The 144,179-nt window shown below is 40.1% G+C and overlaps 1 protein-coding gene across 7 annotated transcripts; it reads right to left on the reverse strand.

Moving 5' to 3' along the window:
* Window positions 1-19,830: 19,830 nt before the first annotated feature.
* On the reverse strand, window positions 19,831-101,127 carry gria1a (glutamate receptor, ionotropic, AMPA 1a). Of its 7 annotated transcripts, none has more exons than XM_080901742.1 (16): window positions 100,840-101,127; window positions 100,553-100,687; window positions 80,219-80,458; window positions 74,902-75,086; window positions 70,130-70,183; window positions 65,137-65,295; window positions 64,672-64,839; window positions 63,649-63,753; window positions 62,782-62,889; window positions 55,176-55,382; window positions 54,038-54,483; window positions 40,106-40,304; window positions 39,137-39,384; window positions 35,338-35,452; window positions 28,413-28,547; window positions 19,831-26,556 (listed from the first exon to the last, which is right to left on the reverse strand). In XM_080901742.1, the coding sequence occupies exons 1-16, from the start codon at window positions 100,925-100,927 to the stop codon at window positions 26,389-26,391; spliced, it is 2,760 nt and encodes a 919-aa protein (XP_080757868.1). In that variant the 5' UTR covers window positions 100,928-101,127; the 3' UTR covers window positions 19,831-26,388. The 7 variants fall into 7 exon arrangements, 4 of the variants coding, with proteins under 4 accessions (XP_080757868.1, XP_080757867.1, XP_080757869.1 ...); XM_080901741.1 differs by lacking the exon at window positions 35,338-35,452 and adding an exon at window positions 36,183-36,297; XR_013973958.1 differs by lacking the exon at window positions 35,338-35,452 and adding an exon at window positions 36,183-36,297 and having other exon boundaries at window positions 26,416-26,556; window positions 28,005-28,547.
* Between the last annotated feature and the right edge of the window lie 43,052 nt (window positions 101,128-144,179).

The raw sequence follows: 144,179 nt of genomic DNA on the forward strand, positions 1-144,179 counted from the left end.
AGCCAAGAGTCCTGAAATCATCCTTCTATCTGTTATGTCCCTGGATCAAATGGGGTTTATTCATAGCAGGCACTTTTTTTTTTTTTTTTAATCTCAGGCGAGTATTTAACATCATTTACAGCTCCCATCAACATTTCCTGAGGCTTTGATATCTTTAGACTCTGACGAAGCATTTGATAGAGTGGAAAATCTTTTCTTCACTCTAGAGAAATTTGGCTTTGGGGGAAAAATATTTCTTGGAATAAACGACTTTATTCCAAGAAATAATTAGCCTTTGTTAGGGCCAACAGCATACTTGTAGATCGTTTCCACTTTCATCATTCGGCTAGACAAGGATGTCCCGTGAGTCCAGGGTTATTTTATTCCGGCACAGTTGGTGTGGAGCACCTACATTTTCTTTGTATAACGACAATAACTATTCTATTTGCCACTCTGATGGAACACCCATCTTTTTCTTTTGACTTTTTTTTGCAGTCCTTTTGTATGTGACCCTTCTTATCTCCAGCTCATCTCTTTCACGGAGTCTGTTGAATATTTCTGCAAGATTTCTGGATATGACTTGAATCTTAATAAGAGTGAAATTATTGCTATCAGTAAGTCTGCCAAAGAATACCCACTGTATGATTTATCATCTTAAACTGCTGGTTCAGACTTTCTTCATCATATAGTAGTGTGTGTGAGAGTTTGTGTGTATAAGGTATGCTAGATAATTAAAAAAAGACTTCTCTCTCTATATAAAATTATATATATGTATGTATATATATATATATATATATATATATATATATATATATATAGGCCTCTGCTAGAGGACCCGAGCTTGAAGGATAGACCACCTGCAGGGGTGAGAGGGAAATTTTTATACACATATACAGAGCTATCTATCTGTATCTATTTTTTCTTTTTTTCCTGCTTCCTTAAATTGAGATTGCTGAAACTGTATCTAATGAATGCAGCAAGAATCTTACTGCGGACCCAAATCAACTATTTCCTTACTTAATGTTCCATGCTTTTTGATTAATCTGTCTTCCTCCACAAAAGATATAAAAACATTCACCACTTTGGTGGCTGCAGAAATTGTAATGATCAATCAATCAATTACTGGCACAGTCTTTGATTTTGAGACATTATCTCAGGTAGGCATGCAGATAATGGTCTTCTAAATCTGTGCAGTAGCTGAAACCGTTTAAATTTTGCAGCTTCTTCTGATGCAAGTGAAAAGTAAAGTGTACCTAACCACTGAAGGATTTAATCAGAAAAAGGATCCAAAATGGCTAAAATATTGCATGTGTGATTGCAACGATAAAAAGAAAGCATGCACGTTTTTATGCGTTATACGTTCGTGTTAATCAAGGGAGAACTAAGTCTGCCCGAGGGCTGTTTCTTTGTATTGTCAACTTGTTATTAGATGTTTTCTTCAGATTTCCTTCAGATTCCGTCATGGTGTAAGTGTCAGTCACTCAAATGAAAGAAAGGGCCGGAGGGCTAGATGGATGAAAGACGAGAGGTGCTACATGCTATAACAGGGCTTCAGTCTTGCAGCATCTTTGTGGGTGTAGCGTGTGTGCATGTGCGCTTGCTCGGGTTTATATGCACCCGTGTCCGTGTCTGTGTGTCTTTGCTCATGGATAAAAGCAGAGAGAGAGAACTCCCACACAGAAATGTGTGCAGTCACTGCCCGCAGCTGCTTGTGGGTGTAGAAACAGCACACACGAAGAAACAATGGACAGGTCCAAGAGAAACAGGTGAATTACAAGTGACATGAAAGGTAAAGATAATGTGGAAGAGGCAACAGGCGTGAAGCTGTGTGTGACGGTGCCCTTTTATTAGAGACAGAGTCAGTTTATTCAAGCTGCGCCAATGAGGAACAAGCGTTGCCTCCTCGATGGCTGCGAGACTTTACTCCGTCCCTCCAACATGGGCTGACAGCATCGTCTTCACCGCTATTGATTTCCTTTCTTTTTCTATTTGGAAAAACATGGCTCACACGGCAGGAGAAGACGCCCGAATAAAACCCGATTTAAACAAAACACACACAGTATCAACGTTACACACAAATGCAGCACATTCAACCAACATAAGTTATGATTGAATTAAAAATATTCTCATGAGCAGAAGAACAGGTAGCATCTACTAGGAGTATAGAGGGTGGTTATTGAAATGTTGATGCCTTTACGGTCATTGTAGCTGTACAGTCTATTATTTTTAGGCCATATACAAGACACAAGCCCACCTGTGTATTTTTAATCAAATCCCCCAAATGATTTTGACAAATAAAACAGAAAATATTTGATTGGCCCTTTGCTAAATCCATACCCCAAACAGTTATTATACAGCTATTTTGATGTGTCTATATCCTGGAAGAATGGAACGGCACAATTCCAAAAACCATAAATCTAAGAGCAAAAGTCAGTGGATTTGATATTTACTATCACAGGTATTGAACTCATGAACCCACCTATATTCCAATCTTCACTTTTAGTCTGAAGTCTGGATAATTAGCAAAAAAGTAAGGTCACAAATAGAAGCAGCTAAAAGGAGTTTTAGAGAGTTTTGGAGTTCTTAGACTAGACCTGCTGCTCTTTTATATCAAAAGGAGCCAATTGAGGTGTTTCAGGCATCTGGTTAGAATTCCTTCTGGGCACTTCTCTTTGGAGGTTTTCCAAGAACAAGTACTTGATAGTATTGATACCAACGCTGGTATTGGACTGATACTTTGCTTCTATCCTCCAAGTTTACTATGTAGACCATAGAACTGTGGTAAATACATTATTTATTTTAGAGATGAAAAAAGTATGTCATGATTACGAGTGCTGGACTCAAACGCAGGAATCACACTGAATGAAGAGTCAAAAGGTGGTTTATTTACACAAGTGTCACAAGGTGACAAAGGAAGGTCCAAACTCCTCTTCACACAGTTTGTGACTCACGACAATCCGCACACTAATCCAGTCCAAACTCGCTCTCACACATGCTCATGCACTCGGGATTCACGGGGAAGGGAAATAGGCCAGGGTCCAGGGAAATCTATACACAAGAAGAGAGGCTGACATTAGTGAGGAGCAATGTTCCCTCTAATTTTTCGTGTGTCTGAGCAAACGCACAAACTCCCTGAGCGGTCCCTTGGACCTCTGTGAGCAATATTAGACATGTGCACTGCGGTCACGCCAGCATCGAATCCATCCAAGTTACATGGTTTATTAAAATAATCAAATTACAGCATTTATGTTAGACTACTTTTAATTAAGTGCTTTAGCCCACTTACAAGGGAAATTTAAAAAAATCTTGTAAAAGTAAAAATAACTTGAACTCCAATTTTGAAAACACAACTTCTTTTCTTTTCTTTTTTTTTTTTTATAAAGCTCTGACTTGTATTATGAGTATGAGTCTTTGGTCTGGGGGAGAGTCCTGTAACTCTCTGTCTGCAAAATATAGTATGTAATGACCAGTGTTGGGCAATTAATTATATAGTTACTTCTTCAAAAAAGTAACTGAGTTTTGCAAACAAAGTTTTTTGCAGCTGTTTACCTAAAAATGCAGCTTAGGCGTTTTTTAAAATAAATATTTCAAACTATTAACAGAACAATCAGCTGTTCTGCATCAAATTTGATGCCACACAAATTATTTGTGCCACTCCAAAAAAATAATTTCTGTCCACTATGAGATAAAGGAGAACAACAGCCTGATACCTGCAGGCCCGACAGCAGAAGATGTATCACTCCTGTACAGAGATGAGCAGTAACGCGTTACTGTAATCTGATTACTTTTTTCAAGTAACAAGTAAAGTAAGTGATTACTGTTGCAAAACGGTAATTAGATTACCGTTACTTTCCCGTAGGAACGCTGCGTTACTGCGTTACTAAAACCGTGATTTTGTTTTGCAAGAATGTCTCATGACAGTGACGTAAGCAAGTGCGATGTTCGTGGCAACAGCTGTGTGCAGATCAACAATGGATCACATATCGATTGTGGGAGAGAGTATGAGCGTGCAGCGTTTAAAGCGTGGAAGTACTGACCTTACTTTGAGTTTGATTCCATAAAAAGTGACAAAAACATTAGTGTCCGTTGTACGTGGGAAGAAAACTTCTTTTTACAGCGAAAAAAACCCCCTAAACTTCCAAGCAAGTACCGAGAGCGCTACCACGTAATGGGAAATTCACAGAGAAACTCGCGGATTCTTCCACCAACACAACCACTGACCGCTGCGGTACACCTGCACCAGGGTAAACCTCCGCCTACCCCAGTCCTGCTTTGCAGGTGAAAACAGAGCAACAGGACCGCTGAGTCTTTGATTTTATTTATTTTCTGCTGTGTTTTACTTGCATCTATTTGAAAGACTGAGTGTAAACACACAAAAAAAATTATTTTATGTGCTGGAATGTGCAGAAAATAGGTTTAAATGTTAAACTAATTTATTCAAGTCAGAGAATGTTGCATATAATTACATTTTTGCTTGATGCATAAAGTTAAAAGATTAAAACTAACAAAACAAGTTTTAAAAAGGGACTTTTCCATTTGATTACATTTTTTATGATGGATTATGCAGAAAAAGTAGAATTGGGCTGAAAGATCTATCACTTTATCACCTATTCAGGTTGTAAATCGTGTTTTTAAAAAGTAACTAAGTAACTAAGTAATTAATTACTTTTGAAAATAAGTAATCAGTAAAGTAACGGGATTACTTTTTGGGGGAAGTAATCAGTAATTAGTTACTGATTACTTTTTTCAAGTAACTTGACCAACACTGCTCCTGTAACACCTGTAACATTCAGTATTCGCCTCACTGTTCTGACACACACAACAAAACTATTGACTACATTACACACTAACAACACAAGGCAACGCACTAACTTTAGACTCCAAACACGCTAAATGTTGCAAATCTCTCACATCTCAAAACACCACCGTCACTGCTAAAACTTCCCCCCTTCCTAAACAACTAAATGCCATGTTGCCATATCATTTTTTGATTGGTCGACATGGTAGATTTTTCCACCAATAGGAAACAGTAGGGTTTTTTGGTTTTGGTTTTGCTCACAGGCGGAGAGTGCTTTCGAGCCCTTTCCTTATAAAACACTGTTTTTTACCGTTTCTTTCAGCAGTAAATATAAACAACGATAATATTCAGAAAAAACAAACACTGCATATATTTTTTATCATACCTCTGGTTTTATGTGGCCGATCAACACAATTTAAAAACTGGTACAAAGTAGAGATGGCACGATACCACTTTTTTATGTCCGATACCGATACCGATATCATAAATTTGGATATCTGCCGATACCGATATGAATCCGATATAGTGTTTTTTAATCAACAAAACTGTTTTTTAAAATATCTTGCTGCATTTTGCAAGTCTGCAAGTTCATACTCAAGTTTAAAACAACAACTACACTAAAGCTATTCTGTTATACCTGTATACAAAAAAAATATTTCATAGTTCAGCAATACTGATCAATCTAATAAACTTAGACCTACACCATCCTCCCTATTCTGGTATTTTAAAGAGTACTTAGCGTAAATATTAAGCAACCTAACTAATAGGGTTCCAACTCCCAGCAACAACAAAAATAAATAAATAAAAAATAGGGAACCACCCCTCACGCGCCACCTCATGATGCTTAATCGACGTAATCAACCTTAATTTGATGCAGTGTGAAAAAAAATGCACAGAAATCAATTATTTTTCAAGAAATATTAAATAGATTCAACATCTTTCTTCAACAAAATTGCAGACTGCACAGATGGTACCTTCCCAAAGGAAAAAGTACTATAGCTTACTAGGGTATATATATTAGACTTAATAGTCACTATATACAGTAATTGACTTCTATTCATTTTACATCAAATTAAAACTTTGTGTGTCAGATAATTATTTATTAAAAGCGAGACATTTTAAATGAGAATAAGAAAGAAAAGTATGTCTTTGTGCCCCCTTTTCCCAGTTAATGCCCTATCGGCCCCCCTGGCTAAACTTTGCTAGATCCGCCCCTGCACAGTTACCAGCGTCAGCTACGTAGAAAAAGATCCTGGTGTAGAAAGTAATATTAAATAAATTCTAACAACAGCTTATCAAGCTTAAACGTGCTGCTGTTGTTCAGCCGCTGGTTTCCTCTTTCTGGTGCAAAGTGGGCCAAAAACAAACACGAGAGATGGACTCGCGACAGAAAAGCCGATCAGCTGATCGATAAGCAGTTTCATGATTGAAGTAGCAGCAAGAAGAGGCAGTCGCTTGTTAAGCTTAACGCAGGAATGCTTTACATTCAGAGATGGACTTACACACTTGCTTTACTTCTCTCGGGATAACTTTGTCAGAGATGAAATGCCGGGTTGCTAGCGAAGCTCCAAATGCTATCCAGACCACCGACAGGTCCCGCATGCCACAGCCGCTCTATCACGTGATGCATACTGCTCCGTCGTGCTAACGTTCTGAGGTGAGTCACGGCGTGTTGCAAGTTTTGTGAGGTGCTTTCGTGATATTTAATGGATCGGATTACACTTTTTATTTTTCTCCGATATCCGATCCAGTAATTTAGGTCAGTATCGGACCGATACCGATACGTAATATCGGATCGGTCCATCTCTAGTACAAAGTCCACACTTTTTCCGTCAATTGTTCCGTCTGTCCTCACATCTCCAGTGGTTGTACACGTTGTCATTAACGTGGCTTCACTCCACATCATAGCCTGTCAACGACGTTGATTAGCTGCGTATATACGAATGTGAATCGCATCATTGGCTGGAGCAGCCAGTCACTTACTGACTCACACTGCAAAACAGAATTGTTAACGTATTTATTTAAATTTCAATTCAGGTTAGATTTTTCTTTTTTGTGTGCAACACAGATTCTTTCTGCGCAGAGACCGTGCCAGCAGTGCGCGATTGCGCTCGCGCGCAGCTTAGAGGGAACATTGGTGAGGAGCACTAGGAGAACACAAGGAAATCGCTAGGTGATTTCCAGTGAGTAATCAGCCTCCACTGAGGTCTTAAGTAGCATGGGAGCAGTCACTGATGATGGATGGCGGGTAAGTAATAATTCGTGATAAGTGGCAGGTGAGTAGGGTGCACAGGTGAGGAGCGAAGGAGAAACAATGACAAACAATCCAGAGGAACCAGGAACCATGAGAATATACCTCAAACATGCACCATGTGTTGTGCTGACTATGAGGTCTATTTTATTTATAGCCAATAGCACAATTACACAACAGAAGCGCCTTAGACACACGTGCAATTACATTCCAGGTCTCCAAAAACCTGGTCTCAAAATACAGAAGCTGAAATGTGTGCTTTGTTGTGTTCACTAATTATTGTGGAAATTAAAACCCACAGTGATTTAGTTGGTCATTATAATGCATTTAGATTTTGCAAATTGATGATGATTCGTCTCATAAATCATGACACACTGAAGAAGAAAGAAAAACCTGCTGGAGAGATTACAGTATATATCTCATCTTGCCTGGCAGCATCTCAGGATTCCCCAAAAGGAACTAGAAAGTGTTGCTGGGAAGAAGGACATTTGGAGTACACTGCTTAGTCTGCTGCCACCAAGACTGGACTTCAGGGAAGTGTAAGGTAAAGGACTGAAGGATGCAGTCCTAAAGCAGGGATGTCAAACTCATTTTACAACATGGGCCACATACAGGTTACTTTTATAACTTAAGTTATAAAAAAATAAAATCCTTTTTCTGTAAACCCACAGTAAAAATCAAATGAATATAGTAGTGAAATTCTGACATTTAATTGTTTATTACTTCATTACTTTGATCTAGTCTGAACAGCTATTGAGGAGGGATTCTTTATCATCAGCTGTAAAACTAATGACTACACTGTTAAAAGTTCAAGACCTGGGCACTCTTTCACGTTTTCCAGAGCCATCCAGAGGGCTGGATTGGAGTCTTTTCTGGCTCGATCCTGGCCTCCCAGGCCTTATGTTTAACACACGTGCATTTAAAAAGCAGTAATGTGCAGGCTTACTACTCCCTTAACAAACCAGAACATCAGGCTGTTACTGGTACTTGAGGATCTTTGAAGCATCTGTTTCTCAAACTAGAGACTTTGTCCTCTGATCCCTTGTGAACTACTTCTTTGTGCTTTTCCAACCAGCTTGTGCCTTTTATTTGAGAGTTGTACACCCTGCTGTACTATATCCTCAGTTTTTTGGTCCTTTTTAACCTGGGACACTTCTTTAAAAAAGTAACCTCAGGCATTTGAGTGCTTCTGTAAATATTCTCTTACAAGGAAAAAAAAATACTTTGAGTGACGTGTCAGACACATTCATCTACAAAGCTGAACTATTTCGCGAGCCTGTGTTTGTGTGTCCACATCTGTGTTTGCCTTGGTCTCTTGGCAAATGGCCCCACTGCTAATCAACCATCCCTATTAGAAAATCTGTGAATATGCTTATTAGTGTGAGTATGCGTGCGTGTGTGTCCACTTGTGTATGTTTGATTCAGCTGCTGCTCATCAACAGTTCTCTAATGAGGGATAGAAAGTGTGGGGAATCTGCACCTGGACACAATTAGCTAGCATTCACTTTCAATGACTCTCCAGGCTGGAACAAGATATTCTCCCTGCCCCCTACGTTCGAATGCCTACTTCTTTCTTATCAAACTTTTTTCTTTACCCGTACATAATACGACTGCTTTCTTTTATCTGCAAGTTTTCTCTGAGAACTTCATTAATTTGATGTTGAAGGGCATTTTTTTTTATAGTGCACTCATGAAGAAAGTAAAGTGAAGCTTTACAGGACAGCCTAAATTATGTTATTTACCCGTCCTCCAATATCCAGGACAGGTGGCACCTCCAGATTTAATTTTAGATAAAGTCTGACTGTTTGGGCTCTTGAAACCTAGGGATATGATTTCATTCTCCTTAGATAAAGTTAATTTGAGCTGTCAGACTCTTTATGCCTATTAGACATTAACAGTCACATATCAGACCTAGTGAATACAGGTGGTTAGTTCAGGCCCGTGGCGCAGAAAATCATACTGAGATGTCAGACACGTTTCTTCAAACAGCCCTATTTCAAAGTCACAACAAGAATTTAGAAAGTTGCCAGGTCAGAGGAGGTAAACCCAACTGCAAAAATCCTGTGACTGCTGAAAACACCTCACTCAGAAAAAAAAAGGAGACAGTGGCAGAAAGAGAGACAAAAGAGATGTTAATTATACAGTAGGCTGCTGGCTGTCAGAGTGAAAAAGAGTGGGGCCTCTCCGACGGTTGATGCCACTAATCATGGGGTGTGACACAGCATGACACCCTGCTATCTCTAATGTAACACACAAGTGCACACACACACAAACTCAAACGCACACACACTCAAAGGCGCGTGTGCTCGGCGCAGCGCACGCTGGTACATTCTATATTTGTATCTTCATTATAATAATAATAATTTCTTCTTCCAGGCTGAACAGTGATATGAGAAGCGGGTGTTGCATGAAATGTTTATCCCAAGAAATGAAAACTATTTCTTCTTCTTTTTTTGTTTTCACCCCTTATGCATCAAAAGGATGATGCATCAAGTCTAAATATATGCAACATACCCGGGGAAATAGATTAATTAGTGCGCTAAAAAGAATTTGAATCGTCAAGGGGTAAGATTTGTACCAAACCATCAGCAGCTTCACTGACACAGCATGAGGTCTGGTGACTGTAGAGGCCATTGGGGTACGGAGGACTCTCTGTGATGTTCAAGAAGCCCGTTTGAGATGATGGGAGTTTCGTGTCAATAAAATATAGGCAACACAGGATGTATTAGGGCGTTTTTCCTTTCGCACATTCAAAACTTTGCTAAAGTGTAGAAGTATTTGTTGTCAAGAGTACATAAACTTTCAAAAATGACACTTCTCAGTAAGAATTACGTGTTCTAATTGAAAGATAGTTCTAGTTGAACGATGAAATCATGCATACTTGGTCACTTGCTGCTAATTATAAAAGCACATAAGCCTGACTTGGCAGTTATCTGTCAGTTATTGTCACGGTATGGCATGGCACACCGTGGAAGGAGTGGGGAAGGAGGACCCAGGCGCGGTGCTCTATGTATGGACAGTGTTTATTTACAAAGTGAAACAACGTAACAATAAATCCCCGTGTTCTCCCAGACTCCCGTGTCGTGTCTCCCCGTGAATAGTCCGTGTTTCTGTGCTCTCTCCGCTCCCGTGTCAGCACCCCCCGGTGCTCGCTGCTCTCGTGTCTTCCACGCTGCTCCTGCGGGAAACAAAAGACGCAGCCGTCAGGACACATACAACTGCGGGCATGCACACACACTAACTCAATAACAGGACGACTAACGTGGAGTCTCATGCAATGATCCCGCGTCGGTGGGAGCTCCAAGACTCTCCTAAGTAGCTCCCCGGACGAGCCCTGATCAGCGGCAGGTGTGTGGCTTCAGGTGTGGCCAGTCCTTCCACAGGACCACACCCCTCAGGCCTGCAGGTGGCTGAGCTCCATCCTCCAAGCATACCCGCAGACGTACACACACACACACACACACACACACACACACACACACACACACACACACACACACACACACACTCACATCTACAAGCATGGAGAAGAGCAGCAGCAACACCAAAATACATATAATAATAATAATAATAATAATAATAATAATAATAATACATAACTGCTCAGGGATCCTGGGTCGCCCAGTCCCAGGACCCTGACAGTTATTTTAGGTAATTAGGTAAAGTAGGTTCACCATGCTAGTCCCTCACATAAACGCTGTCCCATCCCTCTCCACCAGCCTGAACTGTTGATACAAGGCAGGATGGAACCATGCTTTTATCTGTTTTGGAATAAATTCTTGAGACTCTTAAGATCAAGCAACATTTTTCCAATCTTCTGTTGTCCAATTCCTTTTTTTTTTTTTTTTTTTTTTCTCGCCTGTCCCATTTGGTTCTTTAGCCATCAGAATTGTTGTCTGAAGACCAACAAGGATACCCAATGGATTTACTTTGCCAAATGGATCATCGTGGCATTGCCGTATTGGTCCATTTGGTCGATCTTTGTTTTTATTATTTATTATATTTTATTTTCAGATGTTACAGACGGGACAGACATGAGTGAGAGATAGGAAAGGGAGAAAGAAAGAGGAAGGAAAGGAAAAACAGAAGGGGAGAGGGACAGTGAGAAAGGGGGGGAGAAAAAAAATAAAAATCTCCTGGATCACCTGTTGAGAGAAGAATAGAAAACAAGCAAAAAAAGACAAAAAAACAAAACAAAGCAACATACTAAACACAACACCATCGCATTAATCTAGCTAAGTGTAAACAGCAGTAAATACTAAATATTCAATGTTGTTGTGCAGCACGCAGGACAGATGTGCTTCGAAGTAGCAGCCAAGAAAGGTGTAATTTGGGTCTATGAGCAGTGAACACCCGTGTGCATACCTGTGTGGATCAGCGCGCTTGTATTCCAAAGGTTTCTCCATGTAACGATCTGCTAGGGAGTGTGGGGGGGCCACAGCCCCGTCCTCCAGGGTGTGAAGCAGGTATGGAGGAGATCAAAACTCCAGACATCCAGAGGCCCCCAGAACACAAGAGACCAAGGAAGACCCACAGAGGGGCAGCCGCGCCACTGTTCCAGTAAGAGCTGAGGAGAGTCCCAGATGAGGGTTCACTCAGCAGCCGCGGAGCAGAAGCCAGGGGGAGTTGCAGTGACGCGCCCGTGAGCTCCGCCGGCCGCCAGCTGTGCCTGAGTGACCGAGCCCCCGGCCGAGAGGCCGGGGGCACCCCACCCCCGAAGGGGCCCGAGCGAGCCCCAGGCTCCAGGCCCCGATAAGCGGCCGCCAAGGAGTGAGCCGGTGTGTACCTGGACGCCCACCCCCAGACACAAAGAACCACCAACGCACCGACACCTGAGGGAGTCCGCCACCGGCAGGGGAAGTGGTGGTAGGTGGAGATAGGCCTCCAAACCTTGGAGGGCCTGAGGTGTCCCCAGAGAGGTGGCGTCTGATACCCAGCCTGACATATAGACACAGACATACAGGCACACACAGACACAAACATCCATTCCCCCCCTCATGCTCTCATATGCACTTACTCCACACTCAACCAACGTGGAGACAGACATAAAGAGACGCTGTACACACGATCACACTCCCCAAGCGTACTCTACAAACCGGGTCTAGGTACCCTTGCCCCTGGAGGGGAGAACTGCACCCAGACCCAGGTGGTGTTACCCTTTTCCCTGCAGTGGGGAGAGGCAGACCACCCCGACTCCGTAACAGCAGGGAGGCCCCACACTCCAGACCGCAGTCGGACGGCCAACTCCACCTAGCCCTCCCGCTCCAGCAGGCCGCAGAGAATGGGGGTGGGAGAAGACTCCAAACCTCCCTCCACCCGCTCATTGTAGTGTTGATGCATGTGTGTTCTAAGGTGCAATTAAAACCCAGGAGGGCATGGAGCTACCTGCCAAGGAGCAGCAGGTAAGCGCATAGTCCCTCCTGATAGCTCTCAATGTCTAAGTATATTTAAAATTGAGAGGTGGGCAACGACGCCAGGGGTGAGGTGTACACCCTGATGGTAATTTGGACTCCGTGATTGTGCCCACCCCCAAGATCCTATATGTATGTGTAATGAGAGTGTGAGTAATGTGAATGTCTAAGTTGTGGGATAAAATTGAGGCAGAGGCAGCCAGAAGGGGACAGAGGGGGGGGGGGGGGGGGGTAGCCTCCTCTGCACCCTGGTGACATACCCCTACTCCAAGGCCCTGCATGTGTGGGTGGTTGTGGTGGAGCGGGAAGAGGGAGGCAGCTGGAGATGGGGAGGGAAGGAAGGGAGGGGTAGGTAACCCCTCCCTGGGGCCAGCTCCCCCGCTGACCCCAGTAGGCACTCCCACACTCCGCGACCCGCCAGGGACAGGGGGCCCAGGCCCATCCAGACCGGGGCCCAGTGCAGCAGCGCCTCCCGGCCCCACAGAGCCCGGGACAGTCCACCCAACCCCACCACAGAGAAAACTGCACCCACCCCACCATCCACTCATCTTCCAGACTACATAAGACAATAAACACCCAGACTGAGATCTTCCTCCACCTCTCCTGTATCTCCCCCTCCTGCAGAGAGAGTTCCTGAAGAGAGGAAAGCTCCTGCAAGATGTGACCATCTCCCCCACCAGTTGAAGTGCCCCCCAGGCGGTTCGACACACCGGCGGCACCCTGCTCCAGGGCCGGGCCCCCATGCACCCACCCGCCCACAACCCCGGCAACACACCAACCAGGATCCAAGCCCCCGAGGCCTGGCCCGGGCCCCAGCCCAGAGACAGAGCGCCCCCAGAACCTAACGCCCATCCCGGACCCACCCAGGGCCAGCCAGGCTACCAGGTCAGTAACCCACGTCCGTCAGCACAGACCCTCCCCTAGCCCCGCTGCACGCAGCCGCGAGGAAACAGTCACCTGAGAGCCAACAGAGCCCCCAACCGGACATGACCGCTACCCCGGGTTGAGCCCCCCAAGGAAGATGCCTCCGGGGAACCCCCTGACGCCCTAAGCCTGTCCCTACCCCCACACCAATCACAACAGTGAAGGCGGGACCAAACTATGACCCCCCACCCCCACTAGGTGATGGAGCTGATAAAAGGAGTCCAGAGCAATTGATCTGATGTGGTGGCAGAGGCTGTATCAAGACTAATGTAATCTAATAGATAATTTCTATATTGGTTAGAATTAAGATTATTTTTATTTTTCCAGTTCATGAGGACTGTTTTCTTGGCTATGCATAGGGCAGTGAAAATCATATGGGCTATATTCTTTTCTGAAGTGACATTATCTAAGCTGCCCAGTAAACACACTAAGGGGGAGGTTGGAATGTTACATTTCAGACACTTTGATAAGTCTTCACATATCTCGCGCCAAAACTTCTAAACTCGTGGACAGAACCAAAGAGCGTGGATGTAATTGTCTGGTGTATTGCCTTGACAGTGTGAGCAGTTGTTGGAAGATGTAAAGCCCATCTTGAACATCCGATGACCTGTATAGTGCACTCTATGTAGTATTTTGTATTGTATTAATTGCAGACTGGGATTTTTAATTAATTTAAAGGTTTTTAAGCAAATCTGAGACCAGAAGTTTTGGTCTAAGCTGACTGATAAATCTGCTTCCCACTTTGCAATAGGAAGGGATATTGATTCATCTAATTTAGAAAGTGTTCTGTATATTTTAGATAATAATTTAAGATAAGAGATAAGATAAGATAAGATAGAACTTTATTAATCCCTCGGGTGGGTTCCTCTGGGAAATTCGACTTCCAAAAAGCACAGCAACGACCGAAGTTACAGTTACAGAATTGTTATATATATATATATATACACACACACACACACACACACACACACACACACACACACACACACACACACACACACACACACACACACACACACACACACACATATATAAATACAGAGACAAATATAAATAAAATATACAAAGGGGATAAATAGAATAAATAGGAATAAAAAATAAAAATACAAGTGAATTGCACATTTCAAGTATTGAGTCTATTGCACTGTTGACTATTTACAAAAAGTATTGCACAAGGTATTGTACAGTGAGGTGAAGAGGCACTACAGCTTAGTTGTTCCCCCCTCCTTTGTCCTCCTGTTTCCCCTCCCTCTCCCCTCCAGAGAGGAGGGATTTAAGAGTAAGAAAGAAGAAGAGTAAGAAAATGTGCCGCACTTAGTGGTGTTTGTAATTCAACTTGACTGAGGTTAAATTTCTTTTTTACTATGGATTTAATTTGTTGATATTCTAAAAATCTTGTCTTGTTGATCCCATATTGTGCAACTAGTCTGTCAAATGGAATAAATTCTGTTCCCTCTAATATATGTTCTAAGTATTTAATTCCTTTACAACTCCATTCTGGGAAATTAATCATATTATTGTTTTGTAATATGTCAGGGTTATTCCAGATAGGTGTACGTTTGCATGGGATTAATGAAGACTCCGTTATTTTTAGAAACTCCCACCATGCTGTCAGAGAAAAGCTGATGTTGATACTTTTAAAGCATTCATGTCTTTTGATGTTTGAGCTAATAAATGGTAGGTCTGAAATCTCTAGATCCTTGCATAGTGCCTGTTCAACATCTAGCCAGGGCTCAACTAAGAAGGTATGTTTTAACCATTCTGAGATGAACTGAAGCCTGTTGGCTAAGAAGTATTGGTGAAAATTAGGCAGATCTAATCCTCCTCTATCCTTGGTTCTTTGTAGCGTTTTTAAGCTGATACGCGGGGGTTTATCTTTCCAAAGGAATTTGGAAATATATGAATCCAGAGATCTGAACCAATCTTGTGATGGTTTGTTAGGGATCATCAAAAATAAGTAATTTATTTTTGGCAAGATCATCATTTTTATAGTGGCGACCCTTCCCATGAGTGATATGGGTAAAGATTTCCATCTAGTCAGATCGCCTTCTACTTTCTTTAGAAGTGGGATGTGGTTTAGTTTAGTTAAGTCTGAAAGCTTAGGAGAGACATTAATACCTAAATATTTAATATTTCCGGATTGCAGTGGGGCAGAGGAAGAATTATGGAAGGAGCAGTTAATGGGGAGAACTGTAGATTTTGGCCAGTTAATTGAATAATCTGAAACTCTTGAAAACCAGTTTATTAAAGTAATTACCTCAGAGAGGTTGGTTTGTGTGTTTTGCAGAAAAAGCAACACATCATCCGCATAGAGACTGATTTTATGTTCTATGTTCTTACATTTTATGCCCTTAATTGTTGTAGCCTGTCTAAATGCTGCTGCTAGAGGTTCGATAAAAATTGCAAAAAGTGAAGGGGAGAGTGGGCATCCCTGTCTGGTGCCCCTCAGGAGACAGAAGCTGGAGGATGTCTGGTCATTTGTTCTGATACGAGCTGTTGGGGAATTGTATAATATTCTTATCCAGTTTATGAAAGAGTTTCCAAAACCAAATTTGTGTAAAGTTGCGAATAAAAATTTCCAGTTAACTCTGTCAAATGCTTTTTCTGCATCTAGAGATAATATTATGGTTTCGATGTTTTTATCGTATGAGTAGTCTATTAAATTAAGTAATCTACGAGTGTTTGTTGAGGAGTGCCGACCTTTTATGAAACCAGTTTGGTCAGGATGAATTAAGAGGGGGGTCATTTTCTCTAATCTCTTTGAGAGAGCTTTGCAGATTATTTTAAGGTCTACATTTAAAAGAGAAATTGGACGATAGCTTGAGGGAAATAAAGGGTCTTTGCCTGGTTTTAGCAGGAGACTAATGTTGGCAGAATTCATATTTGGTGGTAGTCTGCCATTTTCCTCGATTTCCTGCAACATGCCGTGGAATACTGGTGCCAAAATTATCCAGAATTCTTTGTAGAATTCTGCAGGGAAGCCGTCTGGACCTGGAGCCTTATTATTGGGCATACTTATCAGGGCTTCCTGGAGTTCACCTGGTGTCAGTGGCGAATCCAGTTCCATTGCTTGACTGTCTAGTAATTTTGGAAGAGTTACGTTGTCAAGAAACAGATCAATTTCATTTTTAGATGGGTTTATTTGTGGTGAGTATAAAGTTTCATAGAAATCCCTAAAAATGTTGTTTATTCTTCCAGGATCATATATTGTGTTCCCCGATAAATCTTTAGCAGCACATATAGTTGTTTTTTCTTTATTTATTTTTAGCTGGTTAGCTAGAAATCGACCTGATTTGTTACTGTGTTCAAAATTCTGCAAGCGAAGTCTTTGTATAAGGAATTGTGTTTTTTTTATTAATAATTTCATTTAATTCTAGTTTTGTTTTGCATATTTTGTTCAATGTTTCCTGATCTTGGTCGCACGCGTAGGCTTCTTCTAGTGATTTGATGTTTTTTTCTAATTCCTGAATATTTTTGTTTTCTTCTTTCTTTTTGTGTGATGAGAAAGAAATTATTTTACCTCTCATCACAGCTTTCCCTGCTTCCTATAGAACAGAAGCAGATATTCCGGGAGTGTCATTAAAGTCTAAATATGAAGTCCATTCTTTTTTAAAATATTTAATAAAGTCTTCATCTTTAAGTAGTGATATATTAAATCTCCAGTTTTTTCTTGGCGTAGTGTTATTCTTGTGCATTAGTGTTAAAGATACAGGAGCATGATCGCTGACAGCTATAGGATGAATCTCAGTGTCTGAAATGTCACACAGCAGTGAGCTGCTGACCAAAAAATAATCCAGACGAGAGTAAGAGTGATGAACATGCGAGAAAAAAGTATATTCCTTACTGGTGGGGTGAAGAGAGCGCCATGCATCGCAAAGACCAAAGTCGCTCATATACTGTTTGATTATATTTGTGGACTGCCAATTGCGCTGAGTTCCTGTTGTGTTGAGCCTATCCATGTCTTCATTTAGTCCAAGGTTGAAGTCACCGCCAAGAATGAGTGTGCAATCAAGGTGTTCAGAGAGTGCACTAAAAAATCCGTGGAAGAATGAGGGTTCATCAACATTTGGACCGTATATACTTACAATACATAGTTTTTTGTTCAATATTGATAGTTTAATAATTAGAAATCTACCCTCTGGATCTATAACTGTATCGAGTACTGTAAAATGAACATTTTTATGTATTAAAATTGCTACTCCCCGTTGTCTAGAATTATAACAGGCTGCAAACACGTTAGGAAACTCAGGTGTTTTAAGTTCGTTTAAACCTGTGACAGGTTTGTGAGTTTCTTGTAATAAAACAACATCTGCCTGTAGTTTTTTAAGCTGGTTAAATATCTTTAACCTCTTTCCTCTGGAGCCAGCTCCATTTACATTCCATGTGACAAACCTCAGCATGCCCATAATTGTGTGTGTATGTCTAATGAGGTATGCTGGGTGTTTCGTTTAGACAGGTGGAGAGAATGTGGAAACATCCCTTGTTTGTAAATAGAAAGAGAAAAAGAAGTGTGGTGAGAGGCTCCATAAGTCTGACTATGTGTGTGAATATTCACTAATATGAATGTTGTCCAATTCCAGTGAGCCTGTGTGAACTGTAGCTTCAGTTTCCTGTTCTTAGCTGACAGGACTGGAGCCTGATGTGGTCTTCTGCTGCTGTGGCCCATCTGCTTCAAGGTTTGACGTGTTATGGATTCAGAGATGTACTTCTGCATACCGCAGCATGTGGTTATTGTTTCCTTCCTATCAGCTTGAAGCGGTTTGGCCATTGTCCTGTGACCTCTGACATAAACAAGGCATTTTCTTCTAGAGAACTGAATATTGAAAATAATGGATATTTTCTTTTTATTCAGACAGAAAAACCTGTTAGATCAACAACTCCTGAAATACTCTGACCAACAACCATGCTACGTTCTAAGTCACTTAAATGAACTTTCGCCTCTATTCTGGTTCAGTTTGAACTGAGTTGCTGCCATATGATTGGCTCATCAGATATTTGTATTAACAAGCAGAAGAACAGATGTACACGGTGAAGTGTCTGGTGAGTGTGATTTGTTTTTCATTTGTTTTAATCTTATTCTCTAAATGTGCACACAGGTACACAACACCCATGGAAGTCCTTGAAAAGCAGGTTTTTAGAAGATTTCTGGGCATTCAATAAAGTTGGCCACTGGTAAAAATGAACAGTTTCTGCTTTTTAGAACGACTACTGCTTTTTATTATAAGACAAGCTTAGTACCTAATTTAGCAGAAGTGAAGTAATAAAATCTCCCACAAGCTTGGTGACAGGGATCTATTGTATTCCAAAGCGTCCCTTGGGCATATCATTCCAAGGTTGTTCAAAGTTGTTGAGCTCTCATTGACAGATTTTGGGATGCATTTTGAAGAGAAAATTTCAGAAAATAGGTTAAGGCTTTAGGGGCTAATCACTGTGGAGTATTAAAGCTGTCAGTGCTGGATCTTTTACCGCAGTGCTGTCTCCTTCGAAAGCTATGGTAACACTTGTTATGACTGTTCATATAGAATTTCTCAAAAAGTGCTTCCAATCAGTATCCACCTGTACGCTCGGGTTTTCATTCACCATTGGGAAGGGGGAACGCTATTACCACGACTCCCCTGCTGTGCTGATCATGCTGTTTTTGTTGGGGAGTGATGAGGTGAGATGAGCCAAACATAGAACATAGACCGCTTTCACACAATAGCTTCGTTCTAAGCGAGCTTCCTGACTGAATCGAATTGATTCACATAACAACAGCTGAACAGGTTGGAGTACTACCGTGTGGGGCAGGAATGATAACAGCATAACGCAGGTACTTCATGTAAGAAAAATAACAAAGGTGCATGGAACAGAAAAAAAAAACACTATCTGACTGCTGGCCTAATAAAGTGTGTTAATAAAAAAAGAGCTGTTATAGATTAAATATCTAGAATGGGAAAAATGACTGCCATGTCAGTAGAATGAACAGCATGCCATCACCGTTTTACAATCCCCTTACTTCCCATTACATCCACTGATACACACACACACACACACACACACACACACACACACACACACACACACACACACACACACACTGTGCTGTTTGGTAATGCATATGCACTTGCCTGTTTTTGTACAGGAAATGATGCATATTACAAAATCCCAATTAATTCAAGTGAGTTGCACACTGAGTTGCTGCTTGATTAAGTGTCTGTACACACTAATCTCGATGACCCTGATTGTTTCTGTTCAGTTGTCTAGCAGCTTATGTAAAACAGTCTTCCTTCGTCTGCTTTCAAATAAAACAGACTACCTCAGATTATTATTATTATTTTGGATCAGCGCACTCCTTTCAGACCTGGGCAACGCTTTATCCTTCTCTGCTTGTAATATCTAACGTCATATACCATTTGCCTAAGGCACGGAGTGAGATTTATGACTCCAGTGGAAATAAAACTGAACAAATATCCATAGTTTATTCCTTTATTCAGTTACAAAAGCATGATGACTTCTTTCCAGGACACTTTGGTTAGAAAAAAAAGAAGATTTCTCAAAAGTCTGACTCCTAACAGTGTTCTGTATTCTTTTATATTTATTTATTTTAAAACTTTGAACCCATTTATTGAACTTTGAATTTTAAAACTCAATTTTAACATTTGTAGAGTTAAAAAAAAAACATGACAGTGTTTCTGGTGATTAGATTCCAGTAGTAAAAGTACCATGAAAAAAAAAGAAGAAATATTCACATGGTGATAGATTTTAAGCACTTCAAAAAAAAAAACAAAACAAAAAAAAAAAAAACCAACAGGAGATTAAATTAAAATCAACTCTAAACTGGCTTTGAACAACAAAAAGCGTCTGCAGATTAATTAACATCAGTGTGTTGTTTACTTTTTTCATAGCCTTCAAAGTGCCACCTAATTCTCCTTTACAATACAAACACTGAATGTCCCTTTTTTAAAAAAAACAAAAAAACAAAAACTTTTTCATTTTGTTTAATTTTTTTTTTTGTTTTTTTTTTTTACAAATCCTGTTATGCCATATAAAACATATTTCCCAAGATAAAGCCTCCACAGAAGAGTGCTGTGCTGTCGTAGTAATTAATACATCATCAGAAAAAAGAAGACGCATATGAAGGAGGAAAGAAAAAAGTATTCACACGGCAGGTAACTAATTCTGGTACACTGAGGCTTGATTTAAAGGAGAACAAACATTTTCACTGGGGAAGAGAAAAATCCTTTTATATACATAACAATGTGGAGATACATATGATTTTTGCTTGCCCACTTATGGCGGAATGGCGGAAAGAGAGGTTCCACATTAGATTTGGTACCCTCGAAAAAGGAAAAAAAAAGGATACAAACTCAGGAATAAAAATAAAAGCACATCCATTTGTGGAAGCAGAGGATGAGTGCTGCCTTTGTACAGGCGCTTGGCTGTAAAATAAGAGGTCAGCTAGATTCTGCAGTACATAATCCAAAGCTGACCTCTGGCATCCAACAGCAGTGAAAATCCCATTTCAAGCGCTTCGACCTTCCAGTCACCTTAGACTAAACTCACCCCCTTGGACACTGTTAAAGACACGCAGATATCAAGCCAGTGTTGATGCATTTTAGGACTTCTCTTTTCAAGGACTATAATTTTGAACCACTTTTTTAAAAAAGAACTTTAATTTTTACTCACATTTCCCTCAACTTGCTCCCTCTGCTTAATCTTCGGTTTTTCCTATATTTACTTGAAAGCCTTTTAACGATTTGGGTATGTGAAATTGCTGTACTCTGCAGTGGAATATTTGTGGAGGTGGACTGAGGTGGAGTGATAGCTATGTAAGAGGAAAAGATGTTCATGCTGGCTGAAGGCACATAATGCATCCTTTACATAGCTCCAGGCTCTGATGTGTTATGAAAAAAAAAACTGTTAGTGATTTCTCTCCTGGCACATTTTTCAGCTGTACGACTACTCCATTTAAACAATCAGTTTGGCAATAGTATATATATATGTATATGTATATATATATATATATATATATATATATATATATATATATATATTAGGGGTGCAACGATATTCGTATCGATATTGAACCGTTCGATACAGTGCTTTCGGTTCGGTACGCATATGTATCGAACAATACAACATTTGTAATTTATTTTATCAATTTTCCTTCTGACGATGCTGTCTGTGTTGAGCGCTCAGTGAATCTGCGTTCGACTACTCCGCCTAGGCTGCACTGTCCAGCGCAGATCCACTGAGCGCTCAACACAGACAGCATCGTCAGAAGGAAGAGGGCAGGGCACCTCCCCCACCCTCATTCAGATCTGGCGTTTGGAATTATTTTGGTTTTCATGTGACGTATGACCCTGAAGGTAAGCGAGTCATGGACTAAAGTAAAACAGTATGTTGGATGTGCCACGCAATGCTCAATTACATGGGTGGGAGCTAGTGTGTTAGCGCAGTTAGCTCGTTAACGTGTTGGCCGTCTAGCCCCATGCACGGAGCTATCGGCGGTAGCTCGTTAACGGAGATTTGCCGTGTTGTGGCGTTAAGGTCATTTCAACGAGATTAACCTGAAAGCACTAGTGGGAACACAACGAATATGACTGTTCAGTGACAGGTTGCTTCTCCCCAAGACAAGAACTAACAGACTTAAAAACTCCTTTGTCCCACACGCCATCAGACTGTTTAACTCCTCTCTGGAGGGGAGAGGGAGGGGAAACAGGAGGACAAAGGAGGGGGGAACAACTAAGCTGTAGTGCCTCTGCACCTCACTGTACAATACCTTGTGCAATACTTTTTGTAAATAGTCAACAGTGCAATAGACTCAATACTTGAAATGTGCAATTCACTTGTATTTTTATTTTTTATTCCTATTTATTCTATTTATCCCCTTTGTATATTTTATTTATATTTGTCTGTGTATTTATATATGTGTGTGTGTGTGTGTGTGTATATATATATATAACAGTTCTGTAACTGTAACTTTGGTCGTTGCTGTGCTTTTTTTGGAAGTCGAATTTCCCAGAGGAACCCACCCGAGGGATTAATAAAGTTCTATCTTATCTTATCTTATCTTATCTTATCTTATCTTATGACTGCACATTTATGCCGACATCATCCTAGTGCAAAGACAAGTGGAAGCAGACAAAAAAAAGCAAGCATGCTACTAACTTTAGCCGAGTCATTTAGACAGCTGTTAGCACATGATTCTCCTTATGCTGCTGAGAATATAGCCCAGAAGAAGCGGATAGTATAGCTTTTATTTTGGAAAGAGCCATTTCTCTGTAATAAACTCTCTTTTCCAAAGATGAGTGATTCCTCAATCAGATACAGGGCTTGCAATATTGCTAGCCCGACATCCCGGAGCTAGCGATTTTTTCAGTCGGGCTACCAAAATCTATCTCTTCCCTGCCCGTCGGGCTATTGTAGGAAAAATATATGTCAATGCTTTTGCATTCTTTCAGAAATGTAGCTGGGTAATTATGTCATTGGCATCGGTGAGCCACTGTCAATATGTGACATATTGAAGTCGCGTTTGAATTTGCGCTTGTTTTTTTGCTTTCACTTTGCAATCGTGCGAACTGTGTATAGAGAGCGACAGCACTGATCTGTGAGTGATGATAATTTGTGCACCAATTCCTCTGACATCGTCTTATTAATCGTTAGCTTACTATGCAAACATGACGCAGCAAGCTTAAACATGTGAGAGGTTGATCGCGCAGAGAATCGCTGAGCATTATGTGAGTGTGTGTGTAAAAGCATTTCAGTTCTGCTGAGCCAAATAAGACAGGTCAGGGTGAAGAAGTGACAGCCAAAGAAAAGCTTACCACAAAACGGAGAAGTTATGATAAATCAGACTATAAGGCAAAAAGAAAGTGCAGCTTTATGGTTTCATGGACAAAAGAATTTCTGTGGCTGCAATATGATGAGCTAAATAACCAGGGCTGCACATAAGTGGTCCGCAGGTGCGCATTCGCTGTCAAAATAAAAAAACACGCACAAGGGTTAGGGTTAAATTTAAAAACTGTACTTTTGAGTTAAAATATATATTTATAATTTTAATAAATGACAAATTAAAAATGCATGAACATTTTTTGTATCGAAAAAATATCGAACCGTGACACCAAAGTATCGAACCGAACCGTGAATTTTGTGTATCGTTGCACCCCTAATATATATATATATATATATATATATATATATATATATATATATATATATATATATTTTATTTTATTTTTTTAATTATTGTTGACAAATCCAATGAAAAGAACAAAACCAGCTATGATTATCAATCTTTCAAAACAAAAATGAACTAGTCAAAGTCTGATACTGCCTAAAAAAATCAGTGAGTCACCTGACCCTGCTGAAATTTCATTTCGATACAACAAACCAGAATACTGCATATTTCCTTCACTTTATCCTGCACCTTTTCTGCAATAATACCCAGAAACTGGGACTGAATGCTTCAGAGAGGCTGGCAAAACACAAAATTCCTAAGGATGATCAAGGCATGATGCATTTGTCGCAAAATGTGCAAGCCTGGGGAGGAAAAAAAGGAAAAAGCTAAAGCACTGGACCCTATCCACTTATATGCTTTTGTGCATTTATGATAAGAGCGCAACATCCAATACATTTCTTATCACCATGTGTATGTTCTCAGTTTTTCTAAAATAACAGGTCCTCCCGCTATTTGCAGTCAGCATAGTGCTACCAATTATTTCTATCTATTTCTATGTAAAGAAAATGCAGAGAGGGCTATCATAGAAAAAGTGTAGAAGTTGTTTAAAAAAATAAAATTGAAATATTACTGTCTGTGGTGAAAGCTTAAAAAAGGACACGTGATTCCCCGTAGTTACTGGATAAGTGGGAAAGCCACATTATTAATGAATGTACTGCTTTAAGGATTATTTCCTAATAAACCTTTAAAAAATACATATAAATTAGGTTTTAATATGTGATGCACTTTGTGGAAAAAAATTACAGCTGACTGTCATTTGTTGGTACATGGTTGGAGGCAATTCATTGGTTTGCATATATGAAAACTATTTTCATACATGAAAACAAATGTGCGCTGTTATTATAATTGCTACTGTCATGAGAATATTCATGAATATCTTACTTGTGTGTAAAATGTTGGTTTGAGGTCAGATGGGATTTAAGCAAAAGCTGTTTCGGCCCGTTGTGATTTATTGATGATCAGAGCCTTGTGAGAGCGACGGGGGTCAACACTGTCATCGCGTTTTGATTAAAACATCTTCATACTGAAATATGTGACAACACATTTCTCCTGGCTATAAAAAAACAAGTAAACTAGTGCAGACAGCAGCAAAACACTCAAATTGTTCTAATGAAAAAAAAAAACAAAAGTGAAAATTGTTGGTATCGTCGCATCTCTGGAATTATTGTCAATAAACGAAAAAAATAAAATTATAGAATCATGCCAGTGTTTCTCGTTTTCCCTCCTGTTACATCATCTTTCCGTTTTAAATCACAGAATTAGCTAAAGGTTTGTTTTCTGCCGTTGGCCACTTATGCATAAGAATATAAATTACCATGGTGTGTGACAAAATGGGCCCAAGAAATACAAAGTGCATCACCGACGGTCGTTTTATGTTAAATGTACTGAAATGCTCTGGTATGGAATCTTACTTTAGGGCCTAAATGCCAAACCTAGGATGTCTGCCCTTTGTCACATCTGCCCTCTAATGTCCCAGGCCTGTCACTCTGATTCCTTGATACTTGATGTGATCTGAAAGGGAGAACTCGGGAGAGCCAAGTAGCGCAGTGATCACCATAACCTTGACTTCCAATAGCAATACTAACTCCAAATCTGTCAGTCACATCGAGTGTATCAATCGCACCCCCTCCTTGCTGTGCTAGCTAGCAACAGCGAGGAAGCCGGCTTTCTGGCTTTTTCACTCAGTACTGAACAAAACATATCAATGCTGCAACAACTGTAGATAAACTCTAAATTTGTCTTCAAAAAGACTGTCCAGTGTATCAGTGATTATGCTATAAATGTCACAACAGCAGAATACAGTTTAAGGTCACTCAGTATTGTACATACAGGATAATGTGTCATTGTGTCATCTCCATTCTCTTTTTCACGTAGGTTGAGGTGAGCATTTATGAATGTGCCCAATGACTGCTTTGATGATCGATGTAAGTACTCAAACTCAATCTGTGTACAATGTTCCGCATTTGAATGGTCATGTGGCACTAAGACAAGGCATGATGTGCTCAATGACGTCTAGCAGCAATGCTTGTTTGTCGTAGCCTGGACAACTTCTGATTTGAACATCATTAACCGTCATCGAAACACAAGTCAAATCAAAAATACGTGAGACGAACTAATCTGCGCTATCAATCTAGCGTAAACCACTATCTCACAAAAATTGGCTATGCTACTCTGAGCACTTAGTCCTTCAAAAATGGAGTATAAATGTAAAAGTGAAGGAAGGTGGGGACATCCCGAAAACAACATCATATCATCGTAGCAGTCACAAGTGTTTGTCCTCCTCTGCCACATCTGTGCAAAGACATGATCCATCAGCCATCGGAAAGCATCTAGGTAGTACAAGGTCAGCAGTGGAGGTGAAGATATTGCACAAGCAGACTAACGTCAACAGCTCCATCGAAATGGCACAGCGCAGGCGTCACACTGAAGAATAAAACTCTTTTTTTTTTTCCACATAAATGAACACGGTAAAAAAAAAAAAAGTCCAAAAACACGCCCAGTTGACGACTTCTTTATTGCAGCACGTTTCCCTTCTTTTTTTCGATATCTATTTTTCAAACACCCACTTACTAAAAAAAAGAAAAAAAAGTTGCGATTCTCTGTTCATCATTTGCGAGGAGCGGTTTTTAAGAGTCCGTTTTGGCAGTAAGTTTTTGTTCAAGTTGGGAAAGCCGGGAGAATAGATGGGTCAAACCGGACAGCCATGGGTTTTGTTATGTTTTTTTTGAGGTTATTAGAGTCCTGTGCTCTTCTTCTTCTGCCCCACCCTGCCTATCCCCTCGCCGCCAGCACAGTAATATGATGATCACATGCTGGAGGCACCCAGTCCCATGCTGGCGGTGTGGCTCATGCAGGGCAGTGTCTGAACGGTCTTGGGGAAGTCGTGGGTGAGGATTCGTCCGTTCTCTCCGCCGCTCCCGTTGCCACTCATCCTGGTCAGGGTGGAGCAGTGCATGGCGTCGTTGATGGATTGCTGTTGGAAGCAAAAACATCGCAATTAGCCCACAGATCAGATTTTGGTGTATTTGTGCACACATGCGATATCTTGTAATCAAAACGGTGAATGCAACAGTTTGAGCTAGCAGCACACAGATAATGTCTGCAGAGAAGTCTTTTTTTTTTTACGTTAATACACGCACAAAAGAGTCTGCTGCATGTACCTATGTTCCTTTTTGAATGTTAGGCACACCCAAAAAATCTGGAGCAAGTAAACTGTTAAACATTCCTTATCAGTTATATTTGCCGGTGTTAAAATTGGGGTACCAGACATTGTGCATCAAATGTACCAATTTGTAGCAGGAGGAGCCGAGTGAAGGGAGGGCAGAGAGAAGGGAGCTGAGGCTTCACTCATTGGTTTACTAGCTTCATTCTCCAGTCTAGCGCAATAAAAGCCACTGGGCTCGAATGCTGACTTAATGATGTGTGATGCTTGTGTGTGTGCGTGCACGTGCCCATGCGTGCCACTTCGCTATCTGTCCGCATTCTATAGCTGATTAAATCGGGCAAAGCCAGTGCGATCTGGAGCAACCAGTAAGTGCTGCACGGGGATTGGAGAATTATACCGGCCTCTTATTGGAACGGTGTTGTTTCTTTCAAGTCAAACAGCATAAAGGCACCGCTGGACTAATAGGCTCCTCACCATTCTCTTCAGCATACTGATCAGGTGGCCCCTTTGTGGGCTGATTAAAACATAAGAGATTTCATGTAGACGATCACTCCTCGCATTCAGCCTGCCTTTTTTTTTGTTTACATGAAAACGATATCAGTGCGCCCCCCTGGGGGGGCTTTGAAGCTGGAAGAATAAATCAGAGGCTGTTTGTTGTAAATTGATCCACGAAGCTGATAACTAACAGCTGCTGAAGACCAAACCTCACATCTACCAGTAAAGTATAAAGCAACAAGTTCTACATTTTAGATCTGTGAACATAACAGCAGTTTGAGTTAAGACTTTTCGAGGTCAAAGCAGTGATGGAAGACATGCGAGCCGCACGACGTCTGCCTTATGGTATACATATAAACGATGTTCACCACAATGGGGCCTGCGTTAGCGAGACAGTCAGCAAAAAGAGAAGAAGGAGTAGGGCAGAGAATTGCTCAGAGGGACAGAAGTAGATAGATGTACCACTGTGATTCAAATTGCCTTTATACCTGTGCTGTGGTAGATTATTGTAATGGGTTAAGTAATGGGTTTTAACAAAAGGCCTGTGAGGAACATTGTGCAGTGTGACATCGAAAAGCAACATGTGTACTTAACCACACAGTCAAGAAGGAAATATTAGTTAGAGAACAACATATAGTGACAAATAATCCATCTACATGTAAATTCAAAGGCAAAAACTAACTACATTAAAAAAATGCTACATGCTAACAATCCTGCCACATTAACACATGAAACTCTAAGCAACTGCTCTGAAAACTTACTTCTCGAACGTGACGAAACAGGCATAAGGGCAATTTTGGAATCAAGTGATTGAACAACACTGCAGGAGATCAGTGACATAAAGACTGAGCGAGGGAGCGGCAGAGGTAGAGAGAAGTACAGGAGAGCGTTTGCACTGGAAGCCGTGGGAGGCCCTACTGTGATCACGGTTAGATGGGCGGGGAGGGGGTGTGGAGGCAGATGTCATCATCATCATCATCATCATCATCATGGCTTGATCACAGCGTTTCCTACCCCGTGGCTGTGCTCTGCCCTTATATCTTAACAGTGTTGTTGGCGTACAGGCCGTAGCTCTGCAGCTCTGTGTAGGGGGCGCTAGCACCACTGTCTAAGGCTGAGCAGTGAAAGGCCTGAGCGGCTGAGGCAGCAGCAGCTCGCGCGGTGGACACCTTCATTCGGCGCGACTCGGTCCTGGACTTGTAGCAGAACTCCACCAGTGCCACCAGCATGGCCAGGCCCAGGCCTCCAATCAGGATGTAGAAGACTCCCGCCACATTGCTGAGGCTCAGAGCGCTGGTCTTGTCCTGGGGGAAGGAGGGCGGAGAGAAGTCGTGAGGAGGCAATAGCGGCAGCAGTATATGACATATAATTGGACTCTTTCTCTCTCTCTCGCTCTCTCACACACACACAGACAAATTTAGCTATAAACTAGTTTCACAGACAGAAATCATAAGTGAAACGACTCAAATGGAGTACATGTACAGCAAAATGACAACTATAGACAAAAATATTGAGCCACCGCTGACTTCTTTACAATATTCTTAGTAAAACTGAACAAATTGTGCAATAATTTATTGAAACTTGTGGAACCACACGTTGAAATACTATATATATTACATTTGCAGTGTGTTTGGTATCATTATCATGCTAAAAGAAAAAAAAAGATGACATTGCACAGTGGAATATAATCTACTTTTCTTTTCTGCATGTCGAGATATTCCAAGGTTTTGAGAATCACTTTTAAAAAATTTTGCCTGTCAAACTGTGTTATATTTGACATTTTTTGTAGATTCAGGTAAAGAATTGGAAACAAATTATGTGTTTTGGCTAAAGTAGTTCTTTGATAAGCTGACCGTTATATGTAGACAAAACATTGGTTCATCCCTGGACTTTGGTGTCTTTTTATGCTTGAATCATTCATAGATCACTGTTCAGCAGCTTCAGGAACTAGGAATAGATTGAAAATGAGTGAAAGAAAGGAACAAAAAAGCCTGAAGAACCATTGGCCAGGAAGTCTGAACAATAATCTTGTTTCTTGGAAATAAAATGTTAAGAAATGAGGGTGGCTCGAGATTTTTTTGCACAGTACTGTTTAACCCACACTAATCCAAACCAGTAGAAACCCACATTGTAAAGAAAACGCCTCAACTATTAAGGCACATGAAGACAAGTTAACATAAAAGTCGACAAGCTAAGACACACATAACCACACAACAAGAAAATAGCAGGGATAACAATATATTTCAGAGGCCTGGCTCACAAAGCAGTTTTTAACTTTGGATCTAACTTTGGCTTTCTTATCTTGGTGAACTTGGGGAGGAGACCTAAGAGGGGAGGGGGGACCTTCTTATATGATACAAGCAGCAGCAGTAAATACTGCAAGTGTTAAAACGATAAGTGCAAAGGGCACAGAGTTATTCTGTGAAACTGGTTCAGTGACTTTGCTTTTCTGAGAAAGTTAACTCATAAATATTTGAAAGATCTTTGTGTGCGCGGTTACAAAACAGAAGCCCTTACAAACGGGAGGTACTACAAAAAAAAAATGTTCGGCATGCGAAGGTAGGACTCAAAAGGCAGTTTGAAGGTACGATGAGTCAAAGTTAGAGAATGGTGTTCCAGTCAAAAGGCCCGAGTGAATTTATGTTGGCACAGACTGATGCCCACTGCAGGCTCCAATGATTCATCAAAACATCCTTAAGCATGAATCGGGCTTAGGAACGCTCCCTCAACATTTGGCTCATTTTATCACCTGTCCCTATAAAAAGGATATCATGAATAATTTGTAGTGCAGCTAGTCTTCTCTCAAAGCCAGTACTTCCAAAAGCCACAAACAAAATCTGCCGTTGCAAGTTAACTACAATGATGAGCTTTTAGTGACTGCTTAGATTTACATAACTTACTTATTCTGTCGCTACAGGAACAGAACATTTGAGGCTAAACTGTAACATCTGATGACACTATCATATACAGCAGACAAACTGAAAAAAGCCTTAAGTTAAAAAAAAGAAATCAAACTTTACAGAGACATCATAATAAAACACTTTGAGATTATGCTCTGTCTTAGACTAAGTTGGGATTTATTGTTGTCTTCATGAGAGAGGAAGGCAAAATTATTATTTCCCAAAACAGACTTACATAGCACATTAAAATGTCAGCAATGATATTGAACCCTGTTTAATAACCCTACACAAGTGTATATTCTTTTTATAGTATTTCATACTCTACCTGCCTTCAAGTGCCGTGTATCTCTAATTCACTTCCTGCCACTTTGTGCGAACGTCAAGTCAAATTTCACACTTTTATTAAATTGTAAGTGGCTGTTTGCGTGAAATCCCACCTCTTGCATGTGCTCTGTAACAAAACTTTGCTGTTTATCCACTGTTTACTGGACCGAATTTAACTTTTAACTAATGTTAACCATATTAGAGGCTTTCTTTATATGGAGGCTAATATTCTGATTCTATTAAGGAAAAATCCGAATAAAGAAAAAGCTTAGAATAAGCAGGTGGAACTGATTACGCCTCTTCACAAACCACTCAGAAAGAAGAATTTCATCACGTAATGTTCACTTTCTCGTTTTCTTTTCCTGCACACGTTCTCTGTTATGACGTAAATGCACGAGAACCAAGAGTGGGGACGCAGCGGGTAGCTGATCAATCGTGTGCTACAATAAGATAGCCACTGAGGCATGTGTGACATTTTCATTTCTTCTGCATGTCACTCCGCTCTGATTAAGTGCACGTGCATCCTCGCGTAAACACCAGACCGTATTAAGTCATGTTCCAGCATCTGACCCCAAATTTTCAATCAGAATAAAGATAGTGCGTGCATGACTATGTGCGACTCGCTTTGTGTGGCAGGCCCCAGATAGCATTTAACACTGACTTACATTTTACACAATGTGAAGTCAAAAACATACAAATTACAGTTTTCTTTTTAAATGATAACTTTTTGTTGTGAGGAAATGGGTATAGATAAACACACAAACACGCCCCATAACACATGCATTCATGTGACAACAGCACAAACAAGTTTTTAGTTTGACATTATTTCATATTATGGTTTGTTTATCTCTGCTGCAAGTGCCCCTAACGTTACATCTGTGTCTGCTGATGATATACAGAGGACATTAATTATTAAGGCTTGAATTAGTGAACCTACCAAACTGATATTTTCTGTATATTAAATATTCTTTTTCATGAAATTATGTGGGGAATGTTTTTATATCACTCAAATAGACACATGGAAAGTTGAGTGGTTTTTAGCAACTAAATAAAACTGAGGCATCAATTTGTTTGCTCAGATAAACTGACTTTAAACCAAAGTGCAAAACTGAGTTTAAAGTCTGTCCAAATATGTAGATATACTCTATAACAGGTGACGTGTGCCAAACTATGTGCTACGGAGGACTGAATCTGCTGTTTTATTCCCCAAACACACTAGACTAAATCTTGAATTTGTGTTCAGTCAGCTGAATTTGAAAGTCTTCCAATTTATTAGTTTTGTTATATTAAAACTGGAAGAAAATTTTACCACTTACTCACTTACAGTAATACATACATACATACCCCCCCCCCCCCCCCCCAAAAAAAAACAAAAACAAAACAAACCCTAATGACTAGCTAAAGTGTTTTACCACTCTACAGTATAAATATGCTCGCAGAGGGTAGTTAAAGTCTGAGTTTTTCAAGAAGACGATTACAGTGTAGTGAAATAAAAAGCTGAATAAGTACTACAAGTATGCTGTATAGAGATAATGCTAAATAATTAACACTGGACCATTCCAGGTTATTTTGTGGCCACAGAAAACAAATAAAGTATGATGTGGTTAGTTTGAAATCCCTCTGGGTGCTACTAGGATTGTTAGCTTTGGAAAGAGAGTGCTAGCTTAACTGCTGTTAGCTCTTGCTACATTGTTAGCATACAGATCTGAGAGCAGCATCAAACTAATCACTGAATTCGATCAAGCAAAAAAACTTGATCACTTAATTTAAGTACATATGTGCATATATTACAATAAAGGCTTTTAATTAGTCTGTTATATGTATGGTGGCAAGGTGGTTCAGTGGCTGTCATCTCACATCTGGGTTTGATTGTGTGTGGGGGGGTTTCAGGGTGCCTTGTTGTTAGAGTAATTGCAGTCTCTGTCTGTGAGACACCAGCAACCTGATGAATCTTAACCCTGTCCCTGACCCAATGTCAAACTGGATATAAAAATTGTATGTCACTATGAATGCACCCAGTGCTTAGCAAAGTCCCACTGTGACTCTTTAAGTTTGCCACTTTTGCTATGTCTTTGAAACCAAATGTACAAGTGAGGTGGGGATTTGACAGAGGAACTGGATGAACATAGGCTTGCAACAAAAAGGTAGCATACCCTGATTGATCATTCACCTGGACGATGACTAGCATATAAGCATCTAAGAAAATGAATGGATCACAATGGTGTATTTAATATGACTTCAAACTATCGACTGAACCTATAATTCCATCAGAACAGTTTTTACTAAGGTCTGTTTTCAACCAGAGGAGACGTCTCCTGCTGGGGGGAATGCAGGTTTATGGCTTTTCTGCAATTACTTTACTTTTCTTGAACACACTATTGTTTATATACAGTTTATGGCTGGGATAGGCTTCAGCTCCACTCTGAACTCTACAGAAAGCCTAACCTCAAATGTAACTCCTTGCAACTACTGTGATTTTGTTTGTAACATGCTCCTTGTAGACTGAGCTCTTCATGGCACATAGTTTGACACTTCTGCATAAACTACCAATAGAACTGTCGGTACAAGCAATGGGAGAGTTCAGTGGGCCACATAGAGGTACATAAAGAGGTATCTGAAGTAATGCGCTAAAGCTTTTCTGTCGGGAGAAACTCCTTTTTTTTTTTACAGTAGATAACAAAATTCTAATGCATGCAAGAGCAGTGGGCAGACTTGATACAACTCCGGGTTAATATGAATTGACATGGCATCCATATATGCATACCTTAAATTAAAAGCGTTATGCCAGGATTATTATAAAGGCTAATATATAAAGGCAAGGGCCAATAGCTCATGTTTCATCTTTCTCACTTCATGCCCTTTTGTGTTTCTCATTCCTTTCGACAAAAAAGATTTATGTTCAAAAAGCCTGCTTGAGTAATTCATATTTGATCTACTGCACAAATATAATGTTATCCTAACACTTTGTGTGTGTACATTTGTTTGCAGGATTGGACAAACCGTTTTATAAGGATTCCTTCTACCCAGATCCAAATGTTTAACAATTAATTTTAACAGTCCTTGCTAATCCACCACACATTGTTTATTTACACACTGGGAACGAACAATAAATCTCTGACAACACAATCTCATCAGAAGGAAGAAATAAACAGCAGAGTACCACCAGAGTACTGGCCCAATTATAAGACAGTATTTCTGGTAAGTACATTTTTCAAAGTGGTGGCGGTGGGGGTGGGGGTGGGGGGGGGGGTCATTTCACATTTGAAGATTTACTTTTCGTAATCAAAACAGCAGATTTTTTTTTCTTTGAATAATGGAACTGTCGATGCACTTGCACAGTAAGCTGCATTGAGTTCATTTGCTTTGGTGTTGCTGATCAAGCGAGATTGAAATTATCCCTCGGCATATATCTACTAGTATTGATCAACACCCCAGCCGGCCTGTTTCAAAGTGAAAATATGTACATTTTGAAACAAACAAAAATAAGCTCATTTCTCCCTTGGTAATCAAATGTGTTTTATGCAATAAACAAAACTTTTGATCAATCCAGTAAACTTAGTAGCAAGACCACAAGGTGGTCTCTGATGGCAGTCTGGGGAGCTGTCAGTATAATTATCATAAATTGATGACTGTTGTAAAACTAGTCCAAACAGGAATTCATAAAATATTTGCAAAAGTATTGGGCCACACCTCTTAATCTTTGAAATCACCTGTTCTCAGTACCTTTGCAACAGGTGTATAAAATCAAGTACCTAGCCATGCAGTGTGGTACTGCATGGCTAAGTCCATTCATGAAATCTTATCCCTCCTAGATCCATAACTGTAATGTAACTGTAATGCTGCAGTTATTTAACTGCAGCATTAACATCAGCACAAACGCTGTGTGCCAGGAGCTTCATGGTATGGGTTTCCAGCTCATGGTGGCCCAGTACTTTTGTCTGTATGGTGTAGCTAATGAATTTTCATATGGTCTAAAAAAGATCTGATCAGTTAATGCACATAAAATGAAGTCATCTTGTTGTCCTGGATACACCTTTACATTAACATTTACGTCATGTTTTTGTGGAGCAAGTGGAGCAAAAGTCTAATAGATAATGCTGTGAACCGATGCTAATGACTCACACTGCAGACTTTATGACCCTTTTGTGACATTAAAATTACCATGCCATTTCCTTGCCATTCATATATGTGCACAGGCTTAGTTTAAATAGTACAATCTTTCTTTGCTGGCAAAGGTTAATGTTAATGTTACAGTAGAAGTGGATTGGACAGGCGGTCAAGTGGTGCCACTTTTGATCACGGACAGCCCATAAAGACATTGTTAGATATTATTAAACTACAAATGTAACAGTTTAGCTGGAAGAAAATGAATGGATGGACAGATGTAACAATCTCTTCGCTGTGTACTTACATAGTAGCAAAGTGTTTAGAATTCATTCTCCAGAGTGAAAGCTGAAGTAGATAAACTTTAGAAAAAGTGGCTTTCATTCACTTTGATTTGTGCATTTTTATTGGTTTCCTATTAATTCAAAATTAAGGTAATTAAATCCAAATATTTTGTTTCTGTAGAGAGATTGCAATAACAATTCTTTCAGGCTAAACTGACATTTATTATATTCTTCTTTAAAGGTAATGATACATGGAAAAACATTGATAAGAAAATTTTGTTTGTCTATTTTAATGCATTTTTCAACCATAAACAGGTGAGAGTTATCCTTAATCATCATCTTATATTTGGGCCAATACAGTAGAGCTGCCAGAGCCACATGGGGAGTGCTGCTAAGTGCAGCACACTTTGGGCTGGTCTAGTATTAAAGGAGGGTTGTGCTGCGAGGTGCTGTGAGGTGCCAGGTTCGGGTTGGAGACTAACCTTTCTTCCGGAGTCCTTGCTGCCACACTCCCCTTTATCGTACCACCATTTGTTTTTCAGTTTGTCTAAGACGGCTTGCTCATTGAGCTTCAACACCGCTAGGTTTACTGGGATTCTTCCAACCATAAGGGAATAACATAAATAACATATTATACCATGTTATTTTATGTTATTAATTCAGAGACATAAAGAGCAGCAAATAGATACACATGCCTGGATTTGCTTGTTGTCAAAAAAACAAAACAAAAGAAAAATGTCACACAAACCACACCCACGTGCACACAAATATATTGCAGAAACATCATTAGAAACATCAATCAAAGTGATATGAATTAATACTCCATCTAGCTTGGTTAGTTTGCTCCCTAAGGCAGTAGATGTGTATTACTATATCACTTGGGGTAACCGGCATACTGCTTGCACTCACTTATGCCACAAGGCTTTCTTAATTTGATCTTTTCCTATTCGAAATCAACCATGTTGTACAGCTAAACTTATAGTCCCAGAATGGATGCGTGGGAGCCACAACACAAAGAACTTTGCCGTTTTAATTAGCACTGATCAATTTTAAATCAGTGCTATTTTGTTTGAGCAGGGAGACATGATGCAAAAATTCCCCTCTCTATGGATTTCAAATTCATCCCCTGCCGGCCAAGCAATCACCCCCCTCAGTCCTTTCCCTTTGCTCTTCCCCACACCACACAGAGAGATTAAGTGTTGCTGGAGTGGTGGTGCAGCGCGGGCCTGCCGGTTACCCCTCTCTTCCCCTTCCCCCACTTCCCACCCCACCTCCCACTCTCAGTGGTGGTGGGTTTACCCGCAGGGTTTATCAAACTGGCTCTGACCTTGGAGTCCCCGCCCCCGCTGCCGCACTCTCCCTTGTCGTACCACCACTTGTTTTTCAATTTGTCCAAGAGGCCCTGCTCGTTCAGTTTTAACACTGCCAGGTTTACTGGGTTTCTTGAAAATAATATAAAACGATAACCATTAGGAGACACTCTATGGGACAGATATAAAGAGATTGGTCGTATGGTGGTGGTGGTGGTGATAATGAAATGCTGACTTAGAATTGGAAGCACTCCTGCGTTTGGCTACTGGTGTTAAGCAGGAGCGCTGGCTTTAGGATGCACGTGTTAGTCACATACCTGCAATGGGGCTTAAACACTGAGTGCCAATACAGTGGGTTTTACCAAGGAGGGGCTTGCCTCAGAGAGAGGCAGAGCAAACACTATAAATGGAGATGCTTTTGGATGCGGAAGTCTGACTACAGATGGTAATTTCCTTTCAGCTGCACTAGCATACAAATTGCTATGGCAACTAACCTATCAATATTCAAGCCATAACAGCATTCTTGTGAATAGAAGCTGATACTGATTAATTTATAAATAACAGCAGAAACAAATTCCAGCAGAAGCTTCGACGGTTTTAACTGCTACGATCACTTTCACGATAGCTTTATTTCTCTAACTGGCTGAAAAAGATGTTGCCTGACCAACTGCAGACACATCACCCAAAGCACCTCCCCATGGGTAGCTCTGTCTCTCTCTGGTCACTGTGTATTTCCTAAAGCTGCAAGGTTGAGGACAAAGACTATCCATCCACAAATCACAAGAATGCCAGAATCTGCAATCAGAATTTGCATATAAAAGTAAAGATTACAGCACCAATTCTTCTGCACAGGAACAATTTAGTTTGTCGGCATCCTGCCTTTCTCATCACTGAACACAGAAGAGTCTCTACCCCCAACCTGGAGGACATCACACAGCTGTAGGGAAGACAGTTTTTTTGGAGCTGGTAAAACCTCTAAATTCTTTCTTAGCCTGGCAGACTCAGAGAAAAAAGAAAGAAGTCACGAGAAGAATTAAAGTGGACATGGATGTTGTGGAGAGTCATGGTTTGGTTGGTTCAGCGTGAGCAGATGTCAGGGAGGTTACTGAATGTTAGCGGGATGGTGCAGACCCTGAAGATTGTATATGTCAGAAATGAAGATCAGAATTTACACAGAACATCAGAGCAATTGACAAGAAAGTGATCTCTGAAGACATTCCTGCAAAATGAAGAGTTATTTTAGGTTTTTTTTCCTCAAAAGTTCTGTTTTCAATCAGGCCTGCAATGCAATATTAGCGCTATCAGCGCTATTAGTCTCATTTACTGTGTAGAAAAGAAATCTCTACTTATGCAAAAATCTAAAAAGAATGACAGTATATAAATGTCTAATTAGGAACTTCTATTGGAACGGGTATCAGTTCTGTAGTTCTGCACAGATACTCTATGAAATTTAAACACGATGAGAAAAAAAGAGTCAGATTATTGCTTCTCTAATATCCAGTCGTCCGTGCAAACTGATTCATTATCAATGCATTGCAGGTGCGATTGGACTCAGCTCTTTAAATTCATGGGTAACTCATTCATGTCCCATTCCGGATGAGCTGAATACATTTCCTCCTTAAAACCAAAAAAATCCGTGAGTCATTCTACTTGCCATGCTTTAATACCACTCATGCAATCGCAAATGTTTGTTATCTGTTAATGGAACTCCATATCAGACATCTGTGACCACAATGACAACTTGGGAATAAGGTACATCGCTAAGTAAATAATTAACACAAAGAGAGCGAGATCAAACGGGGGCCACCCTTAGCTGTTCACCACTCTGTCCCACTGCTATGTTGTGGTCTGGGCCAATCCCGACTACATGACTCTGAAGCAGATTTATATCAACCTCTTGTCTTATCGTTCATGCAGCATTAAACTTCATTTGCGGAATCTAATTTGTATTAAATTTTAAAAAGGAGCTTCTGATCGAGGCTTTAGAAGCAGTTCTACTCAGCATTCTGACCTCTGGCTGTCAACCAAGGAGGAAACCCATATGAATCCGCAGCGAGTTTGAATAAAATCTTCCCATATGGCTCCTTTCATTAAAATGAATGAGGCCTATTAGAAATAGATTAAAAGCTTCAGATGCCACCAGCTTCTGCACTCTCTCTGTAGTTGCGGGAGAAATTTAAATGGGAAGTTGGTTAAGGTGTTAATGTAATGTGAAATGACAGCTGTTGCTCTTGGACATCGATGGCAGGAGTAAATCCGGGATGAATTATCCTTCATTATGTCAATTATCACATTAAATGTCGCAAAATACAAATTCCACTCTGCTGACTTCACATTCAAGGTGTGAGCTCTGGCTTAAGTGGTAAAGCAGCTATACGGGATTCTTTAAGTTGTAAAATTGCTTTAGGGGCTCGGATTTTTATGATTGGCACGTTTCTATTTTTTGCGTGTGTGTTTGTGTTTAAGGGGGATGATTTGAAGAATATAAAGAGAGTTTGAAATATAATTGGAAGGCATCAAGGAAGCAAAGTGCTACTTAAAGAGGATAAGAGATCTCATCGTCCTGCTTTATACTTCTGCTAGTGCTCACAAGTCAGCTGGGAATAATCTAGCTGCGTACGTAGATGTGCAGACACAAATAAAGATGATCAGAATTGAAAATGGGAGGGATCGAGCTATAAATGCCAGTGCAATATGTGCAAACAGTTGGAGGATGACCGTGACAATAATGAGATGCCTTCTATATCTGATCAGAGCATTTATACTTATAAATTAATCTGGTAGTGCGTGCACAAAGCATTCAGAATGCATGAAATGGCACCAAAAAAAAATCAACCTAAGCACATAAATATGTTCATAAATGAGCAAATGCAGACCTCCAAATAAACAGGTGAGGGGTAACGCTCATGCACAGGCACCAATAAAAGCACATGAAGGCTTTTATCCAACCACTGCAGTGGCAAAGGTTTACCTGAGATGGGAGCCCTTTGGTGTGGCAATTCCATAACCTTTGGAGTCCAGGTTGCCTCCCACCTTCATAGTGTCACAGGGTTTCCTCTGCTCTATGTACTCATTCATAGTGGACTCCAGCAGGTAGGCATATTTGCCCTTGGACTTCCTGACTCTCATGACACCCTCGTCTGTCGTTTTGACAAACACAGACGGGTCGGCTGCCTTCATGTAAGACCACATCTTCTCAAACACGGCGATCTTAGACCTCTGACAGCCAGAAATGTTAATAAGAAAAGGGATAGAAGTACAGGGAAAGGGACTGTCAGTATATAAATACTTTATTATCTATCTTTAGAGTGTTAAAGGTAAATGTTAAAATCCTTAAAAATGTCAGGACTTTACTCCCAATTTAAATATTTATGCTCTTTTCATCCAACCCAATATCACTGCAAAATGTGTAACAGACGCAGGTCCACCGTGTCCATTTCACATTTTGCCTCTCCAAAACATGAAATGGACACACACGCAGACGTTGCTGCACTACCAGCACAGGGAGTGAAAATAATTCACAGGAAAGCGTTTAAACAGACATTAGTAACACATTTACATGTATGTACACATTAGCTGCCTAGCTTAATGGTTTCTGGTGATTAAGGACCCTGGAATGTCCAGAAAGTGACTACCGACTTTGTGCCTTTAAATATATTATCCCCCCTGCTGGTAAGCGTGTACATTTCACGTTTTAGAGAGGCAAAGCGTGAAATGGACACAGTGGACCGGCGTGTCTGTTACACGTTTTGCCGTGATACTGTGTTGCTTCGTCAGTAGTTACTCACCGTTAGATTGCTGGCAGAGTCCACAGCTGTGTTTTTGTGATTCTACATTTACTGTCCTCTTATAACACTTTAAAATAACTTATACTTCCCAAATGCCGCTAGCTCACAATGAAAATGTTTAAACCCCGGGTGTGCCAGGTTTTGTTCCTCACCCTGAAGAATTCTTTGGTGGAGCCAGCATCCAGCGTTCCATATGCAATCTCTGTCTGCTTGGCCAGATCCTCGGCACTCTCTATAGGAGACACCATCCTCTCCACAGTCAGGAAAGCAGCCAGATTCGCAGTATAGGATGAGATGATGATGAGAGTGAAGAACCACCAGACGCCTCCAACAATGCGGCCTGACAGAGAGCTAAAAAGAGAAGGACAGAATGTTGTTAGTCTGTCAAAAATAGGTATGCAAAGATGCTGTTCACACATATCTTTCACAGACAGAGCCAATTCTGCATTAAGGTGGGGGAGAAATAAATAGGTGGCATCCATCTTTCTCTTTATGGAAAATTCTGCACGCAATCAAGAAGAGCTATCTAAAAGAACCCGGTGATGTTCGCACCATTCAAATGATCCACATTACATCACACTCACTGTATCATTCCTCTTTTCACTAGGCTTGGAGATCATACCCCGGTCTGCTAAGGAAAGATAACCAGCTCCACAAAGGCCCACTCAGCTTTCTCCCTGCCAAATTAATCTCACTTTAAGAAAGTCGCCAATATGGTTTATGCCATACACATTAATTGTTGGGGATTAAGAGGCAGACAAGAACACTTAGCCACTGCTCTAATTGCACTTCCAATAAAAAAAAAAGCCAAATTCAAATGCCTGCACTGTGCAGTTCGTTTCCTTGTATCTCTTCACCTCAAGAGAACCCAGTTTGAACAGCAGCAGCAAAAATCATGTTGCATTACATATCAGACCCCCTCCCAAAAAATCACTGAGGCACAGGGTGGCAGAGCTTCTGCAGTGAAAATGACACAAATCTGAAACAAAAAATAAAAGGCTTTCGTGATTCACCTTTGTACCCACGACTCAAATGGAGCATGAACATGAAGGCAAGATTAAGTATGGAGGGAAAAAAAAGAGACAGGGAGAGAAGCCGAAACGTAATCATTTAAGATGCTTTTCAGATGACGGGCAGATGATGAAAGAGCAGCCATGGAGCGAGCCGAGAGCAAACACAGAACGGTTGCAGAGCCTTTGAAAAATCAGTCGGGAGGCTGTCTGTGTGTGTGTGTGGTGTGTGTGTGTTTTGACTTGCTCACTGCTCAAAGATCATATGGGTGTAGGTGAGGTTAAACTTTGACTGCACAGTGAAATCTTGTGTGTGTTGTGTGATGCAGGGCAATATATGTGTATATATATATATATATATATATATATATATATATATATATATATATATATATATATACACACACACACTTGTACCTAGGTGAGTTGGGGACAAGAATAACCCCCTCTCAACCTGAGGCAATGGTTCTCAGACAGAAAAGGGCGGATTGCTCGCTCAGGGTTGCTGCCTTCAAGTGAAGAGGTTCAAGTATGTCAGGGTCTCATTCATGAGGTGAAGAGTGGCGTGGAAGACTGACAGATTGCTGCAGTGTCTGCAGCGATGCAGATGTGATGCTATCCCGGTCTGTCCTGATGGGGAGAAAGCTGAGCATGAAGGCAAAGCTGTCCATTTACCGGCTGATCTATTTTCCTACCCTCACTTGTGGCCACAGCGTGTGGGTAGTGACCCAAAGAATTATGGATACAAGAAAGCAATGAGCTTCCTCTGAAGGGTATCTGGGCTTATCCTTTGAGAAAAGGTGAGGAATGTGGTCATTCATGAGGGGCTCAAAATAGAGAGCTGCAGTTCCTCCACATTGAAAGCAGCTGGCTGATGTGCTTGCATGGAGCTGTTTTAGGCATGTCCGACTGTGAGGGAATTCTGGGATATATCTAGGTACAGCTTACGGATGCCTCAGTGTCACCCTAGAAGAGCTAATGGAGGTGGAAGAGGGAGGTCTGGGTATTTATGCTCAAACTGCTGCTACCAAATAAGCAGGAGAAAATGGAAGCGATGATGGATGCCTATTTTTATGATTTACAGATATGTCAACACACTCATATATTTAACATACACAATACACACAAATATTGAGATACAGTTATATAACTTTCTGCACATCTGCAAATAATCCTCCTACAATAATATGCTAAGGTTCTTCAGGTGATATTCATAGAAGTGAACAACCCTTTTGTCATTTATACATTAGTCAAGAAGCAAGCCAGCCAGCCAGCATCCATACATCACATTATGGTTACTGAAGTGTCTGTATGATTCCTATAAGATCTTTTTGAATTTTCACAAGAAATCTGGAATCTGGCAATGCCATGTATTGATTGTGTGACTAACTATGCTACCTCTGCGGGCTTCAGGTATCACCTCAGTAGTGACACTGACACTAGCTAAATGCAAAACTAGTGAAAAACAGTGAGAAAAGATGAGGAGGGGGGAAAAATGTCAGTGTCCTCCACCTGTAAATCATTCCTGTTTTGGGGGTTGTCTCATTGTTGCCCCTCTAGTGCACCTGTTGTTAATTTCATCAACGCCAAAGCAGCTTAAACTGATTAACAGCCCCCTCTGATACTTAACTGACCAGATCAATATCCCAGAAGTCTAACTAAATAGGTGTTATATCTCGAGCAATGTATTACTATTTCCTATTTGTATAGGTTAAAAAGGCAGATCAGTACGGTCTAAAAAATTAATTGATAAAACAAGAAAGTACAAATCTCAAATAAGCCCGCTAACAAATATATTCAAGATCTAATATTCCACCAATATGTTCCCAATCAGCTGTTTTCTTTAAAATAAATGAAAGCTCTAGATTATGCTTTGCAGGGATCCACTATAAAACTGGCCATCTCCTATTATTCGTGACAACATAGAGATAAAGAGCAGAAATGATGAAAATAATGTTCAAGAATTTCAGAGTCCTTGTAGAAATAAGTTATTTTCAATCCTTTATGTTAGCGTTCAAACTACACGGCACACATTTTATTGTGAAAAGAAGAAGTTAAGTCTGTTATTCTAGGCTGAAACAAGTGAAACGAAGGAGGAATGTGTGTGTGTGTGTGTGTGGGGGGGGGGCAAATGGCATAGAAGATGAAAAGTAAACTGGATAGTACCACCAGAGGCAGACAAACTCCTTAGCTTTGACTGCTGCTGGCCTCCAGAGATGGCAGTAAACAGCTGTCTAATCCTTCCCCCTCAGTTGCCCTTTTTTTTTCTCCTTTCGTTTTTCTTTCTCTCGCCTCCTCTCTTCCTCTCTTTTCCCTTTCCTCTCCGTTCACCCTCCATCTCCGCTGTGCACGCCTGCCTGTCTCTTCATGTGCTGAGAGGGATGCGATTGGGGGGTGGGGGGAGGGGTGGTGACAGGGGTTTGGCCCGAGACAACAATACCCTACACCTTGGCATTGATGCTGACAAATTCAAGTATGCACGAAAACACACAGAAGTGCGTGCACACACAACACACATATGACCCACATGTGCATTTGCTGCCTTCCCGGGGATGGTTTACTGGCATGAGTGTGTGTGTGTCTGAGCAAGGGAACAAAGGGGTCACCATTTGGACGAAGAGAAAAGGGCTGTGTGTGTGCATGCGTGGATGTGAGGGTCGTTTGTGCACCTCAGTGTGTGTGTGTGAGAGTGTGAGTGGGTGTGTGTTGGGCCTCCCCATTTGAGCAAAGTGACTGGCAAACACAGACCTGTTTGTCTCTGTTTGTTTCCTTTTGAACTGCTTTCCTTTGAGCCTCCTTTCCGCCCCTCATACATTATTGCACAGCAGCCAACCTTGGCGCCTCAGTAAAAGATTAACTAAGCTGTCCTATTACAGTAAAGGAAATCTTCCGAGCAGCACTGTAATTTCATAGTCATGTTAAGGCAACGATTAATCAATTATTCACTCCGCCTTTAATTTTTTTTATTGTATTGAGAAGAAAATGAATGTTAATGGAAGCAGCAGCAGAAGCACAGGCTCAACCGCAGCGGCACAGGCAGAAATACAATACTTGTGTGTATGCACATCGTTAGTGCTGAAATGATTAAACGATCAATCAAAGTGTCCAGCCACTGACATGTGATCGAGCAAATATAGCGCACACTTACCTACCAAACTCTCTTAACCTTAAAGATCTATTTACCTTCTTTGGCTTCTCTCACTATTACCTTAAATATTAAATTTAAATAAATAAAAAAATACAGTAACCAAATAATATAATAAGTATTTTAGGAGCAGAAAAAGGAAACAGGTCTCATTGGTGTTGTTAAATTCAGTATCAAATCCAAATGAGCCTTTCGTTCTGTTTGTGTATTTTTCTAAAGTCTTTCCTGGAGCGTTTTGCTTCAGCTTCATAGTGATGGAGAGAAAACATGTCATGCAATCAAGAACTGCACCAGGTCTGCGGGAACACTGATTACACAGCTTCTTAAAGCCCCCTCGGCCACCAGGACTCACCACCCGACACCTACCCAAGTTTAGCATTCCCTAAATCAGCTTCTTGCTTACAGTGATGGGGTCCCTCAGGTTTGGCTTGCAGTGGTTGGAAGAGGACTGGGCTGTGACCTCACGTACAGTATTTACCTTTGGAAAGCAGATGTTAAACTCTCTTGTCAGAAAAAAAATCATCTTAAAAAGCTACACACGGCAGACCGGATCTCTGGCTTTGACGTTTCCTACGCGATCTCCACCCACAGTTCCCCGGGAATCTGCTATAGCGCTAAACTCTCATTAGAATTCCCCTGGCTGGCCTCCTCTTTTCGATACGGTAATTAGCAATGACTAATGACTTTAGCAAGTGTAAAAAATGAGCCAGTAATGGCCACATTACAATGGATTAGGAATTACAGAGGTTTAAATGAGAAAGAAAATGGTCTCTAATTATGGTGTGATTCTAAGACAAATCAGGGATGGTACAGGAGTTTTCTGATATGCAGCTTTTTTTTTCTTGTTTCCTTCTTCTAAATTAGTAGCCGTATGTTCTCAATGACTGGGAACGGCCACTCCCAGTGTGTTTCCACAGGCGAGCCTTCTTACATGCAACGGCATGAAACAACAGAAACGGCAAAAAGGGAGTGAGAGAGTAGCAAAGTGGAACTGGTGAGGTTATTGTGCCACTAAGCAGAAATATATATATAGATATAATCCGAGATAGAGTGATTATATCTGAGCTAATCATCCCCTGCTCTGGTGAACTGCGAAAAACATCCTTAGCAAAAACAACTCATTAGACGTGGAAATGAAGAAAGCGGTATAAAGAAGAAAGGACCACTATTCAATCAACACAATGAGACTGCAGAAGATAAAGTGGCCGTGCGTGTGTGTGTGGTGCAACAACCAAGTCAAGGGTTACTCCATTAGTTATTCTAGCATAATATAGCACACAGGGCTCTACAGTCATAATTCCGAGTTGTGTGTAAACATTATTTGTATTCTGTTTTGAAGGAGCTGAAGGTTTGAACAGGCCGTGAGAACTGAGGTGAATCATTTTTAATACCTTACTTGATGCGTTTGTCACACAGTGCTGGCACAGGATGATGGCCTGCATTACATTTGAATGAAATTAGAGAAGAAGAAGAAAAATAATAACTCCATAATTTATTCTTTTATTTGGAGGATTAAATGATTCTACTTATATTTCCTTTAAGAGTCCTTCTACTCACTTACTGTATATCACAGGGCTTTTGTTAATGAGCCTTTTCCCCAACTATGCCTCCACTGCTTGTAAATGTTATGGGTTGATAAAATTTTATTTAAGCTTTCTCCACAGTCTCCTTAGCAAATTAAAAAAAACAAACAAAAAACAGGCGGCTCAAATCATGCCTAATTGCACAGGTATGCTGGGATAATGAACCAGAATAGTATATTTATGAGTGCTGAACTTTTTTATGTAAAGCTGCCTCAATATAGGTCGCTGCAGTTGCAGAAAGCACATGCACGACCCCGGTCACGGGTTCAGAGCTCAGCGCAGACGTGGCAGCTTTGGCTTGATGTGCCACACACGATGCTTTTAGTGCACAGAAAGACAACAGACGCACACTTGTCTGACGCTTTTAGTGTGTTCTTGATATTGCCAAAGGAGCCTCGGGGGAACAGTAACACACTACGGCCGATATTGTTGCAAAGCCGCAGGTTTTGCTTTTGTGTGCTTGCGCTTTTGTTGCAAAGACCTCCCAGTTGTTAGGTCTGTATTATTTGAGAGCACTTTCATCTCCAAGGCCAAACTACATGTGAGCTTTAAGCATGGAGCACAAAAAATAATGATTTATTAAAGCTTCTCTCTCCATCTAAAGGTCAGCATTACCATGCCATTGAGCTGAAAAGAGAATATTATGGTAATGTTACCAGCCTGAAGCAAACACACCACAAGCTTGTAATTATACTCATTCAAGTAGACTATGGGAAAAAAACAAAACAACACTGACAAAAGCATTATGATTTCAAACGCTTTGTAATTATTTAATGCATGTTTCTTTCAATAAGAAGCAGTAAAGTTAACAGGCTGCTTTGCAACATATGGCTCATTTTGGAGCGGTCATGCGTGAATGCAAAACAAAACAAAACTTCAGCTTGCAGCCACCGCACGCTGCCGGTGCAGGGGAATCGATATAATTGAGATGCAACTCTAATCGTTATATCTGTGTCCGCACACTTGTTTGCTGAATGATGCTGCGGATTGCTGTCTTAGCCTCAAGTAACCTGAGAAAAGACAGTTCTGGCAATCTGTGAGAGTGCTCAGCTCCGCGCCCACACACATACGCAAAGCCTCTTAGTCACTCCAGCTAGAAAAACAGGCAAATACATCACAACTGTTTCCCGCAAATCAATGCCATCAACACGCGTGTAAGCGGACTGACAGTGCGTTCAGGCTTTCTGAGCATTAATACAAAAAAGAAAAAAGAAAAGGAGATGCTGTATGTGTGCATTTGAGTGAAGTTCTGCACATCAGAGAGACTTGAAGGGAAACTGCTATGATTTAAAAAAAAAAAAAAATCTCTTTACGGTTGCTATGGTGACACACTCTGCACTTAAAACAGTACAGCTGAGCTGAGAGAGATTTTAGTCATCTCACTCCTCCTCCTCTCACTCTTTTTCCTCTCACTACATATATAAGGGCATCCACCCCTATAGTAGAGTGGGCCTGCCATCACAAAGAGAAAACTCTCATCAACTCGCAGGCCCTCTCATAAGCCTCACAGCATCGCATCTTTCCAGTCAAATAACTGGCAGTGTTTACACTGGCCCAGGTAGATTTCCCATGTGGCCTCGAGCTCGGTGTATTATTCATGGTTGCAAGAAATATATCCGTATACTGTCACAGCTTGATTACAGCAAAAAGAAAAAAAAAGCCCTCTCTGCATGTGGAAATGTATGTGTGACTGATGTGACAGAGTAAAACGCCTCAGAGGCGATGGTGCCTTTGTCTGTGGTACAAAGTGTGATACGCCAGTGGGGAGTGTATATGGGCTCGTGCGTGCGTGTGCCTCGGTGGTTTCTGTTGGCGAGTGTGCATGCATGTAAGATCAAAAAGTTGCCTTCATGCGATCTCCGAATAAATAAAACATAAGTTGTGCCGTGAACTAAACCGAGCCGTATCTTTATGAATAAATCATCCCTTCCTGAACCCCCACCCCCCCACTCTCTCCAAAAAACTGCTTTATAGCAGCTAACTTATTCCACAATTATGTAACTCGGTGGCATGTAACACAGTCTATTTTCTCAGTGCTCGCGACATTGATAACAACAATAAACACAGTGTGACATCCCGCTTGATCCCTGTGCAAGATCAATCCCTTGATCACAAGAGTTCACCTGGTTCGTCACTGAGGGTTTGGTTAGCAGCCGAACAATAGCTTTCATGTCAGAAATAATGGGTGTGCCTGCATTATGTGGGAAACCTTTAATTTCAAGTGCAGTGTGCTGCGGGTGAGTCTGTGTTTGGGTTGAAAGGAAGAGGAAAGGAACACGTACAATATTCAGTTTGAAGCGTGAGCCATTTTGAAAGCTCTTCTCAAAATGGAATGAAGACAAACCTATAGGGTATCTATATCTAAACAAATAAAGTGATCACATCCTAAATGTTCTGGAAAAAAGTGACCCAATGCAAAATAAATGTTGAGTCAATGTTACAACAATGTTAAAACCTGACGATGTAATAGTAATGACATTAAAAGAACACAATAATATAATTGATCGATGATGATCTTTCTATAGTTGATCAGGTGACAATGAGGTTGAAAAGTCATGGCTTTATAGCTGACCGGGAAATTATATTGAAATGTGGTGGATTTTATAGTTTAAATACCACAGAAGTTCAGTTGATTAGAAGTCATAAATTCAACAATGTGTCAGTATTAAACTGCAAAAATGATCAAGACTCAAAGGTAGAATTCAGGTTGACACTAAAACTTTGATTTAACATATTTTCAATTATTGTTTGCGATCTGGGTCGGGTTTCAATGAGACTCTGATAAAAGTTGTCTGTGCTTACATAAGTCAACAAATAAGTAATGGAGGCTTAAGTTGACACATTGACGGCAGAAAGTCAGCATCTCAACAGATGATCCAGATAATCCACGGAAAGCAGGGAAATAATGAACACTATGCTTGTGTTACACATAGTACTTGATCTGAAAATTTGACTGTTATGTTTTTGCTTCACGTAATGCTGGAGAAATGCAGAACAGAGAAATCAAAAATTCCCTGAGAAAACTGAGTGTTTAAACTCTCCTTTTTAGTGCAGTAGCAAAAAAAATAAATACTGACCCTGCTGGGGTTACATTATACGCCTCGTATACAATCCGTTATTGAATGATTCTGACCGCCAGCCTGAGACATTGCTGCTGGCAGGAAGGGTGTGAGTGACAGGGCTGATTTATTTCAGTCTACAGTCATATAACGGAGGGAACGCAGACACCTGAGGACCAGAGTGAACTCCACGGGGCCATGCATTTCAGACAAACGCGCACCTATGAGGAGACACGGACGACAGATGCCGACTTAAACATATCCAAACACATTCACCTGAAGAACACTACGCTCTTTTACTCAAATCCACTCAATATTTCCCTCATTGCATCTTCCCTGCTGCGCTTAAAATATAGTACAAGGAAAAAACTAGCTCTTCACTGTAACACAAGTATAGTGCTCATTATTTCCGTGCCTTCCATGGATTATTTGGATCATCTGTTGAGATTTTGACTTCGCCTGCGATGCGTTAACTTAAGCCTCCATTACTTTGGCAGGGTTCATATGAAGAGTGAGGGCCAAGCCTTGCAACAATACTACAGCTCAATGTTGATGCGATTAGCTAGTTTGAATCTGTTCGCAGAAGGCAGACAACTGCAGGGTTAACCAAAGCCCTGTGTTTTATTCACATTTTATGGATGTGCGACTGTTTAGGATGAGAGAGGTGAGGGTTTTTCACCTCTGAAGAACGGAGAACAGAGTTTATTAGCGAATGCTAGGACTGAGAAGAAGTAAAGAACGAGGAAGTTAACGGGTGCACAGATGAATGGAGAATTCTTTGGGTGTTTATGTTTGTGTGTGTGTTTGTGTGTGGTGAGGGTGAGGGTCAGTCTTGGAATCCACCTGTCTGCAGAGATAAACACAAGAAGGGCCCAACAGCACAGACTGGGGCTTATGGGAGGGCCTGACTGACAGTGCTGACATTTAGAAAGAGCACAGTAAACATGGCCTTGCACAGAATAAATAGCAGGGGGAGCAGTTTGGCCAATACACACACAATCACGTACTGTACGCATTAATGCATCGCATCAGTTTGAAGCATAAATTAATACAAGTGAGTCTATGCATGTGCACAGAGAAACAGAGCTGCATGTACACCTTGATGCACAGGTACACTGTAGACTGTTCCAATCTGATAGCCTACTATTAGAGCGCTGACAAAGAAAATGGCAATAAGTGTTTGCTTTTAATAGAACCAGGCTACACACACACACACAGATACAGGCTGACGAGAAACTTAAACACGCCTACTGATTAATCCAACAACAACAATCTTTATTTATAGAGCACATTTAAAAGCCTTGGGCATACCAAAGTGCTTTACATAAAACAATAAAAGGTTCAAACATTGATAACGGATAAAAAAAATAAAAAATAACGAGTTATGTTCATAGATAAAAGCTACCAATAAGAATGACTACAGCACATGGGTAATAGCAAGATAAAAGCTGTACCACCATAATAAAAGACACCAATAGAAAGATAGGAGGGAATTAATACAAGAGGTCAATAGGTCACAGCAACCAAACAAACAAACAAACAAACCAGCAATTAAAAGGTGGAGAAGGCAAGTTTAAAAAAAAAATCCAGGACAGAGTGGATCATCAGTGTTGTTCCTTGGCCTTTTGTCTCTGATTAAATGGAGAAGTATGAAGAGAGAAGTGCTTCAGGCTGCCTACCACAGAGCTGAATGCACCTCTAGAACAATCTGTTCTCACCTATTAGTAATAAAGGCACAGCGATGAGAGGTTTACAGGCACTGACTGGGAAATGTCAGCAAATTCAGAAACATAATGTCTTTTACGTAGTTTTATTCTGAAATGTATTAATTAACCATCTATCTATCTATCTATCTATCTATCTATATCTATCTATCTATCTATCTATCTATCTATCTATCTATCTATCTATCTATCTATCTATCTATCTATCTATCTATCTATCTATCTATCTATCTATCTATCTATCTATCTATCTATCTTCAACCCTACATTTAGGCATGTAGAAGTGGTCAAGACGACGGGCTCGTCTGAGTATTTCAAAAGCTACTGTAATTTTCTCATAACCACATCTAGGGTTTACAGAGCATGGTCTAAAAAAAGAGAAAATATCCATTGAGCGGCAGTTCTCTGGGTGAAAATACCTTGTTGATGTCAGAGGTTAGAAGAGAATATCCAGACTGCTTTGAGCTGATAGAACGGGAACAGCAACTCTGTTATTAAACTTGTTAAAACCAAGCCATGCAGGAGAGGATCTAGGTACCCCTCCTGTCAGCTACGAACCGGAAACTGAGGCTACAGCCAAACTGAGTATTGTTGGTGACGATGCCCATCACTTTATGACCACAGCCCATCTTCTGATGGCTGCTTGCAGCAGGATAACGCACCGTGTCGAAAAGCTCAAATCATTGCTAACATTACAATGTGTTTCTTGTGCTCACAAGGCCTCCATAGTCATACAAATCATATCCGTTCAACAGATCACCTTTGGAATGTGGTTAAACAGCACACTTATATCATGGATGTGTAACCAACACAGCTGCAGCAACTCTGTGATGTAATATGTCAATACGGACCCTAATCTGCTTTATGTCAAATATTATTTCATATAGTCATATATATCCACATAGTCACTTTGTATATCAGCTGCTACCAAATTAACAAGTTCTTAATTAACTAGTTAGAGCTACAACATCAGACAAATCAATATTGTTGATGCTTTAAAAAAAACTAACCTAAGATCAGCCAATCGGCAAGGATAATGCTGATTGGCTGTGCTGCTTACATATGTGCTTACATAATAACCAACAAGTGAGTATCTAGGATTTCATAAGCGGTATTTGCTAAGACATCAATAACATTGCTCCAAAAAATACACGCACAATTCTGAGTGAGAAGTGTTATTTTGTACTTTAGCAAAGTTTTGAATATACAAAATGTTAAAAAAGTGACTTGTGCCTGACAAGGTATCCTCGCTCTAAAGCACACTCTATTTTATTGTCTCTTTCTCTCTAAATGGGACCATAACATACAAAATGAACATAACGCCATATTGAAAAAGACCTGAAGGTAGTGCCTTAGAATATAAACTATTAAGAGAGTTTTTACTGAGGACGTCCCTGTAATACGCCTTCTTTTCGCAATCCGGAGAGAGAAGTATGGAGGTTTTAGGCACAGCCGCACTAGCTTCCTTTTTCACACTGACAGGACATATTCAGTCTATGAATAAAGTGGAAAAAGAAAGACAGGCTGCAGCTAGGCAAGAAAAAAAAAAGAAGATGGTCAAACCCCACCTTACATACAAGAACAAAACCTTCTCAAGAAAGAATTTTTTTGATAAAAGTAAAACTGCGTACGCTGTGTAATACTCTGTTCTTGTGAATTTGTGATGTTACAAGCACTGTTGCTTTCATCTGACAAACCGTACAGTATGTCCTTTAACTCTAGCAGAAGAACTCATAATGCTTTAGGAGACACATCAGCATGCACCAGTGTGTGTGAATATGCACTGTGCTAACTAGAGCAACTAGGTCACCCAAATTTTCAAGGGGAAGATGTTTCCTTCAGGCCAGTATTCAGCGGGGTGAAACATTCACTGTGTTGGTTTTTCAAGACACCAAGCAGGCCATGCTGATCGCTACAGCATGTCCTGCTGCACACGCTGTGACATGTGCAGTTTTTTCTTTTTAGAAAAAAAAAAGTCTGTGAATTCCCCTGACGCCCCCCCCAAAAAATCTTTTACCAAGAACCAAAAATGAACACTCAGACTCACCTTGAAAGGACACTCCAAGACAAAGAGAGGTATTTGACTGAAGTCCTTAGAGGACAAGCGCCCTTAAAGCCCAACCTCACTAATAACACTAATGAAATTCGGTTCCACCTCAAACCTATTTTACACAGAACATAAGAAAGTAGAGAGGAATGGCCTGTTTTGTCCTTTTAGCCGAAGTCAATGAAAGGTCTTGCATCCGCGGAGGTCGTCCCCCTCGCTCCTCGAGCAAAAGAAATGCAAATACTCTTAATTTTGTTTTTTTAAATTGCAAAGTACACACCATTCCACACACACAGCTCAAAGATGGCTGTGCATACAGAAGGAAGGGACAATTTTAAGGAAGCACCGTGACATTCCCTGGCCCTCTCTCTTTGTGTGGCATACAAGAAAATCAGTAGTTAATCCAAATGCATTTTCTGCCTGTAAGAGAAGAGCATTTGGACAATAGGCTTCATCTCACATGAAGCACAGCACAGTCTGCAGGCAGAAAACAGTAAATGTCAGATGAAGGCCTGTGGGAGGAGGAATTCACTACCTACATTATGTACTGCTGAGCACCTATGTGCCGCATGCAGGCTCGTGGGTTGCAAAGTTGTTTTGTTTTTTTCCGTTCTGTTATTTGTGCAGGGTGAGGCCAAAGTGAAGATACACCCTTTAATTTGCCACAAGAAGGAAGTCGAGATGGAACGCAACGATGCTTACGATTACACTTTCAAGACGGAGCGCTGGGATCTCCAACTTCACGGTAGCTGCTACATAATGTATATGCAGCTTAATGTTTAAAGAGACAAGAAGCTCTGTCTACGAGTGACCTAACCTGTCTCTGCTAGTTCAGAGCTTACAGTGATAACACTGACATTATCTTCTCATCTCCCCCTGTTAGCGCCTCTGGAGAGCTCAGAAAGTCGACCTCAGTGTCTCTAATTTCAGACACTTAATGAGATTTTTAATTGGTGACCTTTTGAGAACGGTTTCATACCACAGCTCATGAGAGCACTTGAGGGAAGCCAACATATAACACTCAATACTCACACCAGGATCCTTCATAGCAGCTTCTTAAGGCTCTAATATTTGCACAACCGACTGGCTAATCACTTGTGAGATGCAGAATGGCAGGAATTTTTAATTTTATAAAATACTAAAGCTTTCTACTGACTACCAGTTTTGACTGTCCTAGATTTGTGCCATGTTTTTAGCACTATGGGAATTATCTGGAAACTGAATGAGACCACAACAGTCTGCAACATGACCACATCATAAGCTGGCTCTTCTGCCCTTCATCAAAGTTTTATCACTTCTTTGTATGACAAACGGCTAAGAAAAACACAACAAAATCTCAATAAACAAAACTCAAGTGAGCTGAAAAAGAAAGCAAGTCAGCATGCTGAGGCGTTGGTGTGGCAGATAGATATGTACTACACGTAGGTGGTACTGAATGTCTCTTTGTGTACCAACAAATAAAAGCAGAGACTCAGAGGAGTATAAAGCTTCAAAATTTGTGGCCTCAGCTTCTTACCGTGGTGAAATATCACAGCCTTGCTGCATGAAGGCGCCAAGTGAAAACCAAAGGGAATTGAAGATGCCAAATTCATTGGTTTGCTCTGGACTCTGCTGGGTGGTGTTCTGCTGCGTCGGTGTCTGGCCCTGCTGCACCCCGTTGGAAGCCGCCGCTTGGGTGGGAGTCTGCGGCTCGGCTCCCTCCTCGTAGTCTTCGGCGTGCCACTCGTACGGGCTGAATCGACTGACCAGGAAGAGGACGACGCTGACGCCAATGTAGGCAAACACAATGCACATCCAGATCTCGTAAGCCAGCGGGTCCAGGAAGGAAAACACGCCAGGCTTGGATTTGGTTGGTTTCTTGATCATTATAGAGATACCCAGAGACATGAAGGGCTTGGAGAAGTCAATCACCTCTTCACGGACCAGGGTGATAGTGAGCGGAGCCACAGCCACGTCTGCTTTCTGAGGAAAGAGCACAAAGGCAGGTGTAAACAGTGCTGGATAAAGTAGCATTTCATTGAAATTCTGAGGTGGAATGATACTTGTGTTTCCTTGTTTGCAGCAAAGGTCTGAGAGGATCACCGCAACCACTCAACGTGCACTACACCGTGTCTAGATATAAATGTATTCTTGATCATTATCCAAGTGTATTGCACAACGAGAAAGCAAAAGAAAGACCAGTTCTTTCAGTTTTAAGATGGTGTCTTTATCTTCCTCCCCCTCATCACAGCACAGTTGGTACACACAGCAAAAGTTAGTCGGTAACGATCCAGGTCAAATTAAAAACACAGCACAATTTCAGACTTCTGAAGAACAAAGTGGTTAGACTGTCGAAATTGCAATTCAGAGGAACCTTTAGTAATCATATAATCACAAATTATTCTAGCAGCAAACTGTAAGGATTTGTTTCTTCCAAAGTGAACCTTGCCCAAAGTCTAACATATTAAAATTATATTTAAATAAGCAGCGCAGAATACTAATAAAAAGAAAGCAAAATAGGTAATCATCCTTAACAGGCTTGGGGCCAGTGCGGTTTTCAATGTGTTAAGACCTTCAATAATCAGTATTCACAAAAGACATTTAAAAGTTAATTTTCCAGCTTTGACTGTGGGGAAAACAAAAAGAAAATCTTAGAAGAAGCTCCACCGACTCACCCCATACACCAGCTCTCCGACCATGCCATTCCACATCTTGGTTTCGGGATCTCGGGCTCCGTACTTGCCATCTGAGACAATCTTCAGTTTGTACTGGTAGCCCACATGCTTTGCTATCTCTGCAGCCAGCTCCACGATGTAGCCCTCGTACTTATCATTCCCCACAAGTTGTTCGTGGTTCTTCTTCAGCATCACGTATGGAGACTCCTGTTGGATGTGGGGCAGCCATGAGTAAAAACGGATTTTTTATTTGTTTCTTTTTATTTTCCTAAAGTTTTAAAAATCATTTACAGGAACTCACTCAACAGCTTCTGAAATGATTTCCCTGAAATTAGTGTGTGTTTTGAAAATGAAGTGCTATCTCTTGTTCTAAACCGAGGCTTAGGGCAAAAAAAAGGAAAAAAAAGCACTGGCCCCCAGATATAATTGTAGGTTTAAAGGTTGAGAAGAAAATTAAATTAAATGGAACTACAAGGCATTATTTTAGCTTTGTTCCCTGAAGGTAGGTATGCAATTCATCCACAAAGACCCTCTAAGTAGGATGAGTGCGACTGAATCGTGCACTGAAAAGCACATAGCATGCAACAAGAAAACAGGAATTGGGCAGCATTGTTAGAGCCGAAGAGACATGAGGTATGATTCAAACGAGCACCTGTGTAAGTGCGTGCATGAAGACAATGAAGCTGACAGCTCTCTGAAACCAGGATAACCTCTGCTCCAGGGCCACATTGTTCTTCTTGTTACATCGACTACTGCACATCTCACACTGATTGACTTGCCTGAGAAACTGCAGCTGGCACTACACCTGGGGCTCCACTTTCAGAAATATGTATTTCATACAGAATTAAAGTCGCCTCAGTATAAATTGTCCAGCAGCACTAAGAAGGCCTCAATTCCCACAAGTTGTTATGTGTTCCTGTTTTAAGCGAGAGTTTTCTGCTGAGCTTAGAAAATCCTTCCATCGTGTTCACCAGTGTCTAGATAAGGAGGCGGGGTGTAGGGAGGAGAGGGTTTCCTATATGTGTTACAGCTATCTGTATTCTCCCGCTCTTTATGATCCAGGTGAAGGTAATCATTGTTGCACATAACTTGAGGCTGGTAGACAAATGGCACCCTGGGGAGGCAGTGAAGAGAAAGGACTGGCGTGCAGCGCTTTCACAGTGTACGCACTGGCGCACGCAGTCATAGACAAAGACAGGGCACACGCAACTGTGACCATGCCCACTACACACACACACACACACACACACACACACACACACACACACACACACACACACACACACACACACACATGTACAAATGTGCACATGGAGATGTGGCAAGGCATACAAAAGGTCCTCCAGGACTGAATCACATTGACCTCGAACAGCTCCACTGAGATCTGCTGTCACTCAACCACATTAAATACAATACTCAGACACATTCGCTGCACATTTATACACACAAGAGCACTTGTGCACCTGAACAAATGCAACTACACATGTAGAAGTTCATATTTTTAATACGTTTTAAAAATTCAATCATTTTCTCTTGTGTGCTGACATTACCCAATATATTTTAAGGGTTATACACACTAAAGGCGACAATAACACAAAAATCAGGCATGCTAAGATTAGACACATTTCACTCTTTGTCTGATTTCAGTGCAAAGCCGCAGTCATCAGCAAAGGAAGCTTTGATGCCCCATTAAACCAGTTGTGCCTCATTTCTCCACATCTCCAGGCCTAGTCTGTGGGCACAGGCTTGGACAGCAGGGACTACAGTGAAGAACTATGTGATATCAACACAGCAGCAAAACAACACCCACCCGTAGGCAACGAATCAGAGAGCACAGAAGTTAGAAGGTGTAAAAACTCCTGCGCCTGTGCTCCTCACACCTTATCTCTTCTCTTAGCTTCCAAGACAGAAAACTAATTTATCTTCCCGGAGAAAAGGACACTGACAGGAGATTATGTCAGAGAGAGTTATTTTGGGGGCTTACTCCGGAGACTCCAACTCTTGGGTTTAAATAAGGATTTTAGGCATACTTTCGAAAGTAGATGTCAATAGACTACATGTCAGGATTTTCCTTTGCAGCTACATTAGTGGCTACTTTCTTATATTTAACTCAGTAATCTTATTATAGTAATACTACAACAACCACTTGATTGGCTTTTCAGTGAAAATGATTCTAACAGGATCTCTGGTCTTCCAGTTGTACTGCAGACAGCTGAAGTGGCAGAAGCTACATGCATGCAGAATGTATTCCCGGCACTTCACATGTTCCACGTTGTGTTATGTTACAGCCTCATTCCACAAAGGATTCAATTCATTTTTACCTCAAATTATAAACATATTACCCCATAAAGACAAAGTTTTCTTGAAATTCTTGTAAATGTAGTAAAATTTGAAAACTAAAATATAACAACTACATAAGTATTGAAAGCCCTGGCTCAATATTTCAATCTTCTCTCAAGCTATGTCAGGTTGGATGGGGAGCGTCTGTGCACAGCCATTTTCAGATCTCAAGTCTGGGCTCTGGCTGTGACACTCTAGGACATTCACAGAGTGGTCCTGATGCCACTCCTTTGTTACTTTGGCTGTGTGCAAAGGGTCGTTGTCCTGTTGGAAAACTGGGGCTAAACCAGAACATTCTGGAGCTTGTTATAATCAAGGACACGTTGCTGCATTCATCTTTCCCTTGACCCTGAATAGACTCCCTATTCTTACTGCCAAAAAACATCTCCAGAGCATGATGTTGCCGATGACGCACTGCATTCAGGGCACAGAATTCAATCTTTATTTCATCAGAACAGAGAATTATTTCTCGATATTTGAGAGTCCTTTAGGTGCCTTTTGGCAAGCTCCAAGTGGCTGCCCTCTGGCCTCTCTCTCCTGGAGTGTTGGAGAGTTACTTTCAAACAAAGAATGTGTTTAGTTAACTATGTCTAATCTCTGAGATTATGCACTCTGTTTTTCTGAAAAATAGCCTAAAGGCTTGAAAACTGGGTACAAAAAAACCATGTAAGCTATCAATCTCCTTTTCTCGCAGCTGAATGGATTGCATTAGGGTTCACTTTGGGCTTCATTTAAGCTGAACTGACTACTGCAGCCATTTTGCACTAGTTTGTTTAACTATAATTATATCTGCTAAGTGGCAGAGATAGTTGGCTTCTGAAAATTTCTTTATCTTAATTACAACTTGGAGGCTGACTGGAAGAGTTTTTCTCCTCTCACTGGCAATGATGTCTATATATGCAGCCAATGGCTCTAAAAAGAGTGCACAAGTTGATGTGTACTGATGTCTTTTCTGTTATTCTACATTGTTTCTTGCCTTCATCAGCTCCACTAAGAATCTTTTATCTGGTGAGCACTGAAGTCATCTGAAGGAAGGCGTGTCCCACAAAAATCCCACAGTCATGCAGTCTTTCTATACCAGAACTCTGTAAAGGCAGCTAAAGCAGCTTTCCTATCAGATATTATTGAGACTAATAGCCACAACCCGCGAATGATATTCAAAATTTTTAATTCAGTGATAAATTCCTGTCCGGACTCTTCGAGCTCGGCCTCTCAGGCTCTCTGTGAGCAATTTCTTATTCATTTTAGTGGAAAAGTTTTATTACTGAAGGCTTCACACTCTCACTCTCTTGTGCTGAATCCTGTTCCGGTTTTACGATGCATGTCCACCTTTTCTCACTTTGAGCTGTTATCACTCCCCACTCTTAAGGGAATAATTGAACAATTGAGAAACTCAAATTCTGTGCATGATATCCTTCCATCCCGAATTATCAAGGAAAGTTTTGAGGAATTTGGGCCTTGCATCTTATTTTTAATGAATTTATCATTGTTAGTGGGCTGTGTCCCGACTGCTTTTAAACATGCGGTAGTGCACCCTGTTCTTAAAAAAAGTAATTGCGATCAGAAAGACCCTGCCAATTATAGGCCAATCTCAAAACTTCAGTTTTTATCAAAAGTTTTAGAGAAAGCCGTCTTTCTCCAAATACAGGCTTACTTAGTTGCAAATAATATCACTGACAAATACCAGTCTGGCTTTAAGCCACACCATAGCACTGAAACGGCCCTGCTAAGAGTCTATAATGATCCTCTTGTATTTGCTCACTCTGGTCGCCCTGCTGTTTTAGTTTTATTGGATCTCTCTTCAGCCTCTGACATGGTTGATCATAATATACTCTTGAGCAGGCTAGAGCATGTTGTAGGCATTAAGGGTTCTGCCCTTAACTAGTTTAATTCTTACCTCACAGATAGATCCTTCTCTGTTGTGATGGGAGGATACTCTTCCTCTGTTGCCCCTCTCTGCTGTGGTGTGCCCCAGGGGTCTGTATTGGCCCTTTATTATTCTCTTTGTATATGCTACCCTTGGGCTTCATATTTGAAAAATACAATATTTCTTATCACTTTTACGCTGATGACATTCAAATCTCTTGTCAACTGACTGATGATTTGTCAGCATCACTGAACTCCCTGTACGATTGCCTGAGAGAGGTTAAAGATTGGCTGTCAGATAATTCTCTCATTTTAAATGAGAAAAAAGCTGAAGTTATGGTGTTCGACAGCCATATTCCTCGAGACCAGCCTGTTGCCCTGCTGGGGCCCCTAGCTAACTCTCTCTGATTCTATGCGTAACCTGGGTGTCTATTTGGATAGCTCCTTTAAGCTTGATAAACAAGTATCATCAGTAGTTAAATCTGTTTTTTTTTTCAACTGCGCCAGATTTCTAAAGCTAAGCATTATATCACACAGGGACCTGGAAAAACGTATCCACGCTTTTGTGACCTCCAGGTTAGATTATTGTAATTCTCTCTACTGTAGTGTCCAAGCCTTCTCTCTTCGAAGGCTGCAACTCGTTCAGAATGCTGCGGCTCGCCTTCTTACTGGAACTAGAAAATTTGACCCTATTACTCCGGCTCTTGTTGATATACACTGGTTACCAATCAAATATCGCATTGAGTTTAAAATCTTGCTACTCACTTTTAAAATCCTGGATAACATTGCGCCCAGCTACCTCACTGACCTCCTCAATCTGTACATTAAGATCATCAGGTCAATTACTCCTGGCCCAACCTAAGTTTAGACTGAAGACCAGAGGCGATCGTGCCTTTGCTTCAGCTGCACCCAACCTTTGGAACAGCCTCCCTGCTTCTATTCGAGCCTTGGACTCAAGATTGAAAGAATATCTATTTGACTTGGCTTTCCTCACCAGTTAATACCCTTTTAAATCTTTTAAATTTTAAACTTTTAAATCTTTTATAAAATTTTATAAAATTTATTATTTTATTATTAATTTTACTGCTGTTTTTGTCTCAGCGGATTTTGTATTTATCTAACTCTTCTGGTCTGTTAGTGCCTCTATCCTGTCTATGCTAGTGCCCGATTTGTACCCTGTTATTAACTTATGTTGACTCTCCATATTACTGTGAAGCACTTTGGTGTGCCTTCGGGTTTTTAAATGTGCTATATAAATAAAACTGTAATGTATTGTATGCAAAAAAGAAAGCTTTCACAGGATTCTATACAGTCCTGTGAAAAATGAGGCTCATCTCATGATTCAGTAGCTGGTAGCGCCACCATAATTTTAAATTACTATTTTTCTCTATGACTTTATCAGTCTCTCACATCATTGTGAAGGAATCTTCACCCACTCTTATTTATGAATTTGCTTTAGTTCATAAAGACTTGTGAGCATTTGTTTAAGCACATCTCTCTTAGGTCTCCCCACAATATTTAAATCAGGTTGACGTGTGGACTTTGACTGGGTCATTGGAACTACTTGATTCTTCTTCTGTTGTACATTTGCTGCTGTGCATGGGAACAATGTCCTGCTGAATGACCCAATTTCGCCGAAGCTTTAACTGTCAGAGAGATGACCTCACATTTGACTCTAGAATGCTTTGCTATAAAGAGCATGCAAGACTTCTAGGTCCTGTCTCTGTGAAACAGGCACAAATCATCACTCCTTTCACCACACTGCTTGACTGTAGGTATGATGTGTTTGTGCCTATATGCTGTGTTCAGTTTGTAACAAACATAGTGCTGTGCATTATGGTCAAACATCTCCACTTTGGTCACATCTGTCCAGAGGAAATCATTGCAGAAACCTTGTGGTTTGTTCAAATGGATCTTTACCAATCTAAGACATGCTGCCATGTTCCTTTTAGAGAGAAGAGTCTCTCCTGTCAACTCTTCAAAACAAGCCATACTTGTTCAGCCTTCCTCTAGTTGTACTGTCACGAACTGCAACATTTAACATGCTAACTGAGGCCTGCAGAGTCTGAGATGTCGCTCTGGAAATTTTTGCAGTTTCTCAGTTTCGCGTCGCACTGTCTGATCTTGAGGTGAGTTTGTTGCGACTTCTACTCCTGGGAGGATTGGTAATCTGTCCTGAATGCCAACTTGTCAATATTTTTTTTCACTGTTGAATGATTGACTTCAAACTGTGTGCAAATGGTCTTATAAACCTCCACAGACTGATAGGCAGCAACAATTGTTTCTAGATATTGCTGGTGTCTTCCCTCCTCAGAATTGTGTTAACATACACCTGAAAGCTCCAGAGCAGCAAACTGCCAAAATGTCTTCCTTCATAGAGATGCTCATACTTGCTGATGTAGGTTGTATTTTTTCACAAGACTGCAGAAAGTCATGTGAAAACTTTTTTTTTTCACATGACATATAAGTTAAGCTGCTTAATTTCTAATTCTGGTGTGCATATACCTTTCACATATACATTAGAGCCATTAAAGCCACTTTTCACTGCAAAAAAAAACATTTTCACTTTAAAAATATACCACTAGTAAAAATTAGGGAACCAGTTCATAGACAAGCTACTGAGAACATCCTGTACCTCCAGGGATATATTGTACTAACTTTAATATCCTCTACTGTACTATAGTCAGATATTATCAGCTATGATTACAAAATATAATGATACGTGTCACAAGAATGGATTAGGTCGAATCTGACCTCACTTGCAGACCATTTGTGTTACTGCCAATAAATACAACCTGAGACATGTTGGATGACCTAATGATGACATTTATGGTAAAAAAAATAAAAAAATAAAAATTAAAAGGATGCACTGACATACCACAGCCTCATATATAACAGTTACTTTGTCTATTTCATGAGAAGTTCTAATGCTGCACAGACACTTCTGCTGGTTCTTTCTAGTCTGCCTGTTTTTTTTATGTGTGTTGACATTACCACAGAGATTATGTTGACCTTTTGTGAGCTTTTAAAAGTGCAATAAATGTGTACTATACCAACTCTAACAGTCATCAACACTGTATGTCAGGCATGAGATTCTGCACTTCAGATGTACACGGAGCAATAAAGTTATACTGATACTCATTGTTATTCTGAGCAGGCTTCAGTCAGAATGAGAGCAGTTAGAAAATGTAGCTGGGAAAAGAAACAAGAGAGCAAGATACAATTGCGGACGCCTGCTGAATTCTTTCAGGGTCGTGAAATTTAAGGAACTCTACCATGATAGAAAATATGTTACTATTACTTTATCTGTTTCAGTCTCTCAAATTAAACACCCTCGTCCCCTAAAAAAAGCCCTTAACCTCTGTTTGTTTGAGTTTTTTTGTTTTTAACTCATACTTACCAAGATAGTGGTGACTATGTAAGTTCTGTTCAGCAGTGGGTAAGTCTCGTTGCTCCCTCTCAGGCTGGCTGTGGTCACGTACTTCTCATCTTCATTCCAGTAGCCGACCTAAGGCAAGGAGAATGTGTCACAAAGTAGGGCCCGTGTTTAATTAACTGCCTAAAGTGAAACTGACTATATGAGAGAAAAATAACTTTTACTCCCACTCAAAGACTCGAGCTTAAAGGCAGTTTATCATATTTCAGCTTATATTTAAGTCCAGCTCAATGACCTATCAAGCTGATTTAGCAGCTCTTACTGTGAATGACTGAAATCCCAAAAGACACATGTATGTGGAGTGCACAAAATTTAATTGAAATGATGAGCTGTATTTAATAAAAATGTATAATTTATCAGGCATTTCAGATAAATTCAAGTACTTAAGTCTCCTCACTGGATAGCTTCTCCAGCGCAAGAGGAAAATATGAATTTCCTGCTATTTCAAATAAACATTCAGTTGCATTTGCAAGACTGAAAACATACCAAGAAGTAAGGTAAATCCATGTCTCTAATTTACCTTTCACCCTTAAGGTATTTGCAGCAGTAATGATGTACTCATTTGGGAGCTGCTCAGTGAGGTGTGAGAGTAAAAAGCTACTCATACACTTCACTGAAGGTAGTAGGAGATTTCTTGTTAAATGTGAATCTTAACTTTTTAAATTAGAAACTGGCTCTTTGGAGCATTCACTCGTTTGACTACAGTACAAGGTTTTAAAATAAGCTACAGGGTTAGTCAGACACATGTAATAAGACTGCATACATATTGTCTTTTTAGAAAGGGGGCCCTTGGGCAAGAATGAATATCTTAAATCGGACCCTCAGGCTCACCTTCTTGGGTCCAGAGGGGGCCAGTTCCATGACACTAACAGTGTAGTTGGTTCTGCGGCCTTTCTCATTAAACTGAATGTGACCAGTCAATCCATCTATACGGACCTGTAATGGAGTCAAAGATATCGAATAAGTAATTCAGATCCTCTCACTTCCTTGGCTGGTACGGCTGCCCCGTAACGTGATATTCAACCAGCGTTTCAGTGCTAGGAGCAAGCACTCGCACATCATGCTAACATGACATGCATTCTAAGCGCAACTCGCATGTTTTGTGTCGTTTTCATTTGTGAGTGTCCGCGCGTCACTGTGGACATAAATGACAGACGGTGTGCACGTATGTGTGCAGAGTGCACCGTGTTTGTCTTGGCTGTGTGATGGAATTAATTGAGCGAACACGAACGGCTTCAATCTCCAGTCTATCTGCAGGCAGATGGCGAGACTGATTCGGAACAGGCCTCTGCGCAGCCACTCTGCAGACAGCGCCTTGGGCAGCACACTCACACAAGCACTTGTACTGTACGTAAATCCTCATGAACACAAAAGCAGTTTTTATATTTCCATATTTTGCGTGAATGGTGTTGAATGGCTTGAACTTAAATTTTCTTTTTTTTTATTAGCGTTCTAAATTTAATCCAAATAACTGTCCGTGTTCCTCAATGCACATGCGGGTCGGCGTTCGTGTGTCTCTGTGACATTAAGGAGTCTCACAGCCAGTCCAGCATTTTCATCGCCAAATATTACATTTCTAAACTCAATTGCTGATGTCATATTTCATGATAATCACAGTCGAGTGTTATTGCCTGCAGGTTGTGTTTACTAGCTATGATGTCACATTTGATACTGGAGAGCTCTCCAACGACTTAATGTGAACTTTACACGACAGAATGAGACCTAATTTGTTCAGCCAGCCCAAACTCAGGAGCTGTTAGCCAATGTGCCACTCAAGAAATTGTGTGAGTGTGCACGAGGATCTATGTATTTATGCGTGTGTGCATTAGTGTGTTCCTCTCCACGTGTGCAGACCTGCTGCAGGGCTCTCTGGATGTCTATGCCCTGTCCCCAGGGAGCTGGTGGGTTGGCTAGGCATTCTCCAGCGTTGCCCCTGCGAGATATGTCTATCCTCTGTCTCCTTAAATTCTGAAAGGCTGTGGACATGACTTTCACCCCGTCATATGTTAGAGCACCTGTGTACTGCAGAGAGCAAGTTTAATTCAATTACATTTCATGTCACAAACACTAGAAGCGCTTTGCTTAAACATCAGAGACTTCATTTCTATAACTTAAACTTTAGGTTACTTTCTTATGCCTGTAAATACACAAATACCTTGATATGGTATCACTCTCAGCTTGGTATAGATAAATAATTGCTATAGCAGAAATCCAAAATCCAAAAAGCATATTCAGGTAAGAGTTACCTATTATATAGACACTAGGCTTAGAGACTTATGGAAGAAGAAGAAAGTAACTCAGAAATTTAAGGGGTAGTACTTTGAGTCCAGGCTTGGGCACTTTGGAGTCCTTATTATCAAACTCCATCCACTGCTGGACGATGCGGCTCACACTCGGCTCTGAGTTGTTGACGAGCTGAAAGCCGGTTATGTTTGCCCCGCCTTTCCTCAGATCTGTCAGATCGATGTCCAGAAAACCCTGAGAGGAAACCAGACAGAAACAGATTACACACACATACTCACACAGGTACAGAGGATATGTTAACTCCCTGTGAAATCCAGCTGATATGTTCTTCTACAGCAGTGGATTGCAAACAGGGGTTCTGGTTATCCAGGCGTCACAAGAAAAAAACCCACATGTAAAATGGATCTCGCCTCTACTTTTGAGCTTCATAAGCAGTTTAGCTTATAAGCAGATGGATGAATGGATCAATTATCATAACTTGTTAAAAACTGCATCAAAGGGTTTCAAGCAGGTGAGCATTTTGTAAGAACACTGTCCAAAAAGGTTTTGGAACCAGCAGCAGGGCACCTAACATTTGGTGCCGCTGGTTGGGTAATTTAGCTAACTTTATTACATTTTAAGTACTGCTTTAACTGTGCCATCACAAGTTCAGGTTTTAATTTCTTAATAAAGAAAAAAAATCTTTCATTTTTACATAGGGAGATCATCCCATTGAGCAGACTTCATTTAGGTCTTTCCTGAGGGACAGAAGTAGTGAGAAAGAAAATAGAAAACCTCATTACATGGAAGGAGCAGTCCGGCACTAATCTGTGATAGACGGAGTCCTCATATGCTACTGTTAACAACAGCAGGATCAAAACCTTATAGGCTACTGTGAACAATGCAAGGCGAGCCTCAGGCAAAGAAGAATGGAGGAAGAAGCGATTTACTGTAATGGTATTTCCTTCTTGTATTCCCCCCCAAAAAAAAACTATTATGTGGAGAGGGCTGTTTTTCAGAGGTAGAAAGTAGGAAAGACAGTTTCAGTCTCTCAGCAGGCTTCCTGTCAGCGTGGGGAGAGGAGGAGGTAGACAAGAGGGACCGGGTGGGAGTGGAGACAGAGGAGGAAAAAAGATTTGTCTGTGATTTGTCTGAGGTTTAAAAGCAAAGTTTTGATTGATGAGGAGAAAAGGTGCCTCTCTCTGGATTGTCTCCAGCGTACCATCCGTTTTCTTTCTTCTCTGCTCTGATGTTGTTGTTGTTTTTTATCGTGCCATTTGAAGCCTTGGCTCTTTTTATCACATCCGTTCCGAATTCGCGCTTGTTTACTGTGTTTTGATTTTCATACAGTCAAAAGAACTGAAGAAAAACAAAGAGGACTTGCTGTTCCCTAGCCTAAAGTTATCTAGAATTGTTTTTTTTGGTTTTTTTTGCCCTTTTTCATTTAAGAGAAGAAGAAAAATACCCCAAACATATGCGGGCAACCAAGAGGGGCAGCATTCAGTCTGCTTTAACAGCCGCATTTCCCTTAATGTACAGTGGGGCAAAAAAGTATTTAGTCAGCCACCGATTGTGCAAGTTCCCCCACCTAAAATGATGACAGAGGTCAGTAATTTGCACCAGAGGTACACTTCAACTGTGAGAGACAGAATGTGAAAAAAAAATCCATGAATCCACATCGTAGGATTTGTAAAGAATTTATTCGTAAATCAGGGTGGAAAATAAGTATTTGGTCAATAACAAAAATACAACTCAATACTTTGTAACATAACCTTTGTTGGCAATAACAGGGGTCAAACGTTTACTATAGGTCTTTACCAGGTTTGCACACACAGTAGCTGGTATTTTGGCCCATTCCTCCATGCAGATCTTCTCGAGAGCAGTGATGTTTTGGGACTGTCGCCGAGCAACACGGACTTTCAACTCCCGCCACAGATTTTCTATGGGGTTGAGGTCTGGAGACTGGCTAGGCCACTCCAGGACTTTCAAATGCTTCTTACGGAGCCACTCCTTTGTTGCCCGGGCGGTGTGTTTTGGATCATTGTCATGTTGGAAGACCCAGCCTCGTTTCATCTTCAAAGTTCTCACTGATGGAAGGAGGTTTTGTCTCAAAATCTCACGATACATGGCCCCATTCATTCTGTCCTTAACACGGATCAGTCGTCCTGTCCCCTTGGCAGAAAAACAGCCCCATAGCATGATGTTTCCACCCCCATGCTTCACAGTAGGTATGGTGTTCTTGGGATGCAACTCAGTATTCTTCTTCCTCCAAACACGACGAGTTGAGTTTATACCAAAAAGTTCTACTTTGGTTTCATCTGACCACATGACATTCTCCCAATCCTCTGCTGTATCATCCATGTGCTCTCTGGCAAACTTCAGACGGGCCTGGACATGCACTGGCTTCAGCAGCGGAACACGTCTGGCACTGCGGGATTTGATTCCCTGCCGTTGTAGTGTGTTACTGATGGTGACCTTTGTTACTTTGGTCCCAGCTCTCTGCAGGTCATTCACCAGGTCCCCCCGTGTGGTTCTGGGATCTTTGCTCACCGTTCTCATGATCATTTTGACCCCACGGGATGAGATCTTGTGTGGAGCCCCAGATCGAGGGAGATTATCAGTGGTCTTGTATGTCTTCCATTTTCTGATGATTGCTCCCACAGTTGATTTTTTCACACCAAGCTGCTTGCCTATTGTAGATTCACTCTTCCCAGTCTGATGCAGGTCTACAATACTTTTCCTGGTGTCCTTCGAAAGCTCTTTGGTCTTGGCCATGGCGGAGTTTGGAGTCTGACTGTTTGAGGCTGTGGACAGGTGTCTTTTATACAGATGATGAGTTCAAACAGGTGCCATTCATACAGGTAACGAGTGGGGGACAGAAAAGCTTCTTACAGAAGACGTTACAGGTCTGTGAGAGCCAGAGATTTTCCTTGTTTGAGGTGACCAAATACTTATTTTCCACCCTAATTTACGAATAAATTCTTTACAAATCCTACCATGTGGATTCATGGATTTTTTTTTCACATTCTGTCTCTCACAGTTGAAGTGTACCTCTGGTGCAAATTACTGACCTCTGTCATCATTTTAAGTGGGGGAACTTGCACAATCGGTGGCTGACTAAATACTTTTTTGCCCCACTGTACCTGTATGTGTTGCCAGGTGTCCATATTTCTCAGCTCAACAGACAGACTTATGTCTTTTTTCTGCTCCATGAATGAGCTAATGCTGTGCAGTCAGCTGAGGAGGTTACTATAGAAACTAGCCTTTGCTAACACAGGACGTAGATGGGGGATGTTCCCGACAGAATTGTAACCACAATTTAAGTACTTACTGAAATTCAGTCTGTGCTCAGAATCAACGCACACAAGCACACATGTGCACTGAGGTAAGTAAATTAACTAAAAGGTCCAAGGACGTATAAAGTCATTTTCTTTCTTTTTTTCCCCGTTTTTTTGGTCCAACATTTTAACAGGCCCATTATAAATGACTGTGGCCACTTTGTATATCATCTGTTATTACCGTCTAAGCTTTATCGTTTAAATTTAAATCTGGCAAACCGGTTGGACAAGGGAGATTGAGTCAATCTAAAACGCCAGCAGTGAGAAACTGTTCAAGCCAGCATCTGCATATTAATGTTGTTATTACCACAGCTTCTGTTGATGCCAGTTTTCTTTTCATTTAGCCACATTTATCGAGTGTTGTCAGGGTCTAATAGATGTATGCTTTCATACACTGGCTGCCTGACCTTTTTCTGTTGCTGTGAGTCTGCACAGCTTTCTGTCACTGTCGCAAGTCTCCCACTTGTGTTGCTGTGATTTCTATAGCTGTGGCAGTGAAAGGATATTTGACTTAGCTGAGCTGCAGATGGAATGAGGGTAAAACCAGACAATTCTATTGGGTAAACACAACTATTGAATTGGCAATAAACTACTGAAAGTTTGGAATCCAGTTATGAAATGAAATATAAGACAAAAGATACAATTTACATACATTTATATAAATTCAAATAAAGTGTGAATGCAGAGAAGAATAGTGCCGTGCAAAAAGTCCTGAGCCACCCCTGATTTCTCTCTTTCTCTTAGAAAATGAGAAATAGGCACAGTGAGTTACTGAAATCTGCCAACATATATGAACATTTATTCTTCAACAGAACCTGAACTCTTTAACACAAGCTTTCTTTTAACTTTATTTTAAGTGGTCTTCATGCCTGATTGTATTCCATTCTGTATTTTTATATCCAAGTATGATTTACTGCATTGGCAGTGTGTTTGGGATCATTGTTGTGCTGAAATGTTACGTTGTTTCCAGTCATATGCTTTCCAAATAATATTACATCAAAATCTGACGGTACTTTTCTGCATTTATAATGGAGCCCCAAATCATGATAGAGCTTCCACTGTGTTTTACGGATGGTTGTTAACCCGTCTACTTAAATAATTTCCAATCAATCTCCATTGAACAGTAAATGGACCAACTAAGGCATCTCTCAGGTCTTGTGTCAGGTCTTTGTTGGTTTTGTTCCCCTGTTTTTTAAGGAAATGGATACCGCTCATTTGCTATAGTTAGTATTTTTTAAGACCCGCCACTTCTTCTGTTGTCCTCAACTTTTTAAAGTAAACAGTGTCCAGATAGTTTTCAGTTAGTAAGTCTTTAAGAATCAACATGTTGGAGGAAAAATACTATTTTATGCTTGTCAAAGTGTTTTATCTTTGGCATTTTTTGTAGATTCAACTAAAGAAATGGAAACAAATGACATGTTTTTGTGACAGACTGCTAGTAATAAACTGTTGAAAGACTTGATTTAAAATAGATTCTTTGCTAAAGTGTCTGTTATGTGTCAGCACATATGATTAGATGATTCATAGGTAAGCGCTAACTGTGGCTTAAAAAAAATATTTGGAAATGGTCAGGTACAGGAAGTGGACTGAAAATGGGTGAAAAAGCAACCAAAGAACTTCGGAAATGCTAGAGAACTATTGCTCAAGACGTCTTAAAAAATTACAAGAACATCTGGCTTCTTGGAAGCAAAATATAATTGGTTATTGGTGGTTATTAAGAAATTTAAAAAAATGAAAATAGTCTTTCTTACCAGATTAGCCAGAATATAGTGGTAGCTCTTTGCATTCTTTCCTTGATCTACAATCTGAAAGATAAGAACAAAAGAGACATAAAATAAAATGCGTGCCACACACACGAGCACACAAGGTTGTTTCGAATATATTCATGTGTGAGAAAGTGCGAGGAAGGATATGACACTCTCTCGGCATCACACCACAGACAGGACAGTGTAAAGCATTTGATCTTGTGCAGGACAGGCAGAAAGTAGGTTAACAGGAAATCAGAGCAAAGGGACTGGCCTTTGAACATGTTGGCTTTGAGAAAATGACAGTTCTGGAGTCAAAGAATGTCCTTTCCTCCCTTTCCTGCCAGTGATGAATGGTTCTGCTATGGAAGAAGTGTTCTTACAGCACTGCTGTCTTTATGCAGATATTTGTTCCAAAGAAAATGGCACAATATCTACCAAGCAAAATGTATCAACAGAAAATTTTGATACATAACCCGAAGAGGGAACAACTTAAAAATTAAATATTAAAAAAAAGAAGCAAAGACGGAGAAATATACACAGTTTAAGACATGAGGCAGACTCTTCCTAATCCTACTAGTCTTCTCTCTGCTCTCAGTATTGTTCCCTTGTGAGCTCTGGTTTGATCTTTGATCTGATATTTAAATATTTTACAGAGTTCTACTTCCCTGGAGCTCCATCAAGGTCTAACAATACCATGAAATAATGCAGGCTGTTAGTGATGAACTGTGCCAGCCCTTCTCCCACGCTTACACTCTGCATCTCTGTCCTGCCTGCGCTGTCATAATTCTTTCACTGCAGGCGTCGCAGGTCGGCCAATCACAAAGGGCCAGGACACTTTAAGAGATGGTTTATTTATATTATGAGTGGAGCAGGTAAACCGAGCGTCACTTTTACTTAAATCTAAATGTAGATTAAGTATATGATTAAAAAGAAAAAAATGTCATGCTTAGCTGGTGGCTAAATTTTTTTTTTTTCTTGGCTAAATAACGAGTCTGCTGTTGTGTATAGCTACAGCAAATTTGGTTGTGTGTGTGTGTGTGTCCTGACAACAGTCGCATAAAATAAGGTCAAGTGAGCAGCATTAATTTAAAGCTTAATAACAGCCTTAACCCGGTGGATATGAAGTTTGCTTCATGCTCTCCATGCAGGCAGTGTGGTAAACATGGTTTTTCCTTTCTCTTTCTCTTTGCAAGCATTTTGCTTTGTGTATACAGTGCAAAGTGCACTCATTTGTTTGTGTGGTGTTCGCGTGTGCGTCTAATGATGCCGTAGGTCATGACAGAAGGTGGCATTTGTTATTAATGATGACCTCAACACGAGGGGAGCCCTGCGGCCAAGCCTCAGGCTAGGAAAAACAAGGAGGAGGGAGGAGAGACACGAACCAGTACTGACACCAATACACCGTACAACAGGGGGAAACACACAGCCACACTGGACTGTCAAATGGAAAAGTTTTGGCTTTGAGTAGCTTTTTTAAAATTATGCATGCAGATTTTAAGAGTCATTCAGAGTTCAGCCCAAAAAGAGCAGGTCACCCTTTTTGTCTCTCAGTTGGCAAACCCACTGAAACATCTCTGCGGTGGCTTTTCTATGAAACTGCCTCTACACTCGGTTTGTGTGATATACTGTCAGTGGCTGTATTGTAAGACAATATCTGTACGGTATGAGATGAATTAGATGCGATCAGTTGTGAGTTTAAAGGGCAAACCAAGCAGAGGTGTTGTGTATATATGTGTTTCTCGCTGGATGGGTGCACAGGCAGGGCAGCGTGGAGGCAGGGAGCAGATGTCGGTGATTGATGGTGGCTGTCTGAATGGAGAACTTCTCGGGCTCAGCTTCTGTAAACTGGTGAGAACTGATGCAATAACCTTAACTGTAGACACCAGGCCATCAATAACATTCACACAGAGCAGTGATAGCCTACAAATACAGATGGGGATGTGTGTGCACTTTTTTTTCTTCTCTGGAACAAACATAAAGAACTATGACAGTCAGACTGATAACATGCGTGGAATCAGCAAGCAAAACAAATTACACCTTGGTGCCTTCATATTATGCCAGAATGCCTGCTTGTAAAAGGCAGTAAACCCCCCCCAAAAAACAACAAAGTGAACAAAAGTTTTTGAAATAACGGGTTCTTGGTTTCAGACAGCGGTTGAATAAAAGCAGCTCATTTTGAGTCAGCAACCACTGATTTTGCTGATTGAAAGACAGCTTTTCTTAGCAGCCTGGTAATTAAACTCGGGAACTGTACATGAGTTAGATGAAAAATATATTTTAATGTTTCCAGTTTGCTCATTTTAAACTGAGAACCCTGTGAAAAGGGTCTCTTGAACCTAAGTACTTCATTCATGATAATGTGCATGATAAAAGACTGTCCGTGGTAGGGCATCCACAGAGGTGACGTTTAATGTGGAAGACTAATAAATAGTAGAAATGTAACAGTTTAGTAATAAAGTGTAGATGTTGTATCCTAAATTATTGGTTTAATGTATCTACTGCTTCTTATTAACAACACTTAATAATCTGCCCTTAAAATCTCAAGAGCTAAACTGTCACCTGAGGCTGTCTCCAAAAGCAACTAATCCCCTTCAGTATTAAAATTTGAAACTATACAGCATAAAAATGTTCTGTTCTGGTCTTTTTAGCAGATTTTAACAATGCTGAATGTAAAACACTGTACACCATAACAGCACCTTCACAGCACCACTGACTTGGCGTTATAAAGCTAAAACTACATTGAGTTGAATTAACATTGTTATGGAAGCCTGTTCACAGTCTGCTAGGCTGCATTTGAGCTAATTCCAATAACCAAATGAGGGATGAGCCTGACTAGTCAGCTAGATCAGGGGTGTCAAACTCAAATACACAGTGGGCCAAAATTCAAAACTGGAACAAAGTTGCGGGCTAACGTTAATAGTTATTGAAATATATTTATTCCTCCAGATATAAGAATGAATCTTTTCTTATGGACTCAAACACATTTTGCTGAAAAACTGAATATGGAACAAGCAAAGCTTAATACTAAACAATATATATATTAGCTGTATAATACCAGTAGGCCAGCTCTAATAGTAATTTGGTATGGCTTCGCGGGCCAAATGTAATCAGGCTGCGGGCCAAATGTAATCAGGCTGCGGGCCAAAAGTGGCCCGCGGGCCAGAGTTTGACACCTATGAGCTAGATGTTTGAATGTTTGCCAAATTTGCTAGTCTGTGTCAGAAATAATAGTCTGTTTAATGGATTATTTTTCTTTAATTAATGCAGAAAGGCAGTTACTCGCTCAAAGATGGTTCAAAGATGACACCACTGGCGACTACCTGGGGCTACAGCCCTGACACACAGCCAGCACCCTACTCACGTTCTTTCTACCAGTGGAAACAAGCTGGGGAAAAATAAACTGACGACAGCTGTCCTAACTAGCACTGATGTATAAAACCTGGAGAATAACAGGAACATAACCAAGCATCCATAGCCAGGTGTAATCATGTTCTGGATGTGAATGCTAGCAAGCGTAAACCAACGCGGCTGCTGTTAGTATCACAAAGGTTAGACATACTCTGCCATCTAATCTGATGCTGTGTGTTTGTAACTTTATAAAGGACAAAAAATGGCCCACATTTCAGCGGCTTCCAAATAATATTGAACAAGGAACACGATTGACAATTTCATATTGCTCCTGTAACACACATAACATATTTGCTGTAATGTGGACTCAGTTTAAATGTTTTCTTAGGATCTTTTACACTAGTCTAACTTTTTTCTCTTGGTTACACGACTAACAAATTAGTGATTTAAACAAGAGAAAAACAAACTGTAGCTACTGTCGGTGAAATGCACCCATACAGCTGTCTGTGGACTTTGCTAATAAAGCTAGCTAGCATTAGCCCATAATGTAGCGCTGTTCCCTCTCATCCAGCTATATTCATTTATGGCTCCAAACAACCTAATTGCAAAAAACGCCATTTCAAAAACCAGTGGGTGATGACACAGTGTGTGTGTCCATCACAATATTCTTACAAGCGTATAAACATTCACTTTTCATATTTTTAAACACTATTTTTAGCAGTTGCTAAGGAAACTGCCAACATAACATCCTAGTACTGGATCATGTGTAAACTGCGGTGGTTACTGTGATATCTTCCTTTAGCCAAACTACTGTTTTTGTGAATAATTAGTCAGAACCATTTTCTTCATATTATCTCCCTGTTGTGTTTTTAATAACCCTTTATAAAGGTAACAACAAAGAGACACCGCCTTCGTGATATAATCTGGAGTTCAAGGGACCTGCTCTGCCTAGTTACAGTTGCTAAGCTATGGTTGGACAGTCTGTGTTTGATGGAAGGGGCTGTGAACAGTCAATTGCGATGATAGGATCCTTTTCCTTTTAACAATGCGGAGGTGAGAAAGTGATGATCCTATCATGGGAGAACTGCTGGCTTCAAATGCCAAAGCTGCGTTATTTATCTTTTACTGTCCTTGATGCTCCAGCAGACGAGACATCACAATAGACCAACAGCCAACCACCACATTAAATTTATATCCCCTCCTTTCTTTATCTGATAAAAATGTGTATAAATTTGTCCTGAAATGTTTGTGCCTTTTTTGTATGTCCGACGAATTCTTTTAAACTTAAGCCACATACATAACTAATACTTAGCTTGACATCTGTCTAAAAGAACAGCTGTATGCTTTTGTTGTGCTATGAGGCCACGTTTTTATGCTAAAATTTGATTATACATTGTGAAAACATAAAAAAGAGTGAATGTTTTTACCATTTGCAGTATGTTGTTGAGTCTCTCAGTCTCACAGTCAATGATAATCTGGCCCTCCTTTCGCTTGTCCAAATCCTGGAACACCTTCGCAAAGGCATTACTCGATATGGTCTCCACATTGACTGAGGTCACCAGCCAATTCCTCTCTGCTGCCGTGTCAAGAACCTTCTGCAGCACAGACAGACCTGGAAGACAAGCAAATGAGAACATGTGTTTTTGCCAAGTGTACGGAATAACTGAAATGCGCAAAGAAAGCTCTGGAGGTAACTGTGTGGGCACCTGTAACAGAACTTCTGCAAAGATGATGAATGACTAGTTGGTATTCATCTACTGGGAGCAATCCAACAGTGTCTACATCTTATTAGACAGCATGCGAAATAAATTACATGCGGGGTAACCTCATGCTTTGTGTAGTTATATTATGAACTGCAAGATAAATTAAGACAACTTGTGAGCCAAACAGAAGCTGCACAGAAACCCAAACTGCCCCTGATAAGCTTATCCATCAGAATCTCCCTTGTAGCTCTGGTGATAAAGTGTAACGAATGCGATAGTCCATTAAGCACACTGACATATACAGGTGCACATTTCCAACTCGCACACCGCCGGGCTAAATAATCACCATTTTCATGGTAACAAACAATCAGCTAGACGACACACTCACAGTAAGCTTTAAGTCCTCCAAGCCCCAATTACAGGTGGCTCTACTCAATTACACTGTCACCAATACCCTGCTGACTCATTCAAGCATCACAGAGAAGCAGGTAGAGCAGCCAAAAAGCTAAAGGCTCATGCTAAGACAGGATTTAAAAGGTGATTATGGAACACATTGATCTTGAGCTCTGATTTACAACCTGAGTCACTGTTGTACTTCTTTGCTGCTGGCAGCAGACCAATCAGATTCCTCTCAAGCTGGCAGCCGCAGTTGTTCCACAGAGTAAATAAAGTAATTTCACCCACGGCAGACTGGCAGCCATTACCCAAATGAATTATAGCAATCACAAAATTTAGAATTGCAAACTGATACACGACGTAGTTGTGTTTGCTTCTATGTTACTTAGCTGGCAAGCGCTGTTAAAGACTCCTTCGTTCCGCACATCACGCGGTTCACATATATTCTACGATAAATGCACGCAAATACTGGCTTTCCCACAACAACAGCAACAGCAGCAACAACACAGACCCTGTCAAAAGAAGAATGAGAAATGAAGTCACAGCCTCTGAAAGATGATTGCTTGGTCTTATTAGAATGCGCACCAGCTGCTCTCCAGGCAATTCACGCTGCTTTTTTTGACAACAGGTCATTAAGAAATAAAAAGATGGATGGTGTTTCACCTCTATATATGACCACAATATAGCACATGTAAATAAATTAGGGAACCAGACGAATGTGAGAATGCTGAATGGAACTGATACAGAGGGGTTGGTACATGGCTATTCCTTTTTACCTCATGGTGCCGACGCATTTAACAGAAAGATGAACGATAGAGTGATGAGCACGGGGAGACAGGAGATAGTGAGCTGTGAATAAAGTCACAAGGCCGGCTGTACTTTAATGGAGTCGAGCTGTAGTAAGTGTTTCAGCACCATGGACAGCACCACTCATTGTAACCAGGACCCGTGTTCCCAAATATGATAATCCTCCCAGAGAGCTCATCAAAAACTATAAAGAAAACTGTAAATAAAACTATAAGCAAAGAGTTCCAGCTTAAGACTGAGTCAGCTCAAAAGACAGAAAGGTGGTGACCCTGTCGCCAGGTATAACTCATTCTCTCAAAGGTTGTGCTTGGTTCAGTGAAAATGATGGGCAAAATCGGCAGACCTAATCATATAATTTACTCTGGAAATGGTTTAAACATGAATATAAAATTGTAATAAATAAGTTAGTTGCATAAATCTGAAGCCATACTTTAGTCTATGAAATATTTGAAAACACGGACCTACCAGTTTATTATGTTGGCATACTTTGCGCTTAATTATTAACAGTGAAAATTATTCAGCTTTTACAAATTACACCTACAACGCCGGGAAGTTCGCCATGTCTGTGAATGCTTTTGCAAGTCTGAGATGTGAAAAATAAAATGAACTGAATCATAATACGAGACCGTGGAAGAGCTGTAATTGTTTGTGTGATCACTCAGCTGATGAAAGCTGGACCGACCAAACTCATCACTGCTGCACTGCTGCACTGCTGTGCTCTTTTTCTTTTTTTTCAGTTCAGTGTTATTGCGTTGGCTGGAAGATGTGAGTGAATTTTAAATGAGATCGACCACAAACATTATCTTAGCTCAGCATTTGGAGATGACACACATGCAAATGCACAATTTATTATTATTATTATTATGCAGTCACTGTTATTATGGTGGGAAATTTAAATACTTAGTTACACTAGCTCCAAAAGTCACACCATTTCTAGCTTTACCTATTTCCATACAGCCACTGTGTAAAATCTTTGTATAATCCTGACTTTAAGAGAAACTCTGTGAATTTACTCATTATTTTCATTAGCAGCTACTTTTAGTACTGGGACACATTGAACCCAGAAGTTAATTGATTTTCATCTTTTCATTCTTTTGCTATTTATTTTAAATTCTTCTATTTCTTTTAAAAACCTAATATACTTATTTAGTTCTTAATCTGATTTTACCTTGGAATACAGCTGGTTAGCAGTTAAGGTGTGCTAAAATTAGTATTTGAATCTCATTAATGGATTCTAATGTTTTCTTTATTTTTCATTTGTTTTGTTACAGATGTATTGATTGCTTGCCTCACTGACCGACTGATTTACCTCAAATATCCTCTCGCATTTTTAAATGTGCTTGATGCACTCCTCTAAATCAAAGTCAGTCTGACAGGAGAACTCACAAAAATGTTCCCTCAAAGGCATACTGAGAGAGAATGATATCATAATGGAATCTGGCTGTCGTAAGCACCCTTTTGGCCAGAGGCAGTACATGGGCGACCAGGGCAACAGACAATCAAGAACAGAGAAAATAACACTTTAGCAAACTATTTCCTGAATATTGTTTATGATAGGTTTAATGGGCTATCAAATTTGTTTTCCCATTCTTGGCTTCTGAAAATAAAAATGATAGGCACATTTATTAGGGGATGCTGTAAGAGAGCAAGACAAATGGTAATAGAAAAGGGGGGAAATACTAAAGCCTCTCAGGTGGCAGGAGAGTGATAATGCATGTGATATATTTGTATGTCCTTGACTGCTTTGGATAATGGATTAAACACTGGAAAAATGCTAACATAGGTAGACATTGAATATGAATGTATTAGACTAGAAATTAGAGAGCTTTTGGTCTTTTAAATCAGAAAAATGCAGGTTTACACAGTAACAGTCTGGTCTGAAAGTACATCTACTAAGTGAGCAACACACCAATTTTACAGTAAAATACTGTATTTTTTTAAATTCTCAATTTAATAGTGTTAAAATGTTAATGTTTAGCTATGCTGTGTTTAAACTTTGATTCCTTGCCAATAACTGGACTTTTTTAAACCAGGAAGTGAAACTTCACAAAATTTGTTTTTGTGTCCTGGGTCATTGTAGGCAACAATAATCTAGCATTTTTGTTTGTTTGTTTGTTTGTTTGTTTGTTGTCATAAGAGAAAATCACAGAAATAAATGCACTGTGGCTCCTCCTCACAGAAAGTTCACACACAGTGCTCACCGCTACAGCCTATGCTATGATGGCTAGCCCTGTTAAGCTATGTTAATCTTTAGCTAGAAGTGGCCAAAGCTCCTGAAACAAAGTAAAGGTTCTGGCCAGTGTTCATACTCAGTGTTGTTTCATGTAGAGGACATTCCTACAAAAGCTGAGATCTTGTTATAGTTCCAAAAAAAAAGGACACGGAGTTTAGGGTCCATAGACTATCGACATATGGTTGCACTTTGTTCCTCATAATGAATTTTAAGACAGAGTACAGACAAATGATGACAAATAGTTTTGTATGGTTATGGTAAACCTTATACTTTAAATTGTACTGTACCATAATATGTTGTTGTAACTTACAAGAGATACACTGTAGAGTGTACGAGAGTTTCATGCTAGAAAATTCAATTCAGTTCAATTCAATATAGTTTTATTTATATAGTGCCAATTCACAACATCTCCTGAAGGCACTGTCAACTTAACTGATGCAGTGTACCTAATAAAACATAGTTTGATGAAACATTTAGAAGAGGCAAACACAGCTGCTCTATACCATACTACACAAACTGATCAAACTAAATACGATTTCTTTTAAAGGCTTTAAATAACCATGTAGGAAGAGTGACTGCAGTATAGTATCCAAGCAACAGAGACGACTGATATGGATTCTGCTGGCTCCATCCCACTACTCACAGGGGTGACCCTCTCAGACACAAATATACACACACACACACAGGCATACGCAGAATTCGTGAGTAGTTAATAAATGGATCACAGAAGATAAAAAATAATAATAATCTGAGGGGCATGTGTGGCCGCTACGGTCATCATGCATTGACAGGCCAAAGACTGCTGTGAAATCTCTACTGTCACTGCTTGATTGTGTGCTGTGTGGAATGACATAATGGCATCTGTCTTTTAAAGCTGACTTAAATCTGCTATTTGTCACACACAAGTCAAACACATAAGCAGATACAAGCTGCAATAAGCTGTCATACAGCCTAAATGTATTGAAGTGCGCCTGCTTTTGGGCATACACAAAAAATACACAAATCATGGTCATGCTCCAAAACCCACAACACCTGGGACAGATGGCCTGGCATTATGGGGAAAGCTATAGCTGTTTGGCTCTGGGGGAGATGGAGAGGAAGAAGCAGGAGGCTGACAGGTGTGCTACTTTATTCTTGTCTGACTATGCAGGAGTGTCATTAAAATGTTCAATTTAAATGCTACAGCACTCCTTTTTTTCTTTCATCGGACGGACAAAGGAACTGCAGCAACCCTGGTCTCTGTTGAGGAGCGCTCAATAAAAAGCTTAATCTTTCGTACCATTGTGCGATTTATCTGATAGTCAGTGCAGGTCAATATTTCTATTCGGTGCTCCCTGTCTGTAAAAAAGTGGTGGTCTAAAATAAGCGTTCTGATGACTGCTTGTTGCTGCACAATGGCTAAAATTGACCCTGCTGCTGTCGCCATGGCAATATAAAGATGACAACTGGTGGCTGGTCTAACTACTGGTACTGGCTGTCTTCGTCTGCACGCATGCTCGTTTTCATGAGAGAAATTCCACCGTCAGATTCTGACATCCTTCTTTTTTGTAACGATGGAGGCAAGCCTAAACATCAAGTCAAACAGAGAGCCAGCAGCTTTCCTACCTGAGTTGGAACTGTACATGTAGACAAACTTGGACCATCCATAGTGTTCGATAACTCCCACCAGCGCATCCTGGAGCTCGGGCCTGAGCTGGATCACAAATTGGTTGGCTGTTTCAATGGGGAAGGATGGTGTCACAAAGCAGACGTGCAGTGCTCCACAGAAGGACATGAGCATGTTGACTGTCTTCCTGTCATACAGGCCAATGATGGCATACACACCTTTGGAGAACTGGGAGCAAACTGCAAGGGACAGAACAGAAAAACAAGCAGATATACAGGGTGTTAGTCTTTAAACCTTTGAACAATGAAATCAGCAAAAACATCAATCCAATTATCTTTTCATTGCTGTTACACAGCGTCTATTAAGCGACAAATTAAACTTTGTCGCCATCCGGCCTACATTTGCTAGTAGGATAAGAGTGATATGGTCCAATAGGCAATTATCGTAATTAGCCTGTAGAGCTATCGTGTGCAGGTCTGAAGCTTTTCTGAGTCTAAGGTTATAGTAAGATGAATATCCAGGAAATTGAGAAACGATCAGGCTAATCGAAAAAAATAATCATTTCACTGGATGTGGTTAGTCAAACTGAACTAACCACATCCCACAACAGAATTTTGTCTGAATTAAAATCAATTTAATCCATGGTTTGGATTTAATTTTGGTTTTTAAAGTGGGAGGATAGAGAGAAAGAGGAAATAAATATCTGTGGCATGCCAGGTGCTGTGAAGTCTTTAGAGCCTGAGCTATTAACTAGTACTCAATAGCATGTTTATGCAGGGCTCATCTGCTGGTCCAGCTGCATAGCATTAATCTGTGTGTTTTGCCTTCAGTGAAAGGTGGAGGTGGTGGAGGCAGATTAGGTGTAGAGAGGTTAATCAATGCATCCCCAGGGTTCCACTGACATTTTACTAGCAGCAGGAGGCGGTTTCCAGCTCTCATTTGCCTTTCTCCCTCAGTCCCTTCATTTTTCTCTCTCTCATTGTCTGTCTGTCACTCTGATTTCTTTCACACCCCCTAAATTCTTAAAATAGCTAATTTATGTTCGTGATCTTCTCTCGGCACTTTATATCCTCACCGTGCTCTCAGTAGAGCATGGTATCTTTGCACTTCCAGGTCTGGTCTGGGCTATTTTCTGCTATGGCGATGGGTGGGCCTTACTTATCTCAGTATTTACCAAACAGATTGAAGACGGTGCCTGTACCCACACGAAGGCCAGCTTGCAGCTAGGAGCTGAGGGAAAGACAGAGAGCGAGGATGGCCCATACCCAAAATGCCTAACCTGTCACAGACCTGCACCCTCCGGTCAGGCACGTGTGTGTGACGGAGATAGAGGGAGAGTGAGGAACCGAGAGTGGGAGAAAAAACAGGGATATCACAGAAAAATACACGCACGTACACGCCATGAACACGCACACACATATGCAGCCTCTAGTGCTCCAAAGCCTGGTGAGTCACCCTACTTAAAGCAAGCCCTGAAATAGACATTTTGCGCCTCGCCACACTGACTCAGTAACAGAACTATCTTTTCTTCATGCTCTTGCTAAGAAATGGACACTCTCTCAGCTACTGCTTTCCACTAGCACACATTATATATATCCCCTTACAATTTTCTAGGACCAATTTGATGCGGTGTCCTCCATGTTCTGCTTGAATAAAAGGTAACGGGAGCTTGTTTGACTTTTTGTGCAGTGCCCCATTACTCTGCCCTACAGCAGGTTACAATGTTTCACAGAATATGAGTCATTTCTCATCACTTCAGTGTGTGCGTTTGGAAAAAAAAACACAAAAACCATGCGACAGAGACCTCCTGCTCCGAATTGGCAAGACAACCATGCGCCTGTCTAATTCGACATAAGCATTAGCGTAGCTCAGCAGTCCGAGTCTTGATAGCAGTACACACCGGTAGCATGTTGAGTCTGTTTGTGTGTGAGCAGCTCGTTAGTGTTGCTCCACATGTGTAACGGCACTGGACGCAGGGCTGAGAGACCTAAACTGATCTCAAAGACCCCGGCAACACCTGTCCACTCTGGCACTGCGTATCTCCTCGCCACAGTTACAGCTGCCATGGTGGCAGGACTGGGGTTGCCCTGGCAACAGTCTGTTTCTCTGGCAGGGATTACAGTAGCTCAGAGATGCTAAAGGACTTTCGTAAGATGGAGTGGGAATTGTGGAGTGTTTGGACATTTTGTCATAATTAGGGTTTTCACCTCGAGGAATTAGCAAATTTGCAAAAGTGACTTGGTTTTGCAAAATCCTTAGATAATTTCTGAAATAATGAAAGACAGTAGGGCTTCACTGCATCCCATTTTTATTATCACTTAAAACGAGAAAGGGATAATGCCCAACAAATTCTGACTTGCTATAACTGCGAGGTAAAGCTCTGCTGATTCTCATTTAGAAGCTATTTATCCTTTTTTAAGGTTGTTATTATTGGTTATATAAATAACCCCAGTTCCAACATCTCCAGCTTAGCTCAGCTCAGGCTCTCTATACATACAAATTAATGCCGGGGGGAGCAATTTAGAAACACCAGCACCCAGAATTCAGGTTCTACTTGTTACACTTCCTTATAATAATGTTACTTTTAGAAGTGTTTTGTGACATTATAACATTAAAAAACATCCAAAATTGCAAAATTACTGCCATTAAAAGGAAATTTGTAACATTAAAACATTTATGCCATTAAAAATAAGCATGAAACAAGAAGAGTTTACTGTTATTGAAATGGATCTTGTTACATTATGAGGTCCATTAGAAATGAACTTGTAATAACAGAAAATTATTGTCATTAAAATGGAATTTGTTAATTTACAAGTTTACTGCCATTAAAAATCAACTGCAAATGATAATAAACATTACAGCCTTACCTACAGAGAATTACTCATTAACATATTTTTGCCTTATCAAAAATGAACACTGTTTACATCAGGTTTTGCAGTTTCAGTCAGAGTATTGAATATCCTATCATCTATGCCATGTATTAACTTTAACCCGTTTCATATCAAGCTGACACTGGTAGCATTTCCTCCACCACATCACCAATAAGAGACTGAACTCTTTAGCCACAATAAAAGCTAGCCATTGCTTTTTCTGAGCTGTCAGTGGCCACCAGTGTGTGAGTTTAGCTAGCAGATATCACAATGATTTGTGTTTACTCATAACTTTGTCAGTGCCCGTTTTAAAAAACTAGTCTCTCTGAATCTCCCTGGCTGAGCTACACAGTCATCTTCACTGGGGCTGGTATGGTAAAAATTTTTACTGTGAAGGATGGTACATCTGGAAAAAGTAACTAAACTACAAAAAACAAAAACACTAAAGGATACTTTTCTCTCTGCTTCATCTTTCCTTTTCATCCATTTTGGCCTTGTCGGCATAAAAGCAGTTAGACAGTGAGCTCCTGTGTGCCAAGGATCATACTATGCGAGTGAGAAATATCTGTGACTTTTTGCTCGTGAAGTTAACTGTTTAAAAGAATTTAAAGCTCTGTGCTCCTGATCGGCTGCCCACCACTAAACGCTAAAATTATAATATTTCAACAGCCGTGTATAAGCCGAGCATCCATGTAACAAATGATTTAACTGTAAAACTGTGACAAATTACCTGCGGTGTATGATAGCAGCCTTGGTGATTTCTTTATACTTTCTCTTTTTGTGGGATAAATAAATGATAAATGTGGGAGTTAGCAGATATTTGATAAACTCATACACACAGCGGATTGCAATCAGTCTCTGAGAGTTTCATTACTAACCTCTTAACTCTTACAGTTAGGCCTGTGTGTGTTTACTATCGAAATCTTAACATTGTCTAATGGTGCCTATCTGTAACTGTGCTTCATTTTCTGTAACTGTGCTGATTATTATGAGTGACTATCATTTGCCTGTTTTGGTGGCTCCTCCCTAAGATGGCAGCACTGTAAAAAAATATGTGAGAACCCCACAAAGTTAAGTTTAAATGCATTACCACCAATTACCCATAACAATGTCCAAAAAGTCAGCAACTAATTGTTTACTGCATACAGCTGCAGGAAAGCTCATTGGAACCGAGCTGACATTTTTATCCATACCAGGCTTTTCTTATGAATGAACAAGATGTTGATTTGCATTTGTTGTGGCCAAAGAGCTTTGGGCGGCAGAAAAAAGGAGAGAAAGAAAGAGAGAAAGAGAGTGAGAGAAACTCAATTCCTAAAGGGGCTGATACTCACGCAACAGGAGGAACTGTCAGAAACAACTCACGCACTCACGTCTTCCCTGTTCTCTGTTTCCTATGCCCTGCAGCTGTTCTTCTGCTTAGCATGAGCCAAATTTTAAATGACAGACGTGTCTATGCTGGCTGCATGAAAGAGGGATGTTTGTGACAGTTGCTCCTGCATCTGACGGGCTATTGGGCCGGTGTTTGGAAAAGGTGCCTCCTTAATAGTGACCATAACGGTTTACGATAGAAATATGGATAGACGACTTGATGGCTAAAAAAAGTACACTTTAAGTATTAAAACAGCATCCTGTTAGTTTTGATGGATAGGAAAAAAATATATTCGACAGATTTTTGGGAAAACAAAAGAAATTCATTTAAGGATATGTCAGTATTCGCCGGAAATATATATATATATATATATATATATATATATATATATATATATATATATATATATATATATATATATATATATATATATATATAAGTCAGAGGTGTCAAGGTGCCCTTGCAAATGCCTGCCTCCCAGCAGCTCCACATCAGCTGTTCCCTAACCTGTGTACAGAAACGCGGTATTAAAAAATTGCTTCTTTGTGTGGGTGTATGTGATTCTTTTTTTCAATAGTCCGGGTTTGCTTGACATGCCAAAAAGAAATAAATAAGAAAAAAAAAATCAATGCAGCTGAATTGAATTGTACCAAGAGCCCTCACAAATGTATTTTTAGGGCTTCACACAAACAGGTTTGAAAGAATCAATACTGTATAACAAATGTCATTTGAGTGCTGTGCCTAATGCTAAATCAGTAATTGATGTGATCTGGACTCACAGGTTTACGGAGACCATAGACAAACCACAAATTCTGATATGTGTATCAGAATCACAAACACACGCAGACACACACAGGAGGGACACACGTATCTACTATTTTCCTCCCTTGGGTTATACATGCTATTATAATGTGCAACATTAAGGTCAGCGGTAGACAGGAAATTTCACAGCAACAGGAAGCTGGGTTTAGCTGGAGGGAGCATACTGATTGGAGAGTTCTTGTTCAGTCATCCATAAAGATCGTTTTTTTTGATAGAGCCTCACTACTGAGAAGTGACATGCCAGATGACTCCATAAAATAGGACATCCGATTTGGTTGCTCATCTTATCCTCTGGTCGACTGTATACCGTTCTCAGTTCGGTGAATTATTTACTGTGAAACTTCAAAGAAATCTGTTTCAAATGCTATGAAATCATGAATTTTTCCTGCGGGCATCACTAGACTAAGACTGAGCGCTGCAAGCTGCTAAATCCAGCTTTCTTCTAGCTCAGCATACTGTTGCTAGACTGATTCATAAAGTCATCTCATCCAATCCTACACCTTTACATCATCACGATTTTCCAACTAGTCCCTTTTCAGCCTATAGAAAGAGGAAAACCAAACACATTATTCAATTATTCATGAATTCTTGAAAAAGGAAATTAAAAAAATAAGAAATTAGGAAACAAAAAATGCCCAGTGTGAGAAATTTAAAGGTCCTGTCTAATTTTTTCCCCTCACAACCCTGGAGCAACATCATAAAATCAAGGGATGAACATCGAGATCTGTTACAAAAGAGCTCCGAAACTACTGCTCGGATATAAAACTGCAGATTTCCTGTAGTTCCAATGAAGCTATTAAGGTTTGATTGATTAATCAGCACAGTTACATTTTATAAAGGAATGAATGCACAGTGACCAGCGGCTGTGAACCTGTAGCACCATTTTATAGAAACGGTACGCAAAATTCAAGGTAAGTCAAGTTTCTTGTGGATCTTATGCTTCCAATCCTGCCCCCCAAAATGACAACTACGGGTAAGATTCCTACATGTATCGTTCATATCAACACAAAATCAAATCCTCAGATCATTTATATTTAAATATATTTTCATTTAAAATGTCTTTATACATAAAATCCTGATGATGATAATGAGACGCTTTTATAATTAGCCCTGGGACACACTGCTTATTTGGCCTATTTTTCCAAGCGATACAAAGTGGTTCTCAACACTCGAGACAGTGGAATGATCTGTCAATAGTCCTATTTATGTCAGGTAAAAACAACATCACATAACTGAAAACCTCAAGTATAGTTTCAGTGTCCACAATAGGTTCTAATCCTGCTAAGCACCTGCACAATTTATCACTGTCCTGTGGACTTTTTGTTTAGTACGAAATACCAAATATCCCAGTTCTATCATTTCTAACAGCAGGTGTTAGGCTGCGGTAAAACTAGTGTTGAGATATGTACAGCATTGCACAGTCACTACCCAAATGATTCTAGCAGGTTGATGTCTTTCTTATCTTTCTTACACTGTTTATTACTGGAAGCGAAGATACTTTTTTGATTCTTGAACTGTCATGTAATAGATTTTATAGGCCTTCATATAAAATTTAGGGGGGGACAAAATCAGCAGCAATCCACTAGGCTGTCAAACATTTCCTTTTAGAAGTGAATGTATTGGTTGCAGTGTAGGTATGAACCTAGTAGCTAAAGCAACAGAGAGGCTAGTTGGATACCATTTCCCGTTTTTCTGCACCTGGTTCTGTAATGAAAGCCTTAAATTCCTCACAAAATAACGAAAAATCTATATAAAAAACATTTTAAATTTTTTGTTTTCAGAAAAGTAAACTTCCTTTTCTTTGCTGGCTTACACTGGTAATCCTAGGGTTTGGTACTTTTCTGCACTTAGTTTAACGTATCCTTTGGAAACATGAGTGGAATGACACCAGCAGGAAGGCAGCTGTCACATGAGGCAGCAAAATACACCACCTTCACAAGGGTGAAGGGTCACTCAATCAACCACAGAGCACTTTGAGGGGAGATAAACACATCTGACACCAGACACTGCTCGGCGCACAGTTATCCTCCACTCAGCCACCCATGGCTAATAACTGCCAGATAATGTATGTAATAAAAACAGAGAGCATGTTGTGGTCCCTCTGGTCTCATCCATCTTCAGGAGAGCTAATCAGCTATGTTAATGAAAGGACGAGCAAAAGAAGTCAATAACCGATTCAATCAGACCGCACATTTGTATGCAAGCATTCAGACCTGATTTTTCTTTTAAGGGTAAAAAACAATACCCCTTCATAAACGTTAAGCGCTAGCTCAAAAATATTTCAATAAAACAAATAAAAAATAACAATAATGTCTCACTGGGTTTGACAAGACAGCGTATCACACACAGATCGTGCTTGTAAAGAACCCCCCAGGTGATGGGGTGGAGGTGGCCTACTCTGCGAGCCCTCCAACACAGCATGACTCACACAGTGCAATCAATCTCCTTCTGCGCAGAGGACAGGGACCCAGGGGACCAAAACACAGCACCAACCCAGATCTGCATGAAAGTCTCCAGACATGACTGCGTAGGAGGGTTTCGCTGTCAAAGCAGTTTTCAGTTGCATCGCCTTAAAAATCCTGAAAAATCTGCCAACGAGTATTTTTAGTCATAGCGCATTGTAGTAATTCTTTGATCCATGTATGTTCCAGAAAATCGATACTTAAGAGTTAAGGGAGTCAAAACTGGTTCAAGAGGTTTTAAAAAGGGCGTTGGTTTTTTGACAGATGGCAATTTGTTGCTCCAGCGATTTGTTGTTTCCCAGGTTAAACAGCGTTACCTTCCCAAGCTCAAAAGAGATGTACTTCCTCAACAAAAGCAATAAAATTGTGTTTTGCAACAAAGAAAAAGGGAAAATTGAGATAGAGGATAAAAAAGAGTGGCTGAAGGAGTAAGAAAGGGGGCAAAATAAGGAAAATATCGACTAAATCCAGAGAGGAAGACACTGAACTCTGGGGGAGATGTGGGACCAACAGTTGAACAACCAAACAGGACTTAGACTGTAAGTCAGGGCGCACTGGATACTCATGAGAGTTTATATTAGTTGAAAACGGGGCCACGGAAGGTTAATAAGGATGAGCAAAAAATGAAGTGAGTCTTGAAAATGTAGGTGACAGCAGACAGAAGGCAAAGAAAGAGAAGCACGGGTGTCTGTGAGAGGAAATGATAAGGAGAATGCTGCGAACAAAGAGAACAGATGCCAGCCTAGCAGTGGGAAATAAAGGGACCACACAGTGAAATCTAGATCTCTCCTATTTCCTCTAAGTAATAAAACAATGGCACCGCATCGCCTCATTAAATGGGTAATCGAGGGTGTGAAAGCACTCCCCTCTGCTCCGAACATCTCTCTCTCTTCTGGTGTCTCACTCTCTAACCCTTTCACGCCAAGCTATTGTCTCTCCTTCTTACTGTTTCTCACCACGTCTCCAATCTGGTTTGCTGCGGAGCCCTGCCACCTGCTGAACAAATGCTTACCTGGGCAACGGGTCAGAAACATAGCCCAGACCAGCTCCTGTCAGGGGGTATGGAAACTCCAATTATCTCCTTAACAATTATCCCTTCGCAATTATCTCCCCATCTGCGTATCAGTGTCGACAGGTGCAGAGGGACAGTCCCGCTCACACGCTTTCATTTCTCTGACAGGGGAAGTGATGGAAGTGGATATGAGGGGCAAGGAGAGCCAAACTCACAACCTGCAAGCTAATTCACTAGGAACCTCTGTATGAATTAAAAACCTTCTTCAACAGATTCCAGCCGAGCTCGTGGGAAATGATTGTGGTCACTGAGCAGAATTTATGAGCGCTGCAAAAAATCATTTCTATCTAGGGCTGCAAAAGTAGAAAATGTATTTATTTGAAAAAAAAAACACACCTAGCAAACATTTGACTGTTAGTGCTTGATAAATGAATAATGTTATAGCCAGTTTTTTCTCAGCTAACTAATTGAGCCATTGACTCCAACTTGCAGATACTAGAGACAATCAATAACAGTACAGGACAAGGCACCTATGGATAATTCATGGATTAAATCCGCTACCCTGATGTATTTAAATCTTGATATCGATAACTCCGTAGAGTGGATTAGTCTCAGGCATTTGAGGAACTGTGTACACATGCAGTTACACTACAGAATGTATGCGGCTCACAGGTTTGACAGATGAGTTCTATCATTAACACAAGAATACAAAAGCAAAAGCGCAAGGAATTAATTTGAAAGTGTAAAAAGGAATCAGCTGAACATGAGCAATATAAGGAGATCGTTTGCATTTGAGTGTGTGTGGGGGGGTTGAGGACTAGTAACAGGCATCAGAAGAATTTCGAACACCTCAAAACTCATTCCATCATCTCAAACGGAGGCATTGCAGAGTTACACAGAGTAAGGTGTTGTGTTGGTTATTACTTTTAAAATGTCCCTGAATGTTTTTTTTAGAAATTGTGGTGGCTGTGTCTGATGTTACCATGTGAATCCTGTGTAAAATGGCAATTTGAGCTTGTATAGGCTAGACAGCTCATGCGCGAGTATTTAGAGATACTCCAGTGCTTAACAAAAATAAAGTAACGTCATTACTGTCGAAATATAAAGTTGTGGTTGTGTGTGTTAGTCACAATATTGGAATTTTAAACTTGCAACAGATACTCAGGAAAATACTTCAAATTTGATACCATGGGGCGATTGTGGCTCAAGAGTTGGGAGTTCGCCCATCTATCCATCAATTTCCATTGATGGATAGATGGGTGAGATACATATAAATCTCCCTTTCACTTTCCTTGAGAGGTTGGTATGTGTGTTCCTCAAACTCACCTGGGAATTTGAGAGTATTTCACAGTATCTTTGCTGTTACCAGGACAGCACTGCACCTACAGCTTGATGTCATCCATGTACGGGAGGTGGGTTATGGCTACTCCACTCTTGACTCTACAGGGAGTGCAGAATTATTAGGCAAGTTGTATTTTTGAGGAATAATTTTATTATTGAACAACAACCATGTTCTCAATGAACCCAAAAAAGTCATTAATATCAAAGCTGAATGTTTTTGGAAGTAGTTTTTAGTTTGTTTTTAGTTTTAGCTATTTTAGGGGGATATCTGTGTGTGCAGGTTACTGTGCATAATTATTAGGCAACTTAACAAAAAACAAATATATACCCATTTCAATTATTTATTTTTACCAGTGAAACCAATATAACATCTCCACATTCACAAATATATGTTTCTGACATTCAAAACAAAACAAAAACAAATCAGCGACCAATATAGCCACCTTTCTTTGCAAGGACACTCAAAAGCCTGCCATCCATGGATTCTGTCAGTGTTTTGATCTGTTCACCATCAACATTGCGTGCAGCAGCAACCACAGCCTCCCAGACACTGTTCAGAGAGGATATCTTCCCCACTCGCTGTCTGAGGAGGGTGCACAGTATCCTGCGGGACCAACATCACCCTGCGCGCCACCTTTTCCATCTGCTGCCCTCAGGGAGAAGGTACAGGTCTATACAGGCCAGAACATCCAGACTGGCCAACAGCCTGTATCCACAGGCTGTGAGGCTCCTGAACTCTCTGCCCCCCTCTCACGGACAATAACCATATCCAACTTCTTAATAGCAATGAACTGGTCTGCATTGGTGCATCATATCTTTATTCTCTTCCCCCTCCTGCCCCCCCCCCCCCCCTCTTTCTTAAATAGATAACTATCATATCTGATATCATATCTCACAGTACAATAATATTGAATGGGTTGCATTGTTGTATTTTGTCATGTTTCTCAGGTCTTTGTCTGAATTTCTACGAACATTATTGCTAAGGATTGTCTTATTGCATTGGAGTCACACTGGGTTAAATATGTACACTTGGGTTTTAAGGGGTATTTATTATTTTCTTCTTTTTTTTGGGTTGTATGGAAGCCCCAAACGCAATTTCATTGTTCTTGACAATGACAATAAATAAATAAATACTAAATACTGTTTTCCCTCCTTGTAAATCTCACATTTGATGATGGACCACAGGTTCTCAATGGGGTTCAGATCAGGTGAACAAGGTGGCCATGTCATTAGTTTTTCTTCTTTTATACCCTTTCTTGCCAGCCACGCTGTGGAGTACTTGGACGCGTGTGATGGAGCATTGTCCTGCATGAAAATCATGTTTTTCTTGAAGGATGCAGACTTCTTCCTGTACCACTGCTTGAAGAAGGTGTCTTCCAGAAACTGGCAGTAGGACTGAGAGTTGAGCTTGATTCCATCCTCAACCCAAAAAGGCCCCACAAGCTCATCTTTGATGATACCAGCCCAAACCAGTACTCCACCTCCACCTTGCTGGCGTCTGAGTCGGATTGGAGCTCTCTGCCCTTTACCAATCCAGCCACGGGCCCATCCATCTGGCCCATCAAGACTCACTCTCATTTCATCAGTCCATAAAACCTTAGAAAAACCAGTCTTGAGATATTTCTTGGCCCAGTCTTGACATTTCAGCTTGTGCATCTTGTTCAGTGGTGGTCGTCTTTCAGCCTTTCTTACCTTGGCCATGTCGCTGAGTATTGCACACCTTGTGCTTTTGGGCACTCCAGTGATGTTGCAGCTCTGAAATATGGCCAAACTGGTGGCAAGTGGCATCTTGGCAGCTGCACGCTTGACTTTTCTCAGTTCATGGGCAGTTATTTTGCGCCTTGGTTTTTCCACACGCTTCTTGCGACCCTGTTGACTATTTTGAATGAAACGCTTGATTGTTCGATGATCACGCTTCAGAAGCTTTGCAATTTTGAGACTGCTGCATCCCTCTGCAAGATATCTCACTATTTTTGACTTTTCTGAGCCTGTCAAGTCCTTCTTTTGACCCATTTTGCCAAAGGAAAGGACGTTGCCTAATAATTATGCACACCTGATATAGGGTGTTGATGTCATTAGACCACACCCCTTCTCATTACAGAGATGCACATCACCTAATATGCTTAATTGGTAGTAGGCTTTCGAGCCTATACAGCTTGGAGTAAGACGACATGCATGAAGAGGATGATGTGGACAAAATACTCATTTGCCTAATAATTCTGCACTCCCTGTATATCTGTATCAACTCTTAGTGAGGAGCTCACTTAAGGGGTTGAAGACAAAATGGCAGTGGGGACAGCGTATCACCTTGGTATATTCCACACATTATGATCATTCACACTTTACAGTTCTAGATGAATGTTACATTATTATTACACTATTATTACACTATTAGCCTTGTATACTCCAAAGCACTCCTGTATCCATGTGTGGGGCAAGAGTTATAGGATTATGTGTAGCCATGTGGTGCTCAGGTTAGTTTGGCTGGTGTACTGCTCTGTCAACCATCAGCTTCTGCTTTGACCCTCTGGTATTATTCCCAATGCTGTTCTGAGCTGTGCTCATGTCTTCACTCAGCTTGGATATTATGATGCCTGAGAGGATCTTCCATGTTGTGGCAAGACAGGTAATTGGACAGTAGTTTGACGATACTGTATGCTTGTGGGGATTGTTTTGCCCTGTGTTAGCCAGTAGTGGATGAGTACCTGCTGTTAGCAAGTCCCTTATTTGTGCTGCCAGGCTTTCATGGTGTGCTCTTAGGTCCACTAGTCACTTGATATTATGGAACCTTTTCCTCCCAGATGTTCTTCCAGCAGTACGCAGGCAGACCCACCTAGCTCTGCGAGAGTACATCCTGAACGGATCTTTGGAGAACAAGGCATTTATTTTCTTGGCCTCTGTTTCTCTTGCTATATCTCTTCAGCCTACTGGCTTGAGCTGTGAGCCTTTGTTTGGCAGTTTCTAGAGGCTCGTTTATATCAATATTAATAGTGGTATCATGTTGTTCTTATTCATCAAGGACCTATCTCTCATGATGCTCTTCTACACATCTATCTATCTATGTTTTCTGAGATGGTGCTGCAGATGTTTCTATTTAATTGCTGGTAGTCTTTTCTCAGAATTAAATCTCAGACTTTAACAGAAACATAGATAGATACACAAATTTTTTTATCCTTTTAAATTAACACTGTAATGTTACAGACGTGCAGGACATATAACGCTAGCTCCAGCATTACCGTTACAATCTTATTATTGGTCACAGCTGCTAGCTGCTACATAATGATAACAGATGGTTATTTGTATCGGATAATTGCTAATAGTTAATAGCGTTGTGAATATCAACCACATTTCATGTGTTTAGCTGCTAGTGAGGGGAGGGGCTATGTGCCTGCCCGTCTGCTGTGTAAAGCTGTGTGTCAACTGGAAGAGACAAAGACAGTGTGGATATCAATACTTGCATCAATAATGTTGCAAATGCATATCCATTCCAACAGTAATTTTCAGTAGCAATTATTAGAGTCATTTGTTTATTTAGATACTTATTTTAGTATCAAGTTTGACATCCATAGTATCAAAATTAGTAATGTTAATACGTAATTATAATTACATTATCTTGTGGGTTTTTCACGCTTGGCCAAGTTTGACAGCCAAGACTGACAGGCATGATGACCATCCAGGTATCAGTTATAATGCTAATTTATGCTAGCAAAAAGTTAAATCTAGTATTGCAATGCATTTATCTGTCTGATTTATAACACTTCAGCCACACAAGTTAATGCGACTACACATAAGGAAATATACACAACAGTCTAAGCTGTAAGGCAAAATATGTGATGATGCATGATTTTCTGTTTCATTTCTTGCCTTTTCTGCTTCTGCGACTTTTAACAACTGTTGCAGTTCTTGTGTCACTTTTGTGTAATCTGCGCAACTGTGCCAACAACAACAGCAGTTGTATTGTGTGACACTGCTTAATATGCTTGTAGGCTTTGTTCCTCATTACAGTACACAGAGGCTCCTATAATGCACTGTATGACAAAAGAGGGACTCCGCTTCTGTCTTTGCTGCAAAAACATGACAGCTGCCATCATCAGGCGCTCGTCCCTCCACCCTGCAACACAAATCCTGGTCCTCATCCGCGAACACATTGTTTTCTAATTGCCAGCCCCAGATGTCTCAGCTCAGACCTCCACGTCCCAGCTCCCATTACCTCCAGAGGCGACAGATTTTTTTAAATACTTGGTGAGCTTGCATGAATACAGAGGAGGATTTGGAGTTGGTTTTGAAAGACAATGAGGGGGACAAACTGAAACAGAGTGGACACAATCATCAGTAATGTGTGTGCGTTTCTGGGCTAAATAAGATGTGTGATAAAGGCTGTGGTCTTGTCTTCACAACAGAACTGGCTGGTCAGTTCACTTTCATGTGGCAAGTCTTTCTTAGAAAAAGTCACATGAGGGCGAAGATATTAAATGACAAGTTGCTTATTTTCTGTTTCGCAGCCATTACTCTCTTCTTCCCTCCCTGCCCCATGTGTACATTCCCTCTGTCTTCCTTGTACAAAGCAACAAAAGCGCACACACACACGCACAGAACATGGGGAAAAAAATCTACCCCCCTCCTGCTCTGCATCCTATCAGTCTGCTGCTCTGGGAGAGGTTTTGGCTGATCTGCATTGATTGCTATGGGTCTTTCTCTATCCCTGGTGCTCTGTAGCAAGAAAAAAAAACAAAAAAACGGAGTCTTCTCATTCATCAAACCAGCACCTGCCAGACTCTAGCCCAAGAGAACTGCCACAAGTTTTTTTTCTTATTTGTTTTCCTTTTGTTTTCTTCTTGACAAATAACTGTGATGTCCCAAACAGTCAGAAGGGAGCAGTGATCTGCTTTTTGTCTGCCATTTTCAATAGCAAATTGAATACTCTGTAATCCCTGTGAACATGCATGCACTGTGGAAGTCAGTCACCACAGATGGACCTCAACGACTGATACAATTGCTACAACAGGAAAAAAAAAAACCCCCAAATACAACCAGCCAGAGTTTCACTGACACCAGCCACCGGGCTTGAAATTGCAGCTTAACTCCCTACACCCCCACCACCACCCTCTTCCACTCATTGCTTTCACCCCAACTGAAACATGTCGGTTTGCACCTAGAAATGGAAAAGAATGAAGGATGACATCTTTTTCTTTTTTGAAGTTTCTCCTATGGAAAGCTGAACATTTCTAAGCATTATAGTGTTTAACAGAGTTGGTTGAATTCTCTTTTTTCTGTCGGCTTATTATTACATATTTATGCTTATAACTCCACGGAGTGATAGCTTTGGATGTGCTGCATTGAATAATACATTAAATGCATCTGTTCAAGCTCTGTCTCTTGTTAGCTATTGTGTGTGCGCGCAAGGGTGTGAACAGAGGATTTCAGAAAGCAGTCTCACATGCTCGCACACATTTCTTTTTTATAGTCAGACCATGGTACTACACTGATGGGGAAAACTTGAGCCATGTAAATGTGGCAGCGCATACACATGAGAAAACACAACATGATGGCAAAAGTTATCTCAAGGTAAAGGATTTTGTCCACCAGTTTGGTTACTGGAACGTAACTCCTATTGATATAAGCGGTTTGACATGGGATTGTAGCCCCAGTGTTCTGGATCACATGTTAGACTTTAATTCTTTTAATTTGCTTTTTTAGTTTAGGGGTCACAAGCCAAAATGTTTGGTAGATATTGATCTACATTTCCATATTTTGCATTTTGCACTGAGGCAAAAAATGTTTACCTGCACAACGGTGAAACCACACACTAAATTTCAATCAGTGACTAGAAGTGGTTACTACACTCAGAGTTCTCCTTTTTGTTTTCCTTGACGTGCTTTCTTTATGGCTGACAGACACCCTATATTTCCTCCCATGCCAGACCTCTCAGCCTCACTTCCATTAAAGCTCCTATAGTGACAAATTTCACAAGCTTTCACTTCTTATGGCATATAAAAAGAAATTATCCAGACGAAGTCAAAAACAGCCCTCCTTTTTGTTTTAGTCCACTTTAGTTCAATTTTATTGATATAGTGCCAAGTCACAGCAACAGCTATAAACAGTTGTGCGACTATATCGTAAGGCAACAATACAGAGAAACCCTAACAATCAGATGACCCCCTCTAAGCCAGCAAATGGTAAAAGTGGAAAGGAAAAACTCCCTTTTAACAGGAAGAAACATCCAGCAAACCATGCTCAGGGAGGTGCAGTCACCTGCCATGACCAGTTCGGGGTGATAGGAGAAAGACAGGGCAAAGAAATGGTGTGGAGGAGCCAGTGATTATGGATAAACTAATAATAGTCAATAAAAGAAACAATAAATCACCAATTTTTGATGTTTTTTTTCTGAGGAGTGGTTGCTACAGTTAATTAAAACTTGCTTGTTTGGTAAGTCCTTATTATGTACATGTCAGACTGTTACTCCACGACCCATGTTGGTATAGTACCTGTTTAGTTTCTTCCCATAACTCATATCCTCACTGATACTGTCTATGTGATACTATGTGATTTACAAGCAGCACACGACCAGTCCCCCCCCCCCAACCACCACCACCACCCCAAACCCACACCCCCATCTACGCTCTATTGATCAGCTAGGCAGGCTACCACAGAGCGCTCACTTCATTGATCATTGCCGCCTCACACTCACACTCTCTTTAGGTTTTTAACTGACCCTCAGAGAGCTGGGGAAAATACTGCTATCTACATCACACTGTCAACGCATATCGTGTTTTCCATGAACACTAATTAGTCCTAAAGAAAGGTTTATTGTCAAGATGGCTGAACGTGACACAAAATCAAATGTAAGTTAGGTGCTGCTGAAGCAAAACATATATTATTGGAAATTCCACAGTCTAGCTTTGCTGCTAAGTGCAATGTTTTTAATTCATTTATTTTTTATTTGATTTTTTGCCCTCTTTTTTCTTTTTACATTTTTAACCAAAAATAGCCAAAGATTAGTTGTAAGTCTTACCGCACATCAAAGTGAGAAACAGAGCATACAGGCGGGAGCCTGCAGAGACTTTGACATGAAGCTAGTGAATCAGAGACATCTGCATTATAAACCAGTAGCAGATTATGGTAATGTGATATCTAACTGTTGGGTGACTAACATTCTCTATCTATGCTGAGCATCCCTGGCAGCTATTTTAAACGATGCAAACGTATACAAGGAAACAGTCCAGCAAGCACTTTTACTGGAAATGTGAAAACACAGCAGTAAAAAGGCAATATTGCTAATTCTGTTACTTTTTGACTCGCTTTTGCCTGTCAACGTAAGATGGAAGAGGAGAGAAATGCAAATTAGCCTCACATTATGCAAACAGTGATGCCATCGTTATTATTACTACCCCGATGACTCCACATGCAGGAAATAAAATGAACCACTTTGCCCATAACATTCAGCGTTTTATGGCTTTCTTTATCTCTTCTCATTTTCTCTGTCACCTTTGCCCTACTTCCAGCCACCCGCCCCTATTCCTTTGCTCTTTAGGCAGGTGCCAGTGTGTGTGTGTGTGTGTGTGTGTGTGTGTGTGTGTGTGTGTGTGTGTGTGTGCGTGTGTGTGCGTGTGTGTGCGTGTGTGTGTGTGTGAGTGAGAGAGAGAGAGCATGTGTTTGTGGATGCTGTGTAGACTTGCTTCTGGAGGAAGTGGCTGGTCATAAGAGCCAGCTGATGAGCATCACCCTCATCCGGAGCTCCATTCATCCCCGTGCACAAGGGCCCATTCACCCTTCTGCTTTTCACACTCACGGACCCCAAGAGCCCCGGGCACATTCCCACAGTCGCACGCTTACAGAGGTGAACTGTCAGTCACCCGAGACATCCTAAATAGAAAGGGCACCCAGATGTAGATTCACGCAAACAAAATTCCTCCACGTTACCACACAAAATGGAAATCCAGGAATAGGCTGCGTTTCTCATCTGACTCATTATAAACAAGCCCCGGAGCCTTTCCTTTTTCTTCTCAAACATGTCTCTATAGCCTTCACATCCAAACACTTTTGAGAGCAAGTGACACACAGCAGGAAGAGGTGTCATTTTCATTTTTGTCATCTCCTTCCACTGCAAATCTTTCTGACACGCTTGTACCGTAGCCCATCATCATACCCATGGACTGCAATGATGTGCATGACATGGGAGGTGGGAGGGGGGTCAAATTTAAACATCAAAGACAGGACAGGATGGGTAGATAGAAAAGAAAAGGAAAGTCTGTTTGCATCATCTGCAGCTAAAAGAGAATAGATCTAATCAACCTCTGGGAAAAGTTGGATAATAGCAATGACCCTTGACTGAATTATTAGCACCAAATTACCAAAAACGTTAAGCTCTGGGTATGTGTGTTGCTTGGTAGGATGTCTGTGGATATCTAAGATATATATATTTTTAAGAAAATATGTATAATCAAATGGTTTCTGGAAGCAATTCTGGCAAAAATAGTCAAAAAAAAAGACTGAGAAAATCTAAGAAAAAAGGCAGGCGAGAGCCATCTGAGTTGTTCTTTGTGCTGATGTCTCGCCACTGGCTGCACGCGGTGACAAAGACGTTAATGTACCACACCACCACCACCAGCAGCAGCAGCCTCCCTACTGCGATAGGATCCATGTTTGATCCACTGGAGAAATCTGCAAACATTCAACAGCAGCCTGCCTCCTATATTTTACATCACGCTCCCTTCTGAGCAGAGGACAGTCTCTTTAATGAGGGCATCTTGGGTGTGTTTACATTTCATTACACAGCGCTCCCTGGCTCTGTGGCCTAAATGGCTGAAGGGTGGGGGAAGTTCAGGGGGATGATGGTTGAAATATCTGCTGTGGACTTTGCAGGTTTTGCAGTATTTCCCACAAGACACGCTGCAGATGGATGTCTCTGTATAGGTTGTGATTCATAAAGCGTGTGGTCTTGAGAACAAGTCACAGCATGAAGCTTAATGATATATTTTGTTAGACTCTGACAGATGAGGGTAAATGTCCTTTCAGTGGTTGTGTTCAGCTTTCAGCAGCAGCCAGCACCTGATGTCTATAAATCTACATGAGTGCCGCTGCAAGTAATGCTTTATTTCCAATCCAATTTTAAGCTCATAACCGAATCTCATAAGAACGACTACAACCACATTACATTAAAACTCTGAGTCAGAATACCATTACCCTTGCATTTCGTGTCTTTATAAATCAACATTAATTTCTCTTCACTTATATCATTGCTGCATACATTCCGGCAGGGAAGTCATAAAGACCGGTTTTTGAATCGCGGGGAGGGTTCAGAGTGAAAAAGCAACGACTCAAAGTGGGAGTAGGAGTAAATGTCTGTGGATGAAGCAGTATCACACACCTGCCAGACAGACAGACAGGGTTGTCAAAGGGTATCTCCTGGAAGTGTGCGACTTCACTACAGAGAGTGCGAGTGAGCCACGGGCAAATTCAGAGGAGTCGAGGATGAAATGAGAAAAACACAGCTGAAGAGCCTCAAGGGTGACAAAATCGTGTCAGAATACAAAGGAAGGATGAGAGCAGGGCTAACAAAGATGAAACAATTTAGACTGACATTTCTTTTGCACAGCTCAGACACGGAGCAATTGTTGGTGCTGGCATAATGACACACATTATCACCAACAGGAGAATAGCATTCACACTGCTCTGACTATTGGGTTTCACCAGCAGGACTTTTAAACTTGCTTGATGACCATAAATCCTGCATCCCATTGTCAGAGAATCTGGCACAGTTTCTCACTTGAGTTAGCCGAGGATACGTCTGCCTGTTCCAGATCCATATTAATACAAAGAAGGAGGAGGGTGAAGTCCCAAAAGTTAAAACGTTTATTTTGTGTGCTGGTGTTTGTGAAGCTTTCAGGGTGGGAGGGTTTAATAGTCTGTGTTCTGCCAGGAAAAGATAATCGGATTGTGATCCGTGGCTAATTAGAAATGCATTTGGAGTATTTTTTTTTTTACCCTCCTCATTGTTTGGAGAGCCATGATCTGCGCTGACTCCTTGTTTTCTTTATAAAAGAAGCATAAGGCGCTCTGGGATCATTGGCAGCCGTTTTAAAAATCATATACGAGGAGCCATAAAAACAAAAAACCTGTTGTTACATGACTGAAGGAAAGCTGTCGCTGTCGCATAGGTTGCTTTCGAATCCCCGCGGCTTCCCCAGAGCGCAAACCACGCTGCAATCATGTAGAGGAAACAAGTCCTTTGCGGTCCCACGCAACAGTTAATAAGATAACCTACGAACACACGCTTTGCAGTAGGCCTGTATTAAAAGCAATTACAGCCTACACAGGCTTTTTTCCTCCTTCTTCTCTTCTCTTACAAATGGAGTTGCAAGCGCTCTTTACAAAGTCAATAAACGGATTTAAAGATTTAGGTTCAATAGGTGGACTACATGGACTAGTATGTAATCAGTTTCCACTGAGATACTTACAGGCATATGTCATGGAGAAGCTGTTCCCCATCATGACCATATCCACCTGCGGCACCAGTTTGGGGATGTCCTGGTGGTGAGAGAGGGCGAACCGAAAAACCTCATATTCGTGGGATCCGCTTGGGAACAATCCTCCTGTTGAGAAGCAAAGAATGAGGAGTTAATGTAGTACACAGTGGACACGAAAAGGAAAAAAATTAAAAAAGAGACACCGACTTAAGTTGAATCAGAGGTTGATGTTTTTTTCTCTCAGACAAAAGGTGACGATGTGTGTGCGCCATTCTCACCTATATTGATGTTACTTGGAAAACTTGAGCTTGAACCCAAGCACATCCCCAGTAAACTGGTGTAGAGGATGGTGAAGCTTCGCTGCATATTTCCTTTTGCATTGGCGAAGGGAAAAAGAGCCGAAATCCAAGCATAGGTTTTGTCCGTGTGTGAAGTTAAATCCCCCCGCTTCTCCTCCACTCCTATTGCCTCCCCTTAGAGCAGCATTTGCACCGACATCGATTCAACAGCGAGACAATTATCGCAATGGCGAGAGGAGGCACCTTTCTCTCTCTTCTTTTCCCTCTCACTGCTGATGCTCTCTTGTCCTTGGTTGCTGCTGTATGAGACGGAGAATGACTTCAGCATTAGCCGCACTGCAAAAAATAAACCCGTTTTGGAAAAAAAAACAACAACCTAAAAAACTGTTGAACCTAAAGACAATTTTAATTGCCTTTTACCCTAAACAAGGATTTCCCCCCTCCACGATATAGCGAGATAACTTCAGTTATTTGATATATAGAGCAAATTTTGGCTTTTCAAAGAAATATTTCGAGAGCAAGTGTCACTGCAACAAGTCTGGGCAGCGCGCAATAGTAAAGGAAATGACACAAGGACAGAAGCGAGCATTACTTAAAAAAGGCTGCTTTGGACAGGAAACAAGTAGCAATGTGTCACTCGATAGGAGGATGTTACAGCTGGAAAAGAAAATGGAAATTTTCACACTCATTATTTGACTAATGACCTGCGGGTAAATATTTTTTGCAGTGTGCGCCTTTGGAGCGCACACACAGGTCCCCCAAGACACGCACGGGGTTTAGACATTCGTTCGTTTCGTTGTGGAGCAAATATATCAACACTGACAAGACAGTGTTTTTGTAATGTCACTTTTATTTTGTAATAATTTTTGTGCCTGTAGATTTACATTAAAAAGTAAATGTATAACCCATATAACATCTAAAAACAAGCGTATTTCAAAGATTTAAGAAATGAAGTTTAAATTGGGTGAATGCGAATAAGAATTAAGTTTATTTGATATCTGTCTGCTTTTTAAAGAATACAGTCTAACAAGGAAAGGAAGCCCAAAATGACATGACTGGTTATTCCTTAAGTCCCTAAATTTAAAAGATATTTCAGCATGTAACATCGTAAAACAGTGTTAAGTCCTTGCACTGATCAAGCTCATGTGGCATGGTAAAGAAGTCCTGCTGCTAATGAACACTTTGGTGAGGCTGTTTTCTCATCTTCTTCGCCATATAATAACTCTATAAGATACTCTGTAAATGATATTCCGTAAAACCACAAAGGACATTTTCAGCATTGTTTGCACTTCATTTTATTTTGACAGCCTTACTTTGTTAAAGAAGTCGTGTTAAATCACTTCATGCCTGCTCTACAGTATGTACAGTTATGAATACAAGATGACACTGTATTAGTGTATAATATGTGTTTTGATGGGGTACTAAGACAATGCAGCTAACAAGTGTTTTTTCAGCTGGAGCAATGTTGTCTGTAGGCTATAGTTAGAATTACAGAAGCATATTACAGTCTCTGACGTTTGCTGTCATTGATTACCATGTTACTGTAAACCATTATAATAAAACGCTGACATTTGGAGGAGGAACAATTAGAGGTTTGAAAGTGAGGTGAGTCAACTTTGCTTGGTTGGTAATTTAGGATTAATTAACTTTTCACATATACAATACACACTCTTTTTTTTTAGCATCACTTACTTCCCTATCCAGGACCATACAATAGACAATGACATCTCGCAAAAGAACCAGCTGAGAGATAAGTGAATCATTAGGTAACCTAATGGTTAGTTCATTATTATCCATAAATTATTCATACTGCAACTTTCTTTGTGAGTCATTCCTAGTTAAGGTGATCCAAACACAGAGCAGCACAAAGCAGTAATTACACATTCATTATTGATTATTTCAACATTAGTTCTTTTTTGTGTGTTTGTGTGTGTAATAAAACCCAGTTTAGTTCATGTATGAATAGTTAATATTATAATATGTTACATTATATTATAACCAAAATATAATACTTTTAAACAATAAAATCCAAATTCAAACAATATTATGATAAAACGATCAAACATCAAATCTTTTAGCTTAAGATACGCGCATTGCATCACAAGTCACCTGCATCCCAAATGTTAAACAATGAATGCAAACATTTATGGGTAGTACTTTCTATTACAGCCAGGTAATACTGTGATAATAGTGGGGTAATAAGCTGGAGACAAGGGGGGAATGATAATATAATTATATACAAAGTTATATGGCTAGCTATTATTACTTAATTACCAAGATAATGTACAAGTAATCATATTGTGTTAACATTAGTTATAGTTGAGTAATATTACACTAAAAGTCATGTAACTGGGTAAAATCAGACTACAGACTAGGGGTACAAATGTGTAAACAAACATATACCTATGAGGCAAAACAATTAGTAACAGCAGAGTAATATTTTGCTAACAATGTGATGACCTGCTAGATGGTATTAGAATTTTTATACACTGACTGGCTGATGTTTTAGTATATTAGGATATTATTACTGTATTGCAATGTTAATGTTTTTATGTATATTATGGATATTTTATTGATGATTATCCATTCTCCAGTCTCCAATCTATCTTCTTAACCACTAGATTCTTTGCTAGCTGTCATAGCATAGCTGTCAATGCTTCTCACATTTACGGTAATGCAAATGTTTGTGACAATTATGAAGAATAATTGTCTCACTTTACTTCAGGACATAAAGAACAAAAATAAAAGGTAAAGTATTCCAGAAGAAATGAAGAATTACATATTGGGCACTTTGTATGATACTTTCTTTACTACACGGAGCAAAAAAGTGAAACTAATGTTCAAGTATTCGATAATGAATGAGTAGTTAGTAGGATGTGCTGTTTATTATTAATAACAAATAAATGAGTGTGAAATATTCACTAGTACACTTACACACACATAGTGCAGGACTGGTACAACAGTGGTTATGACTTTGACCATGCATTGTTAAAGTCAGGTATTGTTTTGTACACACTGAAATATTAACCAACACTGGGAATGTTCTCATGAGATGGATTGTAAATCATATTATGCTGTGATGCCCTGGCAGTAGTTTAGAAAATGAAGTGTTTTTTCTTGGCAAATTATGCAAATTAGGTATCCATTTATCACACTAAGTACAGCAACTTTCTTAAGTTAAACTCAATTTTGCTACGTATTGTTTCCATAACAATAGCAGGCATATCGCTCCCAGAAAATTATATTTAGAAGATTAGAAGCTTGCTTGAATTAGATTTCCAGTGTTTCCATTTGAGGAGAAACATTTTCTATTTAAAAGACTGTGGCTGACTACCTCTGGCTGTGCTTGAAACACTTGAGAAATAGAATTGCAGGAAGTGAAAGGTTATCTAATTTCTGAGTGATAAATTGTATATAGATACAGGCAGAATGGCTGATTTTCCTTGTCTTTGATCAAAATGATAAGGGGTTACCTCAAACATAGATGGTTGTGCAGGCATTCATTCCACTACTTTTTTTTTTTATTTTTTTAACTCTGGGTATGACCAAGAAGATGCCTGATTTATGCACAATATTCATCTTGCATCACAGTGTTCATGTCAGTGTTTCTGTTCTCTTTGTGTGAATGTGTTTGCCTGCGGTGCCCCGAGTGTGATCAGTGCCAGGCAGTCTTTTTTTAAGTAATACAAAGAGATCTTAAAAAAGCATTATAAGCAATGGCTAAATATTCTATGGTGCTAAGTAGAGGAGTAACTATCGCAGATGGAATCGCTTGTTGTTCGAGGTTAAAAATATTACCATTCGACAGAGTCTGTGTAACAGAAAAAAGGACATACGCTGTCTTTTTTGTTCCTAAGGACGTCTTCACCATAGATCATAATGTGAGCGTCTGTCTGGAGGGTTTTAATCGAGATCTATGTGAAGAGTATAATGGGCCTAATCTGTCAAAATCTGCTGGTTCCACTCCAGTTTGAGTGTGGAGGGAGAGAGAGAAAAAAGGAAAAATTCCCTGCATGTTATTCCTATAATTGAGCTACCACTCTTGTGCTGTTGAGAACTTGTGTGCGTCACACGGCTGCTGGCAAAACTATAAAACGTAATGTTGCAGAAAAGATAAGGGAACAAATATATCAAATGAGCTGAAGAGTAGTTGTTAGCAATCAAAATGCCAACCTCCTGCTTCTCTCCTGGTACCACAGAACCCAATGATAGTGAGGGCAAAAACACCGGTAAGGTATGAGAAAGTAAATGGCCAGACTATTATATTCCTATAATAATTTTATCACTGGCTGTATAAATGCCAGTGTATAAATACCTACTCAACTCAAATCAATATTTGTGTTTTTCTAAGTCTTGTTAAAGTGCTTGAAAAAACTTTCTTTCTATTTTGGGTGACTTTTTTTGGCCAAAGCTTTTTCACATTTTCACGATGATTAAAGTTTTCACCGCTCTCCAAAGGCAGTTCTCATCAGCAGACCCAAGGTAAAGCATTGCATGCTACCTACCTTCAGATTAGTGTTAGCAGTTATTAGCACATTGGTTAGTCTGCTCAGCCTAGATTCCTGAGATCCTCTAACTTTGTTTTTTTTTTAAATATTAAATAAAGAGTAGAACGAAGACATTTAGAGATACTGACTCTGTATTATTGGCATCTCTAACAGCTATCCAAATGAGATTATTACACTAGATACAATAAATAACTTTAAATGAAATCTCAAAACCTATTATGCTATTATGTGCAAAAATCTTGAGTTACCTCTCATTTCTTTATATTGCATTAGGGAAATGGAGAAATGACTGCAGTGATTTACTAAAATATGCAACCATAAATGGTAATGCAGTACAAAAAGGCAAAAATGGAGTCTTTACAATTCTAACACCACCGTTATTCTTCAACACAGCCTGAACTTTCTAATGCAAGCTTGTCATTTGTTTAAGTAGACTTCCGGAATAGTTCTCCAGGCTTCTTGAAGGTAATTCAAAGCTCTTCTTTGGATGTCGGCTGCCCTTTGCTCTGGATTTTGTCAAGATGATCTCACACTGCTTTAATAATTTTGAGTTCTGGTGATATTATGTTTGAATTTTCTGCACTGGCAGTGTGTTTGGGATCATTGTCATGGTGAAATCAAGAGGTTTCCAGATGATGTTGTGTGATGGATTAATAATAAAGTTCATAAGTTCATCAGTTTTGACAGGATCCACAAGACCACTGGCTGCAATGCAGCAGCTATAGTCACCTCTCTCCTGACATCCTCTCTACACTTTGACAATTTGAAGCAAAAATTTCAAAATTGGACTCATCACTCCATAAGACCTGTTGCAGCTGACTTTCAGTCCAGTTCTTGTGTAATGTGGCATACCTCATCCTTTTCTCCCTGTTTTTCTTCCTTAACAATGGCTTCTTGACAGCCACCCTTCCACTGAGGCCCTCCTTGGCTTCAGGGAGGAGTATGTGGATCACCTTAAGGGCCACATGCATCTCTCAAGTCATATGTCAGGTCTTTGCTGGATTTTTTTTTTTTTTTTTCATTTCTTAAGGGCATGACTTTCAGATGCTGTTCATTTGCTGTAGTTAGTTTGTGTGTGTGTTTGTATAAATACTGTTTTATTCCTGTCAAACTCTGTGATCTTCAAAAAAGAATTTGTAGATTCCACTAAAGAAGGAATAAATGATGGATTTTGGCAACAGGCTGCTAGTAACCAAGTGTCTAAAATATCATTTAAAATTACTTCTTTGCTAAGTTGTCTGTTGGGTTAGGTACCAATTTTATGTTTGAATGATTCATAGGTCAGTTCTAAGTGGCTTAAAGAAAGAAAGAAAGAAAGAAAGAAAGAAAGAAAGAAAGAAAGAAAGAAAGAAAGAAAGAAAGAAAGAAAGAAAGAAAGCTCTTGGATGCAAAATACAAAGAAAGCCTGGGACGATTGTGCTGCATGGGACTTTGTTGATATCAAACCTATTTATTACTTTATCTTATTATTTATAAACAAATGACATCATCCTCATTTGATTCTTGATTCATGCCCACATTTTTGATGTTTCTTCAATCATTCTTAAGCACTTTGTGTTGCTATTGTTATTTGAACTAAACAAAACTTTTCTTTTCTTAATCAAAAGAAAAAATATCTAATATATAAAAACAGTTGTGCTGCGTTTCTGTATCACAGCATTTGTCTTGCTGACAAATGATGAGACACGTGGGGTTTTCAGTTTCTTCATTTTTATTGGTCTGTGATGGCATGCCACACATGGTAAGCTCCACACCTCACCACCCGCTGTTCACTTTAGTTTAATTTACAGTCACTACTTTAAAATATTCTACTTATTGTTCAATATTGTTTCTTTATTAAATGTATTCATTTTTCCATCACACCTTCCAATGTTTATATGGCGTGCACACATATTAACCTTGCAAGGTCAAAGTTCTGTTTTATGTTATATTAATACATCTTTGTTTGAGTTACCTGGGGGTTGGTGTCTCCTCCTGTGTGGCAAAGGGCTGGGAGACCTGAAGTACTACTGACAGCCTAATTGGATTGCACCACATGCTTCATTGCCTGGGGGGTGTTTCATGTTTGTTTAAATGTTTTGTATTAGTTGGTTATATGGCAGCCATCTTGTTTTCCCCCGTGTGTGTCATTTCAGCAGGTCAGTTTGTCATATGGTTGTTTGAGGTTCTGTTAATTATTATCTTGAGTTTAGTCTATTGAGTTGACCTCTTTTATTGGTCTGCCTGTTTAAGTTTTGGCTTTGTTAAATATATTTTCATATTTTTGGGTCAATAAAACCCATTTTTTGAATTAAAACCACCTGTGTCCTTTATGCTTTACTGCTTGGTCCCTGACATGGTCTAACAATTAATGTTGAAAAACAGTATTTTTTAAACATTGTGGGATTTTATAAGTAACATAACATATTTTACATTTCCATGAGGCAAAAACTGTAGAATATTTTCTTTTTGTAAATAAACAAAATAAAGATTTAACAGTTAATCCAGTCGTCTGGTCTCATCTGTATGCAAAGACAGGAAGATGAATTTAGGCACATCTAGATTATCATAAGACATTTATGAATCCCATAAGATGTTTCATCCTATTTGCCTTTGAAAACATTAAACAGATCCATAATAGGCAAACAAATAAAGCGTGTGATTGTTTCCTTTTAAAAAAAATCACAGTAGAACAGAATTCACAAAGTGCTAATGTGAAAATTGTCTCTCCCAATGAATTCTAACAGTTGTGAAACACTGATTGGACCTCACGTCACACGCAGAACACAGTAATGCATTCCAATGGTTTTTGCTTGGCACTTGTTGACTGACAGACACTGTGGAACTACACCAGCCTTGGACGACTGCCTGGCATTAGTACAGAATCAATAGGAAGAAAACTGTCCTGGACTCAATGCATACCTGATTTCTGCTCTGTACTTTAATTGGCATGAGTTATTGACATGTAGCTTAATTACTTGCCCTGGTAATTTATTTACCAGGGATGCCAAAGACGAAGCGTGCCTTTTCTAACAGGAGAAGATTGGTGAAAATGTTCACACTCCATATATTGGGGCACATTTTCTCAGAACTTACACATTTTACCTAAGATCAAGGTTACCTGTCATATTTAAAGACACACCTTTTCATTCATTTTCATGATATTAACGTTTCTAAGATACATTCTCATAACAGCTGACATCATTAAACAGCAATTAAGGAAATAAAATAAAAGCATTAGGTATCACACTGATACCTAATGGTTGCACTAAGACAACATAAACACACAGGAACAAGGTGTATTGTGGTCAGTGAGCTGCACCACGGAGAAAGTAGTGTGCTGCTTTAATACCTTCCCCAGTGCAGTTTTCAGTTACCAAACTATGGAAAGGAACTGCAGATGGCCACGCTTAATACTGGAAACATTCAGCCTCGTATACCCAGAGAGGCTGTTTATGCAAAAAGAACACAGTCAATCAGATAATGCCAATTATCAATCAGGCATACAGTGCAAAGAGAAAAAACATTAAGTGGTGTGGGAAATAAACATGCACTCCTGTTTTGCTGTTTATTGCTATTCAGGTGCTCTCTTGCTCTCTCTCACTAACTTTGTCTCTAGCTCCCTCGCTCTCATATGGTACCTGCATAATTGCCTTTCTCCTCCACTGGCCGCAGGGGAAGTGGAGCTCTCACAACGTTACCGTGGTAATACTGATTGATGGAGTCGATACTTGTGCGGTTCCAGAACATCGAGCATCGCCACACACAGACATGACAAATTTCGAGGAACAAATTATAATAGCCTGCATCATGATTAATCCCCTCTGGGGAAATGGAAATATTGTGAATACCTACGAACTCATAGAGGACATAGAGCTCTACAATAAGACCAGACTCCAGGCGCTTTTGTAACCATTGTCTAGCTGTACAGACGGGAGGAAGGATGACGACGAGGAAATTCATGGTTGGGGCTGCCGAACAATGCTCGAAGGAGTATCAGATGATTAATCAGACAGATTTTAAATTCAGATTTTTTGCATTATGATTAGCTAAGAAATCATTTTCACTCTCTGCGTTCTCTTCTTGATTTACAGGAGCTCAGTGTGAGCTTTGAGGAAAAAGAATAGTTATGGATTGTTATCACGGTCACAGAAGTAATTCAGCATAAAAATGGTGTGTCCATGTTATCTCTACTACATCCATTTACAGCTTGATCACTTACATCACACAACCCAGAAAGTAGATTAAAGAGAGTAATGTGTAGTAAATAAAGAACACTGCAGAATCACCTAAATACAAGTTTGTTTACATGTGAAGAAACTTAAATAAGATATTAAAGCATGACTAATGTTGGATTGTTGCATAAGATGCCAATATCAAGTTATTAATATTATAGGGCAATGGTGGATAATGGGAATTATGGGACTGTCTTGTGGTTTCTGGCAACAGGGTGTTGGAATCACATCAGTTTTGGGTTTTGTGAGTGGTGGCAAAGTTCATGACAATGAGCAACCATCTTGATAACTTCTATGGCTAGTTATTTACCAAGGAGGATTAGCAGAATCTTGAAAGGTTGGTCACTTTGTCTCCGAGTAAGACTTACAAAGAATTGCACGGCATTACTTCTGTTTGTCTGTGAAGGTTCTCAGTCATCCAGGTCTGGACTTTTTTAAGTTGCTCGAAAACGTTTCACCTCTCATCCGAGATGCTTCTTCTGTTTGTTTTTAATGGGTTTTTTTGTACAGCTCATTCAACAGAGTACTGAACAAGAACTGTGCTAACTCAAATTATGAATAAGAAAAACAATAAATAAATACATTCACTTCCCACTCCCAACTAGAGGAGCTTACAGACATGTTTCAAAAGAAGATCAGGACAATATAAAAAAATCAACCGGTATTTACCTGGTTCTAAAATGAGGTAAATTCACACTCACACGTGACACATTAAACAGTGTCATAATTTATTTAACAAAAACGAAACAAAAATGCAGAAGCTGTGTGTGAAAAACTGAGTGCACCCCATGATTCAGTAGCTTATAGAACCAGTTTTAGCAGCAATAAGTTGAACGAATCATTTTCCATATGATTTAATAGTTTTTGTTGCTTGAGTTCATTGATGCTTGTGAGTCTCAATGTCCTGCCACAGTGCTAATGTTTGGACTTGCATTTACGTCAGTTAAAAACCTGCCAAGGACAGAGACAGAGCTTAGAAATGAGTGAGAACCAGAATGTTTTCTCTTAAGATATGATATTTAATATGCAGCAAGTGTGTTGAGTGGCCACTAAAAAGGTTCTCGACAAACTATGTTCTAGAGTTGAAAAACCATCAAAGCCAAAAATCTGTTGTTTTTTTTACAGCTTTCTTCTTTTGCAGAAGAAACTCTATATAAAGAAATATGGATGATGAGTGCTGTGTGTACAAAACAAGGAAATGAAGCGAAATAACAAACACAGATTTTTTCATTAATTTAACTGGAGACCCAACAGATTTTGGATTTTAAATTTTAAACCCTGACACATCGGCCGGTATCTTTTTTTCTTTTAGACATTTGATGCATAAACAGATTTTTTAAATATCTATTATTAGTTATTTATGAGTACTTGATGAGATCAAATGACAATACATTTTAAATAGTAATTTATTTTACTTAACAAGTTGTGGATTACTGGTTTATGCTATGCCTGTATCAGCTGACTGTGTGTTGCCAACACAACAGAGTGCTGTCTGGTAGACAAACTAAATAACACTGACACTCATAACATGGTTAATGGGTGTTTCTCCTGTCATTCTAAATGCAGATATCAATATATCAGCAAACAGCTAATATTGGCTAATATATCTGCCGTGCTGGTATATCAGTCGCACTAGTCTAAACCAGCTATTTATCATTCCTCATGAGGCGTACATTAACCTCACTGCCAAAACACATACTTTATATTCCACATGACTGTATATGTTTCCTGGTTCAGTTGTTGACTGGCTTTTTGTTTGGAGACACAGAACAACAGCTCTATGTTTGATTCCATGATTCCCTCTTATAATGTCTCCAGTTGGGATTAAGCCTGAGTAGATTTGGCACAATATCAGGAACATGAATGTCGGGTTTACACATTGTATGTGCAGTATGTTGTCAGTATGTTATACTGACAAGAAAGAAAGACGGCTCATTATTTAATCTCCAAACATGTATATCACAAACTAGTTAGGAACTTTACACAAAGACACTGCTTAACTGCACACTACCTGAAGAAACTAATACCTTTTACTCCACCATCTGCTGGTACACTAATTAGTAAAAAAATCAATAAACAGAGCTGTTTACTGCACATTATTTTAATGACGGCAGATATGTTTCAGGTGAATGTCTACGAACAGCAGTAAATTTGTACAGCGCAAATGGATATGTTACGTAACTACCTCACTACCTAATAATTTAGAATATCAAGGCTGCTGTCTCTGTGTGAATATTCTGCCTTTGCTAATAAGCATTTAGGATCCATCAAAACAAATTAATGTTCTGAGCAGCTACCAGGGTCAGCTCAAATGAGATTGGACACACTCAAAGGCACAGTTAAAGAAGAATGAATGCTTAACGGGCCTTGAGTCAATCTTAAGCTTAGTAGCTTGTGTTTCATAGTGAACTCCTTTAATAGGATAGCCATTTCAGGCTAAAATGAGTGCATGTGTTAATTTTAGTGGTCACTTAGCCGGTGGGCGAATACAGTCTTGAAAATGTTAAATTATTTTTTTTGACAGTTGACCGTTATTATTACATGCTGCCGAATCAGTGGTCTGAATGTTAAGTAGTTGCATTCACCAAGGCCCTCAAAAATCTTTAAAAAATGGGAAGAATTTGAATGCAGTTAAATTAATTTTCTAATCATGAAATCCCCTTGAAACCTTTGAGGTTCATTTGAATAAGCACTCTGCTCCCTTCTTTCTCTCTGTCTCATACGCACATGGATACAGACACGAAGTTTAATATCATGACTCACGTGTTTCAGTATACATTGCAGGCAACAGAGATGGCATCGCCTTCCTGTGAAAGTAATGCATTGCATATTTGTCCAGGGAAATCAGTGCCAGTCTAATCAGTGTGAACATTTGTTAGTGTGTGTAGGTTAGTAACGTAACCTTTAATGGTACCTCTGCATAAGTTGCTGCGAGATGTTAAATCAGCAGCTCTAATGATCTCCAAGGCAACCTGATGCAGTCTGACTGACATTATTATCGCAGAGGAAACTGGAAAGAGGAGCAAAGGTGGAAAGGGCAGATCTGATGTTGTGGATGAGACTAAAGGAGATTTAACACAGTAAATAAAACTGAAGAACTAAAGGAATTTCATGAAGTCTGAACTCTGGCGCATACCTTTAGCACTCCTATTCTCAGCTGAAAACTTTATGAAGCAACATTCTCCACAACCTGACTCTTAGTGAAATCACATGGAAAAAGAAATCACATTTGCTTGTTGCCTGTTAAACACTGAAACCACTCTGTGGCAGTGCGCATCGCTCTGCTTTGATCACATTGCAGAACTGTTGACAGCAATAGTCAAAGAGCATTTGCTCCCAGGTGTCCTGCAGCTTGGATGCAGAGTTATGATTCAGTAGTGAGCCCGATAGATAGCCGCCTGGTGTTGGGCAGCGCGAGACGTGGAAATCAGAGAAGTGTGAGTAATACAGGTGAATGTGCCCACAGTTACTGGGTCAGCAAACCAGGTCACACACATTGACGCACCTAGTGCATTTACAAATACAAGTGGACTGGGATGTCCTCTTTCTTGTGACTGCCACAGCTAAGAATAACCTGTACTGTAGCTCATTTCCTTTATTATAAACTCAGGCAAGCTATTTGTCGTCCCTTTCAAAGATTAAACGTTAGATTGAAAGATCTGGGTAAAACAGCGTTAATAATGAAGGTTGTAGGTACGCTTAGCGAGTATATTTACCTTTTCTTGACCTTCCCCAGCCAGTCATGGCGAACAACTGCCTTTCTCTGAGCCTGGTTCTGCTGGAGGATTCTTCCTGTTAAAAATGAGTTTTTCCTTTCCACTGTTGCCAATTGCTTGCTCACACAATATTCAACTTCATCTTTGAGATCACAAGACATTGCTCCTCTAAGCTAATCTGCATTTAATTTGGGTGTATGAGATATGTAGAGTGTGCTTGATGTGACTATGGATGCTCTACATAGTTAAACATATCATGATTAACTATGTAGGGTCTTAGTCTCTGCATAAATATTACAGATATGCAATATGGTCCGTTTTCTGTGAAGGTCATGCTATAAGGTAACATAACAAATTTTTAACATGGTGTAATGCAGTTACATGGTGTAAATGCTTATATTCCACAACAGAATGAAAAATGCTTTCTTTTTTAAATATTCTACTGTAAATTAAAAGTTTCCAAAACTGATTAATGTCTTGCAAACAAAAAAACAAAACAAACACTGCAACATGACTTTTTGAGTGCCAACTAAGGTGACAGCACTGGATATGATGTAAACATAGTATAAAATATAGCAATTATAATAATTTAGAGTATTTGTTGACTATAAGGCTGAAAAAAAGAAGCTTTTAGGAGCCATGTTCAAATCTTTATTTTCCAAACGTCATATTTTAATTAAAACTAACACCATCGCAACAAACACTGTGACCAACGGTACACAGCTGGCATAGTATCGGGCATCCCCCAGGCCAAGGGTGAATGCACAACAAGAAGGGTGTCACTGTAAGACAGCATGTGAGCTTAGCCCACGAGCACGGCACAAATTACAAAGCTTTACAGTGATTATTATAGAGCATATTTCCTGATGTCACACAGTAAACTATGAGTAACATAAAAACTCTGCTTACTGTCCAGCCTATGTGTGTGCCTGACTATTTTCACCTGTTCTTGACCATGCTTCCATTGTTAATTCACATTGTTTCCACTTGTGTCTTTTCAGTTCACCTTTCTTGCTTGCATCATGCTTCCAGTGTTCTCAGTTTGCTTAGATCTGTTCCTATATTTTTGTTCTATCATTTGGATATCGTGCAACCTGCCTCCTGTGTCCTGCGTTAAGCTGTTGAAACATAACATTCATTTCAAATCATGAATATATTTTCCACATAAAAATTCTAACTGAAATCTTTTGAATTATTAATGATCATGGGTTTCTTACTAGTTGGTTACTGTAAGTAAATCAAGTCCATGATTATCTGGCTACGCATACAAATGCCATGTTTTTAACTTCAGTCGAAACAATTTTAGCTCCTCAATAAGGTTATGAGTCTAGAATATTGATGTAATGTACTCTGAAATGCTGATGGAGCCACGGCTGCAGCAGTCAGACCTGTTTGAAACAAACAAGGACAAAATGAAGCTCAGTCCTCATAAAGTCATGAGAAAAAGGTTTGTGAAGGTCACAGCACATTCTGGCTGCTGAGAAATCAATTTCCTTTTCAGCTAAAATGTCCCTTGTGTTTTATTGACCCATATCTTTCAAGTTGCCAACCCTATTCTCTGGTCAACTCCAAGTGTCTGAGGGCCAGAAATGGACCACTGAATGGCAGTATGCAGCTCCACATCCGTACCTATCCATAAGAGTGGAATTCGATCATTTTCTCTTACTATTTGCATCTCTGTAAATTTTGCATCCACACATTCACAGCATGAGCTGCATGCTTGAGTGTTCACCATGTGGAGTTCTTTCCTTTTGTGCGTGGTTTGTGAGTGTGTATTTGTGTGTATGCACGCGCACGTGTGTATGTGTGTATATCAGACTGCAGAATTTGTGCTTTGCTTTGAAGGACAAGGAAGGAGGCCCGGGAAGCCAATCTGTTCCTCTGCAGATTAACTCTCTCATTCCAGGCTCCGTCTTTTCACCAAAACACCCACTATCTCCAGCGTCTGCCTCTCTCTCCCTCCTCTCCGCGGCTTCATCACTCTCTCCAGTTCCAGCCTTATTGCTTCTGTATACTCTCGGTCTTTCTCTTGCTCTCTGTCAATCAGAGACCTACATGGGCTGCTGTGGATTTGTGTGGGAGAGTGATGGATCTGTAGCTGGAGGCGGTGTAGAGATGCACCCCCATTTTGAGTCAATAGCCTTGGTCTTTAAAGCTTCTTTATTCAGGTAAGGCCTATGCAAGGAACACACTGAGGAGACAGACCAAGACTGAGACCAGAGGCTGAGAAAAGACAAAGCCAGGAGCTGGTTTTGGCCCTGAGAAAAAGGCGCCCACTTTTCACTTCATTCAGTGAGTGGGAGGGAATGGATTAGGAGAATATTGCTCTCATTTATTAATATGTGTGTGGAAATGTTTTACCCTATACAGAAAAACAAGTATAAACATAAAATTACCATCAGATTTATGCAACACCGGCCTATTTTGCTCTTGCCACTGTAAATTAGAATATTCTGAGCCAGAAGGCTTGTGCAATCTGTATACAATCTGCATGATGACATGCCTTTATTTTTCTATATAAGGAAACATGTTTGCTTCATGGTGCATGGAAAAAGTAGTGCCAGTGTTCCAAAAGAGAAGCTTGAACCTCTGAGACAAGAAACCAGGAGAAATGCAATTGTTTCCAAAGAGGAAGCCAGGAAAGGGGTGCAGCTTTGTAAAGTGTTTCTGGTGGAGTAATAAAAAAATCTAACTGTAGTAAAACAACAATCAAAACTGATACAAAAGAAACAAACAGACTACAAGAAAAAGAAAAAAAAAAGAAAAAACGTGTGCATGTGATCTGTCAGATGAGACGAGAAACTCACTGCAATGAAAAAAAGAACCCAGATTCTCCAACAGCTGTGCTGATGCTAAGAAATTAAACTGTAAGTGATATCCATCCAACAATAAGTCATTTTTAGAGAAAGATGACATAATCTAAGACATAAGGAATACATTTAAGGAACAATTTTCATTTATATTTTGTTTTCTTTAAATGTAGTTTTTTTTTTTTTTTTTAATTTAATTGTGATTCTGATCATTTTGTGTCATATGATTTTGTGCCATATTGTGTTTGGGGAAACTGTAAATAATAATACAAATAATAATTAGTAGCAGTAGTAATCATTTTAAAGACTCGTGTTTACATTTGAGACAACCAGGCGTTCATTTCTTTATACGGATGATCAGCTGTAATATACAAATTTGTTGCAAATATGTTTTGGGACAAAAATATTGATAAATTGCTTATTTGAGAATGTTGTGCATGCGCGATTTACATGGATAGGGCCACTGTTTTTTCTTTTTTTGTCCAATTAGCCAAGTGACTTTTCACTTGCTGTCTTTTTTGTGAAAGTGTAGCAAGAGGATAAAAGAGAAAGAAAGAATTAGAAAAGAGACTGTGAGAATGAGGACATGTGAAAGAACACACATTCCTGACCCTTGGGAACTCCTTGCATCTCCTCCTCCCTCCACATCAGGCCAGACAAGCACCAAAAGGAAAGAGGAGAGAAAGAGAAGGGTGAAATATGAATAGAGCAATGCTGAGTGGAAGTAGTGGTAGTGGGTGATGAAGGAAGAAAAACCCTGTGGGATTTTTCTACCTCTCCCACATCTTCCTGTTTAAACTTTTTAAGTCTGTCCCTTCTGTAATAGAATTTTGTGTTGAAAACAATGAAAAAGAGAGACACAGGGAGACAGAGGGGTCTTAGAAAGGTGCTGTGGGAGGGTGGCAATATGCAGAGGGTGGTGCATGGTTGGATGAAGAGAGCTGAGAATAAGTGCAGGGAAACAGCGAGGGTACTAGCACTCTGCACGCTTTCATTAGCACTATAAATGCTAATGAATAAGTTCATAGCTTTGAAGATGCAGCTATGTTAAATATGCATGGATAATCCAACACCATACATAGAGTGGGGGAAAAGGAGTAGAAGAGGAAAGGAGTGACAGTGGGGAAAAAGGAGGAGGAGAGAACAAAGGAACGTAAGGAAGGGAGACGATTGAAAAAATCCTGTCTTTTCCTTTTCTCCCCTCTCATCGCCTTTCTGCTCTTCACCTCTCCTCTCATCTGGTTGGTCTGTTAAAGTTCTACAGCTGAAATTCCCACTTCCATTCCCCTACTTCCTTGTTCCTTTAATTCCTTGTCCCTTTTGTTTCCTTCACTTTCTTCTCCTCAGGTCTTCTCTCTTCCCCTCTAATGGGGCATAATTTTTTTTCATTATGAAAACCAAACTATCATCATGGAAGCACTTTAAGAAAACTGATGAAATGTGAATTACTGCCTTAATTGTCGCAAATAAGAGTTAGCATGACTTTTCATAGCATTCCCGTCTCCCCTCCTACCCGCAGGGACAGATGCGGAGCCAGTCATTAGCGTTAAGTCAAAAGACATTAAGGCAAGCTGCTTGTGGTGCAGTAATGACCCGGCAGTTTGAAGTGATGACAACAGCAACTAGGGCCAAATCTCCGAGGAGAACAGCTTCGTTTTTTTCCTCCCTGCTAGAAAGAAAAGTGTAGGGTTTTGTCAAGACACACATCCCACACCCACATACAGATGCATTCTCAGATTATACTTGTAACTCACAATAAATTACAAATAACAATATCAGCATTTTTGCAAATGAAAAGCCTCCCTTTTCATTTAAAAAAATGGCAATGCACCAACTCTCAAACACAATTTAGGAAAAAAAATGCAAATGATGAATACAGCGTGCTCGTCGTTAACAGGTTAATGGCTTCCATTAATACCTCTGCAAAAGTGACAGGGGGATCAGAGGAGCTTCTTCAATTTGATTTCCAATTAATATGTATGAGTCGACCTGAGATGATATGAAGTCACATTAAAGGAGCTGAGCAGAGATGACAAAGTTATCAGATGACTCGGTTTAAATGGGAAGTGACCATACTATTAATGGTTTCACCAGTGATACTGAAGATCAAGGAAAAAGGTGAGGTAAGTCAAGTTTATTTCTACAGTGCTCTTGAACAACATGATTTGGGTTGGGAATGACATAGAAAGTTGTATGTCCATTTAACTGTTATTTTATATGACAAAAGGGTTTTATGTCTCTGGCAGCTGGGTGGAAGAGCGCCATGTGAAAGGAGAGACGTTCTCATGGATGAACATTTAGCAACCAAGACACTAAGCAGTTTGTCAAATTAAAACCTGATGCCTGTTAGAGTAGTCATTACTGCTGTCAGTGTAACGTTAATGGATTAAACATGAACTTCAAGTAAAGTTCAGAACTTAAACGCAGCATTTCCAAGAATATTTAATATATTAATGATTAATGATAAAGTTATAAGATGCAGTATTCTAGGCTTCATGTTTTTCTCTTCAGACACAGGTGATGCAATGAAAAGCAACAATACAAATGGTTTAATGCATCAGAATTAAATCCCCATTCCACTTATTCGGCCTGCTGTGCCGTTTAACTTCACACCACGTTCTCACTACCAAACAGAGATGGGCAGTAACGCGTTACCAGTAACGCGTTACTGTAATCTGATTACTTTTTTCAAGTAATGAGTAAAGTAAGGGATTACTATTGCAAAAACGGTAATTAGATTACAGTTACTTTCCCGTAGGAACGCTGCGTTACTGCGTTACTAAAACCGTGATTTTTTTGCGAGAATGTCTCACGACAGTGACGTAAGCGAGTGCGACATTCGTGGCAACAGCTGTGTGCAGATCAACAATGGATCACATATCGATTGTGGGAGAGAGTATGAGCGTGCAGCGTTTAAAGCGTGGAAGTACTGACCTTACTTTGAGTTTGATTCCATAAAAAGTGACAAAAACATTAGCGTCCATTGTGCGTGGGAAGAAAACTTATTTTTACAGCGAAAAAAACTGCTAAACTTCCGAGCAAGCACCGAGAGCGCAACGACTTAATGGGAAATTCACAGAGAAACTCGCGGATTCTTCAACTGACCGCTGTGGCACACCTGCACCAGGGTAAACCTCCGCCTATCGCAGTCCTACTTTACAGGTGAAAATAGAGCAACAGGACCGCCGAGTCTTTGACTTTTTTATTTTCTGCTGTGTTTTACTTGCATCTATTTGAAAGACTGAGTGTAAACACACAAAAAAAAAAAAAATCTTTTATGTGCTGGAATGTGCAGAAAATAGGTTTAAATGTTAAACTAATTTATTCAAGTCAGAGAATGTTGCATATAATTACATTTTTGCTTGATGCATGAAGTTAAAAGATTAAAACTGATAAAACAAGTTAAAAGAAAGAGACTTTTCCATTTGATTACATTTTGTATGATGGATTATGCAGAAAAAGTAGAATTGGGCTGAAAGATCTATCGCTTTATCACCTCTTCAGGTTGTAAATCGTGTTTTTAAAAAGTAACTAAGTAACTAAGTAATTAATTACTTTTGAAAATAAGTAATCAGTAAAGTAACGGGATTACTTTTTTGTGGAAGTAATCAGTAATTAGTTACTGATTACTTTTTTCAAGTAACTTGACCAACACTGCTACCAAAGCATAACATTTTATGCTAGGTGACAAATCATCAGTATATTACGCTTTCGGCCACCCAACACGTCCCTATATTACGAGTTCGGAAAAATGAGGAAACATTTGATTGTCCTATACAATCCTATACCGTCTGCCTGAGGGCAGCAGTTTCAACAGGGAATGGCCGGGGTGAGAAGTGTCTTTAATGATGTTCTGAATTTTTTTCAAGCAACGGCTTTCATGTAAATCCTTCAGCATTGGGAGAGGGCAGCCATTGATCTTTTGGTCGGTGTTAAAAACCCCTTGGAGTGCTTTCCTCTGAGCTGCCGTAACAAATGCCTATGCCATAAGTTAGTACACTCTCAATGGTAGCTCTGTAGAAGGACACCATCAGTCTTTGTGTGATATTACTCTTCCTGAGAATTCTCAGGAAGTACAGTCGCTTTTGGGCCTTCTTCAGTAACTCAGAGGTATTTATGCTCCAGGACAAGTTCTCCTCCATGTGGACTCCCAAAAAATGAAAGTCTGCCACCCTACACGGTGTCATCTCTATTGTCATAGGATTGCAGCATTGAAAGTAAAAGCCATTTTATGATTTGATTGTTTTTGCACTGTAGACTCTTTCAAGATGCAGCACTAAAAATCAGAAGGGGTTTGGGGATCAAATGTTATCCCTACTGGGGATAAAAACAAGAGAATAAGATAAAGGAGGGAAATACAAATAACAGCTTACTCATGAAATGTGTGAAGGCATGAATGAATACTATTGATTTGATTTTTTTTACTGATTTGACTACAGTTAATCATAAAATGTGTTATTTGTTTCATCTTTGTTTAACTACAGATGCTGGTGATAAATATAGTAAAATATTTAGCGGCTATACCCAATCTAAGTCACTCAGAACATGCAAATGTTAAACAGAAGATGCCCAAAAACTGAGCCTTGGGAAATTCTGCATGCAACTTTTAAACACTTGATTGCCATGAAAAAGTTCCTCTCCATCTAACACGATCACTTGGGTATGTAGTCTCACCCACTTTCCTTGTCTCTCTTTTAATATGGTGGAAGAAAGAACAAAGGGGAGGAGAAGGTGGAGAAATAATGGGGGTGAGTCTAGAAAAAGGCATGCAGATTTCAGGACATATGGTGCACAAAGCTGGATAGGTGATTTGAGAAATATGCTGACAGCATGCATGAGAGCCAGAGAATCCAGGGAAGTTGGATAAAAGGTTTAAAAGTTGAGTAAAATTTGCATATGTAGGCAGTGGGTGCAAAATAAGACCCAACATTTCAGCACAAATCCAGTGAAATGTGTCATTTTGCTGGGGGAACACTTTGATGTCAGAAACACAGCGCTTACTGTAAAACATTATATGTAAATGATAACAATACTGAAGCATCTACTTTCCCCCCCTCGTGCACTGATATGGATGTTAACGACCAGCTATTTGTCGACTCACAGTAGACAGCATTAAAGCACATTACTCCTCCATCTGTACCACTGTTCTCTGTGTTATGAATTATGCTGTTTAAATGGGTTCCCCCCCTTTAGAAGAGCTCTGGGCAGGGAGGCATCTAATGGCAGCTAAATGAATTCATGCCCAGATAAGGCGTAGGCTGCAAACACAGCAAAGCAACAACAGCTGTCACAGATAGAGAGGGAAGCAGAGAAAGAAGGGGAGGGGGCAACATAATTGGAGAGAGCAAAAAAAGGACCAGAGATGGGGAGAAGTACAAAGATGTAAAAACAAATGGAGTGTGTGAGCGGAAAATGAGAAAAAAAATCTGTGCTGCGCTTTCCAGCCTCAATAAGTGAGGAGGTGTGTGGGAGAGAACAGAACAGAGAGTGACATTAGTTGTGAGGAAATCTATTGATTGCCACAGCAGCCATTATTCTCTAAGTCAAGAGACTAAAGGAAATAAAGGAGAGGAGCGTGATGGTTGGTGTTTGATGCGATACAGATTTTCGCTGACTGGAGGCTGTTGGATGGTGTCCACAATTTTTTTTGTTAATAATGATTTTTTAATTGAATTTCTTTTCAACTTGCTATCCATTTAGCGATGGCCTTTAAGGCTGGTGCCAGAGCTGTTGTCGCGCTGCGTTATGCCAATCAGGAAGAGCGACTGACATAGGCAAAAAATAGAGATGCAATCCATTTATTTCTTCCTGAAAAGATGTGTAGTATTTTAAACTGTGGATGACATGCAGTCATGCTTTAGCCCAAAGCAGGCAGAGATATGCTGAAGGGGAGAGAAAGGGAGGCAGAACATGTACTAACAAATGAGGAGGGGGTGGCAGCTCGGTGGTGGAAAGGAGGGGAGGGAAGCATTTATGTATGATGGATGAGAGGTGCAGAGGACTGCAGACTGTCAGATGTTTCCTTTCTCTCTCTTATGCGTTTTTGATACGCAGATTGGAGGGAGGTTGGAGGGTGCGAGAGCCGAGAATCGAAGATAGAAGGCAGCGGTGGAATAAGGTGAGAGGGTGAAGGAAAGGAGGAGGAGATTGTATCGCTTGTATTGCCTGGCAGAATGTTCCCAGCACCTCTACTCATCTTTAATGAGGCCAGGAGGAACATTATGGAGATGAGCTGCAATGGGCCCAGGACTACAGCCCTAATAGGGTCACCGATCAACACATCTCCCCTCTTTCTCCTTTTTCCTCTTCCAGCGATCCCACTCTTTCTCTGTCCGCCTCATTGTCCAATTTGCTTGTGACCTTCCCTTCCCACTATCTCTTTCAATTTTCTCCTTTGCTTCCTAACCTCCACCTAAACACATCCTTGTGTTTGCCTCTCCGGCCCATCCTAATCTTCCCATTCTCCTTTTCGGAAAGCGAGATTGTGTCATCGATCTCTTCTTCAGGCAAACTGGCTGATCAAAAGATGAATAGGGCCTCTTATGATGTAAAGATGAGATTCATTGCAGAAAGCGTGCTTTAAACTATCATCTGTTGAAGGGAGGAAAGGAGACACGAATAGTGAAGAGGGGGAAATTAAAGGTGGGGAGTGATGCGTAGGATTTGGTGCATCTCAGATGGAATTTTGAGGGCCATTCCTAAATGACGGCTCATCAAGCTCTTTTTTTGCACATCGCATTTAATTGCTTTTATAGCTGTTCCTATGGAAACTACAGTTCTCTTTTAAGCTGCAGAGGGGGGTTGTTTCATTGCCTTTTCTCTTGGGGGTTGGTGCTACCATTACATGTATAGTTTGGATAAAGAACACTATTGATGGATAATATCACTGGGCCTCAGAGGAAAAGAATCACAAACCAGGGGAGGACGTATAAGCAGAATATGGGATTAAAAACACAGCATTTCATACATAAGGAAATGCTGAATGTGTCCATACGTGTATATAAGATGAATCCACATATGCAGAAATTGTCAATTAAGGTATGTCCCCATCAGATGACATAAAGATAACTTAGTGTGCAACAACCATTTTCATCTAGAAATCTTTCATGGTTTGTGTCTTGAAGCTACAAAACACTGTTGCTTGAATAAAACTGATGGTCTCACAGTTATATGATAATAGTCAAGAGATGTTATCAGCGGGTTTGTAAGAGCAAATGTTGTAGATTCCTGCGCCACTGTCTCTCAGCAAACTCATCAATTACACTTTTATTTCATTTGCCAACCACAAGCATTCTGTTGATACGCAACCACCTCCTAGAGTGATGGATGAATGTTTTGTGGTAATGTGGACATGATTTTAAGGGAAAGCAACAAGAAATGTGCATTTATTCTTAATTTAACTTCACAGTACATCAGTTTAGTTTCTTGCTTTACTCCATGACTGTCAAATATTTTACACACTTGCACAAGCTGTATACTGGTTACTTTTAGCCATGTGCATGTTCAGAACCTACACAGTCTCACAGAGTATTGGAGGTTTAATTCAAATTACCTACCAAAGCCCTGACGTATTTAGCAGATGAGGGAAATTGGAGTAATAGTTAAAAATTGATTTCCAATTCATTTTATTTGGTGTAGGATAACCTTTTAGATAATTATGATATGGCAGTCATAGATTATTGCATTTTTTTATAAGAGCTTATGATATTTGGTCAGCTTTAGTCTCAGCAGCGGTAAAGTGTTTAATATGATTGTTTTGGTGTCCTGTTTGTGGAATGCTCCTGGCTTATGATGCCTACTAATATTGCACAATTCTCTAAATCATTGGTTGTAGAGTAATGATGCTGATACTTAGCTGTATGAAGGATTTCTTCATTCCCTATTTATACTGCTAAGTTTAGTATACAGGGTGGGCCATTTATATGGATACACCGTAATAACATGGGAATGGTTGGTGATATTAAAGTCCTGTTTGTGGCACATTAGTATATGTGAGGGGGCAAACTCCTCAAGATGGGTGGTGACCGTGGTGGCCATTTAGAAGTCGGCCATCTTGGATACAACTTTTGTTTTTTCAATAGGAAGAGGGACATGTGACACATCAAACTTATTGGTAATGTCATGGTCCCCGTGCCTGCCCAGCCGGCCTCACAAGGCTACACTTGTGTTTTTTTTCTCTTTCTCCCCCTATCTCTCTGCCTGGGCGGAGCTCACAGCTGGCTCCCGCCCTTGGCTCTCACAGCTGTTGGCGATCAGCTGATTATCCGTCTTCTATTTGAGGCTGGGTCACAGATCCTCTCATCGCGGGATGATTGCGCTACTGACGTTAGTCTACCTTTCCAGCTCCCGTGGTCTTACACCTTTATGCCTTCGTGATTTGTGAGTGATTTCTCCCTTTCCCTGTTCCAGCTTATCTTCCCGGACCTGTGACCTCCCCGCGGTACGAACGTGTGTGAGGACGTGAGCGAGCGTGAGAGAGAGAGTGCCTTCCCCTAATCCCCTGGAACCCTGAATTTCCCGTCACTGTATATATTATTGCACGGGTGTGTAAATAAATCGTGTTCTGAGACATCAACCTGCTCTGCGCTTGAGTCCCTGCTTTCAGCCCGTGACAGGTAATGTCACAAGAAAAACAATGGTGTGCTTGGTTTCAATGTCACTTTATTCTTTCATGAATTATTTACAAGTTTCTGACCACTTATAAAATGTGTTCAATGTGCTGCCCATTGTGTTGGATTGTCAATGCAATCCTCTTCTCCCACTCTTCACACACTGAAAGCAACACCGCAGGAGAAATGCCAGCACAGGCATCCAGTATCCGTAGTTTCAGGTGATGCACATCTCGTATCTTCACACCATAGACAATTGCCTTCAGATGACCCCAAAGATAAAAGTCCAAGACCTTGGGGGCCATTCAACTGGCCCACGACGACCAATCCACTTTCCAGGAAACTGTTCATCTAGGAATGCTCGGACCTATTTATTCTATTTATCCCCTTTGTATATTTTATTTATATTTGTCTCTGTATTTATATATGTGTGTGTGTGTGTGTGTGTGTATATATATATATATATATATATATATATATATATATATATATATATATATATATATATATAACAATTCTGTAACTGTAACTTCGGTCGTTGCTGTGCTTTTTGGAAGTCGAATTTCCCAGAGGAACCCACCCGAGGGATTAATAAAGTTCTATCTTATCTTATCTTATCTTAATGTGGTGGTGCACCATCTTGCTGGAAAACTCAGGGAACGTGCCAGCGTCAGTGCATAAAGAGGGAAACACATCATCATGTAGCCATTTCAAATATCCAGTGGCTTTGAGGTTTCCATTGATGAAGAATGGACCCACTATCATTGTACCCCATATACCACACCAAACCATCACTTTTGTTGTTCCAACAGTCTTGGAGGGATCCATCCAATGTGGATTAGTGTCAGAACAATAGCGGTGGTTTTGTTTATTAACTTCACCATTCACATAAAAGTTTGCCTCATCACTGAACAAAATCTTCTGCGTGAGCTGAGGGTCCTGTTCCAGTTTTTGTTTTGCCCATTCGGCAAATTCTGTGCGCCGATCTGGGTCATCCTCGTTGAGATGCTGCAGTAGCTGGAGTTTGTAAGGGTGCCATTTGTGAGTAGCTAATATCCGCTGAAGGGATGTTCCACTAATGCCACTCCCCAGTGACATGCGGCGAGTGCTACGCTGTGGGCTCTTGCTGAATGAAGCTAGGACAGCCACTGATGTTTCTTCATTAGTGACAGTTTTCTTGCGTCCACATTTTGGCATATCCAACGCTGAACCAGTTTCACGAAACTTAGCAAGCAGTTTGCTAACTGTAGCATGGGAGATGGGTGGTCTCGTAGGGTGTCTTGCATTGAAATCTGCTGCAATGACCCGGTTACTGCATTCACCAGATATCAACACAATTTCGATCTGCTCCTCACGTGTTAACCTCTTCGACATGTCAATGGCTGTGAACAAAGAGAAACTTGTAAATAACTCATGAAAGAATAAAGTTACGTTGAAACCAAGCACACCATTGTTTTTCTTGTGACATTACCAATAAGTTTGGTGTGTCACATGGCCCTCTTCCTATTAAAAAAACAAAAGTTGTATCCAAGATGGCCGACTTCTAAATGGCCACCACGGTCACCACCCATCTTGAGGAGTTTGCCCCCTCATATATACTAATGTGCCACAAACAGGACTTTAATATCACCAACCATTCCCATTTTATAAAGGGGTATCCATATAAATGGCCCACCCTGTAGTTTAACTATAAACCACCAGAAAGTGTCAGTACATTTAAATAATTCTCAGTACATCTATTTCTTTTAAATCTGAAGGTTCTTATGTCGAGTGTTCAGCCCTTGAGCAGATAAACAGTCCTAATATTCTGAACATTTAATTTACAGCTTGAATGAAAAAAAGCTACAGCTACAGCTTCTCTCCCTCCTATAGAGATCAATTTGTCCGCCAACAGCCCTCAGTCCACTCCTTTTTCTACAGTGCTACTAAAGCAGAAGGCCACTCAAGCTTGAAAGGGTCATTGGTCGCTTGTATAGGTGTATTACACTTCATTTAAATCTAGTCTCTTTTGTGCTTTCAGTGTCTAAGCCACTGGAATTGGTAATAAAGAAGGATATATAAGAGTTTTCAGTTCTAGATTCCTAGTCTTCTTGTATTCCCAGAAATTCTCATGTTGATAAATTAGGTGCCATTTTACTGGAAATTCAACTACTATACACTGATGCTAATTAACATAATCCATCCATCCATCCTTTTCAGCTCTTCTGCTTATCATTTTCAGGGTCGCAGGGGGCGCTGGAGCCTATCCCAGCTGTCATGGGGCGAGAGGCGGAGTACATCCTGGACAGGTCACCAGTCTGTCACAGGGCTAACACGCAGAGACATTCACACCTATGGGCAATTTGGATTAATCAATTAACCTATCCCCACAAACTACATGTCTTTGGACGGTGGGAGGAAGCCAGAGTACCCGGAAGAAACCCACGCAAACACGGGGTGAACATGCAAACTCCACACAGAAAGACTCCGGCCTGATGGTGGAATTGAACTCAGGACCTTCTTGCATAATAGTACATAATACATAATAACACAATCCAATAAATATATATTTTTCATACCTAAGAAAAAGAGCCATGAAAAGGTTTTAGACTTCAACCCAGAAAATGCCCATGCTGAATGCCTTAGGAAGACACTCCTGAAAATCACTTTCACACATACAGTGCTGTGCAATAGCCTTGAGCACCCCTCATTTTCATACTCTGCTAGAAAAATGAGATATACTTGCAGAAATTTATTGAAACGTGCAAACATATACAAACAAAAAACAAAATAAATAACTTCAAATGAACTCTTAAAAACGATTATGTATTAATGCTATTACACAGAGTAGTGTGCAAACATGTTGAGTTACCCCACGTTTCTTTATACTGTGCTAAGAAAATGGGGGAAAGGAGTGCAGTGATTTATTGAAATGTGCAAACATAAATGGAAAAACAGTAAATAAGGTATGAGGTGTAGTCTATTACTCCACTGCAGGGGAGGGGTGGTGCAGCAGGCTTGAGGGGCAGTGCCAGGGAGGGTGGTAGGACAGCTGGATTGCATCCAGTAATCACACTCTTACCCCTTCAGTGACACCGGGGCCTGGAGCAAGAGATGTGTGTGGAGTCTGCTGGAAAGCTGCTCCACAGCGTCGGCGAAGACAAAACTCTGTTCAGTATAAATAAAAACAAATCTCAAGCACCACAAGTGTTACATGTCATGACTAGGATTACACAGAGTTTGTACAATTCTAACAATTCTAAGGACAGTTAAAGCTCTTTGTGGATGTTACATGCCTTTTATTCTGTTTTGTCAAGATTATCCCACTCTGTTTTAATAATGTTGAAATCTGGACTCTGGTGAGGCCAGTCCATAACTCATAATGTTCCATTGTGTGTTTTTCTATCCAGATATACAGTATGTATACTGCACTGGCAGAGTGTTGGTGATCATCAGATCAGATGTGGGTCAGTTGTATTTCATGTGGTATTACATTCATCAAACTTTTGCAGCCCCCTACACATGACTGAAGATGCTCACTGTTTTACTTCTTTTCTGATTCGCTCTATACATATTGACACATTTTATTTTTTTATTCTAATTTGGATTGTCACTCCAGAAGAGCTGTTGCCATTGATTCTCGGTTTATTTTTTATGTGATTTGGCATACCTCAGTCTTTTCTCTTTGTTTCTCTTCTATTTTTTCCCCAAAGTTTGACATCGCACATTGCAAGTGTAATACACTGCTAAGAAGCGTTTGCAGTGACACAGACTTTGTTTTTCCATTGTCTTTTTAAATGCACAGATGTGTTCTTTTTTATTTTTTTATGCTTCCTTTTACACTTTTTTGTTTATTTTTGCGTTCCTTTCTCTGTTTCCTCCTTTCTTAGCTCTGTGAAAACCATCAGTAGTGAGTTGTTGAGATAAGCTGATGTTTTAATCCCCTCTAGCCCCTCATCATGGCTCATTGCCTTATCAAGGTCAAGAGATTGCTTAGCAACACTTACACCATTTTATTGGCATATTATTCAAGTGCAGAGGAAAACAAGAAAACAAGCATTTAGGCCAAAAAATCACTGCCAAATATTATTAGGCCCTGTAGTGTTTCTGATGACGGCCCATAAATAAGTTTAATGTTGCTAGTGCTGAAACTCAACCTTATAATCATTAGAGTCTTATTTTTAGCTTCTAATTGCTCTCTTCTAATTTGAACTAGCCTTGGTTACTAACTTCATAGCTATGCTTGCTTTCAAGAAAATCCTCAATCTAGACTTGGCTTATCCCGAGGCTTAGCCTTGGCCTCAAACCTCAAAAGCAACATTGTTCCTCAAACCATTTTAAGAATAATTTCAAACATGCACACATTACAGATCTGAGACCTAAATTGTTTTACTTACCAACTATATTCACAAATTCCTATTCCCTGTGGCTTAACCAAGTATGAAATAGTTAATAGTATTTGAAGCCATGGCTGTAATTGCTGGTTGTACAGGGCCAATCAAGAGGGTGTTTAATAGAATGGAAATTAAAAACAAAACTGTTACTTTGATGTCTGTCTTCTAAGGCTGACAGCAGGGAGTGAAGGTTATAACCCAGTGAGTGTAGCGTTTTAACAAGGGGCTGTTTGAAAATCAAGTGCAGCCTAACTCAAGGAAATATAACACCAATCAGGGCAGAAAGGATAAATGCCTCATTACATTTTAAAAAGCCATGTAGCCTTTAAAGTAACAGACACTCAAGGATACGTTCTGAGGTGGAGGCCAAAGGGATTTTACTAAAATAGTGTTACTTTGATATATGAAACCACTTACTTTTCTATTTTTATGGCGTTTAATAATCGATAATCACAAACATAAGTGCATACACTGTTACATGTATTAACTAACTATTAATCAATCAATCAATCAATCAATCCCCCTTAATTAGATGTAAATTTACTTACAACTGAGTTTATATTCTCTGTATCATGAAGCGCAGGACTCTCCACTGAACCATATCTGTAAAATGTAATGACTAAGTTAATCCACATTGCTTGCTACAGGCCAGTAACTCTGAGAAGTGAGCGCAGTAGGCAGTAGCACACCATTATCCCAAAAAATTAAGAGATGGAAACACTGCACATGTAACATATAGTGTATTTAGCAGCAGTGTTGGTCAAGTTACTTGAAAAAGTAATCAGTAATTAGTTACTGATTACTTCCACAAAAACGTAATCCCGTTATTTTACTGATTACTTATTTTCAAAAGTAATTAATTACTTTGTTACTTAGTTACTTTTTAAAAACACGATTTACAACCTGAATAGGTGATAAAGCAATAGATATTTCAGCCCAATTCTACTTTTTCTGCATAATCCATCATACAAAATGTAATCAAATGGAAAAGTCTCTTTTTAACACTTGTTTTATTAGTTTTAATCGTTTAACTTCATGCATCAAGCAAAAATTTAATTATATGCAACATTCTCTGACTGGAAGAAATTTGTTTAATATTTAAACCTATTTTCTGCACATTCCAGCACATAAAAGATATTTTTTTTTGTGTGTTTACACTCAGTCTTTCAAATAGATGCAAGTAAAACACAGCAGAAAATAAATAAAGTCAAAGACTAGTGTCCTGTTGCTCTAGTTTCACCTGTAAAGCAGGAGGTAGGCGGAGGTTTACCCTGGTGCAGGTGTGCCGCAGCGGTCAGTTGAAGAATCTGAGAGTTCCTCTGTGAATTTCCCATTACGTCGTAGCGCTCTCGGTGCTTGCTTGGAAGTTTAGGGGTTTTTTTCGCTGTAAAAATAAGTTTTCTTCCCACGCACAATGGACGCTAATGTTTTTGTCACTTTTTATGGAATCAAACTCAAAGTAAGGTCAGTACTTCCACGCTTTAAACGCTGCACCTCATACTCTCTCCCGCACTCAATATATTATCCATTGTTGATCTGCACACAGCTGTTGTCACGAACGTCGCACTCGCTTACGTCACTGTCATGAGACATTCTCGCAAAAAACTCACGGTTTTAGTAACGCAGTAACGCAGCGTTCCTACGGGAAAGTAATCTAATTACCGTTTTTGCAATAATAATCCCTTACTTTACTCATTACTTGAAAAAAGTAATCGGATTACGCGTTACTGCCCATCTCTGTTTAGCAGATCAACTGTGATGCTTTAGAGCTTAGTAAACACAAGTATACGAAACCTTTTGGATGGATATAAAGTAGATTTTAAAAAAATTAACTGAAAATTCGATATTGCTATTGAGATTATAGATGGTTCAGTATCACAATTCTTGTGTTGACTCAGCCCCAGTGTTGATATTGTTGGAATTTAGCACCTAAATCATTCAGTCCTGTCATTCATTGCTATAGTAATGAGTAATGTAACTTTGACCATACATTTTTCATTAAATCTTTTTTACAGACTACCCAAGCTGCATTAGGGAGACACTGTTGTTTATACAGTATTAAACGAAAAAATTAAATGTGTCGATATTTTTGTAGGGAAATGGGAAATAGGTGCGGGGATTTATTGAAACATGTTCCAATTTATAACATATAGGGCAAAAACAGAGTTTCTCAAATTCTATTGAAAGGTAATATTTGGTATTACCAAAATTATTCTTCAACACAGTCAAAGCTTTCTTATAATTTCTTTAAGTAGTCCTCAGGAATAGTTGGATCGATGGATGTTGGCTTCCCACAATGCATCAATAATTTGGAGCTGGGGAGGCCAATCCATGACCATCGCGTGCTTTTCTATCCATGTAAGCTTTTATTCTACTTTTCTTCAGTTTTGTCCAGTTTCCTCAATTTTAAGGATACGCTGCACACCTTCCTAAGATATGCCAAGTTTTTGGCTAATAGCTCTTTGGGAATCACTTTGTTGGTTGAAAATTATGTTTTATGCTTGTCAAACTGTGTTATCTTTGGCATTTTTCATGGATTCAGCTAGAGAAATGGGGACAAATTATATGTTTTTGTGACAGTCCACTTCTAACATACTGCTGAAAGATACAATTTAAAATTAGTTCTTTGCTAAGTTGCCTGTTATGTGGTCCATCCCTTGAGTTAGGTTTCTTTTTTATGCTTGGGTCAATGTTGAGTGCTTAAATACCCCCCCCCCCCCCCCTCCTTTGAAGCAAACTATAAACGATTGATGTGTGCCTCAAGACTTTTGCACGATACTTATTTGTTGGCATGTTTTTATGGAGTAAAAAAATTTAAATTTCCACATAGCATAATTAACATAAAGACAGTATAACTCACTTTAATGTGTTAAATATGAGCATGTATGTATACATTTTGTTCAACATCATGTAATAACAGAATCTGCAGTTTAAACAGTTAAAACACAGACTTGCCTTTGATCCTTTTTATATAGGAGTATATATATTATACTCTTTTAGCAAACATATAATCCGTAAGCAGCCCCATCAACTAAGTAGATATAAAGTACATGGATTTTTCCAAGAGTAATAAAAACCCTTCAATTATCTTCAATTTTGCCACACAAAAATGCTTGGAGGCCTGATTCTTTCCTTGTGTCTGTATTTTTTTAATTCTCAGTGCATCCTAATATGCATTACCAATACATTACAGTATTCACTTTGACTTTAAATCACATTTTGCCCATTCGCTTTTGTTGCATTATTATGAGGCAGCAGTGCTGAAGGTGGATACATCAATTAACATGGTAAGAACAGGTTCCAAGAGTTGCTGGTGAGTTCACAGGTTCATCCAAACAGTGCTTATCTCCAGCTGGCAGCTGGACGTGGTAGAAATAACTCAATTTAATACCCATGGCTGTTGCGTGATAATAGCCGCACTCTTGTCACAATGGGAGACTTCTCACCTCTTTAACCCTGTAGCTTCACTTCTCTTCTGCAAGCCACTGGCAGACTGAAGGAGATAAAATTTATATTGTCTGTCCTTCATCCTTTCTCTCATCAATCATCTCTTGCAAAATATTTCCAATTCTTGACTTTTGTATTTTTGTTTCTTTTTACACGTCTCCTCTTTTGTCTTGAGAAAATGAGTCTTAATTTCTTCCTTTTGAAAGCCAAAGTTACAAGTCCGCTGTATGCCAGGGTCACACACCTGTGACTCTATGGCATGCTGCTGCTCTAGACACCGAGTTCTGGAGAAGCTTTCATTAAGCAATGCAATCCAACCTCTCAGGAAGAAAGACAGCTTGGTGACTCACAGCCAATCTTAGTATGTCATACAATATTTGGCCAGACGAAAAGATTTCAATTCAGTCAATCTCAGACATGAGGGCTCACCCACAGTAATGCATGAGAACTTAAAAAAGATACAAATGACGAGACTGCCAACTCTGTGGCTAAACTTAGTCATAGTGCGTCCTTCTATACAACTTCTATAATTCCCCGAGTCAAATTAAAATTTGGTATTCAGAAAAACATCTAACATCTTCCCCCCTTTATAATCTCTTCAGTATCACAACTGTCTAGTTCAAAGTTTCTCACTGACTAATGACTTCATCCATGTCCATAGTTTATGGATGAACCATATGATCCAAGAATAGCAAAACTATTCTTGGGTCATATTCTTGGAGCTTTTTCCAGCTTTCATAGGGTGAGAGGCGGGTTATACCCAGTACAGATGGACAGGTCACTAATGTGTCGCAGGACTAACACATTGAGAAAGACAACCATTCACGATCACATTTACAGCTACAGCCAATTTAAAATGACGAGTTAACTTAACCTCATGCATGTCTTTGGAGGAAGACAGAGAACACACAGACACGGGGAGTGCATGAAACCTCAACACACAATGACCCCTTCCTAGAATTGAACCCAAGACCTTCTTGCTGCCTTTAATGTTCAGCAATAGTAAATACTTACCTTCTGTCATCTAATGTGGCAGTCAAGATCACCAGAGAAGCATCATTTTTCTTTTCTTTCACTTGTAGCTCTACAGTATGTTCCTGTGCTCATTTATCATTTACGGACCAGTGATTTAAATGAATAACTGACTGTGACAGCAATGTCATGAAAATAAATCTCTGCATAGATGTCAAAAAAGCACAATAAATAATTAATTAAGAGAAAACCTGATTAGCTCATTACTGTGTAATCCAAAGAGGTGCGGTTTACCTCTGTTGTTGTGCTTTGTGACTAAAAACAATGCCAAATTATTTGGATAGACTGGATGTGCTTCTCAGCCTTCAGTCTCTGCAGAACTTTATGTCTATTTGACTCATCTACAGACACAAACACAGGGAATGAAAGCATGTTGTTGGTGGGCCAATTCATTGTCTATTACACCACATAATGTGCTGCTGCCTTGTGCTGTCCGTGTGCTCAACATAAACAACAGTGCTTGCTAATGTCTAAAAGTGGGAGGACAGATTCTCTTAGGTAATTCAGTTATGTCAAGCTATTCTGTGGAAGTAAATCGATAGAGCTGTTCACTTGATGCCATTGGCTGTGAGTCACAATGAATTAACTCACTAAAGGAACAAATAATGCAGAATACCCTATCGGTCCACTGACCTAGCTTCAAACACAGTACTCAGATACAAGTGTTTGGGCTACATATGGTTTTGACTGATGACATTAACTCCAGGTGAATCTACAGTAAGTTAATATCACTTAGCCACTGGTACCTCTTATATGGACCAAATTTAAGATATATTATGACATTTGGATGTAGCCCAAAAATATACTACACTGGGTAACCTGGAACTTAATGCAGTAGAAACTGTGTAACTAAATTAAATGGCTGCATGTTTTTATTTCCCTCATATATTTATATGGTGGGCTTGAGAACTGTTTCTTTTGGATGAAGTAAAGCATTAGGTCCCTTTGACACGGAACATTCCACATCGCAGATGTTGCACATAAAGGTACATTGTACTGCTCTATGAACGATGCAATAATCGTCCACTGACTTTTCAATGTCTCTAAAAAATTATCCAAATATAAAGGACTTTTTTTTTTTTTATCATATTACACGGTGTCTCTGTCTGTGTCTTTATTTCTTTACCCACAAATGTCTCCTAGACCATCAGGACTTCAGTATCCAAACTTCGCACATTTGTTCTTCAATCATTTGCATTGTTTTTTTGTTTGTTTTTTTTTAAAGATTTTACTCATTGTGCAGCACTTTAATCAAAGCCTGTTGTGTTTCAATGTGCTATATAAAAAGTGACTTGACTTGACTGGCAATGTACTAAAATGACCTGTTTTGTGCCTTTATTTATTTAGCAACTTATAAGAGAGTCATATAGTTTAAATTTCAGAGCAACCGCATCTAATTTATATTCACAAAAGCTGGATGAAACTTCCCAAGCAACTATCTAGCAACAGGCTAAAATGACCTGATTGATGATTTTTAGCGTATAAACAACATATATCAAGCATTGTTTCACACTTTTCTCATTGTGATTAAATGTCTGTAGCATAGGCATGTACTAGTAGAAAACAATATTTTATTTATTTGACTGCCCTCGAGTGTTTACAGTATTTCTCTATGATCATCATCCCTTGTAAGCCAAATGTTTAGAGCCTGGCTAACCTGTATATACAGCTTAAATAACCCCTAAAGTTACTCTGCATAAAAGCTTCCATTTGATGAATCTGGAGCGTAGAGGGTAGAGAACAAATGACAAATCAAAGTGGGGTACAACCAAAATCAAGCTAGCCAGAAACATAAGCCTAATGAAAAAAGACAGGCAAACAAAGCAAGGCTATCAGCGCCCCCAGAAACATGTGACATTCTAACAAACACAAAAATGGCCAAAGGCCCCAAAGTGTATCTTCAAGCAACTTATACAGGCCTTGGAGCGCAACCACTGGCTGCCACACTCAGACTTCAGCCAGTGACATGAAACACAGGGACACCAGCCACCATTAGCAGGGAGGGGTGGGACTCAGTTTAGGACCCGGAAACATTAACCTCACGCATTTTCCTTAACATTCTTTTAAGGGAACATAACAACAGGAGAGAAAAAGACCGCAACCAGCAATGGAGTGCACCAACTGACAGAAGGGAAGGCTGAGCAGACAAAGATGTTTTACTGTGCCACATCAAATTATTGAGCTCCATTTGCAGTATTATCATTGTAGATTAACATTTTTATGAGTGTGTGAAATTACCCATGAACGTCTATTGCCATGCAATACAATGAGGCACACAAGTCCCATTCCATGAATGGAGAAGCTGATAATAAAGAGGCAGCATTTTCACATCATCTGGTTTTGAAGAGAAAGGTTTCATGCACCAGTTGCATGTTAAGGCATTAAAACTTTTGGAGCCCTTTAAAATACTCCAGTCACAATAGAGAATAATAGTCTCACATCAAGGTCACCACTACAAATATAGCTCTGAGAGCTATCACTCACACCACAAAAGCTCTTTGTGTGCTTTATATTATTGTTGTATAAAAACCTAGACCTGAACCTCAGCTAATAAGTTAAAGAGAACTGCATACTTAATTCACAGATGTCTTTTAGTTTCCTCAGCTCTCAGTCCTTGGAGAACATTGGTCAGACAACATGTAAAAATGGATCCTCCTGTGGCTCTGCTGGAGTGTTGCTGTGTAAAATTGCCAGACTTATCTTGATCACTGTTCCAGAGCACAGCTTTACAGGGGATGAGAGGATTGTGAGGTAGAATAGAGTTTGGTGACTTTTTTTTATCTTAAAGCATACGTGGAGGGACAGACCGCATTGGCAGCCTGAGCCACGAGTATGCTACAGCGCTTCTTGATAATCTTGTTGTTACATTAACAACAAGGATAAAAGTGTATCCTTCTCCCACACAGGAGACTCTATACACACAGAGAGAAATTCATCTGCCAGCCATCTGAGGTTTGTAAACACAAACAATAAGTACAAATATGTGCTTACTTAAATTGCCAGCCTCTTTGCCAACGAGGAAAAAAACATCGGGATGAATCATCAATTTGAATCTGAATTGTGCTCTCTTCACGATGCCTTTCTCTTGTTGACACTAAAGAATACAGACTTTTGACATCAGAGCTACAAGACTTCTGGCTATCAGCACAAAAAAACAAGAACTGAGATTCCTGTTGATTGGTACCAAAAAGCTTCCATGGGTCACAGGATCAATTTTGCAATAAAGAGGGTAAACAGCACACTGCCCAACAGCATCTGAAGATATGAGATGCATTCATTCTTGTGCGTTTTTCAGCCATGCTCCATGACTACTGTCACATGTGATTGATGGATTTTTCTATGCCTCAACACATCGCTATCAATAACTGTCAACACGATTACCACAATAACTGGCCGCTACTTTGCATTGCATGTGGCCTATCCCTCGACAGGTTAAATACATGTTTGCTTTTCTTTTTCCTTTATACGCCATACAGTCCGATCCAAATCAACATGAAAACTCTGACATATATATTTGAAAAGCAGCAGCTCTCATATAAAAATGATATATTTGATTTGCATAGCAGGCTGGCAGTGTGTTCAGAAAGACTAGATAGTACCCTGTTGTTGTTCCTGCTGTCAGAAAGAGGCAAGGCTCCTTTGTTAAATGCCCCACTGTTGACAAGTAGTATGACCGTGAGCAGAATTGAAAAGCCATGTAGACAGATTTCATTCAGCACACACTGATGACTCACTGGCTTACTGAAGTGAATTTTGATGCCACACATTTGAAACTGTTCAAAGCTGTGAGGGCAACTATAACCACAACACTGCCTCCATGTATACTTAAAAGGACCTTAGCAAGGCACAAGACAAAGCAACTGTCACCAGCTTTGCAAAGAACCATGGAGAGCAGTAAATAATCAAACATACATCAATAAAGATGAGACCCAAAAGCCAAGAAAGGCCTGAACATGGAATTAAAACTTGAAAGGAAAATACAGCATCTGTTATCTTGCTGACTAGGAAAAAGTAAAAAGGAACTATTACATTTTTTATTTGCCCATGATGCTGACTTATGGAATGAGTATAGGTAAAGCCATAACTTTACCTCCTTCTGCTTTTGATCTGCAGATCAATATTTGATTATAAGAAGTCTAGCTGGATCAGTGGAGACACACAAATGCGCGTGCGCGCGCGCACATACACACACACACACACACAAACACACACTCCCACAAACACACACACTGTTTGTGGCAGTGTCGGGCAAACAACAGAAGAACTAGGAAGAGATAGATGAGCTGGCAGAGAGGGACTACTCTTTTGGTCCAGACTGCAGATAACTGAACATCTTTCACTATCTGTTCACACAATCCCTTTCTGCTTACAGTATTTTCTCCAGGATCATGCACCTCCTGTACATGAACCTAACAAGGTATTTTGATCTTATTAATGTGCGGGCATAATCAGCATGATATATTATACCTAATCAGCTATGGTAATAAGGTCATTCATTTAGCCATACAATGCATTAATTAACAAATACTTTAATGACTTTGTACAACTCATGGGATCTATAAATTAAAACTTTGTATTTTAAAGCGCTGAAAGTCATTTAAAAAAATAATTGTACCCCCATTAAAATGCAAATTCATTTATCTAGCTGCTCTGAAAACAGTTCATGCAGTGGGTGGTTATGTTTTCTGCTCTAAAGCATGGCGTGTGCTTGTTGTTGTGTTGCCATAAGCACATGGACATACTGCTTGGATTGCATCACACCTGAAAGTTACTACGCTTGATCTAAATCAGGGGTGTCCAAGTCCAGGCCTCGAGGGCCGGTGTCCTGCAGGTTTTAGATCTCACCCTGGGTCAACACACCTGAATCAAATGATTAGTTTATTACCAGGCCTCTGGAGACCTTCAGGACATGTTGAGGAGGTCGTTTAGCAAATTTCATCAGCTGTGTTGGATCGAGGACACATCTAAAACCTGCAGGACACTGGCACTCGAGGCCTGGAGTTGGCCTGCCATGCTTTAGGACAATTCTAATGATACCATATCCATTTAATGTGCTAATATTTGAAAATTAAATCTTAACACAGAGTAAAGGTCCTGTTTTGTTATTCAGAGACTGACGTAAGGGACAAAGTAAAATGATGGCTTTCATGATGTGTAGTAGATTAAAAGCAAATAAATCATTTAACCCTTTAAACCCCAACCTAATTTACCATTTAAAGCAGGAGTCGGCAACTCCAGGCCTCGAGGGCCGGTGTCCTGCAGGTTTTAGATGTGTCCTTGATCCAACACAGCTGATTTGAATGGCCTAATTACCTCCTCAACATGTCTTGAAGTTCTCCAGAGGCCTGGTAATGAACTAATCATTTGATTCAGGTGTGTTGACCCAGAGTGAGATCTAAAACCTGCAGGACACCGGCCCTCGAGGCCTGTTGCTCGCCCGTGCTTTAAACTCTAACCCATCACTGGCGACGAGTTACGGTTTAAAGGGTTAAGGTACTGCTTAACCTAAAGGGAATATGAATATGCAACTAGATTCCTCATTTTAGATTATGAATGTTGGTATAAAATGTCATGATTCATCAGATCTGCATTTCCTGTCTAGAAAAAGATGGCGGCCTATTTAAAAACTCACCTCTAAATGTGACCTATTGACAGAGTTGATTGCAAATTCCAGTTCTTTTCTTTTTTCGTGGGCGTTTGCTGCTTTCTTATTTCATTTTCAGTCCAGTCCTTTTACCATTTTCAGAGGAATGTCTTAATCCTAAGGGACAAACCAGTGTTGTGTCTACACATAAAAGTAAACTTAGTGGAAAATTAATTTTAAACTGTATTTTAGGCACTTTGTTACTTGCAGTTTGTTTGGTAAACATACAATTTGTTCCCATTTCTCTATAGTTGAATCTATGAAAGATAACCAATGACAACAGAGTTATAAAAGAGTGGTTTTACACTAACAACGTGTTTCCTTGGGGAACTATTTTTCATAAATTTAAGGAAACCAAACAGGTGGAGGACAATAGAATTGCTAGATATCTACAGCAGGTGAACAGTATCAAAGTCACTTCCAGAAGAAATTGGAAAAAAGACCTGGTACAGGACCTGAGAGAGGCCGCTGGCCCTTCCATTTCCCAAAGCCTCATCAGAAATGGTCTCAGGGTAAGGGTTTCTGTCAAGAACCATATCTTAAGGAAGGGAAATGATTACGCAAGAAGTAGATTAAAAATCAGCCGTAAAAGGTGTTCTGTAGTGATGAAAGCAAATTTGAAATCTTTGCTTTCTGCAGGTGCGCCGGAAAGAAATGCAACTGTCTACAGACATCTGTAAATCTCTGCTATGGTTTGTGCTGCATCTTAGTCAGTGTTGTTGACGATCTTGCCAAAATTGGTGGAATTATGAACACAGCAAAGTACCATCAGATGTTGAGCTACCATGTAAAACTGTCTGGAAAGCTTCTGGTTGGCAACAGTGTAATTTTTCAGGATGGCAATGATCCCCAACACACAGCCAATACAATAAAAGCATACTTGGATAGAAAAACCTGGAGAAATATTCAAAAAATGACATGAAAGCTTTCCTAAGAGAGTTCAAGCTGTGTTGAAGAATAAAGGTAGTTGTACCAAGTATTGACTTCAAGCTCATTAGAACTGAATTGAACTCTGAATGATTTACTATATTTGCATTAATGTTTGTACTTTTCAATAAATCTTTTATTTCCCCGTTTTCTTAGCAGAATATGCAGAAATGAGAGGTGGCTCGATACTTTTGCACAGTATTGTAAGCGCCACAATAGCCCCTTATAAACCACACTTACACACACGGACACAAATCATGGTACCATGTCTAAGTGATTCTCAACAAGGTGCCATCCTATGCTGAGTCCTCCTTGCTAATGCATCACACGCTTTCCTCTGCGCCACTGATCACAGCCGACTGGACGCTTGGCTTACAGCTCAACACAAAGCCCCGTGTTGGGATTAAACACAATGACTGGTATCACCACTCTGGCCTTGCATCAGTGTGGCATTTGTGTACTAGCCTCAATTCTTCCTCCAAGTTAAGAAAGAAACTGAGGTCACGGTGGAGAGAAACAGTGTGGGCTGACAGAGTAAGGATAAAGGTAGGATGGATAGATGTTGCTGCCAGGACCTGTCAGCAGTGACAAATGGAAGTTGCAAAGATGAAGCAAGTAAGACATTAGAGAACAGTGATGTGGTGAATCACCAGTATGAGTGTGTGTGTGGCGTGTATGTGGATAGATAGGTACCCGTCTCTGTACTTTAACAACCGTGTGGGTGAATGTGAATGAAATGGAAAGTGTCTGTGTAGGTGTATCGATATAGGTGTGTCTCAGCTGTAAGGTGCCATCCCTGACAGCGACCCTCCATGATGTGAGAGTGCTGGGAAATTGATTTAGGTCATGTCTGAGGATGACAGAGATGAATCTGTGTGTTTGATTACAGCAAAAAAAAAAAAAAAAAAAAAAGCCAAATACCATCAGATTGAAATGGCACAACAAAGAAGAAACAAAGGTGAAGCAAAAGCTGAAAATAGAGAGAAAGAAATTGACATTTTTTCCAGAGCGTTGTTTTGTAGTGTTTGTGAATATTACTCAGTATCATACTGCAATTTTATTTTCTGTCAGTAGCAACCAGTTAGAATTTTATGTGAAGCTGATATACTGTAATGATAGCTAATGTGGATTTTTTTTTCAGGGTTAAGTGAGATAACCTTTTGAAGGGGTTTTAAATTGCATTATTGTCAATTCAAGAGCCAGCAATGCAGTAAGTCAGAGTTCAAGGTAAATAATTAGCCCTTTTTATGAGTCAGACTCATCAAGGGTGGTCTTTAACCAGATACTGTTGGAATGTGTGTGGCTGTGTAAGCATTATTAATTATTAATAAGAGTTCATTATTTTGGCTTTTTGTGTATTTATTTAGTTTAGCGCTTATTAAATACGTTGCTTCTGGCAACTCACTTCAAAACACAGAGCTTTTACTCGGGCAAAAGATTTGATTTTCTTTGTACAAGAGTAAATAATCAGTCAACCAGTTAAACTACATTTGTGCATTGGATATAAAGTGAGAAATTCAAAGAAATGAAGAAAGAACAAATATTTTAATACTGCACACTTAAAAGTATAACCATGTTTAATTTAAATCTCACTTGATTGAATAATTTTGTGATGTAAAAATGAAAAGTACTTTTTAAAGTAAATCAAACCTGCCCGAGACTGGAAACAAAGTTTAATTTAATGATTATACTAACTGCATATGGATTTCCAGGGTCTTTTCCAACTTTCTCAAAATAGATTTTTTTTTGTCCCTGAACACAACAATTCATCATTCTCATATGTAGGTGATTAAAAGACACAAAAGCTTCACACATTAATGACAGAGACCGAAGTTTAAGTAATTTTGTCTCCAAAAATGATGTGCTCATGATATGAAATGTTTTTCCTGCTGAAATGCATTCCTTACAAATGTATGTTCGCTGACACACACACACAATTTGTGTCCATGAACATGAAAAAAAAAAGATTTTTTCATTAACTACTGTGAGTCTGAATGTACATGATCTTTGATTTTCTTTCTTTGACAATTTTTTCTGTGTTTAGAACAAAAGAGTATTTAAAAGTCCAAGCTCAAACTATGTCTTTCTTCTTCTAAATCAACACAGTGCTCTAGCTACTTCTATATGAATACAATTTCCCCAGGGAATAGGGCTTCTCACAAGACAGATGTTGAACCTGAGTGAATACTGAAACATTAACAAGATTTATCTCCTATCTCCGCGTGCCAAGGGACTAAAATGAAGGATGTCCTCTCTTTTTAGGTTATTACTCATTTCACTATTTTCTCTGAGAGGCATGTTAGCCATCAGGCTTTTATAATGCAATCTTCTGTTGGTTTATCAATACTGACTCCATTCCATAATATGCTTATTTCTAGTTTGTCATTTACACTCATCCTTGTTTCGTCTTTTCTTTTTGTCTATGATGTAATGTTAACTCAACCTAAACATATCCATCCATTTTCTTCCACTTATCCGGGGCCAGGTCACTGGGGCAGCAGCACAGAAGCCCAGAAGCCCAGACCTCCCTCTCCTCAGTCACCTCCTCTTGCTTTTCTGGGTGTTTCAAGACCAACCGAGAGATATAATCTCTCCAGCATGTCCTGGGTCTGCTCTGAGGCCTCCTCCCAGTGGGACATGCTCGTAACATCTCCCCCAGGAGGTGCCTAGGAAGCATCCTTATCAGATGCCCAAACCACCTCAAATGGCTCCTTTCGATGTGGAGGAGTAGCAGCTCTACTCTGAGCCCCTCCCGAATGGCTGAGCTTCTCAACCTATCTCTAAAGAAGAGGCCAGCCATCCTTTCCGCTCCTTGTATTCCCTCCATGAATTGCTACCCTGGTTTGTGTGGAGGGGTTTGTGTGTTCCAGGGATCCAAGGGGCTATGTTTTCAGGGGGCTTTTTGCCTCCTGGTAGGGTCTCCCATGGCAAATTGGTCTTGGATGAGGGACCAGACAAAGAGCAATTCAGAATGGCCCCATGAATACAACATAAGGGAACAGTTTAACCTTCCTGGGATAGGGTTACCGGGCCCCCGCCCTGGGTAGGCCTGGGGAGGATGAGGGCCTGGTGGCTTGACCTTAGCCCATGGGGCCTGACCAGGCACAGCCCGAAGAAGGAACGTTGGCCTATCCTCCTGTAGGCCCACAACTCACAGGACGTGTCATAGGGGTCAGGTGCAGTGTTTGCTCCGCAGTGGACAAAGACCAATGGTGGTGAAAAAAATCATATCTATTTTCATTTAATTTTATTACAGTTTCAGACATTTCAAACCTACATACATAAACCTATCAAGTCTGTACTGTATACAGTGACGTCAAAGTATCTGGCAGTGCCACGATTTTTGTAATTTTTGCCCTTCTTCACCACCTGAGTGGATCTGAATCAATCAATCAAGATGTGATTTAAGGGCAAGTTTTCATCTTTAATACAAGGGGTTTAACAAAAATAATGCATTAGGAATTACGACCATTTTTATACATTGCTCCCATTTTCATAGGGTCAAAATAACTGACTGACAAGCAGTGCCATAGCCTCACTCTTAACGAAGTAGGTGTGTTATCATCAGAGTCAACGATGAGGAGACCTTTTCATGAGTGGGAACCTAGAAAGGTGGAAGATGCAAAACACTGCTTACACTCAAGAGCAATAAAGCCAAATATTAAAAATAGTCTTGCCAGTTCTGAATATGAAAAATCTTTAGACAAATAAAATTGAACCTGTATTAGAATGATGGTAAGGGAAAATATGGCAAAGAAGAGAAACAGCTCATTGTTAAATTTCCATTTCCCTTATGTATACTACAATAAAACAAACGTATCGATAACACTTTCAGGGGCAAAAATATAAGTCTAGATTTACTCCTGATAAGCCCCCCTCAATATTACACAGAGTCACAAAGATATTTTAGGAGGACTGTGTCACTTTGCTACACTTATCATGTTGCTCACATACGCATGATGAATCTCCTTGCTTGTTTCTGTGGTCATCTTGGCCAAGGCAGCGTCTCTTTTCTTTCTTAGCCTTAGGCAGCCCATCT

This window comes from Rhamphochromis sp. 'chilingali' (assembly GCF_963969265.1).
Source record: "Rhamphochromis sp. 'chilingali' genome assembly, chromosome: 13".
Taxonomy (NCBI): Eukaryota; Metazoa; Chordata; class Actinopteri; order Cichliformes; family Cichlidae; genus Rhamphochromis; species Rhamphochromis sp. 'chilingali'.

Coding starts and splice junctions, on each gene's coding strand:
- gria1a (XM_080901742.1), bottom strand. CDS start 100,927: ATGCAGCGAAGCTTCACCATCCTCTACACCAGTTTACTGGGGATGTGC. Junction 100,688..100,839: donor TCCAAGTAACATCAATATAG/GTGAGAATGGCG, acceptor GCTTCTCAACAG/GAGGATTGTTCCCAAGCGGA. Junction 55,383..62,781: donor ACATAGTCACCACTATCTTG/GTAAGTATGAGT, acceptor CACATCCAACAG/GAGTCTCCATACGTGATGCT.